Genomic DNA, 125,209 nt, shown 5'->3' on the forward strand with positions numbered 1-125,209 from the left:
ATAGATAGATGTCAAAACCTGTCAAAATTATTTATTGGCTTCCAATACGTCATGGTTAAAATTACTTAACAATTATTTTGCCTTAAAAATATTAATTTCACAAAACGCTCCATCACAGCGTGGCCTGTCAAAAATAAGTAAAAAGAAAACAAAAATCCTTTTCATACACTTTTATTGGAAATAAAATCTTGGCATTGGCTTTCAGTCTTGCAGTACATTAATAAATACTTAAATTAGATATAAAAAGACAGTTAAGTAATTTTGGCGATTAATCTATATAAATAATTAAAAGTTATTTGTCCTTCTCTCAAAATAGCTGATCGCACAGATTATATTTAATTACCTTGATTGTGACATGATATGGCATTTCATCGGGGAACCCCCTATCCAAGACTAATGTCTAAGATATTTTATGGTTATAGATGATTACTTTATAAATGTAAATAACATGAAAAAATTAAGAGTTTTCGTCAAATGACACACAATAATTATTAGTTAGTTTTTGAAATAGGTACTCTCACATATATATATAAACGGAATAGTTGACTAACTGGCTCCAGAGAAAATATTGACAAGAACGCATTTAACATATATCCTTTATCGTACGGAATGAAATACTTAAAGATATACATGGCGATAAGTATAAAAGCTTAAAAAGGTAATTGCAATCGCATCGCGATGGAGTTGATTTCGACATGGAATACTAGATGGCGCCACAGTAGATAACTAAGATTCTTCAACACGATATTGAGATTGTATGCGCATATTGTAGTATCAGGTTGAGTTTTTCCAGTTTAAATAATGATTAAAATCTAACATATGCGTAGTAAGGCGTGTTCAGCTTAACTTTTACATCTATTTCCAACCATCTTAAATACAAACATGTTTATATAATGGAGAATTATAAATATTAAAGAAACAATAGAAAAAGATAAAGATATGTCATCTCATGGTTTTCTTCTAGTCCATAACAGTAAATATACGTGCTATTTGTTACAAATTATTCTGCAGCACCACCTTTGTGCTTATCTACTAAAATTGTGCTTTCAAAATTAAACACTAATTACTTTCTATCTAAAATAAATTGAAATTTTCTTAAATTAATAATAGAATAAATATATTTAAGCCTAAAAATGTATTATAAGTGTTTAGATCACCGAAAACACATTTATACACTCATGTAGTATGACAAGGTGATGATAAGCGACATAATGTATCTATAATGTTTTCATATAAAAGAATATATACTTTCATATAAAAGAAAATACACAAGTTATGTCATTATTTAGTGATAGCAAAGCAAGAATGCGTTTACATTCGTAAAAATTTTTTTGTCCACATCGAGAAAAATAACTAGTGTCATTTCCTAACTTGGTAATACAGAAAAAAAAATTAAAATCACAATAATAATATTTAAAAAAAAAACCGTCGTAAGAAATAGACAGTGAATCAAATAACAATAAATAAGAAATGTATAAACGCATCTTTATATTTCTTTACAATTGTCCACTACAATCACCTGTCCCTTTCACTTCTTTGTAAGTCCTCTTTATAGAGCGCTATATTAACTCTATTGGGCGAATATATGTAGAACCAAAAGTATATCAACCCTGAATGATATCTGCTCTTCGTCTGAAGTTGCCACCCCTGGCGTCCATCTCCCTTGTACTACGCGATGGCTCTGCAAACGATATCATGTCATTCACTATTAATATATTACTTGGTAGAGGGTACCTTCGCGGGGCATCCCCTAATAGCATTTCTGAACGTGTGAAGTCCCTAAATCAACAAAACATTGTCAAATGTGATCTAACAGCATTATGACTTCAAAATCTTGATAGAGCTTCCGAAGTGATATGCAAGTAATTTTAAATCAAATATCATGTGAAATTTCATCATCATTTCATCCGTAAGACGTCCACAGCTGGGCAAAGGCTTCCTCCATAGTGAACATCGTTTATTTTTTATCCAACGGATCTAAACTTGAACCATCCTCATTTATATATTTACACTTGTTCCGATGGAATAAATGTCGATAAATAAATTCCTAGGCAGAAAGATCCCTCGTGCTTATTGTTACCAGCTGAAAAGCTGTAAAAGCACGAGCAATAAGCATTTGTCCTTTACTAAAACAAAACACAAGCAATATACAGGGTGATTGGTTATGGAATGAAATGAAGAAATGAATGTATATATATAGCTCTATTTGCTGTCAATTAGTGTATGGTACATCCTATCTAAACACATTTGATAATAAAGTAAGAAAAAGCAATTTGGGTAACAGTAAGTTCATGATACACATGAGAGATCTTTGAGATCTTTGAGATCATCAGATAATCTGGAATTAAAAATACCGGCGCATTCTTCCCCGTTTATGGCCAAATCTTTCACCATGCAGGCCGTTCGATTGTGGAATGATTTACAGCTGAATATACGACGTGCTAACTTATTACCTATTTTCAAGAATATGGTTAAGTACTATTTACTAGACCTATGATTATCTATCTCTTAATTCATTTCTTTTTCTTCTGTTTCTTTCTGAGGCAAGTGCGATCGAACCAATACTGATCGAAGTAAGTTAGATGTTTTTATTTATTATTCTAATATACTTATAGTATGTATTAAACCTTATTTATTATAAGTATATATGTTATATACGTATGTATGTACGTTTAAGTATTTATGTCTATGTATGTCAATGTATGTTAATGTATGTTTATGTTTATTTGTTTGTGAATATGTATTTTTTGTACACGTAAACTACTCTTTATTAGTACTTTTACCTCTTCCATACTATGGTTGTCTGTAAGAGATTGCCTTGTGTGATAAGACTGTCCATTGTACTTTTTTGTATATTATTGTAAAACTTATTAAATGTATCTTAACGTGTACAATGAAGAATATTAATTATATAAATAAATAAGTTCGACCCATATATTTGAAATATCAAGAATCACACAAAATGAAACATGTGTTAAAAAAAAACTCACCAAGACGTACAGGAGTAAAAGTAAAGTCATCTGGTGGTAGAACCACTGATGGAACAGGTCCTTCGATACCCGTAGGGAATTCGAGATCTTTTTCAGAGTCTATCACGTGAAAACTAGACAAATTAGGATTGTCCACTTTAATATCGTTTTCAGCGCCATCTGTTGGTGTGTTATCATTACTAGTGTTTGCGGGTAGTTTAATTTTTTCATTACGTTCCATTATTGTTTCATCAAAAATCTCGTTTTCTTTCGCACGATACATATTTTTATTATCTGTGACAGTTTGGTTATCAATTGAATTGTTTTCATTATATGAAATATTTTCAATTTGATTTTTAATTTTAGCTTCTGATCTTGATATACCTCCATTGCTAAACGTTTGTGATGTTCCTTCATTTAGTATATTCATAGCATTTGGAATTTTCGTGACGTGTTTATCTTTATCATCGTCTTTCTTTCTTCTTTCTATATTTATTATATCTTTCTTTTCAGTCAGATTTTCAAAAATCGGGTCTTCAAGAGGTGTTCCTTCTGGGATATCTTCGAAAGAGAACTCATGGCTTATAATAATCTCACCTGTTTCCAACGATTTTGCTTTATTGAAAAGATTGTCCTTGTGGAGGAATGTATTGGTGTCATGAGATATACGCGCCGGACAGTCCTCTGGTATTGTGTACACCTGTGGGATTGTTAGCTACCATTAAAATTGTGGTAATGCGAGGTACTTTTGTAATTATTAATATTTTCTTGTAAAAAGTAGTATTGGATATATTGCTTATAAAAGAGGGCGTTATTGTCGCAGAGAGACTGTCTAAAGCAGTGATTCCCAAAGTGGTCTATATCGACCCCTAGGGGTCTACGTCAGCGAAAAAAAATTTGGGGGTCCATGAAATGAATATGGGGGTCCACGATAGTGGATCTTAACACATACACTGATAGTACCTATTTACTTGCATCATACTATCTTATAATATCAAAACATTTACTTTATAAATAATAACATTAAGAAACAGACTGGGCATCATCAGCCGAAGATTTAGGATTAACCCTTACAAAATTGACGCCAAATGTTGATAATTTATTATTAAAGCATCAGGTTCATCCTTCTCACTAAAAATATTGACTTATTACTTATGTTATTTCATTTATAGTTTATTTTATGTTTATTTAAAGGAACACATATTTTATATAACAGATACAAAATTTTATTTTGGGTAGTTTTAATTTAAATTCAATTAATAAATGTATAAATTAACATGTGTTTTTACTTTAAGTTTTCAACACTAAACTTCACTACAGTTAGAAATTTACAGGAAATCAATATCAGGTAAGTATGGGGTCTACCCAACACGGAAAAACATGGCAAGGGGTCTACGATACAAAAAAGTTTGGGGAACTCTGGTCTAAAGAGTATTGTAAGGCGCGCCCTGCTATTGTCTTATTTTGTATGTGTAAACTTTACCTGTACATCTTTGACGGTGGGCCGATAGTAGTCCAAGAGTTTGACATGCGCAGGAGCAGTGCGAGCTCGTGGTCCGACCGCGTGTAGAGCGAAGCAACGGTGCTCTGCCCCACTAGAGTCAGCGCCTCTTCCACCCAGGTAGAGCGTCGCCCTACCGCCGTTAGGGCTTAGCTCGATGCGCCGAAGCACTAGATGTGAACAATGATTTTTATTGTGTTAAAGAAAATTTTCTAAGAAAATTAGTGGCGTCATCTATCTAAAAAACGAGTTTTTTAGATAGATGGCGTGTACTCAAAAAACATGAAAACAATAATGTGTTAGTTATTTTACTACACGCTTTCGATAAAAGCAATCTATCAGCCAAGTTGGACCTTTTAATCATCCTAGATTGGATTCCTAGGTACATATGTCTCGGATGATATATATATACATATATATACATAGAGGGAGACACAGTGAGAGAGAGAGATAGAGAGAAAGAGTGGGAGCATTATACAAGCCGGTAAACGCGACATGGGTCCCCTGCTAGGTGGACATATCTAAGGTCTTGGGAAGTCATACGGGAGCGCAAGACAGGTCATCATCGATTTTTTGTGGCAGTGGGCCTTGTTAAATTATTTGTATGCATAATATATTAACAGGGTCACTAATATAAGCGTTCAGGTTTGATACCCGGGACAATCTTATATAATTCACACTTTATGCATTAATTAAATAGGATTACGACTAATCACTAACAAGTTATAGGATACACCAAAGGATAGATAGCACCGTCTTCTGCATACCGTATTATCTCACTGATCGCCAATCCGTCTGCCATGCGTGCTGATTATGGTTTATTCTCTCTCTCTCTCTTTCAGTCACACACACACACACATATATATATACATATAAATACATATACTTCGGGGAGGAGTAGGTAATGACGACGATAATACTTACAAGTGTCCTGCCGCTGCAGTTGAGAGTACAAGAGCGCGGCGTCAGCCCCAAACCCGCCGGGTAGCGTCACCTCCAGTAGCGCCATCTCTGGAAAGCTGCCGCTCCACACCACGCATGTCTGCGTGAAGTTATTTGTTATACTACATTTACAGTTAGATATAGGCTTCTTCGTTGAATTTAAAATAGCACGGTTGGCTGTGGAGAGGGTTTTACTTTAGTTATATTTGGGTCGTGCATATTTCTCTAAGAAATTTAATTAGAATTGAAGATATCCGTAGACGTACGAAAGTAACGAAAATAAACAAAACCAGTCGATTGGTTGGTTGAAGTAGCAGTCGTCACGCGATGTATCACGTAGAATATAAGGCTTTGGAGTTTTAAAATTCTGGAATACAGCTGGATTTAACGCGAATGCTATATCAATATCTAATATTAGAAATTAATAGGCTGTCACAGTTTATTTATTTATTTAATATTCTTTATTTAACACATTAGGATATATTTATATAGTTTCATAATAATAAACAAGAGTGTACAATGGTCTTATTACACGAGGCAATCTCTTACAGACAACCATAGTATCGAAAAGGTAGAAGTATAAATATTGGCTACTCCAAATATTTAAAAAAAAAATTAAAAAGGTTTAATGAAGGGTATATCGATATTTACGATTTAAATTATTAAAAAAAAAAAATTCCAAATTTGAACAGAACCGCTTGAGCAATATTTGAGGGGAGTTCACGGATAGACGGACGCTTTGTAAAGTCATACAAAATGTTTGTATGAGAGCCTTTCAATCATATAGGAAATCTATTACATATACTAGAGGAAGTAATGTCGTTTCTGTCGACATGTACAGAAAAACCGATTTATTACCGCTCCGGCATTGATTTCGTATACTAGACGGCAAAAGGTTGTTGATAACGAAGGTGAATATATAGTTGATTAGAAATAAAAACTTATTTAAAATTTTGTCGTGTGAATTTAACTTAAGAATGCGACATTACTTTCGGGTTCACCTAATATATGCAATAGATTTCCAATAAGATTGGAAACGCTCTCATACAAACATCTTGTATGACTTTACAAAGCGTCTGTCTATCCGTGATCTTCTCTCCAATATTGCCCAAGCGGCACTGTTCAAATTTGGAATCTTTTAATTTTTGTTTTTCGTGAATGTCAATGTACCCTACATTAAACCTTTTTTTTTTAAATTTGAAGTACTCATTATTTATACTTCTATCTCTTCTTCTTTCTATCGATACTATGGTTGTCTGTATTATAGCTGTACTATAGCTGAAAAGTTGATGTATGTATGTGTGTTACTGTGAATATCAAAGCACAGGTTACCTCTACAACAGCTGCACAGAAGCATGCGGTGTCGTTGTTCGCACAGTCGAAGGCGCCGTCTGTGCGCACCGAGACTTGTGCACGTAAGGCACGCCCGGTCGATTCCTGTGCATTCACGCTGCGATACGATCGGGTCGCCTGAACTAACGCACAGCCACTACCTGTGATACACAGAAATTTCTTGTTCAGATGACTTCATATACATACATACAGATATATATATATATGTGTGTTTGTGTGTGTCTCTTTTTCGAAGAGGTGGTGCCCCGTATGTCGGACTCGATCTAGGCGTCAATACCGACTAAAAACAATCCTCTCTCTTCGGTATCCCTGGTCCCCGCGGCATGGCCGCTAGCCATTACTTCGCGGGGGGGATTCAGCCGCAGCTTTCTCTGATAAACGGGCTGTTCAGGCCAGCTTCCTCCGCTCCTGCTTAATTTTTGCAAGTCCTTTAGCACGGTCGTATAGTACGCGCACGTAAGTTCCCAGGCCGAAGGTGAGGATAGCATTGTAGTTATCAGAGTTTCAGGATAGATTTTGCATCCTTCACCTTCTTCCCAAGACCTCCTGGCTTCGTTAAATCGGGGGCAGACGAAAAAGACATGCTCTGCATCTTCAATCATTCCGACACAATTAGGACATTTAGGGGAATCTTCGTATTTGAACCTATGGAGATACGCTCGATAACAGCCGTGGCCGGATATCATCTGAGTCAGGTAGTAGTTCAACTCTCCATGATCCCGGTTCACCCATGGCTCTAGGTTTGGTATTAGCTTACGCGTCCATTTTCCTTTCGTCGACTTATCCCAGGACGATTGCCACTGTTGCAAGCTTTTCAGACTTCCCTGGATTCTAAGTTCAGCTGATGTTGGGTCTGATTTGCATTTTTTGCTTTGGTACAGATTCGTCCTTTCGTCTGCAAGAAGCGCAACAGGAACCATACCCGTTATCACGAATGCCGCATCTTCCGATACTGTACGAAAGTGTAATATACGTGTGTGTGTACGAAAGAGAAAGTTTACCTTTGACGGAGATTGACAGTTGATTACTACCACTTAAGTGCACGACGTCTGGTATCATACTCTCAGGCACTAGGTTGATAGAAGCAGTCTTTGCGCCGCTGGTGATCTTCACCGTCAGATTAGACGGAATCGGCTGGTCTAACAACGACCAGGCGGTCAGGGCCTCCATTGCCACCAGCGTATCCTGGAGTACAAGACATACAATTAAGAAAAGGACCAATATTTAGCCACTTCCGCACATGCAGTCGCATCTTCAGGAGATATGTTACACCGATTAGTGTAACACTATGCCCCGTGGTAGGGTGAAATACGTGTTAAGTGATTTAACGGTGGCAGTTGTGTAATTTGCATTGTTTGCCGCATGCGCATTTATCAGCGGGCGGTGCACTTTGTTGCACGACTGCGACTGCATGTGCCGAAGTAGCTATATATTGGAACTTTTCTTACTTAGGATGGACTTTCGCAAAATAACGCCTGATTCCATTAAATATTTAAGACATAGAATGTAATATTTATAAGCAGGGGCTACACAAACATCATCATATCAAACTTACCAAAGTTCTACTTACCATTTCCCGCATCTTTCCCCAATTACTGAAGTAGGGTGATGATTTGTGAATAAAGGACTCCTTGAACCAGTGGTGTTTTATTTGGAGTCAGAACCCACAGTACGTATCAATTTTTTTAATTATTTTTTTTTGTGGCCGCCGCTATTGGGGGCCTCTCGTACCCTTTTATCGCCTTCCTTCCATCATCTTATTACTCTTATGTGGCTAGGTACATTATTTTATTAGTTACATATTCTAACTTTTTATATCACAGTTTTCTTAAGGTTGTGCTTTCTTAATACATTACTACACTTTTCCTATTCTATTTTTGACTAATTTAATTGACTTGTTATTTTATGTGTAGTTTATTAGGTACCTACTTATCTATACTGTTTTGTTTCCATTAACAGTGTCACTTACCACCGTACGAGCGAACGATAGGAACGATGGGCGAAACGTAACAATATTATAAGAAACAGCGTTTTAAAAATTCGAATATCTATATATTAAAATTATTGTTTACTATCTGTCTGTGAAGAATTTCTCGTCTGAAGTGGCACCCCTACTGCCACTTCAGACGACACATCGTCCGTGCAACCGTTGGGGCCTAAAGGTTCTGAAGTGGCCACCACAAGCTGGTAAACGCGGCGTGGGTAGATCTTCCACTAGGCAGTAGGGGTGCCACTTCAGACGACACATCGTCCGTGCAACCGTTGGGGCCTAAAGGTTCTGAAGTGGCCACCACAAGCTGGTAAACGCGGCGTGGGTAGATCTTCCACTAGGCAGTAGGGGTGCCACTTCAGACGACACATCGTCCGTGCAACCGTTGGGGCCTAAAGGTTCTGAAGTGGCCACCACAAGCTGGTAAACGCGGCGTGGGTAGATCTTCCACTAGGCAGTAGGGGTGCCACTTCAGACGACACATCGTCCGTGCAACCGTTGGGGCCTAAAGGTTCTGAAGTGGCCACCACAAGCTGGTAAACGCGGCGTGGGTAGATCTTCCACTAGGCAGTAGGGGTGCCACTTCAGACGACACATCGTCCGTGCAACCGTTGGGGCCTAAAGGTTCTGAAGTGGCCACCACAAGCTGGTAAACGCGGCGTGGGTAGATCTTCCACTAGGCAGTAGGGGTGCCACTTCAGACGACACATCGTCCGTGCAACCGTTGGGGCCTAAAGGTTCTGAAGAGGCCACCACAAGCTGGTAAACGCGGCGTGGGTAGATCTTCCACTAGGTGAACTACATAGTTAGATCTTCGAAAGAAGATATTTATTTCGTTCACCAGACACTTTTACCTACTATATCGTGGAACTGTCACAAAAAGATATTAAATATATTTAAAGACGAAATAAATTCTTAATATGTATGACAGTCCCGTGGGCAGCGGATAGGTTATTTATATATGTTACGTACGTTTGACAACGTTCTCTATATTTATATCTAATTGGACACAAGGTCAGTTTACAAATACAAGAAGAAATTTATATATATATATATTTTTGTTTTGTGTTATTGAAATTTTATTTATTTATGTCTAAAAGCATGCAGAATTGTTGGCTTCTAGGACCTTATGGTTCAGGAATGGAAACCACAGGCATTGTATGACGTCCACCCATTAGATAGAGATATGAACTTGTTAATAGAGAGACCTTATAGGGAGACCTGAGACCTATGGATGCCGCAGCACGTAACATGAATAACATTGACTTTGCAAATAGTTTGGCGATTTTTTTTTTACAACAGAAACATTTTTAAAGTATTAGGAATAAATTGGTTATTTTTTTTTCGAATATTGGCGCGATCAAGAGAAATAGGTAATGACTAAAATTATATATATAATGTTAGGTAATGACTAACATTATATATATAATGTGTGTGTGTAAAAGTAAACATTATCGCTTACTGTTTTGAATATAGAACATTCTAGAAATTATTTTAATATTTCAGACTATGTTGTATGGGGTAGCGTGGCCGAGCGGTCTAAGGCGCTGGTTTAAGGCACCAGTCTCTTCGGAGGCGTGGGTTCGAATCCCACCGCTGCCAGAATTACTTTTTGTACATTTTTTTATTTCCTGTCTTATCAGAATGTGAATGTGCATTATTAAGATATCTATATATTACATCGCTCATTGACAACTAATTCTCTATATATATATATATACATCATAAATGTCAAAGTGCAGTGACATTTGGCGCCATTTGTAAAAAATTAAGGCGCGTTCACATTATGACATTACTTTTGCGCCACCTGTTATAAATGCTAATAAAAAATAGATTAATATATATGGTGCTAAGGATTGTGAAGCATTAAAGAGCCGGCGTTGGAATTTGTTATAATAACATAAAGTATGTACCAATCGGAGTTTATATTCAAGTATCATCACCATTATTTCCGGTGATAAACGTCCACACCAAGACATAGGCTTCCCTTAACACGTTGAATGCCAGACTAAAAACCATGTTTAGTTCAGTGGGCCGCGACGGACACCATGTGACTGCCATCATGTTGGGTCCAAGAGGCCGCGTCGGACACCATGTGTCCGCATGTCCTCGATCACTTCAGAAGCCTCTAGGGAGCCAACGGACAGTGTTTCGACTGTTTTTACCAAGGCATGTGACCCGCGCGGCCCCGCAGAAAAATAATGGGTAAATCACTGTTTCCGTAAGTCGCCCATTATTTTTAAGGGTTTTACTGACAATATTTGCAAAAAAAAAAACACCTTGGCGATTTTTTGACGATTTTCGATTTAATGTTGTGGCCCCAGGGGACAGTATGCTGGCGGACATATGGTGTCCGCCATGGCGTTCAACGTGTTAAAGATCGCTACCACTACTGGTCTTCATCACTACCTTCACTAACTTGATTAATTCACCGGTTTACTTAGGGTATACCAACTTCGCGTTCACCAGTTCGTGGTGATGAACCTTTCGGCCCCAACGGTTATCGGTTGTACCACCTACTGCCACTGAGACAAGCAATTATTCGACTTAAGTTAGTGACTTTGGTTCTTTAATTTAATTTATTTACTTTATTGGACATAGACAGTAACAAAAGGCAGTAAGAAAGTACAAACTTAGAAGCTTAGAAACATAAAATTGGTTACAGTTGTTACCTTATAACTATCTCACTGAGAACATATAATGAATTATAGTCAAACAATGAAAAAACAAAAACATTACTAAACAGGGATCAAAGATTATGGTTTATATATTTATATTATGGTTTAAATTGTATTGTATGTATTCAATAATATCGAACGAAATTGTCTTTTAAAAGATACGAATCTCCAAATTTATGATTCTTTATTCTCTGGGTGGCCTTTATATAATGATCGTAAACAACGTATAAGAAGATATTTATATTGTGTTAAAGGTCAATAGTAGATATAGGGTGGGCCATAAATTTTTGCACTCTTGAAACATGTGTAGAAATAAAAGTACAAATGCTATTTTGTTTATGATTTATTTACCGTAATTATCATTTATTAAAATTTATTTTTTGAAAATTACATCGTCGAGATGTGCTCCGTCTCGCCGTTGGCACTCCTGTAATCGACTACGTAAACTTTGGAAAACTCTATTTGCAAAAATTTTTGGCCCACCCTATGTAAGGTATTAAAGCCGTTATAACGGCTATTTAGCAAAATAACACTAATATCATTCATAGAGAGCCAAACCGAAGGCATCCATCCTTGGCTCGCCTGTGGTTTATGCTGCCGTCCCAAGCCGCATACACAACATCAACACTACACAGCTCTACTCGGGTAGAGCGGTTTACTACGTACGAACGTCATCGTACAACTAGAATGCGACTATTCAGCTTCTGTTTTATTTTTAAGTTCATAGATCCTTCCGCTTCCTGAACTCAGTTCTAATGTGGCTGGTAAAGCCCCCGGGCTAACAGCATCGAATTCTTTGATATTTAATGGAATCAGGCGTTACCTCGCGGAAGTCCATCTTAAGTAAGAAAAGGACCAATATATAGCCTCATCCGCACATGCAGTAGTAGTCGTGAAATAAAGTGCACCGCCCGCCAGCCCGCTGATAAATGGGTATGCGGCAAACAATGCGAATCACACAACCGCCACCGCCAAATCACTCAACACGTGTTTCACCCCTCCACAGGGCATTATCAGGAGTTATTTTACACCAATTAGTGCCAAACACATGAGCTCAGTCCGTCGTCGCTTTGTTATTTATATGCCACCTCCTCCTCCCACTACGTCACGTGACCGATCACGTGTGGTATTTTTATTATACCCTCTCTTACGCGTAGGGGCCACGGAGGACGGAACGGAGCCCCGGCGGAAGTGGCTAAATATTCGTCCTTTTCTTACTTAGCATCAATTTCAACCGAAACCAAGGAAGCAGTAATATCACCTGTGTTGAGAGAAATCCGCCGGTTGGTGAGCGATGTGCTGCCAGCCAACGGGTAGCAGCACGAGCGTCGGCAGCACAGGAGGCACGAAGAGATAGTGGACAGTTGGCCAGGGCTAGAGCGCCATACCCTGTTGCTTCTATCGATGTTGACAGGCTACCTATTTAAATATTCATTTTTTAAAGCTTTATTGTTTTAAAGAGTTAGTGTCTTATTAAAAGACGTTTGTAACACTTTATCAATTTATTTAACACACGAATAAATTTTTATTAGCGCTTGAGTGCGAGCAAAAAGGACGTGCGTTCGTCGTGGAACTCTGGGGCGCAATGTGCTCTGCGACCGAGTGAAAGCGGGCAATAGAACAAAGGCGCAAAAGAAACAAAAGTAACAAAAGGTCTGCGCCCGCGTCACCGGTGCGTGCATGTGCTCGCTGCACTAATTCGGCACACTAAGTTCGCCCGTCGGCTACGCTCGCCCACAAAATCTTACACCTATTATTCATTCAGACATCACGTCAGTGTATATACGACTCCCACAGTTTTATCTTCTGAATGGAGGTCTCGTTATCAGTGAAGGCATGTTGATGTAAACTTGTCACACGAATCGAATCTGTACATCTAGCACCTTCTAGAATTTAAGGGATGATAAAGGCTTCAGCATATCTACCCTTATATAGTTCAGGTTATTTTGAAATTTCACTTATCGAAACCTCCACAAAATTCCTCCACCATGATTATGTGGAAGGGTCCTGGGGACGTTTACATAAATCTATGGCATTGGTAGACAAAAAAAAATCCCATTCGTATAAGTAAGCAACATAAAGTTCAAAATGAGATAAAACAAAAGAGCGAGAGAGAAAGAAAGTTACAAAGAAAGAGAAATAAAACTCACCACTTTCCCAATAAACATATTCGCGATTTCTCTTCGCAAGTTTAAGAAGTACCATCAGCTCTCGCAATTCCTCTTCATCCTTCAACCCACTGGCTACTTCTCTATCCCAAAGATACGCCTCGTTTGTCTTCCTCAACTCATCTTCGTACCCCCTGAGCCTCATAAAAGCATATGCGAGCAGAGAGTGTGCGTAAACACCTGTATGAGTTTTGGACTTCGTTGGAGGTATGGCGCGTAGACACGAGAGTGAGTTCTGTATGACCTTGAACGGGAGATTCAGAGAACTCTCCACTAGAGATGTTATTACGTATGCAGTTAGAGCTACATTTGCTATCTCGCTCTCTTCGTTTAGGCCGCCCTGGAAATGTGAGTCATTTTAATACAAGAAGAGATTACAGTAAAAAAGAATAGAGTACTAGATGTTTGGAGTGAGATAGAGTTTTTTGCAAGAAGCTGTTCTTACTTTAGTATATAGATAAGACTTGATATACTGAAGTAAGAAGCGATAAGACCGCGTCTTGTATCATAAGAACTGTTTTTTTTTTCTCCATTTATTGTCTATGGTGTAAAAAAATGTGACGACTCTTTTTGTCTTAGGGAGGAGATAGTACCACTTTCCGCTCTTCTTCCTAACTCTATCTCAAGTACCAAGGTCTGGTCCACGGCAGATTAAAAAATATTAATAAATACAGTTTATGATAAAATTATAGAAATACCCTCAGTTCGGCGTGGAACACCTGCCCCTCGTTACGGAAACAGCCGTTCTCCATTTGCTGGGAAAGAAGCCAACGCTCTGCACGTTCTATGGCTGGCGGGTAAGGCAATCCTGGTGATATCACCTGTGAAAATTGTAGCTTTTTCATCACCATTATTCTATCCATAGAATAAAAACACTAAATATAGGGTAATAAGTGTAATCGCTTTAAAAGTGTGAATGTATACTTCATTTGTATCAATTAATACATGCTACACATTTTCTAAAATTGGTTTCGAAATTCGAATACTTCAGAGTGATGACTTTATACATGGTGATTGCAAATAGATGTAAAATCTTTAAAGATTTGAGGATGTATTGCTGACATATTTTTATAGTTAAAGTTAAATAACGTTATATTTAACCTGACCAGAGATCTTGTTGAAAAGCCTTAAAGAAGGCAGTAGGGGGGATGATGTATGACAAACCTGATGGGCTCTCCTCATGTAGCGGAGACAGAAGGCGGTGAGCCACGTGGATGGACTGGAGTCTGAAGAACCAAAGGCGCTGAAACCTCCTCCTGGGTGCACGTATTGCAACTGCCTGGTAAATCCTGCAAAAAATATTTTAAAACTCTTTATTGTGCAAGCTAAATAATATATACATAGTTGCAAAATTGTAAATAAAATACTGCAAAGGGCGGTCTTATCACACGGGGCAATTTCTTCATAGTATCGTATAGTTTAATCATAGTATTGAAACAGTAGAGAGATATAATGGGTTGTTAACGTGTACACATAAACAAAACTTACATATATACAAATATATATGCATATGTATTTAATATACTTGTAACATATACAATATTACACATAATTATAAATACAATAGTAAACAAAAACATCAAACTCTCGGACAACAGTATGGAAATAGTAGAGGGCGTTAGTGAGTAGCTAATGAGTATAGACAAAACATACATACATTAATATGCATATGGAATATATTCATAAAATTAGCATTATAACATTTAAAAAAAAAGCAAATTTTGTTTATTGTCTGATCTTGAAGACTTTGTAGTTGGTAAATGTGACATATTTCGAAGTGATTACATTTATACAGGGTGATTGGATGTAGAAGCAAAAGCTTTTGCGCCTATAACAATCATCCTGTATATCATATATACAGGATGATAATTACATCTCGATCAACACTCGTAGTTATCAGAGTAGCAAAAAAAATATTCTTAATTATTGGCAATCCTACATAATTAATGTACAAAGTGTGATTATATAAGATTGTTTCCTTGAAATGAACCCGCGACCTATGATCGCAAGTGTCATTCCTCTACCACTGGACTACCATTAGTCAAATTCTGAATACGACATAGTAAAATTATTTATTGTTTACTTTTTGTGCTGCTAGAAGTTATTAAATCTATAAATAATCATCCTGTAGATTCAGACTCCATTAAAAAGCTGATCGACAATTGGAAGTTGGTGAAATTACTCACCTCTGGCCACATGCTCCTTGGCAACAGCTGCTGCAGGTGACTGTGGGTCCAGGGCGCTGAATGCTAGAAGGTTGGTGGCCATGCGCGCCATGTTCTGCTCTCCGCAGCCTCGTGGAAGCAGGACTAACGCGTCTGCATCCTGAAAAATGAAAGCAAATAAAGCCTTTGTGCCAATTCTCTCTACGCTTGGCATGCGGGTTCACGAGTGCAGTTTTTTTAATTTCCGTTATGTAGCTTCATCACTCTCTCTTACTCTTACTTATATCTCTTATTTATATCTAACACTTTTTCTTCCTAATCATTATTTTGGTCATAGAACGTCCACAGATGGACATGAACATCCTATTATAGATCGGAAATTTTTCGCGTTGCCTAAACCTATTTAATATACCGCGTTCGGGGGACTCCGGCTCGAATTCGAGTGCCGGTCTGGCGTAAAAATCAGGGAGGAGTCAATAGCCTCCCTGATAAGCGAAAAAGAGACCAAAAATTCATTCATCACCCTCTGTAAAAAAATTATAAATAATGCTATAGAAAGAAATAAAAAGTAAATATTGCAAATAAATAGATAATAAAGACAAAATAAAAGCAAAATAATATATAATACTGTGATATAAAATAATTATAGAATCTAAGTAATAAAAATGTGATATAAAATAACAATGTAATTTAAGAAAATGTAAAAAGAAATGAGGAATGAATGAAAGGAAACAGAGCAAAAGGGAAAGATGGTAGAATTGTGGAATGAAAGAATAGACCGAAAGACAATGTGAAGTATGAAAGAAGAGAAAGAAAAAAAATAAAAAATTCTGTGAAAAATTAAATAAATTTGCCCAAAAAGTCCCTGTCTCACAAAAGATAGGGGGTACGAGAGGCCTCCAATAGCGGGGGCCATAAAAAAACCTAATTAATTGATATGTAAAAAAAATGTATTAAATTACAATTGTATATGTACAAATGTCCCCTTCCACTTACCGCAAGAAGTGGGGCGATAGCATTGGTGGCTGCCCATACGGAAACTTCTTCAGTGTCCGCCACAGCTTGAACAGCACTCCAAGTCCAAGACACGTTCGACTGAGCTGGTTCCGAGCTGCCTGTGGACGCATAGTTAAAATTAAATACAAGCTGTTCGTTTTATTAAATTAATTAAACATTTATCTAATACATGGTAAAAATCAATGGATTTAGAAATAATGAACAGATATAAGAAAAAAAGTGTCGTAAAAATTTGTACATCTACATATTAAAATTAATAATTATTTACTATCTTTGAGGAAGGCACATGTCTTGCAGAGAGCGTCTATTGGGTGAAAGGAAAAGATCTGTATACTTCAGAGCGATCAATTTATACAGTATGATTAAAAATAGATGTATAGATGGATATATAGGTATAGGTTAGATGTATATGTATATATATATATATATATATATATGTGTGTGTTTGTGTGTGTGTGTGTGTGTGTTTTTTTTTTTTTATAGAGGTTTAAAAATACGTTTACGTATCATAGGGCCTGATGTTGGTGCCCCGTATGTCGGACTCGATCTAGATCAATACCGACTAAAAACAATCCTCTCTCTTCGGTATCCCTGGTCCCCACGGCATGGCCGTTAGGCATTACTTCGCGGGGGGGATTTAGCCGCAGCTTTCTCTGATAGAGTGGCTGTTCAGGCCAACTTCCTCCGCTCTTGCTCTATTTTACGCAACTCCTTTAGCACCGTCGTACAGTACGCGCTCGTAAGTTCCCAGGCCGAAGGCGAGGATAGCATTGTAGCTATCAGAGTTTCAGGATAGATTTTGCATCCTACACCTTCTTCCCAAGACCTCCTGGCTTCGTTAAATCGGGGGCAGACGAAAAAGACATGCTCTGCATCTTCAATCATTCCGACACAATTAGGACAGTCAGGGGAATCTTCGTATTTGAACCTATGGAGATACGCTCGGTAACAGCCGTGGCCGGATATCATCTGAGTCAGGTAGTAGTTCAACTCTCCATGATCTCGGTTCACCCATGACTCTAGGTTTGGTATAAGCTTACGCGTCCATTTTCCTTTCGTCGACTTATCCCAGGACGATTGCCACTGTTGCAAGCTTTTCAGTCTTCCCCGAATTCTAAGTTCAGCTGAAGTTGGGTCTGATTTGCTTTTTTTGCTACGGTACAGATCAGTTCTTTCGTCTGCAAGAAGCGCAACAGGAACCATACCTGCTATCACGCATGCCGCATCCTCCGATACTGTACGAAAGGCGCTAGCTACCCGTAGAGTGCTGACTCTATAAACAGAGGCGATTTTCCGTCGGGACTCCTGTTTGCTCAGTGCGTCGGACCATATGGGTACTCCGTACATAAGCACTGACGTAGTCACCGACGCTAATAACTTTCTTCTGTTTTGCTTGGGACCTCCGACATTAGGCATGAGTCGGCAGAGTTTAGCTGTCACCAGAGACGCTTTCGCTGCTGCTCTCTCAGCCTGATCTTTAAAGTTTAGCCTATGGTCGATCATTACTCCTAGGTACCGTATAGCTGGTTGAGTTGCGATTTCACAGCTGCCGACATTGAGTGTGATGGTCTCCGCAACTCTCCTGCCAGTAATGAGCACTGCTTCCGTCTTCTGCTCAGCCAGTTCTAGTCCGACTGACCTCATCCACAGGGTGATTATTTGAAGGGTTCTTTCAAATGCCCACTTCACTTCCTCCACGTGTTTCGCTACTATAACGACTGCTAGATCATCAGCGAATGCGACGAGTTTAGTTTCGCTGGGTAGATGTTTCTTTAGGAGTCCATCGTACATAGCGTTCCACAAAAGTGGCCCTAGTACTGACCCCTGTGGGACGCCTCCGGTGACTTTGTACTCCTCCGTCCCGATTTCCGTAGTGTATATGAGGACCCTATCAGAGAAGTAACTAGCGACTATTTTACGTAGGTATAGAGGTACATTCAGTGAGCTAAGTGCCCCCATGATGACCTCCCATTTTGCTGAGTTAAAGGCGTTTTTAATGTCCAAGGTGGCAACCAGGCAGTATTTTATCGAGCCTCTCTTCCATCTTTTCCCAGACACTGCTAGTTTTGCTATATTGACTACTTGCTCTATAGCGTCCAGCGTAGACCGGCCTTTTCTGAACCCATACTGTGAGTTAGCTAGGTGGGGTTCAACTGCTGCTTCGATCCTGCTGTGGATAATACGTTCTAGTATTTTCCCCGCAGTATCCAGCATACAGAGGGGCCGGTATGACGATGGCTCGTCTGGTGGCTTCTTACCTTTAGGGAGAAGTACCAGTCTCTGTCGTTTCCACGCGGTAGGAAAGGTGCCTTCCAGTAAGCAGCTATTGTAGGCCTCCAAGAAGACTCCTGGTGTTGCTACAATAGCTTGCTTAAGAGCTACGTTGGGGATCCCATCCGGTCCCGGAGCTTTGTTGTTTCCAACCCTACCGCATGCTACCATTAGCTCCTTCTCGGTAATAGGGGGGATTTCATTCGGATCCACAATCCCTAGTTGAAAGGAGGATTTTGGTTGCGTGGGGAACAGAGCTCTGACAATTCTTCCTAGTAGAATAGGACAAGTGGGCGTTGTATTAGTGTGTGTGTGTGTGTGTGTGTGTGTGTGTGTGTGTGTGTGTGTGTGTGTGTGGTCTTACGGCTGAAATGATAAAACTTAGGCAATAGACGTTGATATCTTTTTTTTTGATATTCTTTCAACTGACATTTATATATATATATATATATATATATATATATATATATATATATAAATGTCAGTTGTCGCTGAATGCAGCCCGATGATCTGTCCTATTGGATAAATGTGGGAGGTATATGCCCGACAGTGGGCGTCTTAGAGCTAAAATGATGATCAGAAAGGTTTTTTTCTTAAAAAGCGTGATGTCAAAAACTTTTATCACCGAAATTATATCGACAGTTATTCATATTTCAATTCTTTTTTTTTAGAAACTTATTCTTGAAGGTCCGAGAGATAGTCTAGTGATGTTGATACAGCATCTATTGAACTTACTTTTAAAAACAATGCCATATATACAGGTTGATTGGTTATGGCTGTAAAAACTTTGAAATTTTTTAAACCTGTTTTCAATCACCATGTATACTGTGATAATTCTGAAATTTCATTTGAACGCGACATGACAACTTCTGGCACTACAAAGCCTCTAGGAGTTTTAAATATATTATCAATATGTTATTTTTGACACCATTAATTTTTGTACAGGGTGTACCATAATATAAATGATAGAAAATTAGCTATGCATTCACCCGTTTAAAGTTTATATATGTACTAGTTGATCCAGCAAACGTTGTTTTGAAAAACAAAATAAAGTTTTTAATTAACAAATAAAAAATAAGGGCTGATCGTAGAGGGGTGAAAATTTAAGGTTGTATGTATTTTTATACCAAAATACATACAACCCTAAATTTTCAACCCTCTTCTTACAGCATACGCTGTATCATAAAAAAATAAAAACAATAAATTTTGTATAAAAAATAAAATAAAAAATTTAGGGGTAGACCACCCTTATCACTTAGGGGTATGGAAAATAGATAGTAGCCGCTTCTCAGACGTACTGAATACGCATATAAAATTTGGTAAAAACCAGTCAAGCCGTTCCGGAGGAGTACGGTAACTAACATTGTGACATGAAAATTTTATATATTAGATAATCAATCATCCTGTATATAAAAGCGACTTGCCAAATATATTGCTAATTGAAAAACACAAGAGTGGGTCGAATAATTTGGTTATTTTTTATGTTATCATAAAAACATGAAGAATATTCTTATGGACGTAACAGAGAATTGGTGAGGAAGATAGGAATACTACATTTCCTTACCTTTAGCACAGAGCATAATTGATTTGTATTCCTGTAATGGAACACCTTCAGGCTCCACTTCTATCTCTATTATGACTTCATCGCTGAAAACATAAATTTAACGTGTTTTATATATAATTTAAATCAGATAAAGATATAAAGCCTTTTCATAAATATTAACTTGTATATCTTTGTTGTTGCTTAGTATGCGTCTATTTATGATGGTATTAAAAAATACTTTTTAAAAATATAACATAGTATATCTATTTAAGAGCCTCGATTTTGAAGCCTTTCGTACCTCCCGTCATTAGTAGACAGGGACAAATTTTATTCTCTCACTCTTTTATATGTCTCAATATCTTTTTCATCTTCTATCACCTTCTCTTTCATTCTTTTCCTTACATTGTTACATTTTATATCGCCACTTATGCATCCAGAGTTTAAAACAACTTTACCAAGGTCATGCTACATGCTGTGGTAGATGGTCCGTCATTTTTATATTTTAGAACATTAAATTTAGTAATAGTGATATGATACCGACAGATTTATATGGTATGGTCTATATTTCCTCTTCTTTTATTTTAGAATTTTCTATCATTCCCTTTCGTACCAATTTCCGTTCATTCATCGCCTCACTTTCTTTGACTCGTTTCTCAAATATCACAGATCCGGGTTACTATCACATTTCTTCACCTTAGTAAATGTTTATCTTATGTTAGTTCATATTTTTATTTAAGATGCAGTTTATCAGTTTTGACTTGAAGGTAAACGTTTTTTTTTCTCGTTCCACCCCATAATTAGTTGGGAACAGGAATTTCCTTTCTTTACATTCTCCTTCATCAAAGAGGAGACGATAGAGTTTGTAGACTTTCGTTACACAGTGAAATGATAAACTAAATAGTACACTTCTGAAACCGGTTTGCTTTTAGCAAGCAACAATGCACAATATATATATACATATATATATATATATATATATATATATATATATATATATATATATATATATATCACTTTCTGTGGGAACTGTGACGTCTCTATCGTATAGTGCACGGCGATAAATATTGCACATCGACCTTTGGAAAGGGACAATCGGCTAATTTCGGCTTCGTTATCTCTGTCGCACGAAATACAACGACTGACAAAAAGTCAAATAGGTAATGTGGGACAGAGATAGTGCTCTATAAAGCCGAAATTAGCCGATTGTCTCTTTCCAAAACTTGATGTGCAATATTTATCGCCGGGTAATGTAATTTACATTTCTAATATCAAAGTTATTTTATCACTCTTATTACTCATTATTTTTTACTCACCTGACGTTAGATTTATTAGTGTTGCCACAAGTATTGTCGTTCACGGCGTGGGCGCGTATACTGAGACGAGCAGTGCCGGGGACAAGGGCTTGTATTTCAATCCGTCGGGCCACGGAGCCACGCGCAGCCACGCAAGCTGACTCCACACGACTGCCACCAGATAGATGTGGGTCGGTCAGGACTTGGATCTGGACCTATGTTACATATTTATCATATAATAACATATCTTTGAAATATATAATGAAATTCACACTCTGTGATTAAAAAGTTATGTGAAATTTTGTTTGTGGGCAATGGTAATCCTATGATCGTAACTCTCAGTCCTCTATCGATGAGCTACCACTGCTCATATATGCAAAATATTTATATACAACTAGCTGATCCCCCAAACGTTGTTTTGCAAAAAAAAATTGATATTTTAATTTACAAATAAAAAATAAGGGTTGATCGTAGAGGGGTGAAAATTTATGGTTGTATGTATTCTTGTATGCTGTATCATAAAAAAATAAAAACAAAAAATTTTGTTAAAAAAATATTTTTTTTTTAAGTGTGAACAACCTTTATCACTTAGGGGTATAGAAAATAGATAGTAGGCGATTCTCAGACCTACTGAATACGCATAATAAATTTGGTAAAAATCAGTCAAGCCGTTTCAGAGGAGTTCAAGTTCGAACACCGTGACACGAGAATTTTATATTTTAGATATATAAATACTACCTATACCTTTCTATAATTATCTATCTCTTAATTCATTTCTTTTTAAACGGTTTTATTTAATTCGACCCGTACGGAATTTGTTCAGGTCAAAATTAGAAATTGAAATTTAAGCACCTTCCCGTTGTCAGATTGATCTGAAATTTGGTACACATATTTAATTTAGATGACAATACAATATAATAAAATCAATAACATTATAAATCTAAGATGGCCGCCGATACAAAATGGCGGATTACATATTTTCCCTTAACCCCCTCAATATGGGTATCAAAAAACCGTTTAACTTAAAAGTTTTTTAAATGTATTTATTCTTCTTCTGTTTCTTTCTGAGGCAAGTGCGATCGAACCAATACTGATCGAAGTCAGATGTTTTTATGTATGTTTAAGTATGTAATGTCTATGTATGTTTATGTTCTTTGTTTGTAAATATATATTTTTGTACACGTAAACTACCCATCATTAGCACTTTTACCTTTTCCATAATATGGTTGTAAGAGATTGCCTTGTGTGATAAGACCGCCCATTGTACTTATTTGTATATTATTGTGAAACTTATTAAATGTACCTTAACGTTTACAATAAAGAATATTAAATTAAATTAATAAACACATACAAGTGTATATCGGTTATATGTGTAAAAAATCAATGAAGCATTTTCAAAATTCGAATTACAAGATATAAGTTAATATATTGTTTACTATCTGTTCCTGTAGACTTTGTTTTGGTCCCCGCTATTGGGGACCTCTCCTTCCACCCCCTATTTAATAGGAACAATGTTTTACATTTCTTAATAAATTTTTTTTCACTACAATTTTATTTTCGTTCTCGTCTTCCATAGTACACAATATCTTTTTTTCCTCCTTCTATCATACTGTCAGAAGTTATTGGCCTGCCGCATTCCAATAGAAAAGAAATAGAATAATATAACATATTTCATAGTGATCAAATTAAATAGGTTGATCGGGAAATAGTGTAATAGGTATAATTATACCATTTCTTTGAATAAATGTCGAACTCTTTTATTATTGTGGGGTGTTTGAAAAGTGACGTAAAAAAACTCGTGTCATTACTTTGTACAGCCTGATTCGATATAGGTACAAAATATTTACAGCCATTACAAATCATCCTGTATATAAATATTCCAATCAACACCTATGCGCATCGGAGTAGAGGAAAAATATTATTTCCCACATTTTGTGACCGATGTATGATACGTATATCTGTATCATACAATTTCATACAAAGAATATCTTTTTTGCTGTTACGTTCTTATTAAAGTCATGATTGGGGCAATCTACAAAGCTCTATGAGAGAGAGAGACATAAGAGGGAGGAAGAGGTAAGAGCGAGGGAGAGAGGGAGATAAGAAAGATAGACCGGATGCTTACATTTAGATTCTAAACCATTTCATACTCACGCTTAAAGGTTCGTAAAGGTAGTTGAAGAGTCGGTACTTGATGATGGCGGCATCACCTCTCCGAAGGTTCCGGGGTCCGTCGGCGTGGATGAAGAACTCTCGGAACACCTGAAATGTTCTATTTTCATCATCAGGAAATGACAATGTTGACTGTAGAATCGTTTTAGACGTTAAGACATTAGACTTTAATCTTAATGCACTAAAGGATATTGGAATAGATGTAGATGTATGATATAGTCATGCCGAATTACTAAAAACAGCAACAAAACAACACAGACACTGAATTTGCAAAGATGCAAAGTTTTTAGAAACCATTCAAAATCAATAGATTGATCTACACATAGAAATTTTCATTAAGAGTAGTTTTTTTAAGGAATGAGAAGGAAAGAGAAGATAACAGAGAAAGAGATAGAGTGTTAACATGCTTACTTGCAACACGGCGGGGCTAGACATGGCGATACCAGAGCGAGCCAAACACACGGCGCCTGCTTCATATCGGGTGATGGAGTCCGGGGAACGAGCGCTGGTTGTAGCAGATCCGTTCAGTCCCACTGGAACCAACCTCCACAGCCACGCCTGCAATATTGACCCAAGTAAACATCACCATATTTTGGAGAAGATTTTTTTAAGTAGAAGACCAAAAGGTTTACGGCTGTCGTTGTTATTACAGCGGTAAAGACGTCCACGGCTAAACATGGGCTTTTTCTAGAGATTTCTAAAAGGATACTTAACTAGGTTTTGTCCACTTGTGGGAGAACGCTGTGCTTGCCCCAGCAGTCTTTGGCCTGGTAACTATATCTATATTATGTTATTAAAAGCAAAGATTAAAATAAAGGCTCATGTAGAGTTTGACTACAATAAAACAAAATGTATATAATAATAGATATAAAAAGGTTGAATATGTAATGTCTGTGTAAATCTGTGTAAATGAATAAATATATAAAAATATAATTATAAATTGCTAATAAATATATGCTATAAAAACAAATGCAATTAGGAATGTAGACGAGGAAAGAAAGGCGACTAGTAAAAGAAAACCAGAAAGTGAGGAATATGAGGAAGAGAGAAAGAATTTGTGAGGAAAGAGAGAAGTAAGAGCTATAAAAGTAAAAAATTAAGTAACGTTCTTGCCCCAAACAAAGCAGGAAGAACGAGTATAAGCAAATAGAAAAACCATCCGAAAACTCAATAACCTTCAAACTCAAAACAACGTATTTTTCCGTCAATTTAGTTTATAATAATTTTTAGACTTCAAAGGTTACAGTACCCGGCGATAAAAATTACACATCGAACTTTAGAAAGAGACAATCGGCTAATTTCGGCTTCGTAGAGCGCTATCTCTGTCGCACGAAATACAACGACTGACAAAACGTCACATAGGTAGTGTGATACAGGGATTTTGAATTTGAATTTGGAATCGTATACATTCCATAAAAATATTTACTAAATGAAGGTCGAATGGTTTTTAAAAAAATTACCTTAAATATATTACGTCTTAAATATTTTTGGCTATGAAACTATATTCAATTTAGTCCATCCTACGCAATATTGTTAATAATTCTTAATTAGTTACACCCAGAGGGCTCTTTACAACACACGGCAACGTGAGAACTTTATTGAATTTAGTACTACACTGCAGATATTGTACTTGAAGAATATTGGTGCAAATTGAACTTTATTCATTTGTATTAAGGTTAAATATTGAATGCTAGGATATAAATAGGCGATTAGACAATTAACTTAAGTGCAGAACTTAAGAACAGATGCAGTTTAACTTATCTTATCTACTGGAGTAATTATGAATTAATATTTGGTTCACTTGGGACAATTTTAAATTATTATTTTGTTAACCCAGATAGATACCGTACGTGATATATATGTATATATATATATATATATATATATATATATATATATATATATATATATATATATATACTAAGGAAAAATAGGTGGCTACATGTGATACATAGTTTTTATTATTTTCAGCTGATAAGCGTCTAAGGCATAGAACTTCCCCTAGGACCGCCACGATGACATGTCATGCCCTGCCCAAGTTCATCGACTTAACCCTTAAATGCATGACTTTTATTTAGACTTAAAAAAATATTTATCTTGCAGATAAGTACACTAAAATGCAAGGAAAAATAGAAAAAAATATGTATAATATTTAGTATACTCATTTTTTAAAAAACCTTGTTACAGATATACAACACTATGCATTTACTTTTAAGTGTAGTACTTATTTTAAGTTTCAAGTTGTATGCTGCAGTTTTACATCATTATGCATTTAAGGGTTAATTATGTCGTCGTTCCAACTAGTGGAGGCATACCCTTCTCTGCGTGATCGCTACTCGAGGAACCTTTCGACGAGCAATTCTTAAACCTACGTCGATCACCTTGGTTCGTCTGCTAATTATTCTATACAACGGTATTTGTTGCGTGTTTTTTTTTGTACGATTTTGCCAGTGCTTTTAACGATTTGCGATGTCATATTCAGCAAGAAAGGGACTAACATATAGCCAGCCCGCTGATAAATGCGCGTGCGGTAAACAATGCGAAACACAACTACCACCGTTACATCACTCAACACGTGTTTCACCCCTCCACGGGGCATCCTCAGGAGTAATGTTACACCTACCAGTGCCAAACACCGAGTCTACTCGGTAACACTCGGGCGGTGCACTTTATTGCACGACTACTGCTACATAGCGGAAGTAGCTATATATTAGTCCTTTTCTTACTTAGGATGGACTTCCGCAAAGTAACGCCTGAATCTTTTAGATATGTCGTATTCATTCAAAATTTGTACCGGTAATGGTATGGGTTATTGTTTGATATATTTAAAAGGTGAACAAGAGACCTTGTTAATATCGTCAAAGGCGGCTAAATGTAGGGCGGTTCCAACCGGTGAATTTGGAAATCAAGCCTTTTTGACATTATGTGGGTAATTATAATATATAAACGATTCTATGTACGAAAGGGACTAATATATAGCTACTTCCGCTATGTAGCAGTAGTCGTGCAATTATGTGCACCGCCCGTCAGCCTGCTAATAAATGCGCATGCGGCAAACAATGCGAAACACAACTACCACCGTTAATTCAATCAACACTTGTTTCACCCCTCCACGTGGCATCTTCAGGAGTAATGTTACACCGACCAGTGCCAAACACCGAGTGACTCGGCAGTGCATTTCATTTACTGCTGCATAGCGGAAGTAGCTATATATTAGTCCATTTCTTACTTAGAATAGACTTTCGCAAAGTAACGCCTGAATCTATAAGAGATTATATGTACGTAATAAACTTTATTTTAAAAACTGAACATTGTGAGAGCGTAGTTAAAAACAAACAAGACACCAATAATCAAAAAAAATTATCATAATAATTATCATAAATAGTTTAAATGCTAACATATGTAAGCAAAAAAAAGAAAACATTTTTTTTTGTGAAAATATTAAACGTAATTGTGAAAACAAAGGTAAAGACACTGATGTCTGTGGAATATAGATTATAAAAAAATGATTACTTCAGAGAAATCGCTTCTAGGCGGATGGTCTTCTTGGTCTTGCAGCAATGCTGGAGCTGGTCCATCACAATGGTGTGTTCTGGTCTCCTCGCCCAGCATCCTAACGCCTGCTGCTGCTAGCCAAGCTCTGGTGAGGTCAATCCCACTGCTCGGCAGCTCTGGTGAGTCACTGGCTGCAGAATATTAAATTGAATTATTAATAAAACTTTCCTTATTAATCTTACAACAACAACGACATCTAACGTTCTTTTTCTGCTCATCTCAAGTTGCAGCAAAGTAGCCGAAGACAACCACTGATAGGTAGAACCGGTAGGAATACCATATAATGCTGTCCTTTCTCCAAAGATTAGGGTATCTTGTGTCCATCCAGAAGATTCACCTTCCACCCCCCGAAACCAAAAAAAGTTGGACCACTGAAGTAATTAAGGTTCCAGTGGCTGCACACGGGCAGAGCAAGACCGGTCATCGTGACGATCTTTGCAGGAAGCATGAGAAAAGGAGTCTGCCGGGACAGTAAGTGTAAAATTACTCACTCAAAAAGCAATCTCCAGCTGCATCATACTCTGTTAGATTCCTATGCCCGTCGATAAGTCTTCTTAGAGCTTGCAACAACACGTCTTTGACACTGGGCGGAGGTTCAACCCATGTGGAGGCTGTGTCCAGGGCAGTCAGAGCACACAACGCTGGTCCAGGTGTAGACAGCCGTAGCGTAGCTGTTGTCCCGGGGGCAGATTGTCGTGAAGTCCAACTTGCTTCTACCTGCGGCCAAACAACTAATGAAAGGCTTCGAATATTTATAAAAGTTATCCATTTTAAATACTGTCAATGTATTCAAAATTAAAATGACTTCTAAACGTTAGAAATAAATTTATTTCTATTTAGTAATATGAAGATCGCTCAAATATCTGACACAAAGGAGACCAGCGACAACAAAAGACAGATTCTACGATCGAGCCAATCGGGGCTGACGGTTAAATTTATTTGGGCACTATCCTGCGTACCTCGCTTTGTCTTTTACTGCCATTGTCAGGAACTTGATAAAATAAAGTACGGATTACAATAGTCTCGTGTTTCAGGTGGCTTGTTTCTATACCTTACCACCCCACCCCAGATCGAATGGTCTAGAAATTATCTACCAGCTACGGCTTAGGACTTCTAAGGAAGTGTGTTGAGGAAGGCAAGGAGTTTTTCGTCTAACGATTCGTCAGCGAAGAGATACTCGGCACGTTACCGTGTATCGATGTGAAGTATAGTTCATTATGTGAACACTATACGATGCGATGTTCGATACGATGTTCGCGAACTTATAGTTGAGTGATCGCGTAGAACCTTCAATAAACCTCTCTTCGTTGTCATATCACGTGACAGTTTGCGGCTCCCCTCTTGAATCCTTCACAGAAAATAAAGGATAGTCTTTCTAAAACTGCAACGTTTTAATCATAACGAAATTTAAATAAAACCTTAATATATGGTACAAATATTTTCGTTTTTGTTCAGATCAGAAGGGTGGATTACTTAAATATTCTGAGATAACTATAATCGGAATTAAAGTTTCCTATAACCTCCCCCCCCCTCTTTATTCCCTTGTCACACTAAGTGATCCCCTCAAGAGCGATCGTATGTTACGAACGAACTACTTGATTTAAGAAAAATTCGAACCTTATTTCCAAAGCACTCGTCCATTTCAAAATGTTTGCTCGCGCTGACAAGTTCCCCGTTGTGATAGAAGTACGCAAGGAGATGGCTGTCTGGACACATCTGATGGGTCACGCGGATCGGCAGCATGACCCTCAGCAGGTGCCGGTCGAGCAGAGAATCCGAAGCGTTCACATCGAGCTGATTCGGGTCCACATCCAAATTGTTGAGACTAGAATCGAAGGTCGGGAGGAGTTTCTCCAAGTTGGCGTTGCAGGTGCTGTTCCTTAGTGCTGGTTTAATCTGGGTAGTGGACGCCGCGACTGGACACTGCGTTGTGGCTCCCCATCGGTAGATTATACCACCTCTCGTAATGACCTGGATAAAATAGATGTTTTTATGTATTAATACTGTCACATATGTTATATATTCCTATGTCCCCAAGATAGGGCAGGGGGCGTCCACAGTACGTCGTCATCCCGAGCGGTCTTGAGCCTCGCGCTTTACTTCGCTCCACGTCATTCCAACTGCCTTCACTTCTGCAGTGATCGTCCGCCGCCAGGTTTGCTTTGTGCGGCCACGTCTTCGCTTTTCTTGAGGATTCCATTCTAGAGCTTGCCTTGGTATGTGATCAGGATCCCTTCGGAGCGTCTTATCCAGATCCAATTGCGGTGTATACACACACACACACACACATATATATATATATAGATACATACATACATATACACATATTTATATACATATATTCAACTATAGTATGGAAAGGTAGAAGTATAAATAATGGGTGGTTATTCATAATATTTTTGAAATTTATTTTTTTCATTATATATCGATTTAAAATTTTAACATATGTAATATGAATTTTATTATTAATTCTTTAACACGATTTTAGATAAGTTTTTTCATGTTACACGATTTTATTTTGCACGCTTTTCCTTAAAATATATCTGCCGTGTAAAGAAAGAGTTGGTTGTAATAAATTAATATGGATACGTATTTATTAAAATTATTTCGAATTTGAATTTCATTCTTTTATTGTTCTGAAAATTTACTTACAGCGTTTCTTTAATAATTTCTTCCTAAAATATATAATCTATTGTTTAAGTTTCTTAAGTAAAAAAAATATCTATGTGAGTGGGCCATACAACAAACAAGTATAAAATAACTTACCACAAAATGCACAGTGATTGGCGAAGAAAGACCTCTGAGGTTCAAGTATAACGGCACGAGAGTTCGAGTGGCATATGCGTCTGCTCTTAAAGGTCCAAGAGCAGCTCGCGATGCTGCAGTCCTCACAGCCAACTGCAGCGTTGCTGTCACGTTGTGTAAACTTGCCTGATAAAAATAATATTAGTGCTACCGAAACCGCTGTACCGCGCCTTAGGTATACAAGAGACGGGGAGAGGGTATATACGGCTTCTCACTGTAAGCTCTATCTCTACTAGTAACGGTAAGGGCTATGCTCTACATTCACAAAATCAAATTAGGAAAAAGAAGATTCGTAGAAGAACTAAAGAAACCGATAAAGCTCGCAGAACTAATGGTCCCTGGAGTCCTATAGTTCTGGATGGAGATCACAGTATAGGCAGCGCAGAACATCCGCTAACAATGTCGTCAAAACGTTGTTTTTATAAGATCTGTGGAGTTAGATGATTATGTCCAGCATTGGGCGTTCTACAGCTGAAATAATTACGACATTGTATTTTAATAACTTCTATAGTTTGATGATCAGTAGCTGTACTTTTTAAAAATGGAGCAAAATAACCCTCTGGTATACCATGAACGGCCAAGGTCAGGGTTGCAATGCCAGAAGGTGAAAGGACGAAATAAAAAGCGGCTTAGGGTTTCAGGTAACTGGAGGCAATAGAGGACGTTGGAGGCCTTTGTCATAAGGCACATAGAAACAAGAGATATTTTAATGTTAAAGATATTACTAGAAAAAAAATTGTAAAATTTTAGAATTGAAACTGACATTTGTGTATAGTACTTCTTTTTAAAGTTAGTATATATATTAAAAAAATCTAAATATAGGTAACTACTCAAAAAATGACACACTTAATATTATTATCTTTGTATAGTTTAAAAGATAATTTTAAACCTAACAATCTTTAAATATTTATATCTCAAAGAACGCTTTGCGTATTATCTTTTTATTCTTGTTTGTACTTCGCCTATTTCAATTTAGAGAACCAAACATATAACTTTGCCTATCACCACCATTTTTAGTTAGGAAGTAAAAAAATTGACAAGATGTATTGGAACTCGTAGATTGCAAATATTTAAAAATCCACTAAAATGATAACGGACTTTGTAAAGGGCTTCGAGGATACTGAAACTGAAATGATAATGGTGTAAGTTTTTTAGTGTACCTCAAATATGTAGATGGCGTTAGTAGAAGGTTCCGCTGCAAAGAGGGCGCGCGCTACGCCGCGACTGTCGGTTTTAGCCGTGACGCACACTGGACGCTCTGCCCGCTGACAAACGCGTATAAGCTCACCGACCGCTGGCTTGTCGTCCCATCTAGTAGCTTTTACCTATAAGGTTATCATCAATATTAATTAATTTTTAATTAATTTATAATTCTGATATCATCATATCAGCTAGACGCCCATTGCAAGGCAAAAGCCTCTTCCAAAGATCACCACGACAAGTCCTAAGCTGCCCGTATCCAGCGACTTCCTATGATCTTGGATATGCCGTCGGTTCAACCAGGGAGGAGGAGGAGGAGGAGGGCCTCGCTCATCATATAAGGTGTGTCATTACAGTAGGTATGTGAGCTATTAGACGAGCAAAAACGCACAAGAGAAAACGGCAAACTATGGTAAGATTAAAAAAAATCTCTTTAACGTATTTTAACAATTACTGCTGCAAGTGTAAATAAACTGCATACTTCTTTTTTTTAGCAGATGGACGCCTACTGCATGACAGGCGTATACCAAAGATCGTCACGATGACAGGTCTTGCGCTGCCCGCGATCTTAACTATGTCGTCGGTGCACCAAGTGGGGAAGAGGGGTGTTTACCCGCACCGCGTCTACCGGCTCGTGGTGGTCACTTGAACCTTTTGGCTCCAACGGTCATCGGTCGCACGAGTGATGTCACTACAGACAAGCGACTCTTCGAGCTAAGTCGGTGATTATACGGATCTCATTTCCGATTCGATCTCGCAGTGAAACTCCGAGCACAGCCCTCTCCATTGATATCTACATGACCTTGAGTCTTCATACAAGGCCACGTCTTGGAACCACATCATCACCGAAAACACTGGTCGACGACCTTGGTCTTCAGGCATTGCGGTGTTTAATGGAATCAGGCGTTACCTCGCGGAAGTCCATCCTAAGTAAGAAAAGGACCAATATTTAGCCACTTCCGCACATGCAGTGGTAGTCGTGCAATGAAATGCACCGCCCGCCAGCCCGCTGATAAATGCGTTTGCGGCAAACAATGCGAATCACACAACCGCCACCACCAAACCACTCAACACGTCAAACCAGTCAAACTCACTCTGTGTTTGGCACTAATCGGTGTAACATAACTCCTGAAGATGCCCCGTGGAGGGGTGAAACACGTGACAACATTGCACGACTACCACTGCATGTGCGGAAGTGGCTAAATATTGGTCCTTTTCTTACTTATTGCGGTGTTTCTAAAAATACTTACCTTCATCTTATATGGCAAGCTAGGTGACAATACAGCTCGATGTTTCGTAAGGAACTCCAACGTGACTGGACTGTCCACCACTTGGGAGACCACCGTCGTGTTCTGCCAGACCCGAGTGCCTTCTTCCTGTTTGACGTTCACAAGATTTTTATTAAATAATTAATGAATATAATATATGCATACTTTATCTCGCGATGACTGTACCTTTAGTACTAAATACATTAGAACAATTTCGTTGCAGTAAATATTTTTAAAATAACTATTTTGATAGAACAAAATTTGACATCTCCACCAGAATTTTTTGATTAAAATTATCGTACATAAGATAAAAGATAAAATTGGTTTATTAAATATTGGAAATTTTAATAGAACTTATTTTTTGATCGTAATTTTTTTAAATCTATTTTATTTCTGACTGTACTCCGCTTCACAATAACACATCTTTTAATAATGTTCAAAAATATTGGTTTATATTTACATATTCTGACCGATATAGTTTAAATGAAAACAAAATAATCAAGCGAGATCATGGCCAAGGATTCTTGTCATTTAAATATTCGTTCATTGATCAATAGACATTTTTCCGGCCATTGATTTTGATGCATTTTAAATTTTATGTGTTTATTAATTTTTATGTAGTAATTTCAGTATATAGGCGCCAACTGCTAGGCTACGTTGACCACTCAGGTTCTTCCAGTTTAGGTTCTAGTTGGGGACCTGCCCCTGCCGCCCACGCTGATATCCTCATTTTTGATTCGATCTCGCAGCTCTGAGCAAAGCCTTCTCTATGACTGTCTAGGTGACCTTGAACCTTATTATAAGGCCTATCGTTAACGACCACGTCTCGGACCCATTTGTTATCATTGACACATATCTGGACTTCAGACATTACGGCAACTAACCCCGGCACAAAATGAGCGCGGTGCCGCTTGTTTACGGAAACCAGCTCGCAGAGACAAACCAAGACAGGATAAATGATAAAACAAGAGAAGATATAATGCAATTTTGGTACTGCACCTGAAAGCTGAAGTCTGCGATCACCACGTCTGGTGGGTGCTGGCCTCCTAGCCCCACTCTCCAGGCGGCGGCGGCGTGGCGGTGGCAGGCTCGTGGGGCCCGCAGTCGCACCGCTGTTCGCACTCCACCACTGCCATCGCCACCAGCACCGCGCAGCCGTATCACCAGCATACCTTCCACTGCTTCCGTCCACGGATATCTGTTACATAGTTATTCCTTTGTACAAACAATATAACACGAACCACTTAGGATTTTATTATCCTTTTCTTTGGACATCCTTCCGAAGCTTCAACGTCCTACTTTGAAGTTTCAATAACAATTCCATGACACAAATTCTAGATTCTAGATTATCATAGATATATACAAATATTCTCTTTTAACCTAAATAACATTTATATATATTTAACAACTGTAATTTATATATTATCTATTTATTAAATAATTATTTTTCGTGATTTACAAATTAATTGTGATAAATTTAAATGGTATAATGACCACCTATAGTGAATAAATGATTTGGTAAAGTCGTGATAAGGCTGTTTTTTATGTTTCACATGGCCCATGTAAAACAGGGTCTCTCGTTCTCCTTCTCATGTTTTAAAACAGAAACTTTTTTTTACTATTATTTCTTATTTTCTCTCTCCTCTCAAGTACTTCGAAATTTCTGTTAATACATCTTTTTTCATTTGTCTCTCTTCGTTAGTCACATTTTTATGTATCACAATTAGATACAATTTAAAATTCCTATCATTATTTATATTTTTTTATTTCTCATTTTACAATTCTATTTATTTTTCTGTCCTTCTTTATAATTCTTTTACAGGTCTGAAAACGCTAGATGCATGCCACTTGCAACTGGTGGTAGTGGAAATTTATGACCTAGAGCTATATCTAGCAGTGATGATTCTTTGGCTGAGATGATGGTGATAATGGTTAAATTTTTTTGAAAATATAGATGAATAAATAATAAAGTTACCTCACGCAAACAGTCCAGACCAATCTCTCGCTTGTCTTCAGCACCCTGGGCGCATGTCGCACAGTCAGTTGGAAAGGCGGTACTTCGTAGTTCCCCACCCAGAATGTTGTTGACCCCTGTACAACTAAACTCATTATCTCGGCGTATTGACTTCAGAATATAGAAAAACATGGGGTCAATTAGTGCAGTTCAATATACACACTAATGTAATTGTTGTTAAAATAATGTAAATCGTATTACTATATATCTAAACACTGTTACGTCGGAAGGCTGTATCTTATTCATTAAAAGCCTCTTATTAACCCTCCGTTTGCCGCAACATGTCGCTTGTCAGTGTCGGGAACGATTTTTTTTATATAAATGAAATATAATTGTTTATGATCCTGAGATATGTAGAAAATACAGTGCAAGCGATTTTAAACTGTATTTACAAGGTCATTCGATATTAGATTATTATTATATTACTAGCTGTTCCGGCAAACGTTGTTTTGCAAAAAAAATATTTTTAATTTTCAATTTAAAAATAAGGGTTGATCGTAGAGGGGTGAAAATTTAGGGTTGCATGTATTTTTGTATGTTGTATCAAAAAAAATAAACACAAAAAATTTCGTCAAAATAATAAAAAAAAAATTTTAAGGGTGAACAACCTTTATCACTTAGGGGTATGAAAAATAGATAGTAGCCGATTCTCAGACCTACTAAATACGCATATAAAATTTGGTAAAAATCGGTCAAGCCGTTTCAGAGGAATTCAAGTTCGAACACCGTGACACGAGAATTTTATATATTAGATATTTATAATATGTATTAAACCTTTTTATTATAAGTATATAAGTTATATACCTATGTTATATACGTATGTATGTATGTCTATTGTTTGTGAATATGTATTTTTTTGTACACGTGAACTACCCTTTATAAGTACTTTTATCTTTTCCTTACTATGGTTGTCTGTAAGAGATTGCCTTGTGTGATAAGACCGCCCATTGTACTTTTCTGTATATTATTGCAAAACTTATTAAATGTATCTTATCGTGTACAATAAAGAATATTAAATAAATAAATAATGTAGCCTATTTTATTTCGGGCAGATCTGACCCGTACACACCTGGGGGATTCGGACAGATATGTCCATAGGCAGTTGACAGGTTAATCCTTTATTTCGACGCCGCCGATAGATGGCGCTAGAAGTCGATTGCATCGCGTTATCGCTCGACGTCGGGTAGACGGATTATAAGGATACTACTCGATTGTGTCGCAATAAAATAACGAATGATAATAGATTTTTTTTTATTTATTCTTCCAAATCATTTTTATCACCTCAAAGTAATCTCTGTTCAGTTTTTATCTCCTCAATTATGTTCAAACAGCGTTCCAACATTGGTCTACACGAATTCAAATCAGGCGATTGAGGCCGCCAAATCGCCTGTCAAACCTGGCGATAATTATATATCCCCCCGTAGATATCTTTGGGGGAGACCAATGCCTTGTAGTGTGCATCTATGGACTCAAACAACGACACCTATATATTGTAAACTTGTCAAAAACACTTTCTTTGTTTTTCGTATCAGCAATATATATGGCCAACACGTGAAATTTCATTCACTTTTCTAGGAATTTCGAAAGAATCAATATTTGTGTCTTCTTATTTTCCCGACATTTTTTAATAAACAAGACGTTTTGTGTGCACAAATCTAAATGATTCTTTTAACATTTTGACTCTACCCTGGACATTTATCTTTTATAATGTGGTCAGAGACACTGCTCCCGATTCGAATCCAAAAGACGTAACCACTTGACCTTATGTGAAAACCTTAATATACCTCCTTTCAACTTACCGGACCTTCTCAAGAAAAAATTTACAGCAGAAACTTTTAATGAGTTGGCCCGGCACGATGTCCTAAATCTCAAGGCATTTAACGATCTGTAGCGCTTGGGCAGCGACTTGAAATAAAATAATGTGCGAACTAATATATAATTGAGTAAAACTTCCAAATTGTATTTGTTAATATGTATAAATTATAGCTGTATTTACCCATAAGAGAAAATTGTGTTAAAAAAAATTATAAAATGCTGTCGTGCCTCGCAGCTGGGAGAAGAAAGATCCGTATCAAATAGCGGCAACCCTCTCCCAACTGTCTGCGTTTAGTAAAATCGAAAAAAAAATTGTAAAAATAACACTAGTGATCGAATTAGAATTAATAAAAAAATTTAGTCAAAGATGAATATTACCTGTGATCCGTCAGAGAGCTTGGCCCTGAAGGTCCACTTCCCCGGAGGCGCGTGGTCGTCTAACTGATGCTGTATCTGGGCCAAACCCAGCCGGGTTCGTAGTCCAGACCACTGAGCAGCTCGGGTGCCCTCCCATGGACCTTGAGGTCCCTCCAACCATATCTCATCGATCTATAAAATTTAATTGTATCTGGTATATATATCAACATAACACATTGCTGTGAAAGGGAGAGAGAGGGGAGGGAAAAGAAATAAGGAAAAGATAAACAGGAGCGAGAGGGATAAAATGGTCATAGACGGAGTAAAAGTGGGATATAAAAAAGAAAAAGCTGAGAGAAAAGTATATGAGGGAAGAGGACAGTGGAGAGAGAGAGAGATAAAGAGAACTTTTTTTCTAGGAGATGCCAGATTCCTTCCAAATATTTTTCAGTCTTGTTTACCATTCGACAGCAACAAGATTTTAATCATGATACTCTTAATTTCAGCTTTTAGATGTCCACGCTTGGACTAGATACGACTTTCCCAAGGATGAGAACCGATTGGATTCGACCTGATTTTTGCATTTTTCATCATTTTCATTTCAATTCATTTTTATAAAGAATATTTCTTATTGATCTCATAGAGAATTTAATTATAAATACTAATTATAAATTTATAGAGACAAAAATAATAAAAACGTGAATGATCTCCATTTTATATATATTTTTTATGCTATATATTATATTATATATTGTATATAAAATTTCAGTTGTGAAGTGAAACTTGATATACAGTATACATATGGTTTCGGGTGGCAGTTGGGGCGCATTTATCAGCGGGCTGGCGGGCGGTGCACTTTGTTGCACGACTACCACTGCATGTGCGGAAGTGGCTAAATATTGGTCCTTTTCTTACTTAGGAGGGACTTCCGCAAGGTAACGCCTGATCCATTAAATTAAAAAAAAATAAGTGAAATTTGGACTAATGTCAACCCAGTTGAGATTCCCTTGTGGGGGGGCCTTTAAGTTTAGTCACATTAGAGCATCCATCTGAAGCGATCTAAGAGACTTTCGACTTTCCAATCCAATGTAATAGTTATATGTAGCTATATTGTATTATTAGCTGTACTGTATTACCTCTTACTAGTAATTTGTTTGATATAGTTTAATACAGAGTTCCCTAAACTTTTTTGTGTCGTAGACCCCTTGCCATGCTTTTCCGTGTTGGGTAGACCCCCTACTTACCTGATATTGATCTCCTGTAAATTTCTAACTGTAGTGAAGTTAAGTGTTAAAAACTTAAAGTAAAAACACGTGTTAATTTATACATTTATTAATTGAATTTAAATTAAAACTACTCGAAACAAATTTTTGTATCTGTTATGTAAAATATACGTAACTTTAAATAAACATAAAATAAAGTATAAATAATATAACATCTTCATATTTTGTTATTTTTCGGTACTGTTCCTTTTGATCGCGTCCTGAACTATGGCCCTGCATTATTAAAACGCAAGCCTATCTTTATCGTTATTCTTATTATTCTTCTATGGGGACCCCTCGTACCCCCCTATCTTTTGTGGGAGAGGGACTTTGTTTATATTTAATTCCGTCATTTATTATTGAGGCGGTAATGTCCTCGCTAACTTTTTTCCTAGCAGGAACTCCTGGCACACAGAAGTACTAGGAACTCTCTCTGAGCTTAAACCTGTGAAGGTACTCCGAGAATTCCTCGTGCACCATCAGCATCTGGGCCAAGACCGTATCCAACTAAACCACAGATATTTTTATACTCAACAAATATTGCCTTTAGCATTAATATAAAATGTACAGTTTTTTTTAAATACCTACACACGTGACACAGAAAGCTTCGGCATATACTTCCGTTAATGTGTAAACAGTTGATTCAACGTACCGCATACAGGGTTGACCTTAACACAGTGACACTTTTGCAGTGTCAGCGACCCTCGAATGTACACTAGGGCTGTCAAAAATAAAATATTAAAGACAATTATTAATACTATTTTTTTATTACCTACTTCTCTATTCCTTACTCCGCCTAATTACATTCTTAAACCACGTACGAGGAGTACAATCCAATGCATAGCCCTCTCCATGATTCCTTCACTGACAATAAACTTGCTATTGTTATATTGGATTTTTTATTTATTTATTTATTGACACTTTTGTACAACATACAATAAAGAGAAGAAAAATAAGAAACAATTCATACGGTACAAAAGGCGGTCTTATCGCTGGAGGCGATCTCTACCAGACAACCTTTGGATGGAGATGAAAGACATGAAGGTGAGGGCAGTTTAGGGTGTACATACATACATTACTATACACACACACATATATATATATACTTAGGAAAAGTACTACATATATACGTATAATTAAGAGATGCTACACAAAATCTTAAGAAGTGCTCTTTTACCATTTTTTTTAGATACTGACAGCAATTTAGCGCATCCCGTTGGTTTTGGTAGCTCATTCCATAACCTGACAGCGACACCAGTGAAAGATTTCTCCATATACATAGTAGAATGAGCAGGCATTGTCAATTTCAAGTTCTCCGATGATATAAGTGACTTATAATAAGTCACGTAAGAAAATAAATTTAGATTTAAGGTGACTTACTCTTACTTAAGCGGGTTAAGCAAGACACTATAGAGCAGGAAAAGGATGAAAAAGAAGAAACACTTGAGCTTTTATGAAATTAAGTAATTTGGTCACATTTGCGGAGTCCAAATATGAACTTGACACAAAAATTCTGGACTCGCGTGAACATAAGTTATTCTTCAGTAATATTACTGTAGCGGTTGAAGAAAGCGTGATGTATGTAAAATATAATTGACATGTCATATTTTATAATAATCAATTAATGCAAGACCTTTTTTAAAAATAGAACATGCATAAAAACTTTTTGATGTAAAGCTATATATTCACTTGTTTAAATGCTTAAAATTATTACACATTAAATCGTGTTTGAAATTATTATTGACAGACATACAGACGATAAGTGTGCCAGTGTGTCAACCGGTCTTCGAGCGAGCTTTTGGACCCTGTTAGCTTATACCGGTTCCTTAAAAATCGAGATCGACGATCGATAGCTTTCGCTAACGGAACACCAGCGTAAGTTGATACGTTATTTAGAACAACACACGTACAAATCCAGTCCAAGATATTAAAATGTAATACTTATCTATAACAGTTACAGTTTCATGTATCATTGTTAATTGATTTTGATTTGTTCTAGAATGTTCCAATTGATTCAAAAGCCTCACGTATAATATATATATATATTAAACTATATCAAACAAATTACTAGTAAGAGGTAATACAGCATTGAAAAGCATTGCTTATTCTATTTACGATATTTGTTAAAGTATATATGTATATATATATATATATATATATATATATATATATATATATATATATATATAAATAACGTGTTTCTTTTTGTATATATAAAAAAACATACATCTTATCGTTGTAAATGTATTAGAAGCACCAGAAAGTAATGTCATTTCTATGGACATATTTTATACAAAAAAACCGATTGATTTATTATCGCTCCGGCATTGATTTGTACACTAGATGGCAAAAGGCAATATATTGTTGATTAGAAATAAAAGCATGTTAATAAATGTAGTCGTGTGAATTTAACTTAAGAAAGCGACTTTACTTTCCGGCCCTCCTAATACACATCCCCAAGAAGATTTTTAAAAAAATGTTTTTTTTTTATCAGTTTATATTTGAGGTATCAATACTGCCTTTTTGTTAGGATTTAGTTAGATACATAGCACATTACTTGAATATGTGCATCCAGTTTATAAAGTTAATTAAAAAATTTTATGTTTTTATTTCGAACAGAGAATTGACATGTGAATAAATAAAAATTAGTTGAAATTATCATTATCATTTTAACTTTGATACGTCCAAAGCTGGATATACGACAGGCGCCCTAACATCTTAACGTATATACGTAACTTAAAAGTATGGTTGCCAGTCTCTGGTCTCCAATCCAAAACCTAAAAGCATCAACAGCCATCTGTCCCGCGTGCTATGCGGATTGCCCAATGTTACAGTACCCGCGCGATAAATATTGTACATCGGCCTTTGGAAAGAGACAATCGGCTAATTTCGGCTTCGTAAAGCGCTATCTCTGTCGCACGAAATAAAAACAGTCTGGTATCTATTAGGAGCTGTTAAAACTAGTATCATTTGCTTTTTTTTATTACAATATCTCATTTTAACAATAGGTACAATGGTGTTTATTAGGTACAGTTGTAATTTTCCTAAATAATTAAATACGTAAACATAATGTAAACATGTTTTTTTATTTTATTTTACTCCAATCTAAAGCCACTCGCTTATAGAAAAATTGGTGTATTTTATACAAAGAATAAATATAATTATCAAAAGAAGCAAATGATACTTGTTTTAACAGCTCCTAATAGATACCGGACTGTGTATTTCGTGCGACAGAGATAACGCTCTACGAAGCCGAAACTAGCCGATTGTCTCTTTCTAAATGTCGATGTACAATATTTATCGCCGGGTAATGTACTTCAACTTACAAATCAGCTGGCATTTGACAAGTTTCGATATATGAAAATTATATTTCTATTTGAATTTAAATTTCTGCTACGTAACATATTAGTACATATAACATTGACACAGTTTTAAAATATTATTCGTAAGCAAATGCAGATTATATACAGCATAATAAATGAGGTCAAAATTCTATTAATTCATCATAATACTATGTCTTATTTAGTTATATAGTTTTGTTTATGCGAAAAAAATTACTAATCAGAAATATCGTAGATTTGTAATTGAAATCAACTGTTGAATATTCTATATTTATAACAACAAAAATTGTCAACTGATTTCACCGCTATTTAAGTGGAATTTGAAATACCGAAGGACTTTCCTTCGGAGCCTCGGTTAGGTTCTATATACTGGTTGATCACCGAATTGAAAAGCTGCTATGCTAGCTATATGGTAGACCGCTTCTTCATCTTTTAGGTAACCTCGCTTGGACTGTTACTTGTCTGTACTACCTCCTTAGCATTCCAACACAAGGATGCCTTCGATCAAACCTCAACTTGGTCATCTTTCATAGAAGATTGCAAACCTTATTTGATATTTATTAAATATGTCATTATATAAAAAAATACTGCCGGTTTTTTTTTCAGTGGCCCTCGCTATTGGAGACCTCTCCTTCCACCCCCCATTTTATTGGGAACAGGGTTTTGTATATCTTAATAAATTTTTTTTCACTAGAATTTTTATTTTCGTTCTCGTCCTCCATAGTACACAAAATTTTTTTTCGTCCTTTTATCATTCTACAATCCTTTCTCAATAATTTCATTCCTTTCGTACATCCTCAAACACTTCAGTTATCCATTTCTATTACAGTATCACAGTTTTAATTGGTTTAATTATTTTTTCGTGTACATAAAATTTATCACGGATTTTTTTACAATTTTTTTTAATATCAATGAATCTATTTTTTTAACTTTACAATGTTTTATCCGTCTGTCTATTGCGTATTGCGCATCTTTCCTAATGAATTAGAGGACGCACTCTCTTTCATCCTTTTCCATTATAAATACCGCCTGTTAAGTTTCAACATGTGGCTGATTTAACTCGAAGTTAATAAGAGATGTAATCTAGTCAAGTTACATTAACATAACATGTGGGGCGTATACGACACTCACTGCACTTTCCGTCCAGGCCATTTGCAATTCTCATCGAAAAACTAATCTTCTTCTTCCTTCCCTTTTTCCCTTTATTGGGGGTCTGGTCTCCTTATCAATTTGCGCCAGGCCACTCTATCCTGAGTTGTCTCTGCATCAAATTGAAGGGTTTCCAGTTCCTTTCCGATATTAGAACACCACGTAGGTTTTGGACGCCCTCTCCCTCTTGGAAATTCTGGGAGGCTTAAGGCAGCTTTTACCACGTAGTCATCTGGTTTTCGTTGAATGTGGCCATACCATCGCAATCTATTTTCCTGTAATTTGCTGGGGATCGAAGCTACCTTAAACGAACCTCTGATATATTCGTTCCTTATTCTGTCCATTCTAGTGACGCCACCCGACCATCTAAGCATCTTCATCTCATTGACATGAAGTGTTTGCTCGTGTCTCTGACTTACAGTCCAGCATTCCGAGCCGTAGAGCATAGCTGGTCTGACAGCTGCTTTGTAGACTTTACCCTTGGTCTTAATGGGCATACGGTTATCACATAGAACGCCTGACATTTCCCTCCACTTCATCCATGAGTTTGTACCCTGTTCTTGACATCAGCGGTTGGGTCTGCATCGGTACTTAAGGTCGTACTAGGTACCTGAACTTAGTGACGGATGATACTGATATGCCACAGATGTTCAGATTGCTATGGCCTTGTGTTGGTGTTGGTGCAAATGCACAGTGCATGTGTTCCGTTTTGGATCTACTTATGCGGAGGCCGTTGGAGTCTAGTTCTCTAATCCATAGGTTCAGGTCTCTCTGCAAATCATTTACTAATTTGTTTGCAAGAACAATATCGTCTGCATATAGAAGGCACCATGGTAAGGCATTCTGTATATCCATTGAAAAACTAATGATTCTTAAAAATGAATTGTATTGTCAAATATAGATATCTTCACATCACGTACGCGCGTACGTAATGCATATTAAAATTTATGACTTTTTTCAACTAAATATAGATTTGCAGTATTGATAAAGTGTAAAGCGTGCGTTTTAAACGACTTTTAATTTTTAATGGGTGGTAACCGCGGCCTGGATGGAAAATCTTTAAAAGTTGCCGCGGCTCGGAACGTGTTAATATATTTCTTTTTTTTTAACAGTTATACAAGAATATATTTCTATAGTCTAACTCAGTGATTCCTAAAGTTGGTCTATATCGACCCCTAGGGGTCTATGACAACCTGCAAGGGGTCTACGTCAGCGAAAAAAAATTTGGGGGTCCATGAATTGAAAATGGGGGTCCACGATAGTGGATCTCAACACATACACTGATAGTACCTATTTACTTACATCATACTATCTTATAATATCAAAACATTTACATTATTTATAAAAGTACCTATGAAGTAAAAAATGTATTATATATGTTTATAAAATTGTGTTAGTTGTAGGATGTTGTTATTCGCTTTGTGGTCGCAATACATTTTGAACTTGTAAAAACCTGAGAGTCGCAGTCTCAGAGCTTCGCTACCTTGCACTGACTTGTTCAATTCGTCACTCTATAAATACGAATGTGGGACAAATACGTTTATTCGTTTCCTGAATTATTTTTGAAATTTTATTAAATTAAATTCAATTAATAAATGTATAAATTAACACGTGTTTTTACCTTAAGTTTTTTAAACTAAACTTCACTACAGTTAGAAATTTACAGGAAATCAATATCAGGTAAGTATGGGGTCTATCTAACACGGAAAAACACGGCAAGGGGTCTACGACACAAAAAAAGTTTGGGGAACTCTGGTCTAGCTTATTGAAAGTCGATTTGGAGACTTTATGAGCCTGAGCTGTTGCTCTGGTGAGCAGCGATACTTCCAGAACCTAACCCTGAACTGATGCTATGATCATCTTTTTTTTATATGACCCCCGCTATTGGAGGCCTCTCGTACCCCTAATTAGTTGGGATCAGGGTCTTTGTTTACAAATAAGTTTTTCAGATTTTTCATCTCTATTCTTCACTCACTGTCATACTTCTTAATTTTTTATTCTTACCTTATTTCCATCACAATATCTTTCATTTTTTTCTTTCATTACTTCTTGCTTTCATCGCCTTTCTTCCATCATCTTATTACTCTTAAGTGGCTAGGTAATTTATTTTATTATTGACATATTCTATTTTTTTATCAGTTTTTTTTTTGGGTTGTACTTTCTTAATACATTACTACACTTTTCTTATTCTATTTTTACTATTATTAATTGACTAGTTATTTTATGTGCAGTTTGATATGATCATCTGATGTCATTTGCGTTTTTGTGTTCCTTGGAATCGACGGCGGATGCTTACATTGCCTTGCAGACAGCTTATTCAACTATGGGAAGTCTAGGATAAATATCATTTCTTGCACATTATTCTGCAATAAGTCGTCTACTGATTTTATAAATATATATTGTATGTTGAGTAAAGAACATTTGAGTTTGAATTTTAGCCCATTTTTGTAATCGACTTATACCGTCATATATCTTTGCATCGTCACTAATGTATCAATAGAACACGTCCATTGTGTTGTGACGTTCATTTGAACGCACCCAAATTTATTATCTATGAACGCATCTGTTTTTGCATGCCCCTTCTTACACTCGATACATCTCGCTCTCTCTCTGACGCGCCGCGCTACCAAGCGGACGTGTCGCTTCAACCGCTGTTCAACAAAGCAAATACTTGTAACTCAGATTGAGATTTATTGTTCTGTGATATTATATAAGTTTAACCATCCGGCAAGTGTTTTCTTTACATCGAATTATCTATTACGGGACGAGGGGCCCGTACTAACGAACACCCCTCAGTGTATTAACAAGGCACCGTTATAAACTGACTGTACTAAAGTTTCGACTGCAAAAAATCTAATTCATTAACAAACGGAATCAGATTTTTTTAATAAAATTCCGTAAAATATTTTTGGACTGTAATTTAAAAAATTCAAAACGCATATTAAAAATAAATTGACAGCAAAGTCTTATTATTCAATAAACGAATATTTAAATGACAAGAATACTTGGCAGTGATATCGCCTGATTATTTTGATTTCATTTAGGCTATATTTGATATAGTGTATATGTATAAATATGTATTGTTAAACTTTATTAAAAGTTGTGTTGTGGATTTTCTTCCTGCTTCTTCTCCACAACTATAACACCTTGCGAAGCAGAGTAGAGTCAAAAATAAAATATTATTAAATAAACAGATAAGTTGTCGATCAACAAGATTTCTGTTAAAAGCTCCAATGTTAAATAAACGTATGTTATCTTTTATTATGAGATGAATTTCCGAAAGAGTCCAACTTTACATAAACTATATTGATATTAAGAATAGTACCCTTCAACTTAAAATATAGGATGATTCATTATGAATGTAAAAGATTTAAAGAAGTGAATGTATAGTACATTTGTCAGCAAAAAGCTTCAAAGTTATATCATCTATTTCGAATCTCCCTGCATTGGCTGATCACTCTGAAATATATTTTCTTCTATTGAAATATAACAAACAAATAGTAAACAATAATTGATTTTAAATATATAGATATCCGAATGTTAAACTTTTTCTTACTATATCATTACGGTATCACCCTGTATAGGAGCTTTTTGCTATAGAATTCCATGGTTACTTAATTGACCAATAAGAATAACTATAATTAATTAAAAAATTTGTGTTCAAAAGTTATTTCTGTAAACAAAAGTCATGTCGCAGTCGATGGTACTGATCAGTCATTTCGCAAAATGCCCAGTCCGAACGCTCGTCAGTCATTTCCCAAATTACACGATCGGACGGCTGCCAATTCAATCTAATCAAGACTAAATCGTTCTGTACGAACATGAAGCTATTGATTAGGATAAAAGGTTTATAATAATAAAATCAAAATTATGTATAAGTTTCGTATTTCACAATAAAAATGAAAGTATTTTATTCGTTGATTCAACCTATAGATACCCACTGGCAAGATATAGGCTTCCACCAAAGGTATCTATGGAAATATATACTATAAATGGCCTGCTTGGCAGCCGGATAAGCGATTGCAGTGTGGACTGTCACTGTAAAGCATATGCCTCTCCTAAAGATCTTCTCCTAAAGTGGGGGTGAAGAACCACACCGGGTCTACCTGCCCGTGGTCTGCACTAGAAGACTTTGGCTATGACTGAACGAACAAATTAAAAAAAGAAGTTAAAATAATAAATTGCAATGGTAGTCCAGCAGAGGTGGTCGCAGTTTTGGTCCTGCTCTTCACGAGGCAGGCTCAGCTCAAGGAAGACCCCTCGTGCTTCTGTGAACTGAGTGTGGACTAGACCGTGGGCCAACTAGTAGCCCACTGTCCCGCATTCGAAGGACTCCGGGTTGACTCCGAATGCCGGTTGGGCGTAAAAATAAATGAAGGAAACATCGCTTCTATGTTAGAAGATGCCAAAAGTTAAAAGTTAAATAGGTATCGTTTCTCAGTTTTTGTAAAGTACAAGATAAACATGTTACAACATAAACAAGTAAAACAGTGTAACAGAGTAAGCATAAAACTGTAATAAAAATGTGAAGTAATTTAAACAAAATTGTAAAATAGAGAAATAAGAAGGCGATGTATGAACGAGAAATAGAACGAAAGAGAAAGATAGAATGAATTGTGGAAAGATAGAATGGAACGATAGATTATGTGAAGAATGATACTAGAGAACCAAAATGAAAAGGACAGTGAAAAAAATCTAATAAGACAACTAACGACCCTGTCCTTCCCAAAAATAATGGAACGAGAATAAAAAAAAATGGTTGCCCAGCGGTAGGATGTTTTGGTTTTCCGGAACAATCTTATATAATTGACACTGCGTATTAATTATATGGTAATGCACACAAACAAGTTTCCAGAAAACTGGTAGCAGCGTCCTCTTCCTATGGTACGTACTTGCGAGTTGTCGATACCACACTGGGATCGACAACTCGCAAGCCAAGTGTTTCTATTATGATGTTTACCACATAGATATCTTTGTGTGCTGAAACTACTAAAATAATAAAAAGTTATAACCTATAAGATATTTTGAATAAAGAATATCACTTACGTTGTTATGTGCAGGTGTAAGATCAGGTTTCAGTATGACGGCACGCGCTCGAACTAAATCTCCAGGTCTGTATCGCGCCCGCTCCGTGTGGAGCCCCACCACGCGCCCGCTGGCGATACGGACCGACATCCTCCGCTCCCACGAACAACCCACCTCCAGGTACCTGAAGCACCATCACAATTATACGAATGTTAATAAGCGACAATATGATTTGGATAATGGAATACCAGTCATTTTAGTGATATTTGGATTTTTTTTGAATGCTTCTGAATTTGGCGAGTTTAAAGTAAGCAGGGCGTAGAAAACGTCCAGCCTGAAACCTGTTTTAAGTATCGAAGGCTTCCACGGGAGCCTTGGTTCTGGTCGCTAAATGTTACAATTTTACCGTATTAGAAGGCAACAATTGTCTTATATCTGGTATGTCTTAGAGTTAGTTACAATAAATTTTCACATACGAAGTTACAAGAACAGTTATACACTATGTAACAGTTAATATTAGAAACAATTTAGTCACTTTGGCACTAATCGATGTAACATTACTCCTGAGGATGCCCCATTGTTTGCCGCATGCGCATTTATCAGCGGGCTGGCGGGCGGTGCACATTATTGCACGACAACCACTGCATGTGCGGAAGTGGCTATAAAATATATTGGTCCTTTTCTTACTTATGATGGGGTTCCGCAAAATAATGCCTGATTCCATTGGATAAATAATTTAGATCGACGCTCCATGGAGTGACTAAGCCGAAGGTTCCTCACGAGGGAACCTAGACCAAAGTTGTCACTCGTATATAATACCAGCTTTTTTATTGTAACACTAGGAATCCTGATATCTTTTTTCTTAACTTAAGAAAAAAAGTACCTTTTATAAGTAAACGTATTATATACATTTTTTATATTTGACTGCGCTTTGCTGTTGACCAGTAAGCGAGGCATTGTATTAGAATATAGAAAAGTTTTTGCTTGAACTCTGAAGATTCTCGAATTGTGTTATTGGAAGAAGAATATTCACAAAAAATATATTATCTATATCATTGATACTAAGTGGCTGTTTAAAACACACCACTGTAATTAGCTGTTATGTTATATAAAAATACATTTAAAAAACTTTTAAGTTAAACGGTTTTTTGATACCCATATTGTGGTGGTGGTGGAAAAATATGTACCTGTTCTGCCATATTGGAACGGCGTCCATCTTGAATTTTAAATTTTGAAATAATCATCGTGTTTTTCTAGTGTAGCCCTTTCATTTGATACCCATATTGAAGGGGTTAAAGAAAAATATGTAATCCGCCATTTTGTATCGGCGGTCATCTTAGATTTATAATGTTATTGATTTTATTACATTGTATTGTCATCTAAAATAAATGTGTGTACCAAATTTCAGATCAATCTGACAACGGGAAGGTGCTTAAATTTCAATTTCTAATTTTGAACCCAATAAATAAACATATAAATTCCGCACGGGTCGAACTAAATAAAACAGTTTAATAAAACCGTTTAAAAATATTAGGGGTAGCGAAAAGTAATGTCGCTTTCTTAAGTTAAATTCACACGACTACATTATTAACAAGTTTATTTCTAATCAACAATATATTCACCTTTAACAACAACCTTTTTCCATCTAGTATACAAAATCAATGCCGGAGCGGTAACAAATCAATCGGTTTTTCTGTAAAATATGTCAATAATAAAGTACTCGTAAATAAATATTGCATAGACCTTTGGAAAGAGACAATCGGCTAATTTCGGCTTCGTAAAGCACTATTTCTGTCCTATGTGAGAGTTTTATCAGACGTGCGACAGAGATAACGCTCTACGATTGTCTCTTTCCAAACGTCGATGTGCAATATTTATCGCCGGGTATTGTAACGACATTACTTTCCGGTTCCCCTTTAAAATTTAAGACTACCCTCTATTCTAAACACTGTTTTTTATCATAAATTTTAGAATACGGATATCACGTTTTGTATTTACCTCGTGTATAAAATTCCCAGTGGACAGATTTATGATGCATTGAGATGAAACAGTTTCACAATATATCCGTATTAAATTCTCCAATCTGGATTCATGCAGGCGTGTAACGGAGTGTTTCCCAACGAGTTTAATTCTTTCGATTTAATATAAAAATTATATATGAGAAACATTAAAATTTTAAAGAAGTGACATTGTACAAAAAAGGTTGGGAGCCACTGGTGTTACGTGTAATAATAACTATAATATTGTGTATATTATTACACTCGTTCTTGTACATATTTATTAATAATTACTTGTTTTATTTTAAAATGCATGCTATATAATATACAGTGATCTCGTGTACAGACATCATCAAAACTGTCAATAGATATTCAATAAACGCCGAGGTACTAGAAGCACAAAATTAAACTTACCGCATATTCACCACCAAGTCCGCCTTGGTGTTTGGTCGCAAAGGCACCGGTAAATCAAGACATCCACCATCACCTGCACAAATTATATCTCGCTTTAGTTGTATTTATCCGGAATTTAAAAAAAAAACATTTTTCTTCCTTCTTATCTAAATTTCAACTTCTAAATTACATATACCAGAGTGATCACTCTATGAAAGGAGATTGAAAAGACGATGCTTTACGCTACGTATGCTGTCATCTGTTCTGCGCTGTGGTCTGCCCACTGATGATACAGGACAGGAAGGTAAGGAACAGTACATTTATTATCCAATATACACCAAAAAGTAAATTTGAACATATGTCCGGAGTTGTCAATCTTTTGACGTCGATCAAAACCAAAAATGGTGTTGTGATTGCATAAAGTTATTGACAATTCAGCAAGATGATCACATATGTGATGAAAAACTGTTGTTTTTTTATTTTCTTAATTACTTGCTAAATAAGACCTAACTTTCAACACCACGAAATCTGTCCGGGCGACTTGTATTTTTCTTCGTCAGCCGGAAATAAGCCTTTTCTTAAATTTCCAATTAGACCAGATGGAAGTGGTCTACATTCAGTGTTTCCCAAAAACCTCAATGAGGTCATGTGACTTTGATGTACTTCCTCCGCTAATTTAATTCTTTCACTATTAAAGTTTTAAATACTTTAGGCATATTATACGAAAAACGACGTTACTAACTTGAAAAGTTTCAAAGGTATGAATGTATACCTCATTTGTCAGCTAAAAGCTTTAAGGCTTTTATATCTATCTCCAATATGTGTATATATATATATACACATATATATATAAATACATATACATAGCGACTGACAAAACGTCACATAGATAGAATGGGATAGAGATAATGCTATAAGAAGCCGAAATTAGCCGATCATCTCTTTCCAAAGGTCAATGTGCAATATTTATCGCCGGGTACTATATATATATTTCTGAAATAAGTTACAAATGCACTCCTTTAAAACCTTTAATCTTTAAACAAATCATCCTGTATATTATTTTTGGTTAAATTTTTAGTGAAGAGTTATGACCTGGAGGCAGATCTCGTGCGGCTGTGGTGGACTCGCCATTGTCTGCCAGCAGCGTGACGACCATTCGCGCCGGACCCTCGGGATAGAATCTGGAGATACAGGCGCGGTTCGCACCGCCAGCGCTCAGGACCCCAGGCGCCAGGAACAGGTGGTTTTTATCTATGCACGGGCTGGAAAAAATTAAATTAAAACTATTGTGATGTGGAAAAACGTTTATTGAAAATGAATAATGCGCCTACGAGCGGTTGCGCATCGAATCCTGGTTCAAATCCGACTCCAACGGCCGCAGGCGCACACGTGCTGCGTCTTGGCTACATGCCAAGGCGCAAGCAAGAGCGCGTATAGTGCACGCCGTGCGAGTGAGCGAGACGAGTGGGCGTGACGAACAAACGGTTGAGCGTTGTGACGACGTCCGCGGGAACTTTCACATATGGCGGCTTTTTATGTAGCAATATTATTACACTATGTAATATCTATATAAGATTAATATGTACTTAATTATAAAAAATTTTATATATTCGTACGTGAAATTATTTTTATTTGTAACAGTAAATAAATCGAGCTGTCAGATAAAAAAGATGGATGTGCTAATAGCAAAGTCCTACTCAAAGATCATCACGTAGCCTGATCTTGAGCTGCCTACATCCAGCGACTTCTGAAGATCCTCATTATATCACCATTTCACCTAGTGGAAGGCCAAATCACGCCGCGTATACCACCTTATTCATTAGTTTTACATCATCAGGCAAGATAAATAAAACTGATGAAAACAATTACAGAAAATTGCTTCAATAATTTAAATTATAATTACGTTATTATTGTTAATTACATAGAAGTTAATTGCTACACTGTATTTATATTCTCTATTGTCCTTTTCGTGCATTTCAATTGTAGAATTACGCAAAAAAAGGAAAATGTTTCAGAATTTTCTTTTACTGGAAAAATATTATTAAGTTTAAAATAATATCAAATATTGCCAGATTAATACTTTTAATATATTTAAAAATCATTAAGATATACATATATACATATATGAGTATGTCACGTGGTAAATATTTTTATGAGCAACATATACAATTCCAAATTCAAAATATCTTTATTCGAGTACGCATTTACATGCCCTTTTGAATTGTCGATTATTTTAACATTATAAGCAGTAAACTAACACCGGCTGAACGCTGATCTGTTGAGAAGTCGGCCAGAACAACAGTTGCTCTTTTAGATGAAATTTAATAATGTTTGATGTATATATTTATAATGTCAACCATGCTAAAAAGTCATAGAACCACGGAACCAAGATGAGCAAACGATTCTCAAAGTATTGCTCTTCTGAAGTGACAGTGAAGAGCATATTTTTTTTATGACCCCCGCTATTGGGGGCCTCTCGTACCCCTATTTATGGTGGGACAGGGACTTTATTTGCAATTTAATTTTTCACATGTTTTTTTATTTTCTCTCTCTTCTTTCATATTTTACTTTCTCTTTCGGTCTATTATCTATCTTTCATGCTACATTTCTACTTTCTTACCCTTTTGCTCTGTTCATCTATCATTCTTTCCTCTTTTCTTATTACATTTTTTTATTTTACATTTTTACTTATTTTCTATAATACATTATATATCACATTTGAGTTTTATTTTATCACATTTCTTATTGTATATTTGGATTTTTATTTTTTTGTATAACGTTTTTAACTATTTTCTTGCAACAAGCGAGGAATTATCAGGGAGGCTATTGTCTCCTCCCTGATTTCAACGCCAGACCGGCACTCGAAGCCGTGTGAAGAGCATATTGCCACTTAAAGAATCGCCACCATTATCAGGTAGGCGTGGGTAAGATCCTCCATTAGGTAGACCAATGACGTAATCAAGTTCGCAAAATGTCGCTGGTGCAAGACCCACGCTTTGCAAGGGGCGTCTTTCGCCTGACATAATCACAATCTTATAAGTAAAGGCTCGATGACTTTCAACAAATAATCAAAGGAATAAATAAACACTGGTAGCCTAGCGATAGAGGACAGAGATTTGCGATCATAGCTCCTGGGTTCAATACCCTGGATACAATTCTTTTTCCTTTCCATTTCATATACATTTTTCCTTTTATTCGATACCATTCTTTCTTCTCATACCTTAACTATTACAATTTCTTAGTTTTTATTCTATATCACATTTTTGATCTATTCTAGGTTTACATTTTTATATGTATTGTTTATTTACTTGCCTATTTTTACAATTTTTTAAATTTTAGCTCAACTCGTGTGTCTTTTTATCACGTTTTCCGCAATCGTTCTGTACATTTTTAGGAACGTTGGTTTTGCTTCCTTGTCTTTGATTAGCGAGGCCATAGAGTCCTCGCTAACCTTACTGCCTAACCGACATACGGAGCTGGCCCCAGGTCCTCCGAATGCGGGAGAGTGGGCTACCAGGTGGACCACGGTCTTGTCCACGCCCGGTTCACAAAAGCACGAGGGGTCCTCCTTGAGCTTAAACCGGTGAAGGTACTCGGAGAACCCCCCTTGCCCCGTGAAGAGATAAACCAAAACCGCGTCCACCTCGATACTGCGGAGCACGTGATATGCTGTAACGGTGTCCGGGAAGAATTTTCACGTTGTCGATGTCGTTGTACTACACAGACTTTTCCTCTGCTAGGACAACGAACGATTGTGATTGAATTATTAAAAGTAAGAAAAGGACCAATATATACCTATTTCCGTCATGCAGCAGCAGTCGTTCAATAAAGTATTTTGAATAAAGTAGTTTGGGAAGAATTTTCGCGTTGTCGATGCCGTTGTACTACACAGACTTATCCTCTCCTAGGACGATGTACAATTGTGACTGATTTATAAAAGTAAGAAAAGGACCAATACATAGCTACTTCCGCCATGCAGCAGTAATCGTGTAATATAGTGCAACAGTTCGACTCTTTGTTTGGCACTAATCGGTGTTACATTACTCCTGAGGATGCTCCGTGGAGGGGTGAAACACGTGTCGAGTAATTTAACGGTTGTAGTTGTGTAATTCGCATTGTTTACCGCACGCGCATTTATCAGCGGGCTGGCGGGCGGTGCACTTTATTGCACGACTACTGCTATATAGCGGAAGTAGCTATATATTAGTCCCTTTCTTACTTCGGATGGACTTCCGCAAGGTAACGCCTGAATCCATTAGAATTATCAAAACATTGGATATAAAAACATTGGAGTCAGAACAAACGGGAGATTTCATTCCTTATTACCTCTCAAAATCTCCTGTTTCCAAGAGCTCTATTTAGAACCTGCACAAAATCCCTAATCCTCTAGCATCTTAACTCCAATTACATCAAATGCTTCTATCAGCTGACATGAATCCAAAATAATGGATACTGTATTGAAGAACATGATTTTAAAATTTTACAATCTTCTTTGCTGTTTTTAAACATTCATAGTCTTAGTCCAACAAGGCATTAAAGCCTCCCCCAAAGATATCTATAGGGGGGATACACCATCACCACACTTGGCAGAAGAGTTGACGATCGTCATCATCTGAAAATTTATTTGTGAAGTCACAATCCTATACACCTATCCCCCGATTTACACGGTACTCGTTTTACACGTTTTCGCTTTTACACGGTTTTCCAAAAAAGTTTTTTTGTTTTGTTTTAATTACCGATTTTATTACCTATCTCTCATAATGTAAATATTGCTGCTTCAAACATCGAATCGGCACAAATAACTTCGAGTGATGAAAATGAATTCGAACCTTCGATTCCGAAGAAAAGAATGAGAGTAATTTCTTTTTTGTTCTTCTGTTTAATGTATATTGTAATTAAATAAAAGAAAACAGTTTTTCCGTAATATATTAAATATTTTAACTTGTCAATGCATTTTATTTTTATTTTTGTGCGCATCCAAGATTATTGAAAAAAAAAATGACAACTGTTAAATAGCAGAATCAGGCATTTTCTGCAAGCTTTTCGATTTACACGGTTTTGACTAGAAAATTTTTAATCTTTGATTTACACGTTTTACTCAGGAACGTATCTACCGTGTAAATCGAGGGATAGGTGTATATTTAATTCATAAAGTGTGAATTATATATTGTACCCCGGGAATCGAATCCACGACCGATGATTGCATGTCTCAGTATATCGCTGAAGTGTTTGACATAGGCCTCCTTGATAAATTCCCGGCTGGAAGCACCCTGCATCGTGTTTTCCGAAGATCATAAAAAAATACTCTACCCACTTAGTAGGTCTGACGTGCTTTGCTACGATTAATCTTCATCACTAATCTAGAACCTCGAGTCTCCAGCGGCCTGAAAGTTCTGCATGTTTTAATCTGCCAATCCGTTGGACTATATTCGTTACTCGCATCTGTCGAATTTTCTATGATCAAACTTTTTATCGTGGCTTTAAAAAATAGTAAATAGATAATAAACACTATGTGTAGTCTAGATTATTGTTAATAAACCTAAAGATTTATGTATTCAACATTGAAACTTTTAACAGAACTCTTGTCAACTTATTTTTTTTAAATATATTTTTTACTTCACTCTGCTGTACAGTGTGTTATATCTGTGGAGAAGAAGCAGGAAGAAACTCCATTACAACACATCTTTTAATAAAGTGTAGCATAGATTTATACATATTTATACATATACACTTTATCAGATATAGCCTAAATGAAATCAAAATAATCAGGCGACATCACTGCCAAGGATTCTAGTTATTTAAATACTCGTTCATTGAGTAATAATGGTGGTTTTATGTTAGTTACTTTCGTAACTCTCTCCTCACATTTGATGATGAAGATGATATATCAGGGGGACCAAAATGTATATAATATCGTTTCTGTCGATATACAGAAAAACCAATTGATTTGTTACCGCGCCGGCATTGAAAATTTGTATACTAGATGGCAAAAGGTTGTTGATAACAAAGGTGAAAATATTGTTGATTAGAAATAAAAACTCGTTAAAAATGTAATCGTGTGAATTTAACTTAAGAAAGCGACATTACTTTCCAGTCCTCTTAATATTCAAACTAACAATTGCGGACATATTTTAAATCAATATTTAACACGTGAACTTCTTTCTTGTTTTAACATAACATTAAAATATTAAAAATTTAAAATACATCAAAAGGAAGTGTTTATTTATTTTGACAATTAAATACAGTGAAAACAAAACGAAGCAATTTATGATTCTAATACGTATGTATTCGAGTTAAATATATATAAAAATAAAGGCATTTAAATCGTTTCGTCACGGGAAATGAACTCATAAATTGTCAAATCTAATTATAGTACAAACATGACTCAAACACAGACTCTAATATATGCACAGATAAACAAATATCAGAAATTAACCATATGTGTATTAAATACATTAAAACTAACCTGCCTAACTTACCCGCGTAGTATTTTATTATATATATCTCAAAAACATATAACTTAACATATAAAATATGATATCCCGTGATAGTCCAACTGCTATTCTTGTATATCACGAAGTAGAAATAAAGACAATACTGTTTGATGGTATAAAAATAACCAGACATTATATCTTATTGTTTTCAGATTAATTAGAAAGATTTATGTATCATTTACTACGTCTAAAGATAAATATGTAATAATGTTTATTTATCTTTTTCGGGACGTATTTCAAACTAAACAATTTTAATTATTGCCATTGTCCGAAAAAGTATAGCTTTGAAATAATATCTAAAATTCTTCTCTAGTAATATTTGAAATAATAATAATATATTAGTTTAGTTTGATAGCATTTAACCGTCTAGAATAACATAGAAGCCGTTGAATGGTTAAGGATCAAATTTTAATTTAAATATCTTGTAAATGCGTCTATATCAGACATGGTTGGACGAAATATGAGAAAACAATGATAATGTTTGTAAACACACCTGGTGAAATTATGCGGAGCTTCAATCACATGCGAATTAACACGTAAAAACAATAAACACAATAACCACATCGTATCCATTTTATTTTACACTTATTTCAACACAGTTTAAAATATCGTATCACATTCTTCATACACTTATATTACACATTACATAGATTACAAAAGATAAATTATTAAATTAAACTGATTTGATGTTATATAATTATTACACATTAATTTGAATTTATTTCGAGAATTAACTCTTTTAAAATTACAAGAGAAATAACTAAAAATACGTTAAATAACATAGATGTCTTTCTCTAATGGCGTCTCGTGTGGTACTGCTGACCGTCGCCCGCGCAAAGGTCGCGCGAATTCTCCCAGATGCAACAAACCTTTTTATTTCGTATATTTATTTAAACGCGATTAAAAGGATTAGTTTTAACAACTTCTAATAATTATAGCAATTATTTTTAATAATCAAATCATAAAGTATAAGATATACAAAACTTATAGATTGATATTGATAATAAATATATTTAAAACCCAAAAAATGAAATTGGAAGTTCAGAATATATTTAATTGAGAAATTTTAATCTAAAATTGTATATTACAAATATGTTTATAGACCTTGAAATTAAATTATTTTTTTCTTTAAAATAGTTATTTAATACATTATGCTATGAGTTTTAGAAAATTTTACACTGGAATTTGAAACTGGAAGCTACTCATTTTTACATTTAACTGATAAAACAACTTTGTGTTGAAATAGGGCAACTACAAAAGCTAATAAAAAACGGTTAAAAATAAAATATGATCATAAAAGTTTATGTCAAATCGTGTAATTCAAATTTTTTTTTTCAAAATGAGGTCATTGCAGTATGAAATTCTCTCTTTGTTCATAGAAGGGTTGTTCATGATGACATAAACATTAAAAATACATATTATAGATATTAATAGTATATATATTAACACTGCCGTCCGCAAGTTTCGTAAAAATTTATTCGCTTGGCGCCGGCAGCACTAATTCGGATTACTTGGCTTGTCGCCGACCGTTTTTGACATTTGAATTTTTTGAATTTTTTGGAAATTGTGAATTGTAGTTTTAATCAACTCATCGCTAGTTCTCATGCGTTTTCAACCTTGTTGTCTTATTTTCATGAAATTTCGAAAATATACATACGTAAATAAATACAAAATTTGTTTGTTTTATATATTTGTTTATTTCCATTCTCTTTGGTATTCAGTATTTTTCTTTCGTATGGTATGAAGCAAAACAGTCTGTAAGATGCAACGTCGAATTCGCCTTGTAAATATTACACCATCTTCCGACGATTTTGCTCCACTTTCACCTTTTTCATCTCCAATGTCTTCTTCCGAATCGGCCATATCGTCCAGAACGCCAGACAAGACGTCCGCGCATTCATCAATAATAATCGTGTCGTCTATTTCGTCTGCCATGATGAAAGGGCACAAGCACTTATATAAACAAAAAACTTTTTGATGTCTAACTTATTATTACTTAAACAAAACACCAACAGAACTCAGCGAAACTATTTATACTATTTTGCGCATGACACCACTGTGATGTCGCCGGACGGCATAGATATTATAAAGTATAACGAAAAGACCAGGTTTTTTTTTTAATTTCATGTCCTTTTACTGGCTTTTTCAATAAACTTTTAAAATCAAACACCATAAAAGAAAGAAGCACGGAAGACTAAGGTTTATAGTTTTATTTAATGAGAATGACGATGTACCTAATTAGATCGAAGTTAGCCGTTTGCACTTCCGTTGAGCTAGCGTTCTAAAAAGATAAACTACTGTATTTTTAATCTGTGTAATAGAGGTTTTAGTTCACGTTTTTCTTGAAATAGGTTTTATATTTAGAAATACTGGCCATCGCAAGCAGTTTTTATCATCATCTTGTCAGGCGATAGACATACACTGCATTGTTAAAGCCTCCGGCAAAACTTGCCACAAGCACCGGTTTTGTGCTCGTATCTATCTAGGCTACGTTCGATTGGTGATGGACGCTGTTAGCCTTTCTGACTTTTATAGCTTCTTTGGACTCAGAGCTCGCGAATCCAAAATCCTCGAGCTGATAAATTTAAAAAAAAATCTATGTCAGATTCGTCACTTGATATTGTATTGACTGATTGATGACCTAACTTAACTCTCGATTTTCGGAGAGTGGTTTTGAACCTTTTCTTTGAAGATATTTTAGTTGGACATGGTTTTGAATCGCCGGTGAGTGTGGAACTATATCGTGTCCGCACACGAGAGCGCGGCGTTTTAAAACTGCTTTTGCCGTTTGCGCGCCGTGAGACTTGAGCAAGCAAGTTAAGCTTATAACGTGGCCGATTTGTTCGTGCCTATAAGGTCATATTGGACTGCCCGTATCCAGTGAATTCCAGGGAACTTGACTGTTGAGGGTCCATCTAGTGCATGGTTGCACAGACTTATTAAGCCTAGGGGCCACTCGGGCAAGTCATGAACTGATGGCGGGCTGGCCGCCAAAAGTATAGATAATTAATTTTTTTTTGGTTTTTAAAAAAAAGTCTTATCGATCGTAAAGGAAACAAGAAATTAGATTTTAATATATAAAAATTCATTGAAAAATTATAAGAGAAATAAATTAAACTAGAAAATAAGCCCAGTTGTAACCTACTTTAATAATAAAAGAAAAATAGCTGCGATACCTTGGGAATGAAGAGGAGATATGAAAGCCGATATTTGAAAGGAATATTACGAATGTTTGGAATGAAAGATATTTTGAGGAAATACAGAAGAAAACTAAGAGTGCTTGAGATGTATGAAAGAAGAAAGTAAAATAAACTAAATGAAAAAGTTATTTAAGCAAACAAAGTTCCTTTCCTTTAGGTAGTAGAAAAAAGTTTCCAAAACGATAGCCATTATAAAATTGAAGTAGTATATGGATGCACGAGTTAAGATTACCCAGGGAGCTTTTGAATAATCTGTCTATAAAACAGGTTAAGACTAAGCGCCATTTTTGTTATGCTCTTTCGAACCCGCGGAAACTTCATATCTCATTTGGACAAAATGATCTGTCAAAAAAAGTCAATAAGAAAAGTATGGCTGGTATAGACGTCAGGAACAGATAATAAATATTACCCATAGATAAAAAATAAAATAAATGTTTGATAATAACGTTATAAAATCGTAATAATTATTTCTGAGTAGTCCACGCTTCGTATATATCATTAACTTACCTTTTTGCTGACGTCTTCAGTGAACTGATGCAAACTGGTTTTTTTATCTATAGAGTTCGCAAACCATTTTGTTTCTACGTACCCATTTCGACGTAGCTTTAACAGCCTGCAAAGCTAGCAGCGTCCTTTTCAACGGAAAGAAGAATCATTATTTACAGAATCCATTAATTATTATCATATCAATCGTTATATAGATGTTTTAACAAATAATTATATTTGTAAAACGATTTAACAATTGCTTTTTTTATTTTAACAGTCTTCGATATCAATTACTCGAAATAAAACGCAAATAAAATTAATTATTATTACGAATTGCCGCTAATAAAAATAATCATAAATTCAAACATTAAGGGTTATAAATGTAATAAATAATTAATAATTCTGGTGCATCTAATGCAATGATTATTTGTTACGTATTTTAAAGCAAGTTACACTACCTATGAGACGTTTTGTCAGTCGTGCGACAGAGATAACGCTTTACGAAGCCGAAACTAGCCGATTGTCTCTTTCCAAAGGTCGATGTGCAATTTTCATCGCCGGGTATTGTAGCTGTTGTGATATTTTATATATTTATCCAATACTAAATGTACTTAACCGTGTCGGTATGTCCCAAACTAAAATAAATTTGAAGGAAAAACATTACAAAAATGATCAATTAATTATCAACGTTTTGTTTCAATTTATTGAATATATTTATTGAAGTGATAAAGTATACACAATTATTCTTAATTTTTCCATCTGACTAAACGAATAAATCAGAAGGTTTTTTGACGTGTGAACAAGCCACATGGAGTCCATGCGAGGAGCATGCATTTTCCAAATTTAATCCACATACTTCCAAGTTAGGTGTTTATATATATATACACCAATACCTCACTTTGCGTCGTGGTTACGTTCCAAAAAAACAGGACGCAAATTGAAACGCCGCAAAGTGAATTAAGATTTTCTATAGCAAACCATGTAGAGATCGGAGATAGATTCCAGGGTTACGAAAATACTGTTCTTTAAAAAGAAAATCGAACAAAGTACACAAAACAAAAATAATATAACTCTGCCAATAAATAAATTGGAAAAATATATACCTTTTTTGTAACCAGAAACAACACGTTAATATTTATACAGTGGCGTAGCTATGGTATTTGGGGCCTAGGGCAGATTGGGGCTTGATGCCCCCCCCCCCCCCCCCCCCTAAAGAGTCTAAATAATTTCAAAATTCAGAACAAAATGTAGTTAATATTTTTTTTTGGTACAAATTAATAATAAATATATATAAAATAACATTAGATCTTAATAAAATTTATTGGGAAAATTTAAAAACGAACATTCCTCGCTTTTTGGCCTGCAAAGTCATTAATCACATTTTCAAAATCAATAGTGTCGACTAGTTCATGTTCTATTGACATTATTGCAAGATTATTTAATCTATTTATCATTAAATAATCTTGCAATAGTGTAATAATTTATTATTTGTCATTTTCCTTTTAAAAAACACTATGTATTTTGTGAATGAAAGGCTTAAACACTGTGTATATTATAATTTGTAACCTTTTACTTTTTTTTAATGTTCAAATTATTTAACAACTTTTTAGAACAATAATAGTAAAATTCGATATTCTTTTTATGTTATTTACTTTAAATTATGGTTTTCATTTTCTTTTAACATTTCATTATTCATCATTAAAAAAAATTAAAAAAATTATTTTCAACTTTGGTGCCCCCCCCCCCCCCTGCTTGTGGTGCCTGGTGCGGCCGCCGCGCTCGCCACCCCCTAGCTACGCCACTGTATTTATATATATTTTTTTAAAAAAAAAGCAGAACACTTTACATTACAACACGCTACTTAATTGAAACTGAACTCCAAAATTAGCAAAACAAAGTGAAAATAAAACTGTATTAAAATTGCGTTGATTTTTAGTTAGAAAGAGATGATTTTTTACAAAAGGAATCCCCGAGTTTTGATGGCATGGCGCAATTAGAAACAAAAATGTTGCCATCTTTTGGAAAAAAAGAAAATTTTAAAAAAATTTAGAGACTCGAACCCAAAACAACGCAACCTCGAAAATCTAACGACGCACAGTGAAAATTAGTACTAATTAAGCAGTGAGGCAACTTGGAAAAAAAAACGCAAAACGAAACGACGCAAAGCGAGGTATTGGTGTACTTACTTACTGTATTACCCATATCAACCTTTTACACATATAATATAATGACTAACTTTAAGCTATGAAGGTTCGATGAACTTGAACACCTGGAAAAAATCAAATGTAAGAGAATGAACTCACGTTAGACTTGTCAGGTTGGTTGCGAGGTATTAGTGAATAACTTATTTTGGTTATGACAATTAATTGCAATCTCACCAGTCCAGATTGACCACGAGCTGGTGACATGATCAAGGTTGTCAAGTCCCAGGATGGCAGCTTTCATCTTTTCTGCGCGTTACAGTGAAATTTCGTAGTAATAACTTTCGCTCTACTTCAGTCACTGTTGCCGGCCACTTGTAGTATTTGTTCATTTTAGTTCTGTAGACTTAGGATAATAGATGTGTTATATTTGTCACAGTGTGACAGTGCGCTCTATTTGTGTAACATGATTCAATCTTTCTTCTCTCTTTACTTTACATGGCTATTAAAATATTTAATCCACTGAGAAGATAGGTGCTGCCAACTATTTGGGAATCTAATATAAAAGCAATACCGAAGAAAGTAAAATAAAATAAACCATTACGTTCGCGAGAAGATTGTTCCATTGGAAAAATAGTTAAAGGTAATCTAGAGAGCTATGCTGGTAGATTCGGTGAGAGATATCATCAGAAATGATGAGATTTGATGATAAACAAAGTGCCCGCGTGTCTCGAAGAATTGTTTGTCTAAAGTGACAGCGGGCGAGGTACATTGTTCATTTACAAACACTGGTTGAAGCGGCGGGGGCCCCAATTAGATGGACCTGTTGTCACAGTTGTGAGGAAACGGTGGATACGGCTACCTTAGTACCAATCCAATGCTATGCAGTAAACCGGTCCTGGGAGGAATGATGCCTTGTAGAGGGCATGTAACAGTATCTTTACTATCGTTAATAGATTAGTTCTTTAGTTTCTTGTGTATATATATACTATCTGATCCCACAAACGTTGTTTTGCCAAAAAATTAAAGTTTTTAATTAACAAATAAAAAATAAGGGTTGATCGTAGAGGGGTGAAAATTCAGGGTTGTATGTATTTTTGTATGCTGTATCATACAAAAATAAAACCAAAATATTTTGTTTAAAAGATAAAAAAATGTAGGGGTGGACCACCCTTAACATTTAGAGAGATAAAAAATAGATGTTATCCGATTCTACACCCTGACCGATATGCACGCTAAGATTCATGAAAATCGGTCGAGTCGTTTCGGAGGAGTTCAATCACGCACATCGTGACACGATAATTTTATATATTAAATATATATATATGTATATACGGGAGGGGGGTGTATAATGTTGCTTTCTTAAGTTAATTTCACACGACTACATTTTTAACAAGTTTTTATTTCTAACCAACAATATATTGACCTTCATTATCAACAACCTTTTGTGTCTAATATACAAATTTTCAATTCCAGAGCGATAAAAATCACTCGGTTTTTCTGTAAAATATATCGACTTAAACATTACTTTCCGGTCCCCCTATTATATATTCATATCTATTTAAACTTATATTTTATTTAAAGCAACATAATAACAACGAATATATTTTTAAGTATATTAATTTAGATATTAATTCAATACAAATTGTTGACAACATCTGCGCGGGTTGAAAGATCGTCCAATGACCGCTTAGTGTTAAACGATTGTAATCAATTATGAATGCGTTGTCGCTCGCACGCTCATTTTGTCTGTGTGTTTAAAAAACAAACGTTTGTTTTTTAACTGGAATTATTAGTTTCAGAAAAACAGGTCAGTTGGTAAGTAAATAAGTTACTTGAAACATGTTTCAATGAAGATGCGCTGCACAAATTTTGTTTACATAAATAAATACTTAACCTTTACATTAAAATCAATGCGTAAGTATTGTTAAAAATTACTATAAAATTATATGCCAAATTTAGAATATATTGACAGTTAGAAACAATTTCAAAATAATAAAGTTGATGTAAAATCAAAGTTTTTGGCATCACAAATAAATTCAGTCAATGTAAATTAATTTCAATTATTGATTATAAATAATCAGAATACATTTTCAAACTATAAAATATTAGATGAATTTAATATTTATAATATTTTGACATAAACGCCATTATAAAAAAATTAAAATTAGAATATTTAATGATTATTCATTCAATTTATCAGTTTAGTTAACAATGTAGGGTAAAAAAGTTTAGTGTGTTCATTGGATCTATACGGCTATGGGTGATAGAATGAAAGAGAAGAAGAAAGGGTTTTTGGAAACATTTTAAATAATCTTTATCTAATACGTGATTATAAAGTCCGCCCGAGTATCCTGAATCCATAAAATGTATGTCACTAATATAATAATAACAGTAATAATAATAACAACTTCTTCAGTTTTTTTCAAAAAGTAATATTTCTCGAGGTTAATAATTAATGTTAAAATCTATTATATCCTATAATTTCTGAATTATTTATTTTTTGTAGGCCTATTAGCCATTCGTTTTCATTCTGTTCTGTTTTGAGTCACCCTGTTCCAGGTCACTCATGACACATCCTTTATGTCATCATCCCACCGTTGTTGTGGTCTGCTTCTATAAATAATATAATACTATTAAAATTGTTTAAAACTAATTTTCGGGATTACTGCCATCTATTGAGCGGTATAAGTACTAATACATAGATAAGTATAATCATCTTTAACTTAAAGGAATGGTTTGTATTATTTTTGTAAGATGGCGCTATTATAAACCACAACATGAATTTTTCGAACATTTTGTTATACCGAAAAAGATAATACTTTTCCATGTTAAATTTTTAACAAAATAAGTTTTTAACGAAATACATATAACATAATAATGTAGTAAGCTAAAGTAGATGATCCTAAGAAGCAGTTTTGCTGTTTATTATTCATCCATTTTATTTGCATGATAAAAAGAAACAAAAAAATGAATTCCTTGACTCAAATATATTGCTTTTTAATGTTCTTACGTCTTTTTGGATTTTCTAAAATTTCTGATTCAGACTCTGTGATAATATATATTGTATTAAAAAATGTTTTCTTCGACCATGATTTTTATGTGAAATAATTCCTATACAGTCAATTGTACAGAAAATCACGATAAAACCGTATTTTTTCAGGTTAAAAATTCTCATGAACTTTTGTATGAAAACTATTAAAAATCCTAAAAATTATTTTAAAATAAATTTCATTACAATTTTACTAAATTCTGTTTTAGTACATTTTGCATACGTTTGGAAATCGTGCCGTATTTTTTTATATGTTATAAATAACTAATTTAATCATTACATAAAAAAAATATGACAAACATAATATAAAGTTAAAAATTTTCAAAAAGATCTTGGCAGCGGTGGGATTCGAACCCACGCCTCCGAAGAGACTGGTGCCTTAAACCAGCGCCTTAGACCGCTCGGCCACGCTACCTTGTATTTTATTTATTGAAATACATGATTATTTTTTTATAGACTAATACCATACATAAATGCATAGAAACAAACCAAAGTAACATTTATGTGTATTTATCAAACCATTTACAGTTTCTTAATGAAAAGGTATGTTTACAGTATAGATTACACTTGGTGGACAGACTGGTCATCAAGACGAACTTGAAGGAGGCTTGTTTATTATTATGAATTTTTTCTTCATTAAAATTTTCTCTTTAGCACTCATATAAACTATACGAGAACCTTTATTCTGTAACTTGTTGTTTAGAACCTCCGTATCCAAACGATTTTTCACAAACCTTAAAATTTTCACGAATCTTCGATTTACACTTGTAGTATTATGTATCTGTCAAATATTGTATGAAAAACAAAATGGTCGACGTGCAATTGCGTATGAATCATTGATCTCTAAATGCACTTTAATTGCAAACATATTTCTTTTTTAATCCAAAGTAATAACATGATTCAATAACCCGCATACACAATAAAGCTAGTACCGCTTCTTTTCTGTTCTTTTTCTTAACGGTTATGGAAAATTTTGAATTTAAAATTCGAATTCTGCTACCGGACATTTAGTATAATTACAAATATATAAGAAGTTTTTTAGGAACCTCATTGTATTCTTTATTGTGATCAACGAAATGTAGTGATGTCGGTGTTGATATAGTACAATTATAAATCTATTTATATGTTAAGTCAGAAATAATTCAATATAAGCGGAACTAACCATCGGATGAAGCGAGTTCAGCGTGATGCAGTTTGGAACTTAATTATACGACCAGAACTTGGAGACTACTAAATCTTGTTTATAATTGAGACTGGACATAAATTATTATCGTAGAAACTTCTAGAACTTTGGTTCTAAATAAAAACATTTAGAATACGTTTATATCACTAGATATTACATATTGATGTGTATATAATGTAGTCAATTATATAAGGCATTCATACGTGGTATATCTCTTTAATGGCAGATATAGAATGTCGCCGCAAATTTATTTGTCAAAGAGGTTATAGATAATAGAAAATATATTATATGCCACCCCCTCCCCCACTACCACTCAAAGTCAAGTGGCGGGCGGTGCACTTTGTTGCACGACTACCACTGCATGTGCAGAAGTTGCTAAATATTGGTCCTTTTCTTACTTGAGAATAAAATATGACGAAACTTTGTGCTTCTCGGTTTGTGATTTTGACTCCAGATCCCACATTACAGGTCCAGCGGTCGTCTGTTATATATCTGTATATATATCTTTCATTTGTGATTTGATCTAACGTAGAAATTCGAATGGCCCTTACCCATAGACTGTGTGTTCAAAGCCCAGAGTCAAAGAACAAATTTCAATGCCATATTTACTAAGAAAATTTATTATGAGTGCACTGAATTATTTTACAGTTTCACAAGGAAACGTTTTCAATCGATTTCTCGACAGTTATTTAAAAAAAAAAATCTTTACTTTGTAATGGCGACTGTATTGACGGTGGAAGCGACGCGTTTAACTGGCAGTGAGAGTCAGAGAGAGCGAGATGCACATAGTCTAAAGAAAGAGTAGAAAAATAGATGCGTTCTAAAATGAGTTTGGGTGCGTTCTAATAAACCCTAAACATTTAAATTTACAGAAGAAGAAATACATGAGCAAGAATTCCGCTCAAAGCAGAAGATGACTGATGGCGTCATTCTCTGAGGATGCCCACCGGTACACGTACACTATGACTTCCATAGAAATAGATTCTTAAATACTTCTCTACCACCAGTTCAACTAGGTTTTGCTAAGCATAGGGTTTATAATTATAATTTCGAAATTTAAATCCAAAATGCGAAATATGAATTTAAAAAAAAATCATTCCTGTAACATATTTTCTACTGTCCTAAATTTGACCTTAGAATTTAATGAGATTAGGTCCCCTAACTTAATCCTGTTTAACCTTTTGAAGGTCGGATAATATTTATGTAAGCGGAGATATTTCAGAGACTTAGTTATAAATTCGGATTATACAACGGATTAAAAAACAGCTGTGATATATATAAGTTGTATAAATAAACTAAACTGCAGTAATTGAGAATAGACAGAATTATGAAATAAAAGAACAGATTTACGGAAGGAGAGTATGAAAATAACAAAAAGGAAGTGAAAAATTAATAAAGAAAGCAAATCTCTCTTCCCAACAAAATAGGGGTAGGAACGAGACAAAAAAAAACAAATTAAAAAAGAATCAATATCAAGGACATAGCTCAAAGAATTAGTTGTCTGAAGTGGCAGTGGACGAGGTACATCGTTGCAATCGATGGCCGTTGGGCCGAGGCGATCACAAGTCAGTAGACGTGGCACTGTTTGGTCCCCACCAGGTAGACCATACTTAAGTTCACGGGAAGACCAGTCAACGTGGCAATCTTTGAGGGTGGCCTTACTTTGTAGTGGGCGTCGATCAGCTAAAAAGAAGATAAAATAGATTTCAAAATGTGAATTATATTTGTTTATACTCGAATGAAGATAGACTTTATAACTAAGGCATTGGTAATCTAGTGTTAGAGGAATGAGACTTGCGATAGGTCGCGGTTTCCCGGATACAATGTTATATAATTCACATTCTGTGCTAGCAAACAAGCTTCAAGAAGATGGGCAGCAGCAGGCAAGATCTTCTGCGTGCCACAATACTCCAACCCGCCTGCCAGGATGTCTTTGGGAGAGATTATGCCTTGCAGTGAACATCTATAGGCTAAAACTACAATTCCATAGGATGGACAGCAGCGACCTCTAAATACTTCAAGGTTCTGGTGTGGTGACCATGGATTTGCAAGCCTTGTATGTCGTTCAAACACACTATATGTATTGTAGACACTAGGTGCAGTACGCTTTGAACATGTTCTATTGAAAATCCGTTGTGGTGTTCTACCTTCTCTGTTTTCAGCAGATAATGATGTACGGTTGAAGTCTTCTTCTTGAAGTGCCTCTCCAACTAGTGAAGGTTGGCTATCAGCTTCCTGCTCTCTTCCTTATTTTTGGTTCTGCGTAATAGCTCAGCAGCGCTGGCGATTCCGGTCCACTCTCTAATGTTACGAAGCCACGACTTCTTTCTCCTACCAACCTTCCTTTTACCAGCGACCTTTCCCATCATGATAAGTTGAAGGAGATTGTATCGTTGGTGTCGAAGAACGTGTCCCAAGTAAGCGATTTTCCTTCGTTTTACTGTGAGCATTAGTGCGGTTCACGGTTGAAGTGATAAAATTATTATTTGATCTCGCTTTATAACACTTGCATAATTGTTATAAATTAATATCAAAATAAATAAAGTACATCGCCGATCTGTACCGTGTCACGTGAAAACGTTCAAAATGAACACGCGTTCGATATATCAACTTGCGTGACGTCACGGACACGCGCGTCACTTCCAGCCGCGGTTCTGACGCGGGCCCCTCTTAATTTATTACTGTACACACAGCTACGGGTGTAGAACGAGCTACGAGAAAGCTGACCGTATATATCTAGCTACGTCGTAGCAAAGAATCGTCTGCTACGAGATATATTAAAACCAATGGTATATTGTAATGTTTATTTTTAATAAATGGATATAGATTATTTAACACGTTCACTGCGGGCCCAATTTTGAAGAACTTTCAGCTGGTGCGGCTGAGGTCGAATCAGCCTCAAGCTGAACTTCCTAGTAGTGCGGTTGAGGCCTTTTCTGCCTCATGTTTCGGTTGAGTGTAAACAGCCGCCGCACTAGAGAGAAAACATGAGTTTTACGCGCCGCACCAGTGCAAAGTCTACCATGAGGCTGAATCGACCTCAAGCCGCAGTGAACGTGTTAAGAATAACAGTGGTAGTTCCGTGGTTAGGACTGAGACTTGCGATCCTAGATTGCGACTTCGATTCCCGAGATCCAATAATATATAATTCACAATATGTGTATTAATTATATAGGATTGACACTGCTCGCAAAGAAGCTTCATGAAGATGAACAGCAGCGCCCTCTTCTTACCATAGTACAACACTGCGATCGCCAACCCGTCAGCCAAGGTATGGAGTTATGGAGGAAGTGAAGGTATGGAGAGGAGTAAGAAACAGCGTAAATGTATATAAAACCAAGAAGAATATAAAACCTTCTTTGATGTTTTTACAGAGATCAATTATTTTTAATTTTTTTATAATCTATATTCGACAGGTATTATCATCTCTGCGTGTTTTTTACGAGTATATTTAAGATTTTAGATTTATTTTTACTTGCGTTTCTGCATGCAAGTGTTTATTAAGTCTTTACGGCACCAAAGTCACACTCGGCTAAATATCCGAATGGAAAGGGTAATATAAGTTTTTTCGTAAGTTTCGTTGCATTTGGATTTTATGACACAGCCATGCCATTGCACCTTTTATATTAAACTTTAAATTACCAAATAAGAATTTTCTTTTTAATGTTTCTGATATCTGGCATGGCATTTAAGAAGCCTATAGCGAAGATTTATATCGGTCAATTTTCCAATTTCCCCCTTCAACTATCAATTTGCCCACCTGTGGGGCGTACGTCCATCGTTGAGAAACACTGGTTTAAAGGCTTACTAGTTTATTTTTAATTTTTTTTTCAATCTCGCAATAGGAGCTTTTTAAACCTAATATCGAATCATATTCTAAAAGTGTATATATTATCTATTTAATTTTTTAATCAATTGATAAAGGATCTGAGCTGTCAATCTATAAAATACACGTTTTGTATAGTAACAGTCAATATGTATATACCATGAATGTTTTAAATTCTAGAATATTCGTTTTCTAGTGTTCTAGTGAGTACAAAGTCTATTGTGGTATGAAGATACCTAGCAATATGTATTAAAAGTTAGATCTCAATATTTGCAGCTGAAAACAACATTTGACCAACGTCTACGGGCGCAACAAAGCGGAAATCGAGACGAGAATTGGTCCAGTTGGCAACCTACCAAAGGAGATTTTCGATGAAAATTTTTCGTTGAAATTTATGAATTCCTTTCATAATTTACAAAATAAAATCTGTAACATAGAACGCTTGAATTTGGCACCGGATCTATTTATATACATTATAAGTATATATATGTGTATATACACAATACTTATTTCTCTTTAGTCACGCCATAACTTGAGAACTAATTTACCGGCTTCTTCTTTTCTTTTTTAAAGTTTTTTTTAAATGACAATAACATTCCAAGATCACCAGAGTGGTTCGTAATTACAACGTAGTTAGTAAGAAAACGACCAATATATAGCTACCTCCGCAGATGCAGTCGTAGTCGTGCAATAAAGTGTGTATGAGACTCTGTTCGGAACTAATCGGTGTAACATTACTCCTGAAGGCGACCGTCAACTGATATGGTGGTGATGTCAATGTAACCCTTTTTCCATTTAAATTCTATTTTTATGATTAAGAAAAGGACCAATATTTAGCCAATAAGTGCCAAACACATAGTCATAACTCCTGAAGATGCTCCGTGGAGGGGTGAAACACTTGTTTAGTGGTTTAGCGGTGGTTGTTGTGTAATTCGCATTGTTTGTCGCATGCGCATTTATCAGCGGGCTGGTGGGCGATACACTTTATTGCATGACTACGACTGCATGTGCGGAAGTAGCTATATATTGGTCCTTTTCTTACTTAGGATGGACTTCAGCAAAATAACGCCTGATTCCATTAAATACAATGTAGTTAGATAAATATTAAGTGAGCATTTGTATCCCAGCGGTAGAGAATGAGGCTTGCGATCGCGGGCCGCAGTTTCAATTCCACGCATACGATCTTAAATAATTAACATTTTGTGCATTAATTATATAGGATTGTCACAGCTCACAAAAAAGTTTCCAGAAGATGAGCAGCAGCGTCCTTTGCGTACCATTATACCACGACAAGTATGGAATATCTCTTTAAATTAAAACATTTAAAGATATTGCAGATATAAGGTGGCGGGGCGAAGAGTGCCTAGGCTGAAAAAGTCTTTAAAGTTAGCGCAGCCCGAATGCACATAGGTTCCCCCATGTGTACTTTTTTATGACCCCCGCTATTGGGGGCCTCTCGTACCCCTTTGGTGGGACAGGGACTTTATTAGCAATTTAATTTTTTCACATAATTTTTTATTTTCTCTCTCTTCTTTCATACTTTACTTTCTCTTTCGGTCTATTATCTATCTTTCATGCTACATTTCTGCTTTCTTTCCCTTTTGCTCTGTTCGTTTATTATTCTTCTCTTTTTCTTTTTACATTTTTCGATTTGTATTTTTATTTTACATTGTTACTTATTCTATAATTATTTTCTATCACAGTTGTGTTTCTATTTACATTTTTAATCTATTTATCTTTTTATACTCTGTTTGCTTTATTTCTTTCTATCGCCCTTTTGGCGATCTCTTTACAAAGGGATATGAATGCCTGTTTGTCATCTCCGCCTGTCAGGGAGGGTATTGTCACCTCCCTGATTTCAACGCCAGACCGGCCGTTCTCTCGAAGCCGTGCCGGAGTCCCCCGAATGCGGGACACCGGGCCACAAGGTGGATCACGGTCTGGTCTACACCCGGTTCACAGAAACACGAGGGGTCCTCCTTGAGCTTGAACCCCACGTGTACTTCAGCTCGGGTTACTACTTACTACTATTTTACTTGACTGGGAGGCTGCAAAGATCTTAGATCCCTCCGGTGAACGTTCCATGGAGTGACTAAACTCAAGGGCTCCCAAGAGGTACCTCCGCTTGGACTGTCATCGCTAATGCCCGATTGGCTTTCCGACAAGAGCACTCGAGCTGTCACCTGGCTAATATCACTACTGCCACTTCGGATAGCGTTACCGCTTGCAGAAGTTGCGGAAGAAATTCTAGCATCGCTATCTAGTATGATCGGTTGAGATGTTTTGTTTAATTTAATAAACCTTTTTAATTAGCAACGAAGCTTTTTTAAAACAACTATGTGGTTTTACACATATATAACCTAAGTTATTTGATATATTTATATATATTAATTTTGATCATTGATTTGATTTTGAAGATTTTAAATCGATTTTTAAACACTTGTATAAAGTCATTCATTTATTCCTATGTCCCCAAGATGGGACAGAGAGCGTCCACAGTACGTCGCCATCCCGAGCGGTCTTGAGCCTCGCGCTTTACTTCGCTCCACGTCATTCCAACTGCCTTCACTTCTGCAGTGATCGTCCGCCAGGTTTGCTTTGGGCGGCCACGTCTCCGCATTCCTTGAGGATTCAATTCTATTCTATTCCCTAGAATGGAATCCTGTATAAAATGATCATTCGTAAATACTAGTATGTTGTATTAATTTATTATTTTATCTGAATGCGACAGGTCAATTACTTCTGACGGTACAAAGAAAGTCTACGAGGACATATCTGTCCTCGAAGACTTTCTTTGTACCTATTTATATACCCTTCTTTGTACCTTATTCTTTGTACCTATAAATTAATAATTGTTTACTATCGTAAACAATTATTACTTTTATTATGTAGTAATACGAAAATTGAAAACGACTTTGTCTTACTAAATGATATATATATATATATATATATATATATATATATATGTATGTATATATGCATATATCTAATATTTAAAATTCTCGTGTCACAGTGTTCGAACTTGAACTCCTCTGAAACGGCTCGACCGATTTTTACCAAATTTTATATGCGTATTCAGTAGGTATGAGAATCGGCTACTATCTATTTTCCATACTCCTAAGTGATAAGGGTGGTCCACCCCTAATTTTTTTCTTATTTTTTAAACAAATTTTTTAGTTTTTATTTTATTATGATACAGCATACCAAAATACATACAAACCTAAATTTTCACCCCTCTACGATCAACCCTTATCTTACATTTGTTAATTAAAAACTTTAATTTTTTTGCAAAACAACGTTTGCGGGATCAGCTAGTATGCATATAAGTATATACGTATATAGATATTTCTGTCATCTGTCTACCTGTTCGTCAAAATGAATTCGTTTAAAAAACGTTTCAACCGAAGATACTGTGTGAGAGTTCAAGAATGAAATATGTCTCCAAGAAGAAATACTCTGCTGCCTTTATATTCTGTTCAGATTTCGGGAAGCGACGCCATGTTGAGCTTCTGCCAGATACGTGACTTGTATTCTATTTGGAAAATATTATTTTGATTCACGCCGGCTTCTCTGTTGGCTGTACCGGTGCACCGGTGTCGTCGGACGGAGCACAGGCGGATGAGAGAGAATTTGATTTTAGATCGTAATGTTTATTGTCCTGGTTAAATTTATTTTATTTATTTATTTATCGCCACAAGCGACAAGTACTATACAAAAAATACAAGATTAATATAAAAAGATGAAATTAATTTATTTAACATAGGATAACATACTTTTTACAGAACTGTTAATTTTCAAATTATCAATTTTTTTAACCTATTTCATTTTTGACTCTATTCTGCTTCGTAAGGTGTTATAATTGTGTAGAAGAAGCAGGAAGAAACTCCACAACAACACGTATTTTAATAAAGTTTAACAATACAGATTTATACATATACACTTTATTATAGCCTAAATGAAATCAAAATAATCAGGCGACATCACTGCCAAGTATTCTTGTCATTTAAATATTCGTATATTGAATAATAAGTCTTTTCCTGTCAATTTATCTTTATGAGTTTTGAATTTTGTAAATGATTGTCCTTAGTAGAAATTTATCATGTTTTGGGGTATTTTATTAACTCAAATAAAACATTATTATATTAATGCCATTTTGTTAATGACTTAACATTTAAATAGAGAGATTATTCCTATTTTTTACATATTTATTTATTCAAAACGCGTATTAAAATAAATTTATTTAAAATGCTTGTTATTCAATAAATGAATTTTTAAAAAAGAATCCTTGGCAGAGATGTTGCTTGGTTACTATGATTTAATCTAAAATGTACATGATTAAAGCGTATATGTATAAATCTGTATTGTTAAACTTTATTAAAATACGTGCTGTTGTGGAGTTTCTTACTGCTTCTTCTACACAACTATATATAACACGTTGCGAAGCAGAGTAGAGTTAAAAAATTAGTTGACTATCAGTAAGAGTTCTGTTAAAAGTTGATAATGTTGAATAAATGAATTTTATCGTTATATGTAATAGACATATAACGAACAATTTCAAGGCATATGCCTACAATTGTGTTGCCATTAGATATATATGTTGCTAGAAACAGTAATTTCAATTAGCACAATACAGCGATGTTTCAAAATTAATTAAATCGAGTAAGGGCGTCCGCTACCATGAAACTAACAAGATAATATGCCTGCCTAACGACTCAAATAATATTTAATATCGGATGAAACTTTCAAGTTCTCATTATTAAACACTTTATTAAACCGGCATTGTGAAGTATTTGCGAGTTGCAGAGTAAAAGCTGTCATTCAACACTTCTTTGAACCTCGGAATCATAAAGGCTTGGTGAAATTCAATCGGCCTTTGTGAAGAAAGTTTTAAACAACTATATAACTACAATCGAGTTTAGTGTTTTGATTAAATTGTTGTATAGTTAACTTTTCACCTCGGCTATGTTTGTATATAGCATTACCGAAATATTACATATATGAAATCTAATATATAAAGTTCTCGTGTCACGGTGTGCGTGATTGAACTCCTCCGAAATGGCTCGACCAATTTTCGTGAATCTTAGCGCGCATATCGGCCAGGGAAGAGAATCGGACAATATCTATTTCTCATCCACCTAAATGTTAAGATGACCACTCTATTTTTTCTGACATCATTTTTTAGACAATTTTTTTTATGATACAGCATACAAAAAAACATACAACCCTAAATTATCCACCCTCTACGATCAACCCTTATTTTTTATTTGTTAATTAAAAACTTTAATTTTTTTTTGCAAAACAACGTTTGCGGGATCAGTTATTAGCAGTATAAAAAATTAATCGCCAAAATGACAGGTCCTGCGTTGACCACATCCAGACGTCTTGCGAACTTGACCTTGTCATTGATCCAAATCAATTTTAACGTTTTGCCTCCTTTAATTTGGATATAACCTCAAAGAAACTAATACAAAAAATACATTCAAAAAACTTTTAAGTTAAACGGCTTTTTGATACCCTTATTGTGGTGGTTGTGGAAAAATAAATACCTAGTCCGCCATATTGGAACGGCGTCCATCTTGAATTTTAAATTTTGACATAATCATCGTATTTTACTAGTGTAGCCCTTTCATTTGATACCCATATTGAGGGGGTTAAGGAAAAATACGTAATCCGCCATTTTGTATCGGCGGCAATCTTAGATTTATAATATTATTGATTTTATTATATTGTATTGTCATCTAAATTAAATGTGTGTACCAAATTTCAGATCAATCTGACAACGGGAAGGTGCTTAAATTTCAATTTCTATTTTTGATCCAAATAAATTCCGTACGGGTCGAATTAAATAAAACCGTTTAAAAATGACTAAAGCTCTAATAAAATAAGAATAGTCTGTGACACATTGTTACGAATAGATCTAGACTGTGATAATTCACACGACACGACTGAGGAGATAAAAACAAAATTAAGAAATATCTTGAAGGCTGTACCAGAGAAAGAATATTCCGACTGTTTTGAAGACTGAAGAAAGTATTGGCAAAAGTGATTTTTATTGGACGAAAGATACCTTTGAAGGTGATGAAATTGATTTGGAAGAATAAATAAAGAATTTATATTTTATTTACAAATTCACCTTCCTTTTTGAGCACAGAATTATATAATACTGTAATTATTAACTTTTGCAGGGTATACCACAACAAACCTAGTTTTATTAGTTTGTAAATATAGTTAAATTATTAAAACTGAGCGTATTATGTTAAAGTTTTCATTTTAATTTTTCAATGCGAAACTTTATTCATTCGAAGCCACGTCAAACATTATAAATTATATTAAATCATTATAATTACACTCGCAAAGTCGCGGTAGTAGCGTGAGACTAGAAAACTTTTTACATTCTTCAAAGAAAATGGAACACTTCACAGAGCTTTGTCGGTACTCATGTACGAATTTACATATCAACAAAAGCTGTTTCACAACACAAGCTTGTTTCGTTTCAAAGGTCGTTGCTTCGCTTATTTTATATTAAGTTTGTAATTAATTTCATTTGCATAAGGCGCGAATACGTTTTTAAACAGCGTGTAAATAAATAGTTATAATAATACGTTTTATACGAGCAAATGTTTTGATGGCTTGCATTTGGTTGCTTGTTTACAAAAACATTGTCTAGAATTATGATTCTTATTCGTAAGAGGAGGACCAAAGATATAATCAAGGTAACGGAGTGCAGTGGGTGTATATCAGCTGATATAAATGAATGAATGAACAGATGGAATGGAATTTAAATCTGTCAAAAGAGATGAACGTCAAGGACCTCATCTTATGTAAATTATTTTCTGTCGTACTAGAAATGGTGATTAAAAACTTGGAATGGTGAAGTAGGGGATTAAATATACTTCGTAGGCGACCGAATCATATTTTTTACACATCGAGTCTACTAAAAAATGCTATATAGCTACCGTTGGAAAGCGAAAATGTAGGTTTGATAGTGAATTTAACAATAAACAAAATAAAGTTAAAATTCTATACAAACATGGACTTTAACAATAAACTATGAACAGATCATATACGTACAGTAATATATATGATAGAAATCTGTAGTTTCAGCCGGCGACGATAGATGGCGCTAGTCGTTCGTGAACGTATAAAAGAGGCACTGGTAGAATCGACATTGAAAAAGAAGACTTGACGACACGACATATATATTAAGGACAGCTAATATTGCTCGAGAATTGGACGTATAGAGAAGTCGAAAGAATAGGTGCTGACGCAAGCGATTTTGGTCACTTACTGAAATAATAAAGAATACAGAAATGCTAATGAAAGAAAAGAGGAGAAGATATAAGAATATTCAGCCTTGTTTACTGTACGGATGTCAGAAATGTAAATTCACAGAACAACTAGCAAATACGATGAAAATTAGCTAAAACGTAATAGATGGAAGCAAAATTCTATTAAGTTGAAAGAAAAGATCTTATAAAATTAAAGAATAATGCAAAACGAATTTCAATTTACAAACAAAGTGTAAATCGACACGAATATTAACAAAGTGGTCTCTACGGGACTGCAAAAGGGGTAGAGATAGACATAATAAGAGAAATAGAAAGAGAAGAATAGAAAATAGCAAATACATGGATGCGAATAGCAAGAGACGGAACTTCAGAGAAAGCCTTTGTCGCTAAAAGGATTTAACGACCATTTGCCGATATTTATATTTTATTATTATTAAGACTATTTTAAATATATATCATATTATATTCGAGAGAATCTACAAGACAAGAATAAATAGTTTTCTTCTAAGCAATCATGTACCATCATAGACCTCAGCGAAATTAAGGTCCAACGTTTCACCTATAAGCAAAATAAAAACAATTTTTAATGCCAAAGGTGAAAAATAAATCAGTTTTTCAAACATCTGAGTGTTGGTTAAATATTTTCCAAATCGTCTTCGTAATGGATTTGTTGCCCTGAATGCGATACGAATGGCGACTTATCTCTGCTTACATTTAAAAAGCCATTTCCATATTTAGCCGGCTAATTGTTTCACAGGCATCCCTATAAATCTCCAGTAACGGCGGCCCAAATTGAATACTCAACTGCGTTCAAGTTAATTGGACTTTTAATTTTCTTATCCGACCGCCTGCTAACAGTGGGATTCATAATTAAATTTATTTGTTTGAATCCTTCTAGCGTCGGTAGCTTCCTGAAGATGAGATTGTATCATATTGTTAATATTGTTCTAATTTTAAAAACAATTACTTGCTAAAAGTGATTACACAATCAAGGAATTAAATTTCATTATTCACGAATAGTGATTAAAAAAATATTGTTTTGCTCTTATCTTTTTATTGTCGGTTTTTCTCAGCGCACCGAAGGCGGTGTTACAATATATACATATGTGTATATATATACATGTATTAATCGCTACTATATAGATATCTTTGGTAGAGGCTATGGTCTATGGGCTGAAAAGATGATTGTACTTTTTTAAAAGCCTTCGTTATTGGGGACCTCTCGTCCATCCCTATCTTGAAAGGGACAGGGACTTTATTTATCACTTTAATATTGTTTTAAGTTATTTCTTTTGTTTAATTCCCCTCTTCTATGTATCACATTTTCTTTCGCTCTTTTTTCGTCTTCTGTGACTATTTCTTCTGTACTTTCATTCTTTTACTCCTTCTATATCTCACCTCACTCTCTTCTCAATAATGTCTGCTTTGTATAACATTTTATTTTACAATTCTTTTTTACATTTAACGTTTTTTTCTGTTACATCATTATGTTCATTTGACTCATATTCTGCTAGATATTCTAGTTCTTCTACTTCTTTTCAGTAGACGCCCGCTGCAAGGCATGTGTCTTCCTCAAAGATCGTCACGATGCCTGATTCTATGCTGCACCCTTACTAAGTCTTCTTCCACCTAGTTACTCACGCCACGTCTACCACTGTTTCTTTATTTTAGTTCTTACCCGTATTTATTTATTTCTTTTTATAACCTCCTTGATCATCACACTGCAACATGATGATAATTCTCAAAAATTCCTTTTCACTGTTGAATAATGTACTAAAACTTATAATGCAATTTTTATAGAAGATAGACGCCTTCTGCTAGGTATAGAACTCCTTCCATATAATCTGTGTTGCACCGTTCTCCCACTATCTTGACTCTATCGTCTGTGTTCCGAATAAGGGGCCTAATTACGCCGCGTCTACTAGCCTGTTCCTCGAGAACCTTTTGGTGCCAATAGCCGTCGGAGTTATATGCCAAGCTCAATGTCACTAGTGATTTTTAACACTAGTTTTTCTAGTGAAAAAGAAATAAATTTTTAATTAATTTCCAGTACCATTACGCGGTCATTAGGAAACTTGTTCCGAACTTGTTGGCCGCGGTATTGCCAGTGATATATTTTGGGCAGGTCATGGCATTCCGACTGCGCCAGCGATACGCATATCTGTCATCGCACCGGTTGATATATCGAGCAATAGGAGAGCATACAGAGTACGCTGTAAACTGTGAATTTAACTTTGTGAACTTTTATTTATTTCTAAATTAACACAAGCAGAAAAGAGTTTTCATTTGAGTTTAAAATGTCGCTCAAGTTATACATATTTATATATATATATATATATATATATTCGAATTTCGACAATATTGAAGTAATCATATTGGCCGGCATTTGATTTGGCACATGAGTCTAGTTTTTGTTTTAACTTTGCTATTGAGTGAAAATAACTTCGTTTGATATATACCGTGATTTAAAAACGAAATGACAACGGAAATTTAAAAATATACTCTTACCGGCATTTAATTAGGCACATGAAGAACGATACTAAAACTTACTTAAAATCGTCTGGAATCGTTTTAGTATAGCGTTATATTTACCGCAAAAAGCTAAGGCAGCTAAATAATTGCAATAGACAAAAATTACGCTCAGCAAAACCCGTATCATGTGCCATATCAAAAGACGGATATGCTTTATACTGTGTATGAAAAAATATAAATAAGTATGGTGAAATTACCATTTAAAACTCTATGGCATTAGGAAAGCAGTTTAGTTTCTTTTCCAAGGTTGTTGGGACTGTGTATAACATTTGCCAAGCATCTATCAAAAGTTGGAATATCATTTTACCCAGCCCAAAAAATTTTCAAGGATATCTCGTGTTCCAAACGCGTCAAAATCGCTTAAGTTTTCGCGAAAAAAAAAAGGCGTTAAAATACTCGACTGATATAGTTCCGCAACCACCGTATTCACTTGATTTGGCTCCATACGAGTTCTGGCTATTTAGGAAACTCAAAAGTCGAAACTCAAAAACGGGGACGCTGTTTTGACAAGATTAAGGAAGTAAAAACCGAATCGAAGAAGATTTTGAAGGCTGTACCGGTATTTGGAGGAATGGCAAAAGCGTTTTATCAGACTGCTATAACTTCTGGATAAAATTAATCTAGAAGAATAAATAAAAAAAAATTACATTTCATGAACAAATTCACCTGAATTTTTAATTACAGTATTATATAGGATGACTATTGAACGTTTGTAGTTTAGTAACTTAGCTAACTTAGCCACAGTCTACTTAATTACTTGTTACATTCGAATTAGTTCTAACTCGTATATAAGGCAAAGTGGCTTAGTTAACTTAATGCCTTGATATAAGATTTCCGATAGTGAATACAGTGTGGTTGAAACGTCTCCTTGCAAGTTTGTAGCACCATGTACATTAATATACTTTAAATGAACACGGAGATTACATTCACAAATAAATACATTTAAAAAACTTTTAAGTTAAACGGTTTTTTGATACTCATATTGTGGTGGTTGTGGAAAAATATGTACCTAGTCCGCCATATTGGAATGGCGTCCATCTTGAATTTTAAATTTTGACATAATCATCGTGTTTTACTAGTGTAGCCCTTTCATTTGATACCCATATTGAGGTGGTTAAGGAAAAATAGGTAATTCGCCATTTTGTATCGGCGGCCATCTTAGATTTATAATGTTAGTGATTTTATTATATTGTATTGTCATCTAAATTAAATGTATGTACCAAATTTCAGATCAATCTGACAACGGGAAGGTGCTTAAATTTCAATTTCTAATTTTGACCCAAATAAACAAATTCCGTACGGGTCGAACTATATAAAACCGTTTAAAAAGTACTCATATACTTAATCTGTATCTGAAAAAATCAAAGAAAAAGGAGCTGGGGATGTCACGTGTTAAAAATTGTCTTTGTGTCCACCTGTTATCGGCGAACGCGAGGTTCACACATTATTACTTTACTACATAATTGCTTCAATGTGGTTTATATTCGAAAATATGTATTGTGATGTGGAAAAACGTTTATTTAATTATTAAAACAATTTGTGCGCGGAAAATGAATAATTCGCCTACGCGCGGTTGCGCATCGAACCATGGCTCAAATCCGACTCCTGAGAACTCCAACGGCCGCGGGCGCACGTGCTGCGCGTCTTGGCTACCTGCCAAGAGCAAGCAAGAGCGCGTATCGTGCACGCCGTGCGAGTGAGCGAGACGAGTGGGCGAGACGAACAAAAGGTTAAGCGTTGTGACGACGTCCGCGGGAACTTTCACATATGGCGGCTTTTTATATAGCAATATTATTACAGTATTGTAATAACGACATTTTAAATTCAAATAAAACTATTATGTATGTTAAATTGGAAATAAATAACTTCGCAAATGTAAATTCACAGCTTACATACTCTGTGTGCTCTCCTATTGCTCGATATATCAACCGGTGCGGTGACAGATATGCGTATAGTTGGCGCGGTCGGAATGCCATGACCTCCCCAAAATATATCACTGGCAATACCGCGGCCAACAAGTTCGGAACAAGCTTCCTAATGACCGCGTTATGGTACTGGAAATTTATTAAAAACTCAATTTTTTTTTCTCATTTGGAAAACTAGTTTTAAAAATCGCTAGTGACAATGAGCTTGGCATATAACTCTGACGGCTATTGGCACCAAAAGGTTCTCGAGGAACAAGCCAGTAGACGCGGCGTAAGTAGGCCCCTTATTTGGAAGACAGACGATAGAGTCAAGATAGTAGGAGAACGGTGCAAGACAGATTATATGGAAGGAGTTCTATACCTAGCAGAAGGCGTCTATCTTCTATAAAAATTGAATTATCAGTTTTAGTACATTATTCAACAGTGAAAAGGAATTTTTGAGAATAATTACATATACGCACCGCGTAATTACAATTTTTTTTTGAAAAAAACAAGTGATAAAAATTAACGATAGCCTTCATAAGCAGGTACAAACAGAGTAATGGATAAGAATCTGATGAAAGATCTGCAAAAGAATCAAGGTCACAGATATAGTTCAAAAAATTGCTCCTCAAAAGGCAATTTTTATAGGAGTTGAAAGATTTTCGAGTGGCGACAAGAAGCCGGGAGACGTGGTGAAAGTAGGATCATAACTAGGAAGACAGACGAAAGAGTTAAGGTAGCGGGGAAGTCCCTGAATGCGGAGTGTAAGATAGATTATGTGGAGGTAGGTCTATGAACAGCAGAGGGCGTCAACAGTGAGAAGGAATTTTTAAGAACAATCATGTTGCAGAGTGATAATCCAGGAGGAATCGAGGAGACAAGAAGATGATTCAAATTAATATCTAATATATAAAATTTCCATGTCACAATGTTAGTTACCGTACTCCTCCGAAACGGCTTGACCGATTTTTACCAAATTTTATATGCGTATTCAGTAGGTCTGTGAATCGGCTACTATCTATTTTCCATACCCCTAAATGATAAGGGTTGTTCACCCTTAAAATTTTTTGTTTTTATTTTTTTATGATACAGCATACAAAAATACACACAACCCTAAATTTTCACCCCTCTACGATGAACCCTTATTCTTTATCTGTTAATTAAAATTTTTTTCTCGTAAATTAACGTCTGCGGGATCAGCTAGTAATAATGTAAAAGAGAATACAAAAAATAAATTAAAGGAAATAATGTAAAATGAAACAAAAATTGAAAAATAAGGAAAAATTGTTACAAAGATACTGGGAAAACTGTAAAGAAAAGAGTGAGGTAAGGTATGGAAGAAGTAAAAGAATGAAAAAGTACAGAAGAAATAGTCACGAAAGACGAAAAGACCGACAGAAAACGTGATTCATAGAAGAGGAGAATTAAACAAAAGAAATAACTGAAGAGAATATTAAATTGATAAATAAAGTCCTTGACCCTATCAAGACAGGGGTCGACGATAACAAGGTCTTTTAAAAAAGTACAAACATCTTTTCAGCACATAAATGCCCACTGCAAGGAATATGCCTCTATTAAATATATCTATTATCATTTTCGCCACGCAAGCAGCCAGGTTGCTGAAGATCTCTGTGTAGTATAATGGTATGCAGAGAATGCTACTGTTCATCTTCTAGAAACTTGTTTCTGAGCAGTAGCAATTAATGCACAAAGTGTGAATTATACACAAGACTGTATCTCGAGAATAAAACCTACGATCGCAATTCTAAAGTCCTCTACCACAGCTATTTTAAAACTGTAAATAGAGTAACACATTTTCTAGCTTTTTCTATGTATTATATGACAATTCTCAGAAATAACACATGTAGTAAAACAGAATGCAGGTCCAAAACAGTTATCAATTTTCAGGATCTTGAAGAAGGTTGCAAGCTTTTATTTATTTATTGTAGTAACCTAATGTAAATCTTTATATTTATTAAAATTCTAATCCATTGAGAAGTGTATATTTCACGACATTCAATCTTGCAAAGAAAAAGCAGGATGCGAAGTAGCTATACTAAAAGGTACATATACTTGGACTCCACTAGCACTAAAGATAGAAGATGCAGGGATAAGATTCGGAGATGTTACGTCATGATTAGATCCTGAATTGAAAAGCTCACAAAGATTTGTAAAGACCGCGGAATAACCAGAAGAATAATGGTTAGACTCATGAAAAACATGGTCTTTTCAATCTTTCTATATGGAGCCGAGACCTGAACGTATCCTGGATATTCGGAACATTGGCGACCTGGAAATGTCGTGCTAGAGATAGCTCAGAATAGACAGCGAATAGAAACAACGTTTCGTATCTCAAAGAACTCAACATAAAATAGATGTTATCGTCGATTGTGCCAATATTCATATTCCTCAAGCTCTTTTGACATGTCTCTCGTAATTAGGACACAATGGAAGGTTTGGTGGTTCAGGAGAAAGTAGAAAGCAAGCGATTTCATAGACAATCTAAAAAGAAGAAAAATATTACAACGCATTAATTTTGAATGTACCGATAGATGGCGTTAGTAGCAGATAAAGATTAATTGTTAAAAAAGTCGACAAAGTTCAAACTATCCAATTATATCATATTTTAATTATCCACAAATTGACTTGAAAGTACTTATGTTATATTTTTATCACATTTCGCAAGACACGACCTGTTGAAACCACATGTCAATGATATCTATTATAAGACCACTAATAAATTGTTACAAACTTTTTAATTGTAGTATATAGTAGAGTAAATGTACTAACTATCTAAACTTGTATTCCGGAGATACATAGAATTGAAATCTGTTAACTGAAGGGGAAGTTACGAATGCATGTTGAATACACCAATCGAGAAATCGATCTTGGTGGAAATGTACTGCTCGGATTTGAAATTGCAGGCAATATTAATTGGGATCATAACGTTGCTGAACGTATTATGGTGTATGTCAAGTATGTTAAGAGTCATTAAAATTATTGGTTATATGAGGGTACTTTTGCAAATGATTTTTAATTATTTTAGTGATATACATATGTATGTATGTGGTTATATATATTGTTATCTTGGAAAAAAGATTATAGAAGATATCGTTTATAGAAGAGGGCGTTAGTGTCGCAAGAAAAAGGTTGCGATGCTATAGTATTATTCTGTTAAAAACGCTGACAATTGTTTGTGTAATAATTTGATATATCTAATAACTAAGAGTGAATGAGACGTATATATATCACATATTTCTCAATTCAGTATTATTGTTTTAGTCCATAATTATAAGTATACAATATAGTAGCATATCAAATAGCAAAACATTTGAATCGGTAAAGTGTAGTGCACTCAGGAAAAATAATGCGAAATTATCTTGACTTTTATGTTTCGTTGACCTCATTGAGCAATAAAAGACAGTAATATAGGGTCATCTGTTTTTTATACTTAAATTGAATTTATGTTAAGTATTGTAAAAAAATGGATGCGAGACGTGGAAGGCCACCAAAGATATTTCGCGTCTGCTCCAAGTCTTCGTTAACAACTGTCTTCGGTGTATTCTCGGTATAAACTGGCGTAAGAGAGTCTCCAACGTAGATCTCTGAAAACGCTGCGGTGAGATGCCGATCTACCTGTAGATCAAACGCCCCAAGTGGAGCTGGATAACCCACACGCTCCGAAGTGATCCTGATCACATACCGAGGCAAGCCATAGAATGGAATCCTAAGGAAAGCGAGGACGTGGCCGCCCAAAGCAAACCTGGCGGCGGATGATCACTGTAGCAGTGAAGGCAGTTGGAATGACGTGGAGCGAAGCAAAGCACGAAGCTCAAGACCATCATCATCAAGTGCAATGAAGTGCACCGCCCGCCAGCCCGCTGATAAATGCGCGTGCGGTAAACAATGCGAAACAACTACCACCGTTAATCTACTCTACATGTGTTTTACCCCTCCACGGGGCATCCTCAGGAGATGTTACACCGACCAGTGCCAAACACCGAGTGAGTCACTTAGCGGGCGGTGAATTTCATTGCACGACTACTGCTGCATAGCGGAAGTAGCTATATATTACTTCCTTTCTTAGTTTTTAACTTATGTTTACTGTTAGTGTACCTTCAGTAAATAAACTATGCGTATTCAAAGGAGTTATTAAATCTAATTGTATAATTGAAGAAATATTATTTACCACATTAATATAGAATTATTAGCACGTAAAATTATTTCCTCATTATCTATATCTGGTTGGTGAATATTGAAGCCATACATGAGTGAACCGCGTGAAATGAAATACGAGAGAATCGTGTTTATGTCAATTTATGTAATTTGATATATCAATTATATTTTACTAATAATGTAAACAGTGAGTAAATTCATAACGAACACTTATTTAAATATATATACAGGGTGTTTAGTTATTTAAAGGTAATGTTTTAATATAGTATATTTATAACTATAAATCTATGGTTTTACGAACATCTATATCAGTGATTCCCAAAGTGGTCTATATCGACCCCTAGGGGTCTATGACAACCTGCAAGGAGTCTACGTCAGCGAAAAAAAAATTAGGGGTCCATGAAATGAAAATAGGGGTTCGATAGTGGATCTCAACACATACACTGATAGTACCTATTTACTTACATCATACTATCTTATAATATCAAAAAATTTACATTATTTATAAAAGTACCTATGAAGTAAAAAAATGATTATGTATGTTTATAAAATTGTGTAAGTTGTAGGATGTTGGTATTCGCTTTGTGGTCGCAATACATTTTGAACTTGTAAAAACCTAATAAATGTATAAATTAACATGTGTTTTTACTTTAAGTTTTTAAAGCTAAACTTCACTACAGTTAGAAATTTACAGGAAATCAATATCAGGTAAGTAGGGGGTCTACCCAACACGGAAAAACATGGCAAGGGGTCTACGACACAAAAAAGTTTGGGGAACTGCGATCTAAATATATAAATTAATTATTATTTACTAAATATATTTTCAGACAGAAGTAATACATTATACAGTAATGTATATTTCAAAGTGGTCTGCTTAAAGAGATAGTATTGGGAGACCGGAAAGTAATGTCGTTTCTGTCGAGATATTTTACAGAAAAACCTATTGATTTGTTACCGCTCCGGCATTGATTTTGTATACTAGATGGCAAAAGGTTATTTATTTGAAGGTGTATATATGTTGATTAGAAAAAAAAAACTTGTAAAAAATATAGTCGTGTGAATTTAACTTAAAAAGCGACATTACTTTCAGGTTCCCTTTATGTGTGTCAAAACTTTAAACATTTTTGCTTATAAATAAACTATAATAATTATTATTGAAACTATTGAATTTTATATTGAAACGATCTATACAATCAAAGTTTTATAATACCATACTGCGATTGTTAATTCGTCTGCAAATGGCGATTATGGTATATCTATCCCATAGATGACGATGGCGATGATCTATGTGTTAATTCCTTTAAAACTTTTACACTTATAAGCAATCATCCTGTATAAATATAGCAGCTTAACAAACTTTTATGTAGCGCACAAGTAATTTGTAACAAGTCGCCGTGTTAAGATGAATTGTAGCAATGTTCATTCAGAGGCAAAACATATTTACGTTAGCAACTAGGGCTATGAGTTCTCTTAATTCTATATTTACCTCACCGCTTCGAAATGTTTGTACTTTGAATTAATATTCAAACTTCAATTCGCTTTGTTAGCGCAAAGGTATTATTACTAACATATGTTTTTGTAAATTGGATTTTGTATTTCAAAATACGGAATGTACTGGTATAGCATATAACTTTATTCATTGTTAATGGTTAGATTTTTTCGCCGAAAGGTATTCGGTGGATCGAGCAGTGTAAACGAGGAGTGGGCAGGTTCCCCACTAGAGGGACTGACAACATAGTTAAGATCGTGGGAAATAGGTGGCAAGACAGATTATTTTGGCAATCTTTAATGCAAAAGCATATGTCATGCAGTAGACGTTTACAGATTAAATAAATACATTTAAAAAACTTTTAAGTTAAACGGTTTTTAAACCCATATTGTGGTGGTTGTGGAAAAATTGTACCTAGTCCGCCATGTTGGAACGGCGTCCATCTTGAATTTTAAATTTTGACATAATCATCGTGTTTTACTAGTGTAGCACTTTCATTTGATACCCATATTGAGGGGGTTAAGGAAAAATACGTAATTCGCCATTTTGTATTGGCGGCCATCTTAGATTTATTATGTTAGTGATTTTATTATATTGTATTGCCATCTAATTTAATTGTGTGTACCAAATTTCAGATCAATCTGACAATGTAAAATGTAGTAAGTAAAATATTGTTAAGAACGTAAGATTATGTCAAAAGAAAATATTAAGAATGAAAGATTAAAAAAAATATAAATAAAAATGGAAAAAAAAACATTTACCCTTGTAAACTTAGTCCCTATCTCACATATAAAGGTAAACAATAACTTAGTCCCTATCTCACATATAAAGGTAAACAATAACTTAGTCCCTATCTCACATATAAAGGTAAACAATAACTTAGTCCCTATCTCACATATAAAGGTAAACAATAACTTAGTCCCTATCTCACATATACAGGTAAACAATAACTTAGTTCCTATCTCACATATAAAGGTAAACAATAACTCAGTCCCTATCTCACATATAAAGGTAAACAATAACTTAGTCCCTATCTCACAATTAAAGTAAACAATAACTTAGTCCCTATCTCACATATACAGGTAAACAATAACTTAGTCCTTATTTCACATATAAAGGTAAACAATAACTTAGTCCCTATCTCACATATAAAGGTAAACAATAACTTAGTGCGTATCTCACATATAAAGGTAAACAATAACTTAGTCCCTATCTCACAATTAAAGTAAACAATAACTTAGTCCCTATCTCACATATACAGGTAAACAATAACTTAGTCCTTATTTCACATATAAAGGTAAACAATAACTTAGTCCCTATCTCACAATTAAAGTAAACAATAACTTAGTCCCTATCTCACATATAAAGGTAAACAATAACTTAGTGCGTATCTCACATATAAAGGTAAACAATAACTTAGTCCCTATCTCACAATTAAAGTAAACAATAACTTAGTCCCTATCTCACATATACAGGTAAACAATAACTTAGTCCTTATTTCACATATAAAGGTAAACAATAACTTAGTCCCTATCTCACAATTAAAGTAAACAATAACTTAGTCCCTATCTCACATATAAAGGTAAACAATAACTTAGTGCGTACCTCACATATAAAGGTAAACAATAACTTAGTCTCTATCTCACATATAAAGGTAAACAATAACTTAGTGCGTATCTCACATATAAAGGTAAACAATAACTTAGTCCCTATCTCACAATTAAAGTAAACAATAACTTAGTCCCTATCTCACATATACAGGTAAACAATAACTTAGTCCTTATTTCACATATAAAGGTAAACAATAACTTAGTCCCTATCTCACAATTAAAGTAAACAATAACTTAGTCCCTATCTCACATATAAAGGTAAACAATAACTTAGTGCGTACCTCACATATAAAGGTAAACAATAACTTAGTCTCTATCTCACATATAAAGGTAAACAATAACTTAGTGCGTATCTCACATATAAAGGTAAACAATAACTTAGTCCCTATCTCACAATTAAAGTAAACAATAACTTAGTCCCTATCTCACATATAAAGGTAAACAATAACTTAGTGCGTATCTCACATATAAAGGTAAACAATAACTTAGTCTCTATCTCACATATAAAGGTAAACAATAACTTAGTCCCTATCTCACATATACAGGTAAACAATAACTTAGTCCTTATTTCACATATAAAGGTAAACAATAACTTAGTCCCTATCTCACATATAAAGGTAAACAATAACTTAGTGCGTATCTCACATATAAAGGTAAACAATAACTTAGTCCCTATCTCACAATTAAAGTAAACAATAACTTAGTCCCTATCTCACATATAAGGGTAAACAATAACTTAGTCCGTATTTCACATATACAGGTAAACAATAACTTAGTCCTTATTTCACATATAAAGGTAAACAATAACTTAGTCCCTATCTGACATATAAAGGTAAACAATAACTTAGTGCGTATCTCACATATAAAGGTAAACAATAACTTAGTCCCTATCTCACAATTAAAGTAAACAATAACTTAGTCCCTATCTCACATATAAAGGTAAACAATAACTTAGTCCTTATTTCACATATAAAGGTAAACAATAACTTAGTCCCTATCTCACATATAAAGTTAAACAATAACTTAGTCCATATCTCACATATAAAGGTAAACAATAACTTAGTCCCTATCTCACATATAAAGGTAAACAATAACTTAGTCCCGATCTCACATATAAAGGTAAACAATAACGTAGTCCCTATCTCATATATAAAGGTAAACAATAACTTAGTCCCTATCTCACATATAAAGGTAAACAATAACTTAGTCCCTATCTCGCATATAAAGGTAAACAATAACTTAGTCCCTATCTCACATATAAAGGTAAACAATAACTTAGTCCCTATCTCATATATAAAGGTAAACAATAACTTAGTCCCTATTTCACATATAAAGGTAAACAATAACTTAGTCCGTCATATAAAAAGGTAAATAATAACTTAGTCCCTATTTAACATATAAAGTTAAACAATAACTTAGTCCTTATCTCACATATAAAGGTAAACAATAACTTAGTCCCTATCTCAAATATAAAGGTAAACAAGAGGTCCCCGAAAACAGAAAACATTAAAAAAGCATCTAATGACCAATTAGCAGTGGTAGTACATCGGTAGATGAGACTTGAGATTGTTCGCGGGTTCGATTCTTTTACAATTTTTTATAATCACTCTGTGCATTAATTATATAGGATTGCCATTGTTCACGAATAAGTTTCATATATATGGTAGAGTTCTCTGCGTATTATAACTCACTGCAATCGCCAAATCGCCTGTCAATCGTGGCGATTATGTTATATCTTCGCATAGATATCTTTAGGGAAGGATTATACCTTGCAATGATCTGAAATTTTATTTAAATATAGATTTAAAAACAGAAAATTAACAATGTTATGTTAGTCAATACTTTGCAGAATTGCATCTTGTATCTACATTTATAACAAGGATAAAACACCAAATTAAAAATAAAGGAATAAAAATAATGAAATATAATGACAAAACAAACTACAAGTTTTACAAGAGTAAATTCTATAAACGTATATATTCTATAAAAGTTTTTAGATTACCTAAAGAGATTTCTGCACTTCAAGTCTTTTCTAGAAATTGATTTTGATTGAACACCCCGTCTTTTGATATTACCACGGAATCCTCTTAAATTTATATTTCGAAAAGTGTATTTCATTCAACCAATCTCTGGCTTAAAAAAATTCTTTGATTGTTTCATTAAATTTCTTTCTGATTTATCTGAGATTTTATCTATTAATTCAATTCGCAGTATTATCACGGTGAAATATATATAAATCTATAATAAAGACAACAATGCAATAAATTTATATATGAAAATATATATTTTACAAATACACTAACCACACTGTGATGCGTGGTGGTTAAAACATGGGTGAGCAACATTTTTAATTAAAAGGCCAATAATTATATAAAATATTCGGAGCGCCGCACATAAATTAACACTTATTTATAACCTATAAAATTATATTTATAATAAATATTAGACTATAAATCTGTACTTGGATGGTTAGTAATGCCAAAAGGTAGGTATATATTTCGCATTTTTATCGACAATATAAAATAATGAATCTCATGAAATCCACAATAGACAATATGTTATAAACAAATTTCTTCGATAATTTTCTGTTAAGATTTCAACTTACAATCGCTAAATATGATCGCAGTAAAGTGCTAATACATCAAGTTAAATGTATAAACTTATTTGTTAACAAGTTATCTAAGTTATTAATACCGTTTACATTAATACGCCGTCTTTTTTCCACATATACAGTATTCAATAACTAAGTGATGTTCAAATGGATGTATCATTAAGATATACTTTCTAAGTTTGAATGGTAAGCTCAAAGTGTCATGAAGTAGGCTATATTCGGTATTAAGTAAGAAAAGGACCAATATTTAGCCACTTCCGCACATGCAGTGGTAGTCGTGCAACAAAGTGCACCGCCCGCCAGCCTATTTCTATTGTAAGATAATTAAAAAAATGATGAAATGTTAAACGTAATTTTAAAAACTAAAGCACAGACACTATTATCTGTGAAACATATATAGTAATAATAAAAAGACTGCCGTAAAATATTTTTAATCTGTTGTTTTGAAATCGATGAATTCAGAATATTACTTATTTATATATCTATATTTAAACGGGCTAAGATAAAAGTATTCAATATTTTTACCTTTTGTCATAAAATTTTGTTTCAAAGCTTTCTACGAATTTTTATGGATAATAAGAATTCTTTATACAATATTTTGTACCTTTTGAAGTGAAATATTAAAAATATAAATAAGTTACAATCGAATATATTATTTGATTTATGCAGACATGTAAGTAACCATTTTATTAGGTTGTGGTGGTGAAATGAGATAAGCGGATGCTATTGAGAAAATTTATTGTTCACACAACCACTATACAAAGGTAGGCGCGTCGGAGCGAGAGTTTATTAGGGCGTACTTGCGCGTGCGCTGATGTGCGGCCGAATCCAGAGTGCAGTGAGACGCGCGCGCTGAGCGACCGGGAATCCGGGCTGCTGGCTTACGTCAATGCGCTAGGGCGCGCATGTTGCCGCCGCGGACAGGACAGTCCGACGTAGTGGGACTGTCCGCCATAAGGTTTTGAACGGATTTTCAATATAAAAATAATTTAGTTAGTCCCTTTTGAAACGCCTTTATTAGAAGTACCAGTATATCAAAAGATATGAACACGTCTCTTGATATATATTCTGTTTGTTAAGCGACAGCAATCGATCTTTCACTTATGGCCAAGCAGATGCATACCCACCAAATGACTACTAGAGCCTTAAGATTCTGGAGTATAGACCACAAGACAAGCGCAGTGTGGAACATCCACAGGTTGACCTTGTGAAGGTCGCTTGAAGAAGCTCGAAGCTTGCCGCTTTTGACCGAACATAAATCTATGGAGGAAGCCTATATCTATAGGTCTATGTAGATCAGTGATTCCCAAAGTGGTCTATATCGACCCCTAGGGGTCTATGACAACCTGCGAGGGGTCTACGTCAGCGAAAAAAAATTTCAGGGTCCATGAGATGAAAATGGGGGTCCACGATAGTGGATCTCAACACATACACTGGTAGTATCTATTTACTTACATCATACTATTCAATTAATAAATGTATAAATTAACATGTGTTTTTACTTTAAGTTTTTAACGCTAAACTTCACTACAGTTAGAAATTTACAGGAAATCAATGTCAGGTAAGTAGGGGGTCTACCGAACACGGAAAAACATGGCAAGGGGTCTACGACACAAAAAAGTTTGGGGAACTCTGATGTAGATCATGATGAAACTATAAGATTACTGATATGAACTGAAGAAATAATGCGAAGGATTTTTAAATTAAATTCGAGTTTGAAATCAAGAATTTTATTAAGAAAAGGCTTTGTTAGTTGTTTCAGGATATACACACCTTCTGCAAGGCTATATGCCCTTCCTTTCATAATATCTTTATTGACGATCGCAGTGTGTTATTACGATACACATAGGAGGGTTTGTTCATCCTCTGGAAACTTGTTTTTGGACAATGGCAATCCTATATAATAATGCATAAAGCGTAAATTATGTAAAATTGCATCCTAAAATCGAACCTCGGTCGCAAGTTTTGGTTCTCTACTACTGGGCTATCACTCCTTAATCACCATGTATACCGGCGTAATTACAACACGAAGAATTAGATGATCATAGATCAATATAAACTCGTTCTTGTTCGAACGTGTTGTGAACACTGTATTACAAATTCATATAAATAAAGGTGGCGCAAAAGTAATGTCACAATGTGTACGCATCTTTATCTTTACAAATGGCGCTAAATCTCACTGTGCTTTGACGTTTATGATGAAAACATATAAATATACTCCATCGCTTGCTGATAATTATTTATCTATCGCTGTTTGTAAAAATTAGGGTACATTCATATTATGACATTACTTTTGCGCCGTCTGTGCAACGCTGCAAATATATATATACATACAAACATATATATATATACATATATATATTCAGCTATGTTTGTATTTATTTCTTCTTTCATACATTGCATGATATTTCACTCGCTCTACTACCTTCCATAAATTCTTTCATCCCTTATCATTCATGTTTCTTACTTTCGTCTTCTCTCAATAAATATTGTCTCGACAGTTGATTGGAGATAGAGAAACGCAGACTCAATAAAAATACACCTTTTAATGTTCAAGAGTTCGGGCAACGAAACTGGCAGCGATTCTGCCTACAGCAACCCTTTCCTACTGTTCTCACTTTTATGAGTCTTCTTGTTTTTCACTTTTCTTCACAATGTAGACTGACATATAATACCCCCAGTAACGGCTTTTATAGTCGTCAACGGCATTCTAGATTGTAATAATTTTGATATTTGAAAGTTTGAAATTAATGACATTGAACGTTCTTGCAAGTCAGCTGCAGTATAAAACCTTTGCAGTCGTTACAAAACTATAATTTGGATACTCGTTTTAATGGATTTTTATCATACCAACTTCTTGACGCTTTTCTAAACATTTTGTGTGTGACAGCTATATATACGTTTCCTGCGTTCGTGAAAACGGGGCATCTTCAGGAGCTATGTTACACCGATTAGTGCCAAACACAGAGTATGACTCTGGAGGGACTCCCGTGGAGGGGTGAAACACGTGTTGAGTGATTTGGTGGTGGCGGTTGTGTGATTCGCATTGTTTGCTGCATGCGCATTTATCAGCGGGCTGGCGGGCGGTGCATTGCATTACACGACTACCACTGCATGTGCAGAAGTGGCTAAATGTTGGTCCTTTACTTACTTAGGATAGACTTCCGCGAAGTAACGCCTGATTCCATTAAATAGTTAATAGCTTGTTAGGTTGCTACAAATACTTAGGCTCCCGTGACAAATCCACAATCGCTACAAAAGCTATATTTCTCTATCAATCTCGCGCTGTCAAAACTTTGCTAATTTACTGCTTGGAAACATTTCAACCGGTTTGCAAGTTCGGCTCTGTGATTTATTACGTAAGTGTATTACTATGCCGTATTAAAACTACCTTGTGTTCCTATATCTACGCCGTTTGAAAAACATTGTGTTATGCCGAATTGATAGAACTATAGATGTAAAAGTCTTAACGGAGTGAGCATTAAAGCCTTTGCATCTATTTACAATCACTATGTATAAAGTTATCAAATTAAAAAGTTCAAATGAATTATAATTTCTGGCAGTATAAAATCTTCAGAGATAAGATTTTATTATCTTCTTACATAATCATCATTACCTTATTTATTATTAAACACTCACTGCAAGGCATAGGGCTCCACTAAAAATATTTATAAGGAGTTTAACCATAATCGCCACGCTTGGCAGACGGTTCGGCGATCGCAGTGTTGTATTGTGGTACGCGGGGGATACCCGTCCTCTAGAAGCTTCTTCATAAACGGCATTCCTATATAATGAATGCATATTATGAAGTAGTAGTAGTAGTAGCTGTTTGTAAAAATTAAGGTAGATTTATATTATGACATTACTTTTGCGCCACCTGTACAATGCTGCAACCGTCGTTAGTGTAGTTCTCGGCTGAACGTCTGTTATATGAAGCTTCAACATATATATATATATACTCACACACACACACACACACACACACATATATATATATATGTACACTGTCACTACGATCACCTACCCGCCTACAAAATGTAGAGATTATGGTTTATCCCCCCTATAGATATCCTTGTTAGAGGCTTATGTCTTGCAGTGGGCGTCTATGGACTGAAAAGACGAAGATATGTATATAAATTTATATATACGGTACCCGGCGATAAATATTGTACATCGACCTTTGGAAAGAGACAATCGACTAATTTCGGCTTAGTAGAGCGTTATCTCTGTCGCACAAAATACAAACACTCCGGTATCTATTAGGAGCTGATACAACAAGTATCATTTGCTTTTATTGATAAGTAAAAGCACAGATAGTGAAATGGATGTAGCTGAGAATAAGAATTATGATTATTGTTATTTTTATTACAATGCCTCATTTTAATAATAGGTATAATCGTGTTTATCACGTACAGTTGTAATTTTTTCAAATAAGTAAATATGTAAACAAATAGTGAACTTGTTTTTTTATTTTTATTTTACCCCAACCTAAAGCCACCTCTTATAGAAAAATTGGTATATTTTATACAAAGTATAAAAAATATTGTCATTCTCAGTTACTTTCATTTCACTATCTATGCTTTTAATTATCAAGGTACCGGACTGTTTAAATTTCGTGCGACAGAGATAACGCTCTACGAAGCCGAAATTAGCTGATTGTCTCATTCCAAAGGTCGATGTACAATATTTATCGCCAGGTACTGTATATGTAATGAAGAAAATTTTATTGAATAATATACATATTAAAACTTTATAATATTATGAACAAGCTTATCAGTACTTGTATTTTTATTTATATTCTGTACAGATATTACTTTACACGAATTTATGGAATTAAAGTTAACCGCTCGGAAATAATCCTCTATTGCTTCATTTAAACTTTCTCGTACATTCTAGAACTTTCGAAACATTCTGTACATAGTGACTAATTTACCCTTAAATGCATTATGATGAAAAACTGCAACTTACCACTTAAAGAGTAACAGTAAATGTGTAATGTTGTATATCTACAACATAAGTTTTTTTTTTTAATTAGAAAAAATAATTTACATCTAATTTTTTTTTCTATTTTTCCGTGCATTGTAGTATACTTATTTGCAATATATATATTTAACCCTTTCCACTCTAATGTCGAGTGTCACTCGACACTGATTTTGTTCCACAAGCTCCACTGTCGTGTGATACTCGACATGGTGTAATACTTCTTTTTGCGGAAAACTTTAAAACAGGAAAGATTTTTGTTACTAAAATGTTTGAATCACGAATGAATGAAACATATTCTAGAATCGATCAAGATACTATAATTCAATTAAATTTTATCGATGCTACATAACAGCCTTGGAGTGGAAAGGGTTAAAGTACAAATAAATGTCATGCGTTTTTAGGGTTTATTTGTTTTTCTATACTTATAAAATTGTTTGAGGTATAATGTTTACACACGACAGGGCTGCCGCGCCCGCCTAACCCGCGTTCAAGCGAGGGCGGTCCGGAGAGGCCCGTGTCTCTCCCGACCGCCGAGTAGTCCTCGCTTCGTGTAACATACACTACACCTCACTCACTACACAATACACCTACACGGGTATAGTTCTCCACGTGTGTACGTCTTCGTCGTAACTGAGGTACGATCCCCAGCGTAAATTTTTTAGTCCATGGACCTCTGTTTCCACGGGCTCAATTTCAATGAAGCTGCACAAAGCCTAGATCGGCTAGCAACATAACTTAAATACATCATAAGCACAATTAAGATTCAATGTGGAATTAATACTATCACAACGTAGTTTGAACACTCGGCATTTAACTAAAGTTATCGTTTATACAAAAACACAATTCGACGAAAAAAAAAAAAGGAAAATTGTCGAAATTAAGAAAGCTCTGTACTAATTTGAATTTATGCCGAAGAGAAAAATCTCGAAAGCGAAGCAATTTACGCCTCGACTGAGATTTATTGTTTGCTGAATGGCTTTTTATAGTCCTTTGTCTTTATTTGAAAGGCGAACAAAGACGAACTTCTACGACGAATTGAGGTGTTTTTAATATTAAAGCAACGCAGGTTGTTGCTTACGGGAAATCGTTTTTAACTTAACAGCAATATTATATGTTGCAATATTCAAAAGGAAATAAACTAGCCGCTAACTTTAGTTTTATTAATAATGCTAGTTTGTTTCCTTTTGAATTATTTAATTTTTCGAATCGTTTTGATCATTTTATGATGATTTAAATAAATTTATCTAAATTATTATGTTAAACACATGTCGAAACATCACAATTCGTTGGCAGTTTTAGTTTCAATTCACATCACTATGAACTGTCACACCAAAAAATGAATTTTTTTCGAATACAAGTGGCGCTATCTGTCGAAATTTTTGTCACACCAACTAAGAAAACCGAAATACATACAATTTTAGATAAAGATCATAACATGATTAAATTCATAGTTTAAGATTCTATACGGATATACAGACAAACATTTATATATAAAAGGTTGTCAAATATCTCCCTTTCGCCTTTTTGTCTTTTGAATTTCGCGGCTACGTACAAAGCGCTACAGAGCTCGTATCTGGCAATACTATACATAATTTGAAAGGTCTTGACATAACCTACAAAACGACGCTATGCATGATTAGTTTGAATATTGCGTTCAACAGTTATAGACGTGTAAACATGGAGTTCACTAACGCGGAAATTCGCGCTATTTTAAAGTTTTCCTTCGTTAAAGGCAAATCCGCTAGAGAAACGTTCCGTGAGATTAATGGTGTTTTGGGGGATGGTACTCTATCACTTCGAACCGCGGAGGAATGGTTTCGACGATTCAGAGCCGGCGAAAACGACACCATGTATAAGCCAGCCGGCGGAAGACCTGTGACGACAAATACCGATCAAATCATGGACTACATCGAGTTAGACCGGCATGTGGCATCTCGTGACATCGCCCAGGAGATAGGAGTTAGTCACCAAACCATTTTAAACCATCTGCAGAAGGCTAGATACAAAAAAAAGCTTGATGTTTGGGTGCCGCATGATTTGACGCACAAAAATCTTCTGGACCGAATAAATGCCTGCGATATGCTGCTGAAACGGAACGAACTCGACCCATTCTTGAAGCGGATGGTGACTAGCAACGAAAAATGGATCACATACGATAATATCAAGCGAAAACGGTCGTGGTCGAAGGCCGGCGAATCGTCCCAAACAGTGGCCAAGCCGGGATTGACGGCCAGGAAGGTTTTGCTGTGTGTTTGGTGGGATTGAAAGGGAATCATCCACTATGAGCTACTCCCATATGGCCAGACGCTTAATTCTACCATCTACTGCGAACAACTGGACCGCTTGAAGCAGGCGATCGACCAGAAGCGTCCAGAATTGGCCAACAGGAAGGGTGTAGTATTCCACCAGGACAACGCCAGACCACACACTTCGTTGATGACTCGTCAGAAGCTACGGGAGCTCGGATGGGAGGTTTTATCACATCCACCATATAGCCCGGACATAGCGCCAAGTGATTACCACCTGTTCCTGTCCATGGCGAACGTCCTTGGTGGTGTAAAGTTGAACTCAAAAGAGGTTTGTGAAAATTGGCTGTCCGAGTTCTTCGCAATTAAGGAGGGGGGCTTCTACGAGGGAGGTATTATGAAGTTGCCGTCTAGATGGAAACAGATTATCGAACAAAACGGCGCATATTTGAACTAAATCCGATCACTGTAACACTTTTTATAAAGCATTGAATAAAGAGCAAAAAAGCGGAAGGGAGATATTTGACAACCAAAGTATATATACATACATATATATATATAAATGCGTATGCAGCAAACAATGCTAATTACACAACTGCCACTCAACACGTATTTCACCCCTCCACGGGGCATTTTCAGGAGTTATGTTACACCGATTAGTGCCAAACACAGAGTCAAGTTTAGCACTAGCAAGTAGTTTGATTTAACGGGCAGATTTAACGCATTTATTAGCCGGCTGGCGGGCGGTGCACTTTGTTGCACGACTACCACAGCATGTGCGGAAGTGGCTAAATATTGGTCCTTTTCTTACTTAGGATGGACTTCCGCAAAATAACGCCTGATTCCATTAAATATGAGTTATAGTGCTGTAAATATAAATTTATGTAACTGATTCATCGTTTCAAATGTAGTGTAAATAAAGGTTTTAATTCCATAGGAGGTAGGTTAGCTTTCGGCAACTGTTTGCGATTAAACAACACAAAGCTTGAGGATGTATGTTCACGGTATTGTACAAATTTAGATAGTATACTGGTTCTAGTTGCGGTTGTCTTACATGGATGCAAACTTCTCTCATATAATGAAGCTATCTCTTAGTGCATGATCCGTGAAATTGCATTTTTATAAGCCCTATTTTATATAAAACTACCTTGATAATAATTACATAATTTATAAAGTTTCTAAAGAGAGACATTTATATGAAATGAAATGAAATATTTTTATTTGCGTAAACATAGTTAAAAGGTTGTTACAATTTTATAAACATGAGTATCACATGTTTAGCCAGAATCGGCATGCAAAAGTAACTAGGCATTATTTCTGTTTTAAAACAATTCTACTTATAACTACCAACTTATATTACGTATTTATTCTATTCAATATCATCTAAAAAATCCTTAACAGTGTGGTAACATTTATCTACTAATCATATCTTTAAATTATGTTAAAATAGCCTTTGTAGTACTTTCTTTATATTCAATGGTATTTTATTATATATAATAATAGACTTTTGACAATTTTTTTCCAGAAGAACTTTCGCGTTGACGAATATACGAAAAAAAATTGCTGGATTCATCGAACCACTCTCGACTTTACGTTTGGTGACATGTGGCATTTATCAGCGGGCTGGCGGGCGGTGCACTTTATTGCACGACTACTGCTGCATAGCGGAAGTAGCTATATGTTAGTCCATTTCTTAGTTAGGATGGACTTCTGCGAGGTAACGCCTAAATCTATTAGATATCATACATGTACATTCAAAGTAGATTAGATGTTTTTAAGTAGATTAACGTTGGTAGTTGTGTTTCGCATTGTTTACCGTACGCGCATTTATCAGCGGGCTGGCGGGCGGTGACTGCATTGCACGACTACTGCTGCATAGCGGAAGTAGCTATATATTAGTCCCTTTCTTAGTTATATTTATAATAGCTTGCCGTTTCAACTCAGGCCCTCTGCAAGGAATAGGCCTCCTTTCCTTTGAGGTAGCACTATCTTTATAATACCTCTTGGTAGGCGGGTTGGTATTCGCAGTGCATTGCTTTACTAGCTGTGCAATAATTATATAAGAATGCATATCGGGTATTGAACCTACGACCTATGATCGAAAGTCTCAGTTCACTATCACTGATCTGCAACTGCTCGTTCATTTACGAAGAACGAAAAGAACCCATCAAGAGCAGAAGAAGAAGAGAGTATTAACAAGAGCGTAAACAAAGCACTAAGTCTATTCCCATAATAATACCCGGACAACAGTGTGTGGTACATCGATGTGCCAATTCACCCAACAGGCATATAAGAACGTCAAAACATAAATAGTACTAGTTGGAACATTAATTTTTTGGACGTGGTTCTTTACTTCCCTTGATATTCACAGGAGTTCCCCTGCTCAAGGAAACGAAAAATTTTACCTATTAATGTTTCGTATTTAAAATATGTTCTAGTTTTAAGATATACTGTTATTGTGGTAGCACATTAACTTTATTGTAATATGTCCACGGCTGGACATAGATCTCTACAAAGTTCAATAGGTCTGATTGGTAAATGCCTAGATTTAGTGTCTTGCGACGAATTTGACAAAGGCAAGGAACAGGAGCTCGCTGCACCCAGGTATAGGTAGAGAAAATAAGTAACTTCCACGCGCCGGTAAGAAACGGCCAAGTAATGTATAAATTAAATAAATAAGTCAATAGTAAAAATAAGGTAATAAGATAAATAGGCATGTAATATAAATGTAATTATTATTGTAATAGGTGTAATAATTTTATAAAAGGTAGTTTTATTTTTCTTAAATGGCAACACTACTCGACCCTGTCACTCTTTTGTGACAACTTCCGGTGAGAGTGGTGGGGTTGAAACAGCATTTTGATTATTGAGCCGGGAGCTTGGTCACTCGTTCGATAACCATCGAAGTGATAAGTTGTCTAATGGAAACTATGCTAGTTGGCCTATAAGAGTATTAAAAGTTGAATATAAGTATTTACTTTGCTGTGAATTGGAGTTTTTCTGATATAAGTAATTAATTAAAAATTAATAAGTAAATAAAAAATGTTTCATTAGGCAGTAGAGGTTCAGATAGTATCATAAAAAAAAATTCCTTAACCAGATCGTCTATCCCACTTGTGGAAGTTCTTACCTACGCATGCCCACGCGTGGTCTTATAGTCTCCACTTCAGAATCTAAAGATTCCAGTGGATGTTGGTTCTGAGCACTCTGTGACCTCTCATTTCTTTCTAGTCTACACATCTCCTGATTGAAACTCATAAAGGAATACCGAGCATGTATCACTTCATAGCTAAATGATCTACTCTATGCTTGCCAGAAGTAAGGTCATGTTTCAGCGCTGTAACACACCAAAGACCTTCGTCTTAAAACACCAAGGGATTTTGGATCAAAAGATATGTTATAGTTTCTTGAATGCTGACCAACAGAATTGGATTCGACGATTGATCTTTTTTTCTGAACGATTTAAACTACATTGTTGAAAAGCCTTTTAGTATTTGTAAAATAAAAAAAAACTTGACTGTCAAATGACAATGACATTTGTTTAATTATTCTTCTGTTTTCATTTCATTCGAGTATTGTATACTTTTTATTATTAGGATTAAATTTCACAGACTTTAGCGTCAATTCCTTTATTTTTATATTTATTTTTATACTTACGTTTTTGCGTATTACAGTGTTTACCAAGTCTCTTAGTCTATTTTATTGACACCCTATTAATGTCCAGTTTTTAAGATTACATTTCGAGCGACAATTTCTTTATCCCTACCCCATATTGCCATCATCAGGTTGTGCGCCAGTATCTGTGCGGTTGCCGTATTCGCCACATTGCTGTACCTTGTGATCGCATCTTGAGCGCAATACACGCACGTGTGTGACGTGAAATTGTTGCAGCATGATGGACACTGTTATACAGCCCGATGGTCTGTTGTTTAACAGACAATGATGACCTGACCGCCTTGCTTAATGTTGAATCTGTGGGATTCTTCCTAGGGCCAGTAAGTCTAGAGGCATTGACAACACGAAGTAGAAGTGTGATTTTTCATTGAAGCTTCGACCGTATTTATATCAACGTAAATAAAGAATTATATTTCTGTGAAATTCCTCGATGGTGTAATGTTGCTCGTATAAATCATCGAGTCTTTTCCAGAAATTCTGTTTTTCTATTCTTCGTTAAAACACATTCTGGCGGACCAAGATCTTGGTTTAAAACTGGGTTTGCATTTTAATCCATTTATTTTTCACTCAAGGTGACCTTTTTCATTTTTTCATTGTCTTTTTTTTATAACCGACGATAAAATGCAGGAAACGTTACAAGAAAGGTTTACAAGTTTTTCCTCATTTTAAGACAAAGTGGGGAAATACTCGGGAGAATCAGTGTGCAGTGTTCGCAAAATTTATTACGGCCATTCTACAGTTCCAATGGCGTCGTGGCGGCCATCTTGTCATCGCTGACGGTCCATTACAAATGGCAAGCCAATGCCATGATATATTCCTTATATATACTAAATCTGGCCATAAATACTGTTATAATTAAAAATAAACCAAATATTGCTTTTGAATTTGGAATCTGTCATTTTTATATGATAGTTCATTGTTTTTTTTTTTTATTTTCGCGCCAATATATTGTAAAATATTCGGTGATATTAAAATGTAGTGGGTTTATAAAAAGAATCGAATTGCTGTGATTGCATAGTATATATGTTGTCAAATACAATTTTTAAAATCCTTCATACGCTTGGTATTAGTCAAATCTTTATGTACCAGGTTATCGATAGGAACGACGAAACCTTTTTTTGTTTGTGACAGAAAAAGATCTGGTCATACGAAAACAGTAAGAGAAATAATTCGAAGAAAACCTGTCGGAAAACAAGAGATGTTATCTCGGTAGATTAAGATGTGCACATTTATCATCGGGCTGGCGGGCGGTGCACTTTATTGCACGACTACTGCTGCATGGCGCAAGTAGCTATATATTAGTCCTTTTATTACTCCACTTTTAATACTCTTATAGGCCAACTAGCACAGTTTCCACTGGACAACTTATCACTTCGATGGTTATCGAACGAGTGACCGAGCTCCCGACTCAATAATCAAAACGCTGTTTCAACCCCACCACTCTTAATCCTTTTACTGGAAGTTTTTACAGAAGAGTGACGGGATGTAGTGTTGCCATTTAAGAAACATTAAACTGCCTTTTATAAAATTATTACAAATTAATGTAGAGTGTGAATTGTATAAGATGGTATCCCGGATTCGAACACGTGACCGCAAGTTTCTGTCATCTACAGCTTCGCAACCACTGGTTGCTCAGATTGTATAGAAGAGGTATTAATAAAAAAAAAAACAGAATAGTCGAAACAATCGAATTAGAGAATATAGGTCACATGACGAGGCACGATACCGCGGCAAACCAGATTCTAATTCCAAACAAATTGCTGTCGCGTTATACATTTGCGATATTTCCAACCATTTTCTAACGATGTACATTTGTATTGTCATTTCGTTCGAATATTTCGATCTAATAAGATCAAAGACAAGCTCATTGCGTATTCAGTTATATAATATTATATAAAATAGAATGCTTATACAATTTTTGTAATTTATATATTTATATTTTTTTGTACATAACTGCGAAGTATATGCCATCGGCAATTAGTTTGTCGTTATGCATAAATTATATACATGCAATGTACATAGATTGTAATCTACTGTGATATAAATAATTTATAATCTTCTGTAATATAAATAACTTGTAATCTACTGTAATATAAATAAATTGGAATCTACTGTAATATAAATAAATTGTAATGTACTATAATGTAAATAAGTTAGAATGTATTGTAATATAAATAAGTTTTAATCTACTGTAATATAAATAAATTGTAATGTACTATAATTTAAATAAGTTATAATCTACTGTAATTTAAATACATTGTAATGTACTATAATATAAATAAGTTATAATCTGCTGTAATATTAATAAATTTTAATCTACTTTAATATAAATAAGTTAAAATCGACTGTAATTTAAATAAATTGTAATCATACAAATAGTATCATTTATAATATAAATGAATTATAATATGCATAAATTACTATTATTACATACGTAAATTATTATCTACTATTATAAATATGCAAATTGTAATCTAATTATACATATATATATATTATAGTAGATTGTAATTTGTATACATCAATCTAATATGATATATACAAAATATAATATACTGTAATATACATACATAATCTGTAATATACAATCATAATCTACATGAATTAGATACATACGTTATACATAAATTTATTAACTTTGCACACAACTCTTTTTTTACAATATTTTAAAATCACCCTGTACATACGAGTATAACAGTATTTACACCTTTATACGCGAATTTATGTTCTATTTATAATTACTGTTTTTTTATTACTTATAATATCAAACAGAATATAATTGGCTGAATACCATAATTCCACGTTTTGTATAAAGTACTAATAGATAGTTGCAAAATTTGATTTTGTATTTATGACTTGATTTTAACTGTGTACTAATATAATAGAATTTAATTGTTTTCGTTTAATAAATACTTCGCTTTCATTATTATTTTTTGTTTTGGGACATGATTTTTAAATGTCGTGAAACCTGTCTCGAAATTATTCATGTCACGTGTATTTTGATATGATTTTTGTGCACGCTCTTCTAAGGAAATTTATGTACATTGTAAAAATAATTACGATGTACTCTTTTTTTTAAAATCTCCGTTATATTTAATTTAATATACAAATGATTGTTCGTGTCTTATTTTTTATAATTCAGGGAGCTCTTTAATAATGATTTTTGATATATGTATTTATATATGCATATATGTGTTCTATGTGTTTGTTTTCGAGTACCTATGTGAAATAAATAAATAAATCTTTATTGATTAAAATGTTTTGATATCTAGTGTGTATGTTAAGATTTCTATGTACATTAAATTCAATACTTAAATTATTTAATATATTGATATTTGGCGATCATAAAGAAGTCATCCATTTGTAAGTTTCTCAAGTTGCAAGTATGAAGATGTATTGGTTTGATTTTTTATTTTATTATGTTCGATTCTGTTAATGTATTTCGAGAGAGATGGCTGAGAAGTTGTTGCCCAGCGGTAGAGGGCTTACATTAGATATAGTAGGTCGTGGATTAGATTCTCGAAATACAATTTTGTATAATTCACACTCTGTGCGTTTATATAGGCTTGCCGCTCACAAACAAGTCTACAAAGAATGGGTGTGACCTATACCTAGCAGTGGGCATCTATAGGCACAAATGATGGTTGCTGAGCGCTCGATTCAAGACTTTTTAAAGAATAATATACATTTTTGCGCTATATGTAAATTTAAAGACACTGACACCATGTTAACAATTATATTGTGACAATATAACAGAGATCGGAAACACAATTGTGCCAACCATACAATTAAAATTTAAAATAAAGGTAATGCCAAGGGGTTCAACATTCTCAGTAACGTATTATGCTAACATTTTCTTACTATACCCTTAAGTTATAAAAGTTAAGTTGCTTATGTGATATAAAACATCACATGGCGTATGAATTAATTCTAGAAAGATCTCTTACATTCAAGTTGAAGTGACATAGGGAAAGCCGCAGCATGCAGATGAGATTGCGAGCAAAGCTTTGGGCGTCCGCCCACGAGTTGGGCGGATGACCTTATTAAGGTTGTGAGAAAATGTCGTATTTAATTCAAGCCGCTAAAAATAGGTTTCATTGTGAATGAACGAAGGAGGCTTATCCCTAATATTGGACGTTATTTTTTATTGTATACGTCAGTATAGAAATACGATGCATTATTAGTAATTATGCAAATACAGTCTTACCACTTGAGGTAATTTTTTCCAGACGTGCTATATATGTGAAGTCGTAAGTAAAATTTTATCACTTCTGTGTCCTTGAAGAAAGTGAAAATGAGAGAAATGAAAGAAAATGTGTTCGTAAGAAAGAGAAATATAGAGCGGAAAACATCGTTACGCTGGTAAGAATAAAACAAAGAGTTGTGTTCGGCAGCCTTTATTGTTCGACAATCCCTTCCCCCCCACACACACGCCCAGGCACAGACGTGCACACACACGACGCGCACTCACATACACATATTATATGTATATATGTATATATATATATATCATGTTATCATTGAAGGATCGACGTTCTCTAATGGACACCACTACACTTAAAAACATTTGTGGTGGCAATGTTAACTGTTCAGAACTGTTGTCCGAGGTAAACTTTCGAATTCCTGCAGCAAGAACGCGTTCTAGATCTCTCTTTTTTTATCAACGGCTAGGACAAATATCGGTAAACGTGCACCCTTATACAGAATGTGTAACCTCCACAATTCATATGTTAGCGATATTGATATATTCTCGTGCTCTCTCATATCTTTTAAAAAACAATTTCGTTCCAAATTACTGAGTACATACAAGGCAATTTAAACCATAATATAAATATATAAACATACGTAAAATAGATGTATAAACCGTAGTCTTTGATCCCTGTCTAGTAATGTTTTTATTTTTATTTGTTTTTTCATTGTTTGACGATAAATCATTATGTGTTCTCAGTGAGATAGTTATAAGGTAACAACTGTAATTAATTTTATGTTTCTAAACTTCTAAGTTTGTACTTTCTTACTGCCTTTTGTTACTGTCTATCTCCTATAAAGTAAATAAATAAATAAATATATATATATGCATAAATATCTATTTACCTGCCTTTCTATCGATCGATAGATGACGACAATAATGAATTTTAAACTATTTTGACGTCTTCACTGCAAAACTTGTTCCGTATTAAACAGATGTCGTATATAATAGATATAATGCGGCACCGCATTTCACCGGTTCGTGCTGAATCTGATAGAGATCTCTCCGGCGCCTGAACAAAGCAGGTTTTGAAGGGGGCGAAGGGGGCGATGGGGGCGTATCGCAATGACTGCATTATGCATACATTTGATTCGGATATTGCTGGTAAATTCTTTGAAGGTGCTTTAAATAACACGCCTTTTATTACTGTCTCTATTTCGTGACTCTACTATACTTATATATATATATATATATGTATATATATGATAAGTAAATATTATAATTATCAAGAATGGGAATTTGAACATAGGAATAAAATAAATGGGAATATCTGTACAGACCAGTATAAAATACCATGGATTATATATAAATACTAGCTGATCCCGCAAACGTTGTTTTGCAAAAAAAATATTTTTACTTTTCAATTTAAAAATAAGGGTTGATCGTAGAGGGGTGAAAATTTAAGGTTGTATGTATTTTTGTATGCTGTATCATAATAAAATAAAAACCAAAAAAATTGTCTAAAAAATAAAAAAAATATTTTAGGGGTGGACCACCCTTATCACTTAGGGGTATGGAAAATAGATAGTAGCCGATTCTCAGACCTACTAAATACGCATATAAAATTTCGTAAAAATCGGTCGAGCCGTTTCAGAGAAGTTCAAGTTCGAACACCGTGACACGAGAATTTTATATATATGTTATACTTTACTTATATATATTATATATTATATAAAATAAATAGGAATATATCTGTACAGACCAGTATAAAATACTATGAAGTATATATAAATATTTTTTGACCTATACATTGAGTAATGAAAGACTTTCTTTGATGATGGACGCCCACAGAAAGGCTAAAGCCTCCTTCAAAGGCTGCATCTAGCTCGCTCGTGGTCTCCACTCGAACCTTTCGGCCCCAACGACCAGTTGCACGAGCGATGTACCCAGCTCTCTGACACTTTAGACGTGAGATTCTTCGAGGTACATCCGTGATCTTGGTTCTATATGTCCTCGTTTCTGATTCAATCTCGTAAAGAAACTCTCTGGGTAACCTTAAACCTTATGAGGCCTGTTCGTGACTACGTCTCACTATGGCAGGTTTAAACTTGTGTAACATCGGATTTAATGCCTTGTAAATATTCTCTATTAACCCAAGGCGATGAAATATATTGAGTAGTTGTATAAATGTTAAGAGAAAATATATTATATATACAATACTATATGCTATATAGAGGAATTTTAGTCCAGCGGTAGACGACTGAGATTTTTTATCATAAGGCGCGGGTTCGATACGTGGAACATAATCTTAAATTATATACACTTTGTGAATTTTATATAGGATTGCCACTAATTAACATATTTCCTAAGGATAGGTAGCAGTTTCTTCTGCGTACTATAATACCACACTGCGATCGGTAATCCATGTGCCAAGCGTGGTGATTATAGTATATCCATATATATATATATATATATATATATATATATATATATATATATATATATATATATATATATATATATATATATATATATATAATATATATATATAAATAAATGATAATGTTTTGATTATCTAATAATAAAAAGTCACGTATCTGGCAGAAGCTCAACATGGCGTCGCTTCCCGAAATCCGAACAGAATATAAAGGCAGCAGAGTATTTCTTCTTGGAGACATATTTCATTCTTGAACTCTCACACAGTATCTTCGGTTGAAAAATTTTCTAAACGAATTCCTTTTCACGAACAGATAGACAGATAACAGAAGAATCTATGTATATGTGTATATATATAAACAAATGATAATTTTTTTGATTATCTAATTGGTAATATATACACACTAAAACAATGTCAGCCAATAGAAGCCCACTTCTTGGCATAGGTCTTCTTGAAAGTTTGTTGCGATGACCGGTCATGCTCATCTTTAAGCATCTTTAAGTATGTCGTCAGTCCACTAGTGGAGGACCTGCCCACGCCACGAACGACACGTGGTCGCCTTGAGAATCTTTTTCCAATAGCTGGAGGCTGCAATATCAGACGAGAAATTCTTCGAGCTAGATTGGTGAGTTTGGTTCTTCTGCGAATATCTGATACGATTTTGATGCGAAGTTCCCTACATGACCTTCTGTATTTATTATTATATGTAAAGAACAATTTAATACCATGTTTTGATACCAGTGCCAGAAATAACACAAAGTTTTAACAAATTTATATATATGCCATTTTAAAAATATTAAAAGGCCAGATCTTGAGAACCTTTTAGAGTTTTGAAAGCCTTCCTGCGTGGACCCTATTATCGGACATATGTCGGGTTACATTTACCTATTTTACGAATGTATAGAATATAACAGAATATTTGAAAAGTGGCTTGCTGTTGATATTTTTCGCGGCTTTTATAGTCTTTGGAAACTGTATTAACACGTTCACTGCGGGCCCAATTTTGAAGAACTTTCAGTTGGTGCGGCTGAGGTCGAATCAGCCTCAAGCTGAACTTCCTAGTAGTGCGGTTGAGGCCTTTTCTGCCTCATGTTCATCAATATTTTTTTACAATATTGAGTCAAAGCTTTGCAGACATAAAGAAAGCTATATTTGTCTTTGTTATACCTCATACGGTTGAGTGTAAACAGCCGCTGCACTAGAGAGAAAACACGAGTTTTACGCGCCGCACCAGTGCAAAGTCTACCATGAGGCTGAATCGACCTCAAGCCGCAGTGAACGTGTTAATAATTCACTGTATTCCTAACAGATTATTTAGCATTTTAATCTCTTTGAAGAAGATTAGACTCTTTTGACGCGTAAAATCGTAAGACGGATGTTACATTTTCACTTCGTATTTGATGTTGTTGACAGTAAATATTAAATATTGTATCACTTGTAAAGCAACACTTAGAAAAATTATATAAGACGAATATAAAACTATTTTTAACTTATGTGTATTGCTGGTACATTTAAATAAATACACAAGTAAATGTAAACAAATGTAAAATGTAAATAAATGATGTATAATTTTGTATCTAATAAATGTTATTATTTGTGCCCTTTTTAATAGTCTTCGTTATTGGGGAACATTTTTCAACCTTCTACTTTATTTTTATTTGTATTACAATTCAATATTATTTCCAGTAATTTCTTATGTTTGATTTCTCTTTATTTAATGGAATGAGGCGTTACCTTGCGGAAGTCCATCCTAAGTAAGTAAAGGACCAATATTTAGCCACTTCCGCACATACAGTGGTAGTCGTGCAACAAAGTGCACCGCCCGCCAGCCCGCTGATAAATGCCTATGCGGCAAACAATGCGAATTATACAACTACCACCACTCACTTAACACGTATTTCACTACTCCACGGAGCATCTTCAGGAGCTATGTTACATCGATTAGTGCCAAACACGAAGAGACTCTGGCGTCCTTTATTTACTTTTGATTCTCCTCTTCCATGATTTACAATTTCTTTCTCTCTCTTTGTCTAACTTCTATCATAGTTTCTTCCGTAATTTTTCTTTTTTCTCCGACCCTACTTCACCTCACTCTCTTCTACACATTCTTCACAGTATTGCAGTTACAAGTCTTCTATATTTAAATTTCTCTAGTATATAATATATCATTTCATTGTTTAATTATTTTTTCATTTTTTCCTACTATTTATATTTTGGTATACTTTGTGTTTGCCATTTGACTCATCTGTCTATTTAGTTTTTATTTCATCTGTGGTATGAGAAACGATGTTCGTCGTCATATTATTTGTATCTAATAGTAAACTAAAATGTACGCTTAGAAATATTTATTCAAATACAGATTGCGGAAACAAATTTTCCTAGTGTCACAGTGGACAGGGTACAAGCCAACCGTACCCTGATTCAGCGCTATGACTGTAATAAATCAGTACGAAATGATAAGCACATTTGTACCCGGCCGCCATTAGCTAAATTTGACAGAATAAACCCCAGATGACACTACAACTTTTTTTTTCTAACCAATATTTAAAGGCAAAGGAAATATATTTGGCGAATATTTTTAAATGTCAAATTCTGTGAGACCTAAAAACCGAAAAACTAATTCGAATATAAAAATGTATTTATTTTAAAAATACAGTCATATTATGAAGCAGCGGTAGCTTAGTAGAGGATTGAGATTTGCGATCGCATTTCGCGAGTTCAATTCTCAGGATATAATTTTATATAATTAAAATAATGTGCATTGAATATATAGGATTGCCACTCACAAAGAAGATTCCAGAAGATCGACAGCAGCGTCTGCGTACCATAATACCATACTGCGATCGCCAATCCGCCTGCTAAGAATGGCGATTCGAGGATATTTTTCCCGGACGCCATTTCAGCCTACCGCGTGCTCCGCAGTGTCGAGGTGGACACGGTCTGGGCCCAGCTCTTCACGGGGCACGGGGGGGTTCTCTAAGTACCTCCACAGGTTCAAGCTCAGGGAGGACCCCTCGTGCTTCTGTGAACCGGGCGAAGACCAGACCGTGATCCACCTTGTGGCCCAGTGTCCCGCATTCGGGGGACTCCGGTTCGATTTTGAGTGCTGGTCTGGTGTGAAAATCAGGGAGGAATTAATAGCCTTCCCCATAAGAGAAGAAAGAACCAAAGAAGAGTTCCTCCTACTCTGTAGAAAAATAATAAGTATAGTAATAGATAGAATAAAAATGTAAACAACAAAAAAAATGTAAAACCAAGTGATATTGTAATAATCCTACATAGAAATAAAATAATAAAAATGTAAAAGACAGAGGGGTGTATGAAAGGCGTTACAGAGCGAAAGGGAAAGAAGAATTGTGGCAAGAATGAAAAGAACGAAAGATCATACGTTGTATGAAAGACGAAAATGAAAATAAAAAAATATGTGAAAAAATTAAATAATGTTGAATGTCCCACACAAAATAGGGGGTAAGAAAGGCTCCCAATAACGGGGGCCATTAAAAAAAGCATGGCGATTATGGTATATCCCTCATAAATATCTTTGGTGGAGGCCTATACCTTGTGTTTAGGCTGTAACAGCGACTCCTAGTGTCTACTATACACGTGTAAACATATTTTCTAACGCTTAATATGATGTATAGTTTAAAATAAATATACTTTATTAAGTACAACTCACAGGTGCGTGCTTCGGTTTCGCTCTATCCGTTCTTTTCTCCGAAGTCCGCGACCAGGACTCGAGCTTGCTGCGGAATCTCCGTCTCCAAGAATATGGACTTCACCTCCTCAGCCTCGTTCTGGGGAACACACGAAATCTTCGCTTCGTTCAGAAATTCATGTTAACGATGAACTAATGAAGAAGAACCGTCATCGGCGTAACGATTTCTCCACGATATTGAATAAAGAATGGTATGATAGGTAGATCAACGAAATTATTCGACATAGCCTATGACAGCCACTTCCATGACGTTCCTGCGTTGACCTTTTGAGTTTGTATAGCTAGGAGTCGCATGGAGTCAAATCAGGCGAATACAGTGGTAGCGGAACGATATCAGTCGAGACAAAACACGACCTATGTCTCGTTATGTCATTCGTGCGTATATCGCATAGATAACTATGGAAGAGGCATATGCCTATATATCATGTTAGCGTATTTCTATTATTTAATTTTATTGTTAATTTCAAGGCATCATGTCCAACGGAGTCTATATTGTTGTTTTAGTTGAACTTCATATGAGATTCTCATAATATACTTTTATACGAACACACACACACTCACACTCACACACACACAAACTGGCCTGAACAGCCAGTTTATCAGAGAAAGCTGCGGCTAAATCCCCCCCGCGAAGTAATGCCTAGCGGCCATGCCGCGGGGACCAGGGATACCGAAGAGAGAGGATTGTTTTTAGTCGGTATTGACGCCTATATCGAGTCCGACATACGGGGCACCACCATCAGGCCCTATGATACGTAAACGTATTTTTAAACCTCTTCGAAAAAAAAAACACTCACACACCCACATACACATGTGTGTGTGTGTGTGTACGTATGTACTTAAAGATGTAAATGCTGTAACGATGTAAAGTTACTCCCTATCCATATAATATTAAATTATAAATAATTTTAAACAATATTCATATTTTAATAATATTTAGTTCACAAGCCTTTAATTATATCAAACATCTATGTAAGACTTGGTTTATAAAATCAAATAAGCATTAAGAAAAAAATTTAATTAACGTCGCTTCCAATTTCAAACAAAACCTAATCCTTAGACATATTTGACTAATGGCTTACTTCTGCAAATAAGTCATTGTTCCGAAAGATTTCTCTTATTAACAATCATTATTCACTTTCTTTCACCAGTAAAGTTAAATGGAACGTTTATTGGGTTTTGAATTTTAATTATATCGAAAAAGATGCCATGAAAATGTTTATGGGAAATTTCTTTGTATTTTCAGACGTTCAACGCCTTTTCCAACAACCGCCACGATGACAGATTCTGCGTTACCTGCATCCATTCCTCACCAATCCACATTCATCACCTGAACAACATATTTTAAAAAAATATCACTATTGCTTGTCCATATGCAATCTTTTTTTGTCTCATTACATACAGAGTAATTAGTTATCTATCGTATATCGTCTCTTTGAGATAAATATATAACTCATTTGCTGTTGACGAAAGTCAGCGGTATAATTAATAAAAAATTTGTAATTATGTCATTATAAAAAAATATATTTTAATTGTTAAATTAATTTTTGTTAGCAATCTGAATCCATAGAGCTTGTACTCACAGAAGTTATTTGTCTCTCACATTCTAATATATGAATTATATTATCGTATTTTGTTATACAAAAATGTAAATATTTTTAAACTTATTGTTGCTGAAAAATAGACAATACATTCTACCCTTTAAAGCCTTTGCTCCATCCTAATCACCCTGTATAAGAGATTTTCAGCAATGTACTAACCTAACTACTAACCTCACGTTTAGTAGGTTTGGCGATTATAGTATATCCCCCCATAGATATCTTTGGAGGAGGCATATGGCTAACAGGAAGGAGGAAGGATGGAAAGGTTGTTACCTTTTTTACCGTTTTGGCACAATTTCAGATTTTTTTTAAAGCTTCCCACTATTGGGAACCTTTCGCTCTTCCCCATCATATATACAGGACTTTACTACCTAATTATAATACTATATAACATCCTTAAAATAATACTTGTATACTTTTAAAATTCAACAATTTTTTGCATATATACGTAAGTTTCGGTTTGTTTATTTTAGTTTTATTCATTTGACATTAGTTTTTTTTACTATTGGTGATATTGAAAGAGCTACGACGGAACAGCTGGAGAACCTTCCGAAAGAAGCAATTCAGATGTGCTTCTAGTTGTGAAACCAACGATAGGATAAGAACACAAAGTTGAGTACTTTGAAGGAGATTAATTTTAATTTGATGTAAACAATAACAACAACAACAACAACAACAACAACAACAACAACAACAACAACAACAACAACAACAACAACAACAACAACAACAACAACAGCAGCAACAACAACAACAACAACAACAACAACAACAACAACAACAACAATAATAATAACAACAACAACAACAATAATAACAACAACAATAATAATAATGCTTTGTTCGCAATAAATTATTCACCGTATTTTTAACTAAAAAATAATTAAATTAATAATTAAATATAATACTTAAATTAAATATAAAAATTAATAATTTTCTATAACCTCAAACTTTAAACTTATTCTTTCTAAAGTTCAACTTTTATTCTTCACTTTTTACTCGCGATAAATCTTGGCCATCTGTAAACGTCAAGACGGCACTCGCCACGCGCCGTGGGGCCACGAAATTCGCGGTGACACAAATATATACACCAATAAATCACCGGGCAAGTGTCACTTAGGTTAAGTAAAGCGAACTGTAAGCAAGTTTCGAGAGAATATATTACACTAGTTAAACGCCGTGGCGTTGTTCGACAGTATATACTTAAAATAACCACAAATGTTATTGTCAGGATTCAAATCTAATGTGTCTGGTAGCAGATTTATATTTAGAAACCTAAATAAAAAATGCAATGTTTATTAAATAATTTTAATAAAAGCATTGGATGACAGAATAATAATTCGGATTTTATTTTTAAACCGGTATGCCATCTAAATGACCTCGATCGAGTTGCAAACACAGTTCATAACGGAGCCTTGTGATCTGCGCCATACGCTGCAGTGAACCTTGGTTAAATCGAGCGGGTTTCTCGGCAAATATTTTCTTTTCAATTCACAAACTATAGATTGTATAGTAAACTCTCTCTTTGAGCTTCCATAAAAGAGTTAAACTGGAGTTTTTACCTCGGTGACCACGAGATATTCCCAAAGACCCGACTGATAAGTTTTTGGGGGAAATCTTTCCAAGTTAATTAATTGAAGCTGTGTTTCTATTTTTTTATTTTTTGTTTTGACCCTCGCTATTGGAGACCTATTTCCATACTCTTCTTTCAAACATCATACGATCTCTATTTTTGTTCTTTCACTCCACAATTCTATCTTCTTCATTCTATCTCTTCCATTCTATTCCATTCATCTATCCTCAATCACTGCAGTTAGGTTTAATTACTATTTACAATATACACAGACACAGATTATTATTTATAATTTTCTCTTATAGATATGTGTATTTTAATATATCAAAGTAAATACAGTAATTTTTAATTCATTTCAATTTATATTATTTGTCTTGCCTATTTACACTTTATTTACGTTTATTATATTTTTTTGCCACAAACTTGCACGCACGATTTTATTGGAATCGAGTGTGTAAAGTCGTACAAAAACGCTTTAAATGATATGTATGATTTCGCGATCATAGGATAAAGAGACATTTATGCTAAAACACTTATATCTATATATCTATATCTCCGCTAGCTCAGTGACCCAAAGTGGGTCTTGGCCTCCGAAGCGAGAGACTTCCACTTTCCTCTATCTTGCGCCATCGTCTGCCATTGGCTGACATTCAATTCGCGCAAGTCTGCCTTCACGCAATCGATCCAGCGATACCTGGGTCTACCCACTGGTCTTCGACCCCTCGGTTTTTCCAGGTACGCTACCTTCACGCTCCGATCCGAGCCCATTCGCTCCAAGTGACCATGCTAAGACACTTATGCTAAAATAATATTATCACTTTTGTATAATCTGTACTCGAAGATTTATTACCACACATATCTTCTCTTCATGAAAAATACAGCGCAAGTGATGTTCCAATGCCTACCATAGATTCTTCATGAAGCTTTCGACGAATCAACTTTAGTACATTGCAAATTTTCCAAAATTAAGTTTTCTTATTTATAAGTTAATATAAGTAAAGAATAGTATATCTTATTGTACTTAGTGCGTTGGAGACAGTACGGTGTCGACTTGCAACCGCAGCTCTTGTAAGTTAGATGCTTGTCGGTTTGCTTAAACTTAAGAGTCAAGTTTCGCTTCTCCTTCATCTAACTTGAAACGTCTTTGTTTGACAATTCAAACTCATCAACATGTTTATTCAATGAGATGTAATACATTTTTTATTAACCTGAAAATAAACCTATCGCCTGTTCTGATGACGAAATCTGAATTGAAAATAACAAGTGTGATAAACTCGGCGAAACTTGGTACATCTTTCCCCCGATTTACACGGTACTTGTTTTACACGTTTTTCCAAATAAGTTTTTTTTTTGTTTTAATAACCGATTTTATCTCTCATAATGTCAATATTTCTGCTTCAAACATCAAATCGGCACAAATAGCTCCGAGTGATGAAAGTGAATTCGAACCTTCGATTCTGAAAAAATAAAATGCGAGTAATTTCTGACAGTGATAAAGGATAATAAAACACTTTTGATTTTATTTTTTGTTCTTCTGTTTAATGTATTGTAATTATATAAAAAAAGCAGTGTTTCCGTAATATAATTAATATTTTAACTTGTCAATGCATTTTATATTATTTCAGTTTACACCAAAAAATATTGAAAAAAAATCACAACTGTTAAATAGCAAAATTATGCATTTTCTGCAAGTTTTTTGATTTACACGGTTTTGACGTGAAAATTTAAAATTTTCGATTTACACGTTTTTCTCAGGAACGTATCGACCGTGTAAATCGGGCGATAGGTGTATTTTTTAAAACATTATTATATTAATTATGGCAGAAGTATACCATATTCTTCGAAGTCGTTCAAATTCAAAAAGTCATATAAATTATTTGTAACGACACTTAGCTGACCAGAGTTCTTTGACATTTAAATCAAGCAATGGAAGCTATTGCTCCGACCGTATTCCACAGAGACGCTTTCATTTTAATATTTAGTTTGACTGTAGCGTGACACGAGGGGTTAAATATCAAAAGATACTTGCAGGACGATACAGCAAAAAAACCTTGAATATTAATACAGATTTATACATAAAAACTAACTATTAAAATTGGTTCAAACGCTAATTAAAACTAAATAATGCAAAAAAAATCTAATATATAAAATTCTCGTGTCACGGTGTTCGAACTTGAACTCCTCTGAAACAGCTCGACCGATTTTTACCAAATTTTATATGCGTATTCAGTAGGTATGAGAATCGGCTACTATCTATTTTCCATACTCCTAAGTGATAAGGGTGGTCCACCCCTAATTTTTTTTTATTTTTTAAACATTTTTTTTGTTTTTTTTTTTTATTATGATACAGCATACCAAAATACATACAACCCTAAATTTTCACCCCTCTACGATTAACCCTTATTTTTTATTTGTTAATTAAAAACTTTAATTTTTTTTGCAAAACAACGTTTGCGGGATCATCTAGTATATTTATATATTTCACGCATTAACACCGGTATATACTGTGTTAATGTATGGAAATAAATATTGTTGATGCTCATTCAGGAAGCTAATTATTGTCGCGTACTCTTTATAAAACTATATTTGTAAACAGCAACTGTTGAGTTTCTCGCCGGCTCTCAGCAGAACTGTCTTCCGAGCCGGCGGTAACTTCCCGTAGTGATAACAAGCCCGAAGTTTTATGTTGATTGACAATTCGAAAATGCCTATAATAGCCTGCCTATTTGAGAAAACAAAATTTTAAAATTGATTTTAAAATATTTACGAAGCCAAGAAAGGTATCACAAGCTTTTCTATATATATATAGTTTGCATTGCATTATACACATTTCTTATTTTTATTTAATGGAATCAGGCGTTACCTTGCGGAAGTCCATCATAAGTAAGAAAAGGACCAATATTTAGCCATTTCCGCACATGCAGTGGTAGTCGTGCAACAAAGGGCACCGCCCGTCAGCCCGCTGACAAATGCGTGTGCGGCAAACAATGCGAATCACATAACCGCCACCGCCAAATTACTCAATACGTGTTTCATCCCTCCACTGATCGGTGTAACATAACTCCTGAAGATAACCCGAGGTGTCAGCGGGCTGGCGGGCGGTGCACTTTGTTGCACGACTACCACTGCATGTGCGGAAGTGGCTAAATATTAGTCCTTTTCTTACTAAAAATATTTCGTCTAGGTTGTGTAAACAGAGAGACCACATCTACTCCGTAATACTTGCTAGTCTTTGAGTAGGTTTATTTAGCTACTTCAGGTTAACTCTACTCCTTGGGCTAGCTACTCTCTTCGGTTCCTCTTGGCTTCACCGTGGGTGATCAGGTCACGCTCCCTGAACACTCCTTCACAACAAGGAAGCAACCAACACGTGGCAGGAACCATTTTATCTCATTCGATTATACAGGGTGGTTGATTATAGGTTATTTGTCAGTAAGTATGTATATTAATTTGTTTTTTGTTACAGAATGGGATAGGTCAATTACTTCTGGCATCTGTACATATCTACAGGAAGAGATAGTAAACAATAATTATTTTTGTTATGTTCTATGTATGTCTTACTATATATTACATTATTAAATATTTTCTAAAACCGTGGATCTATATATGGTGTGCCATTAATTATATGACAATAATGTAAGCATTCGTTGACTTTTTAAACGGTTTTATTTAGTTTGACCCGTACGGAATTTGTTTATTTGGGTTGAAATTGAAATTTAAGCACCTTCCCGTTGTCAGATTGATCTGAAATTTGGTACACACATTTAATTTAGATGACAATACAATATAATAAAATCAATAACATTATAAATCTAAGATGGCCGCCGATACAAAATGGCGGATTACATATTTTTCCTTAACCCCCTCAATATGGATACCAAATGAAAGGGCTACACTAGTAAAACACGATGATTATGTCAAAATTTAAAATTCAAGATGGACGCCGTTCCAACATGGCGGACTAGGTACATATTTTTCCACAACCACCACAATATGGGTATTAAAAAACCATTTAACTTAAAAGTTTTTTAAATGTATTTATTAAAAGTTAACCAAGTACAAAAAAACTTTTTAAACAAATACGAATTCATGTAGGAACAAATTATGAAACAAGTCAACGAATTAATAACTAAAGAAACTAATGGGAGTCGTTAAAAATATCAAAATCCATTAACGCATCAGTTCGACATGCGTACGATAACTATTAAACAGAGACGTTGATGAACGACGGTATCATTCCGCAGCGATATTCACGTGGACATGTCATTATTCGGGTTCGGGTTACAGTAAATCTTGATAGATGGACCTTCTAAATTCTCCTCCTCGTGTTCATATTACATCTCTCTTGTATGACATCAATTACAATGAATTTTACTTTTAAGATGACTTTGCATTTTAATAGTTTAGTAACGTACTTAATAGTAGGTAAGTAATATAACTTATTATCCAGATTGTCAACTTTTTTGTGACAAATGGTCACTATTGCTCTATTAGCATTTAGGTATTAGGTTCTATTATTGCTTTAAAATCCTTCACGCTATAATAGGATTGTTCAACAAGTGTTTAGAGATATTATTATTCTTCTTTTCAGTCCGTTTTGTAGCACACTGTCTCGCGTTCGGAGGATTCCGTGACGACTCCGAATGCCGGTTAGGCATGAAGGTTGACGAAGAAAAAAAAGGCTTTACTAATAAGAGATGAAGATACTAGACCTACATTCCTAAAACAGTGTAGAACAATTGTAAAATATATAATAAAACTGAAACCAAATAAAAAATTAAATGTACACAAAATTTTGTAAAATAATAAAAAATAATTGTAAAACTTAGGTGACGGAAGAAAGGAATTGAAAAAGAGGGAAATAGAATGAAAGGGTAAGACAGACGAAATGTGGAAAGTAAGAAAAAGAATGAAAGAAATTAAGATGAATGGATGTAGAGTGCGGAGATAAAATAAGAAGTGAACAAAATTAAACGAAAAGAAATGACCCTGTCCTTTCACAAGATAGAGGAACGAAAGGCCGATAATAACGGGGGCCATTAAACAAAAGCCGATAAACTCTCACTATAATGCAAAAACCTATTCCAAAGATCGTCACTATGACATGTCGGCATCCAACTGCCGGCATCCAACGACTTCCTGTAACTTTACCATGTCACCAGTATACCCCGCCTTTAGAGTCATTACATGAAAGTGTTTTGTAAGATCGTACACAGTTGCTTACAAATGAGTTATAAAACTTAGAAATATCCTTAGAAAAGGCAGCAAGATCGAACAATGAATTAGAAAATCCGCAGAAGAACCAAGGTAATCAACATAGCTCAAATAGAATCCATCGTGCATCTACAACCCAGCGGTGGGCTAGACCTTGGTGCACGCGATCACTTGCAGTCACATGTACGAAGAGTTTAGAGTGACTTGTGAAATGGAAATGGGTAGGATCATTATTTTCGGCAGCATTACTTCTCTTCTGGAAGAAGAAGAGAGCATCCTAACTCTTTTGCAGTTTTGGTACAAGGTAATAAGTGGTGTAATTATAACAAAACCTTTTAAGAGGACACTGTAACACGTTTTGAGGAGAAATAAAATAAAATAAGACAAATTGGAAAAAATAGGGTCAAGATAAATAGAGATATAAATGATTAAAATTTCAAGAAATGCGTGATGGGATAAATGAACGCTGTGAGAATGGTAGAAAATATGAAGTATCAAAGATGGAAGAAAGAAAGGGTGAAAATAGGTGGATTTATATCCCTAAAAATAAGATAAAGGAACGTCATGCCCCCAATAACGGGGGACCTAAAGAAAGAAAGTTATCGACTTAGTTTGAAGAATTTCTCGTCTCTATTATTTGATTAAAACTGTTTTATAACTACTGTAATATAAGAATTAATATCTCTAATAGCCTCTCTCTGTCTGTTATTTACGTAAAATTGCATTTAATTGATTTAAATATCATCTGTAAGACAGCAAGTAAAAAATTGTATGAATAAGTTCTATTAATACGAAAAATCAAGTTAGTATTCGTATAAATAAATCTTATATTTCAAGATGACACTTCGACTGAATATACCCAAGAGTGACGTTTGGAAGGTCGTATTATTTACAACCATATGATACCTTCGAGAGTAATACTGAAACTGAAATTGTAACTGATATATACAATGTCAAAGTCCTGGTATATTATTGATTGACTTGCACAGTGTATAGAAATTTATATTGTCACGAAGGAAACGTCAATAAAGCTGTCACAAACAAAATTTTAAAAAAAGTTTCAAGAATTTGGTATGACTAAAATAAATTAGAACGAGTATCCAAATTATAGTTTTGTAAACTGCAGAGGTTTTATATTGCAGCTGGCTTGCAAGAAAGTTCAATATCATTAATTTCAAACTTTCAAATATCAAAATGATTACATTCCAGAACGCCGTTGACGACTATAAAAGCCGATACTGGGGCCATTATTTGTCAGTCTACATCCTGAAGAGAAGTGAAAAACAAGAAGACTCATAATAGTGAGAACAGAAGAGAAAGAGTTGCTGTAGGCAGAATCGCTGCCAGTTTCTTTGCTCGAACTTTAGATCATTAAAGGTGTATTTTTATTAGTCTGCGTTTCCTTTCCCCAATCCACCGTCGTGACAATATTTTTTTGAGAGAAGATGAAAGGAAGAAACAATATGAATGATTAAGAATGAAAGAATTTATGGACGATGGAATGAATATGGATGAATGAATGAAGATGGATGGGCGAGTGAAATATCATGCAAAGTATGAGAGAAGAAATAATTACAAACATAGCTGAAATAGATGCTGTAGGCAGAATCGCTGCCAGTTTTGTTGCCTGAACTCTAAAATATCAAAAGTTTTGTTATTGGTTAATCTGCCTTTAAAAAAATAGCCCACGTGATCGGTCACGTGACTTTGAGTAGTAGTGGGGGAGGAGGTGGCATATAAATAACAAGCGGCGACGGACTGAGCTCACTCTGTGTTTGATGAAGGGGCATCCCCTTGGAGGGGTGAAACACGTGTTTAGTGATTTGGCGGTGGCAGTTGTGTGATTCGCATTGTTTGCCGCATACGCATTTATCAGCGGGTTGGCAGGCGGTGCACTTTGTTGCACGACTACCACTGCATGTTCGGAAGTGGCTAAATAATATACATAATAATTTTCTTACTTAGGATGGACTTCCGCAAGGTAACGCCTGATTCCATTAAATAATCTGCCTTTTCTTATCCATAACTCACGGTCGTGGCAATATCATTCCCATTCATTATTATTTTAACTATAGTCCACTGCTGGATTGCCTTCATAGCCGATAGAAAACTACATTAACTGTTTCTTTAAATTTAACAATGTCATCTGTTCTCCTAGTGGGTCCACGATCTACGATGTGGTTTGGTTCGTGGTTGCATTTGTTCTGCAAGTTAGGTAGACTCTTGCCTTTTTATTTGGCACTGTTTTCAGGACTTCTCTTTTAATTTCTATCATGGGTGGACCGGGTATTTTTGTTTTTATTTCCATACTCTTTCTTTCGTCTTTCTCAATGTCTTTCATTCTTTTCTCTAATTTCCTTCTCAATATCTTTATTCATTTCCATACATCGCTTCACTTGTTTCGCCTTTCGTCTAGAGTTCTATAATGTTAAGTTTATTATTTTTATCTCTTGTTTCATAACTTATGTATTGTTAATTCTAATTTACTTTCTAACTATCTATATTGTATTTAATTTACATTTCTAACATCACAGCTACTTTATCATGTTTATTGTTGTTCCTTTTACTTTTTTCAAAACTCTTTAAAAGTCTTCACTTTTATTTTCTCACCAGTAAGGCGATGTTGTCCTTTGCTAGATAGAGTGCCTATTGCCATTTCAAGTTGTCATTTTCCTGGACAGCATCAGTTACTTTAGTTTTTTTTTAGCTCTGATTAATTGAAGGCAATACTTCTGAATACAGCGACTATTAAGTTATAATTTATTGAATTAAGGTAAACGAAATGCATGTAACACTATTGGATGTGTCTAGATTTGAATAAACAAATCTAGATCTTCATAGCTGTCTTCAACTATGAATGAATAACATAGTAGTTGTAAGTTTCAACTCTCACGTACAAAGACATCACTTTGTACCGCTATGACGTGAGATATCGGGCTCATGTATTATTCAATATCTTGTATGTAAGGTCAATGCTAAATCGGAACAATTTGTTTTTTCTCTGTATAGACATAAAATTTATAAAAGATTAAATATACCGCTAGATTTAGGTCAGATTATCTTATTATTTATATTTATATTGAATACCAATCATATTGAAGGTTTTACGTTAAAAATATCGTTAAAGCAGAGCCTTAAAGCTTATGTGCTAGTCAGGACAGATTCAAATCAAAATCGATAAAACAATAGCCAGCGCAGATAGTGGAACAGTTTGCGACAAACATTTCTAAAAAAGATCACAGTCTTCAATAGTAAAGACAAGAAGGATGCAACGCAAAATGTGAAAGAAGTGTATTCAAGCATTGAATTAATAACAAAGATTAAATATTAAAGAATCG

General features: G+C 35.0%; 1 protein-coding gene and 2 non-coding genes across 3 annotated transcripts; 1 reads left to right on the forward strand and 2 right to left on the reverse strand.

Moving 5' to 3' along the window:
- Nucleotides 1–1,285: 1,285 nt before the first annotated feature.
- LOC137921455 (murinoglobulin-2-like) lies at nucleotides 1,286–57,304 on the reverse strand. Its single transcript, XM_068764221.1, has 29 exons — nucleotides 57,230–57,304; nucleotides 51,335–51,504; nucleotides 50,264–50,336; nucleotides 47,874–48,036; nucleotides 37,097–37,267; nucleotides 34,865–34,980; nucleotides 33,889–34,087; nucleotides 32,872–32,997; nucleotides 31,582–31,746; nucleotides 30,383–30,547; nucleotides 29,234–29,587; nucleotides 28,108–28,333; nucleotides 27,575–27,747; nucleotides 24,473–24,619; nucleotides 24,044–24,151; nucleotides 21,911–22,104; nucleotides 20,619–20,701; nucleotides 16,763–16,881; nucleotides 15,788–15,926; nucleotides 14,766–14,890; nucleotides 14,300–14,422; nucleotides 13,584–13,941; nucleotides 12,695–12,852; nucleotides 7,767–7,950; nucleotides 6,745–6,905; nucleotides 5,395–5,512; nucleotides 4,453–4,640; nucleotides 2,991–3,669; nucleotides 1,286–1,681 (listed from the first exon to the last, which is right to left on the reverse strand). Exons 1-29 carry the CDS (start codon nucleotides 57,298–57,300, stop codon nucleotides 1,605–1,607), a joined length of 5,133 nt encoding a protein of 1,710 aa, XP_068620322.1. The 5' UTR covers nucleotides 57,301–57,304; the 3' UTR covers nucleotides 1,286–1,604.
- On the forward strand, nucleotides 10,276–10,357 carry TRNAL-AAG (transfer RNA leucine (anticodon AAG)). The gene has a single exon. It is a non-coding gene; the product is annotated as a tRNA-Leu (tRNA).
- Nucleotides 57,305–65,948: 8,644 nt separating the features above from the next.
- On the reverse strand, nucleotides 65,949–66,030 carry TRNAL-AAG (transfer RNA leucine (anticodon AAG)). The gene has a single exon. It is a non-coding gene; the product is annotated as a tRNA-Leu (tRNA).
- Nucleotides 66,031–125,209: the final 59,179 nt, after the last annotated feature.

This window comes from Battus philenor, unplaced genomic scaffold (assembly GCF_028537555.1).
Source record: "Battus philenor isolate CCGP_79_NKW_IND1 unplaced genomic scaffold, ilBatPhil1.0.hap1 SCAF_19, whole genome shotgun sequence".
Taxonomy (NCBI): Eukaryota; Metazoa; Arthropoda; class Insecta; order Lepidoptera; family Papilionidae; genus Battus; species Battus philenor.

What these genes read in the sequence shown, in the direction of transcription:
- LOC137921455 (XM_068764221.1), bottom strand. Translation starts at nt 57,300, where the DNA reads ATGTGGTTATTGTGTTTATTGTTTTTACGTGTTAATTCGCATGTGATT. An exon ending in GTCTGGACTGTTTGCGTGAG is followed by an intron (nt 34,088 to 34,864) that starts GTAACTTTATTA and finishes ACTATGTAACAG; the next exon opens with ATATCCGTGGACGGAAGCAG. An exon ending in ACGAGTGCTTTGGAAATAAG is followed by an intron (nt 28,334 to 29,233) that starts GTTCGAATTTTT and finishes GTTTGGCCGCAG; the next exon opens with GTAGAAGCAAGTTGGACTTC.